This window comes from Oenanthe melanoleuca, chromosome 3 (genome assembly GCF_029582105.1).
Source record: "Oenanthe melanoleuca isolate GR-GAL-2019-014 chromosome 3, OMel1.0, whole genome shotgun sequence".
Taxonomy (NCBI): domain Eukaryota; kingdom Metazoa; phylum Chordata; class Aves; order Passeriformes; family Muscicapidae; genus Oenanthe; species Oenanthe melanoleuca.
Genome location: NC_079336.1, coordinates 108,642,074 through 108,757,559, shown reverse-complemented (window position 1 = coordinate 108,757,559; position 115,486 = coordinate 108,642,074). Strand labels below are relative to the sequence as shown.

Sequence of the window (115,486 nt, the reverse complement as noted above, 5' to 3'; positions counted from 1 at the left end):
GAACCAGAGGGTTAGCAGAGCCCTCTGAGACCTTTTCTAGACATTCCTCACTGATCCTTATTTAGTGGTACTCCCACAGGTGAGACTCCACTCCTTCTTTGGTTATGTGTATAAATGCTTCACTATCCCAATTGCTGGGTGTTATCTCCTCACTATCTGAATGAAAATTTTTCCTTTTCCAGTTCTTTCTCAACTAATTGCTGCTCCAGTCTCTCTGCAGGCAGAGCAGCTGCCTGTACCACGTGTTTCAGGTTAAACACTTCATAGCACATTCTGTCCAAAGCATACCTTTTTTGTGGTGATGTCATCTATCACTAAGTTGTTTGGGGTTTCTAAAACCTGCAGTCCCAGTACATTGTTCCTTTGCTCCCGTAAATCATACTTGTTTAAGGATCTTATTGCTATGAAAGGCACTAGTTTCTGATGAAGCAAATCATCCTTCAGTTTGCAAATCAAAGACTCTATATATTCTCTGGCTGTGAAGCATACTTGATTTCAACAGATTTTAAAATTATTAGAGACAGAAACTCACACAGAACTAATAAAACTTTATGGTCCTTGCAACGAAAAGTAAAAATTTACCACTAAAAAGTGATCAAAAACCTTGTCTAACATTTACAGTAGAAAATTTGCCTACTAGGTCCAGGACTTGGAATGAACTGAAGATGTTCTGCATTCCCAGAGCAGAGATGATCTAACTGGATTTCTGAGTTATATTTCTGTGAAGGTTCCTTTCATTCCCCATAAGCCTTAAAATTATGTTTGATGGACTGAGTAGCTTGTAGAATCCTCCCGTATAATGTGTTTTTTTGGTCACTAATTCTTTTTGCTTTAAGAACAATTTAAGTATTGTTTCCTTTTCTTCCCTTTCATTTCAGTGGTTCCATCTTCTGGAAAAGATACTTCTTCTTTTTTTTCTCCAATTAGATAAACCAAAAATACAGGTCACAGACAACAGTATCTCTTGAAGTATAATTTGGAAGCCGAATTATCCCTTTATTATCTGCCTTGAGGACATAATGCTTCAGAGCTTGGAGCTATGATTAAAGACCAAGAACAGGATCACACTTAACTCTTCCTTCTCTCTACTCTGCTTCCCTCACCTCGGGTCTGAGGAAAAGAAGCCCCATCCCCAGCTGGAAGGCCTTATAGGGAGCAAAGGCAAAAGAACCTGCCAGTATTGCCTCCCTTCAGGCACCATTTCTACAGGTTTTCCTGCTCGCCTGTTCCTGCTGACACAGTGCTTGTACTGAATCAGGATGACAGGGCCCTGCATGATAAATTGATGATATGAGATGACCAGGGACAAGGAATCTTCAACAGAATATCTATATATCCCTATACTAAAAAGTGGTTTAATAAAAACAGAAAAGGATGCTGACTCCACAATTTCATAAAAGCTCCTTTTTCTCACTGCATGAAAAGCCTTTGGAGGCACCTAGCCAAAGGCTCTAGAATTTACCCTGATTACTTATGCTACTCAGTGTCAAAACACAAAATAACCCATGTAATGTTACCTGAAGACAACCACTTTTATAACACTTCTCTATATTGTTTCTGTTTCATCTTCAAAGGTCATCTGGTGCTTTTGCCCTTCCACTGTACAAGTCCGGTACAATCCTTTTCTTTAATGTTGAGGTTTGGTTTCATTTATCACACACCACCACAGGGAAATCAGCACCTCATCCCCCCCAGACAGAAGAATGCTGATACACCTGAATCATTCATGGGAGGCAAAATGGTCCTGGAACCACAGTGGCTGTGGAAAGTGCAATGGAGTGTGGACTGTGGATGTGGGTCTTCTTTGTCCAGCCATTCCTAAAGAGCAGCACCAGGCATAAGAGAGAGGAAGAAGTGTATTTCTTTTATCTTTTCACAAAGGGGAGGAAGAGCTTTGTCAGAAAGAGAAGATAACCTGCAATGTGGAAATCTGCTATAACTTACTATGTCTTCTCCATTTCTGTCTCAACTAGGTCTTTACCTATCTTGTAGGATATGTGAAACTTTCATAGTCTTAGGAAGAAAATAGATATAGAACTGCTGGCCACAACTCACTCACCACTCCCTTTGAAAGCACTGAGGCATTTGCCAGGGCATAGGTGAGTGCTCCAATCTTCCCACCCCAAGGAAAGGGAATTAGCTTAATGTACCTTGCTGACTCCACACAACAGACTGGGAAGACTCAGCTGCCAGGGGAATGAAAAGTAGACTTGAAGGACTGAAAAAAACCGAACCAAAACACAGACGCACACACAAAAAACCAAACAACCCCCCACCAAAACAAACAAAAAACCAGAAAAATAGTTTTTCAGTTTACAAAGACATTAAATCTTGTAGCCCCACCTCTCAAATGTAGGTGTAGAGAACAAAGGAATTGACACAACTTTTTGTTTCCAGAAGCAAATTGCTGCTGTGGCTTAAGAGAAATAAGACTTTGTCCTAAGTCTATGATGATTTATTTGGCTTTGAATCGTGTAAATGTCAGCATATTTACTCTGTGCTCCTGGAAAGACTACATCAACTCCTTCTTCCTTTAGGTATTTTGCTCCCTACAGAATATCAAGCGATTAATATCAGGTAATGTAGCAGCCTGAGATCTGGGACCCATGGAAAATCCACATGGGGACTGGAAAGGCCTGGGTTTCTCCAGCGATGGCATATTCCACAGCATCAAGCACCTCCAGCCAGATGGGCTGAGGTCCAACGTGCAGAGTGAGGTCAAGGGCACCCACGGCTGGATATGTCTGTGGCAGAGCTGGAGAACAGCCATCCTAAGCATAATTCTGAAAGGGCATGAAAACCAGGACTGAGCTAAAATTGGGCCCATGGGCAGCCCCAGGTGAGGCTGGTCAGGGCCATTAAGGTGGGCAGCAACAAAACTAATCTTCCAGAAAGATTTAGCAAGGGCAACCCCTTCCCTTGATCTATGCCGATAAAGGGTATCTAGTGGGATAAGATAAATAAATGTATTCATACAAGTAAAATTATAGCATCAATCAAAATAAGATAATTGCCTAAATTAAGACTTTCTTCTTCATAAATGTTCTACTCTCACCATGTTACACTTGCATATGATAAGACAGTTACTATGTATACACATTCCATAATATGATGCTTTTTTAGTTTTCCCTCATGTTTACCCAATAGTGGTCAGGGATAAAATCCCAATCTCAGCTGTGTCCATAGAAAGATAATCATTCAGGCAGAAATAATAAGGGGAAAAAAACCCCGCTGGTTATAGATCTGACCTCTTGTGTACTTGGGAAGCTAATTGCAATCAATGTCTTCAGCTACACACAATTTGCTACAACATGATATGTCTGGCCCATGAAGCAAGTAAAACTGATCCCTGGTAGTGGCCATTACTCTTCACACACAACTTCTAGTGATAGTATCAGATTCCCCAAAGGTTAGGCCTCTGTGATTTCATACTGAATTACATTTGAACTTAAAGAAGGGGGATTTACTGTGGGCAAAACTTCCAAAAAGCCACAAAGTTCAGCAGTTTCTGCAGAATGCAATGCAAAATGAGATTTCTCTTGCCATGGGGAAAAGAGATAAGGAGAAATGCACTGGGGGTGGGTGTTGTTTGTTTAGTTTTGTTTTGTTTGTTTAGTATTTTTGCAGTGATACACAGTTCTGAGGGGCAGGGATCATATCCTGACCCTATATCTGTGGAAAACTGAATGGCTGAACATTTTATGAAGCTTGTGTTTAGCTGGAACCCTAAGCAAGGGATATCCAGTAGGATTTTTGGGGATTTTGGTTTGGTTTTTTTTTTTGGTTTTTTTTCTGGTTTTTTTTTTTTTTTTTTTTTTTTTTTTTTTTTTTTTTTTTTTAGGTTTTCAGCAGAATGCTTTATTTTGCTTAAAGTTTATAATAAAATTAATTCACTGAATAACTTGCATGCAAATGGAAATGCATCTGGGCAATACTGTGTTGACCATTTCACTTAGTTTGCATTACACCACCACATGTACATCCCAGCCTTAGAAAAACAAAGAACAGGTTAGGTCCAGTGCAACGTGGACCTATGAAATTCTCTTAACAAAAACATTAACTCTGCAATAATGTCCAAGCAAAAAATATATTCATGGCCCAAAGCTTGTGTCAGACATAAGGATGCTACAGTTTTAACAGAAAACAAGAACAACTGAAAAAGAATGGAAAAGAGGCACAAACCTTCCTGGGTTAAAAGTAATCTCTGTTAGATGGGAATGAGACAGGCTGAGAGTTGAATTTTGCTACATTGTTCAGTTTCAGTGATCTTTGTTCTCGAACAAACAGCACCAATCATATATAAAGAGTAGTATTAGACTTAAAAATGTGAGATTCTGATTTCATAGTGCAATTACAGTGTATTTTTTTTTTTTCCTGTTTAAATAAGAGGATCGCAATGACGTGATTAAAAAAATCCCAAGAGAAACCTTGGGCTGCCGATGTTGACTGATGACCTCTGGGAGCAAAACAGTGACGCTCAGTCCAGGCATGGTGACTCTGACAATCAAGAAAGCGACTCTCAATCCAGGCATGGTGACTGAACAAAACCTTTTGCTGCACTGGGAGAGAGAAGAGCCAGAAAACCACGTCTTCGGTGGCCGCCCTCCCCTCTCTCTCGGGCAGATCTGGCTCCTCTGTGCCTCCACATAGGTGTTTCAGCCCACCCCAGAGGGCTCGGCCAACTCTCGGGAGGCGTTTCCCGGGTGGGGGATCGGGGGGGCTGATTTGGGGAGGCTCCCCCCAGGTGAGGGGATCGGAGGGTGATGTGGGGGCTGCCCCCGGCCAGGACCCTGCGGAGGAGCCCGCGGGGCGCGCCCTGCCCGCGCCGCTGTCCGCGCCCGTGGTGCTGAACGGCGGCGCCCGGCCCTGGCCCCTCTCGTTTCCTCCGGGATGAGTTGCGGGATTAAGGTTGCAGTAATCGGGGCCGGATTAACTCCCTGGATACTGGCTGCAATCTGAGCATCTGCAAATGTCCCTCAAACCGGGATCTGGGGCGGGGTGATGGAGGCGGGGGGAGCGAGGGGGAAGAGGGAGGAAAGACATCAACCGCCCAGTTGTTACGCCGCGATTAGTGGGAGGGAAAATAAATAATCAAGTATCTCATCCGCTGCTTTTGGGAAGGGCTGGGCTGGCTGGGAACCGGCAGCCCCTCCTCTTCCTTCTCCCTCCTCCTCTTCCTCTCCCTCGCTCCCGGCCAGCCGCCTTTCCTGGGAGGGGGCGAGACAGGCGCAGAGCCCGCAGGCCCCCTGGCCGCAAGCGATGGGCGACATTCCTGGCCTCGTGAAAATCAGCGTCTCCCTCAAAATCCAGCCCAACGACGGAGCCGTCTATTTCAAGGTGGACGGTCAGCGCTTCGGCCAGAACCGCACCATCAAGCTGCTGACCGGGGCCAAGTATAAAATCGAGGTGTCACTCCGACCCGGCACCGTCCAGGCCACGTAAGTGCGGCCGTTTTCCTCAGGGCGATTCCCGGTCCTGCCCTCCCTCCCCGGTACCTTTTTTTTAGACGTTTAATGTTTTTTCCTGGCAGGCTGACAGCGCGGGCTTTCCGTGATTTCTCCCTCCCCGCCCTTTTACTTTGGTGGCCTCGTTTCTGGGTCTCTGGCCAGCTGTTCTTAGTGCTCCGCCTGGCTGGCTTTGAGGGGAGGACACGCTTGGGAATCTCTGCCTTCCCTCTCCCTCCCCACCTTCTGCCGGAGCTTTTTCAAGCCCAGCACCTTTTCTCCCTCCTTCCCCGCGGTTTTCGCTGGAGGAAGAAGCCCCTCCTACACAATGCCAAAGCCTCGCTGCGGCGCGGCAAAGCAGAGACAGGGACCAGATGGGGAACCAGCTCTGGGTGAGGGGCAGCCCCGCGGAAGAGATTCGACTAACCTCTCCCTATCCATTCGAAATCAGATCCAGCCTGCCTCTCCTTGCTACTCCTTCCCTGGGTGACTGCAGAGCCCTGGCATATTTCAGGAGCCCCAATGAGTCAGCAGCACATGCAGGTCTGCTAAAGTCCCTGAAGGTTTTCCTGAGCACAGAGGCTACCAGGTTGCAGACCCATGTGTGGGCTCCAAGCTGCCAAGGAAGGGGGAATTCAGGGCTGAAAGGCTGGATCCTGTCTTTTTGTAGAACTATGGGCATCGGCGGCGTCAATGTCCCACTGGAAGAAAAATCACGGGATGCACAAGTGGCCTCTTACATAGGGATCTATGACACAGAAGGGGTGCCCCATACCAAAAGTGGGGAGAGACAGCCCATCCAAGTCAACATGCAGGTATGTGGTTCTCCAAGCATGGCATGAGAGGACAAGGGAGGGCAGCAGGGGATTGACTCCCAGGAGTGAATGTGGTGAAATATTCCAGGGCAAAGTCTGATCACAGCTGCTGTCTTCCTCTTTGCCTTGTGTCAGTAAGGTCGCTGGCCAGAACATAGCTGAAAAATACAAGTCCTGCTGCTGTCTTCTCTCCCAAGAAAATAGCAAGATCCAGGAAGAAGTAGAGGTTTTCTAGAGACCTGCAAAACCTTTTGGGGTGCTGCAGCAGAAAGAATTGTGAGCTGAACCTGCCCCCCCTTCTATAGGACATACTGTAAATATCAGGCAGCTCCCACCAAGGTTCTTGGCTAGAAATCCAACACCTTGGCATACAGGGACCCCTCTTTTGCCTGGCAGCACCATTTTTTTTGGTGCAGACTTTGCCTCAAGCACAAGGGGTGACTGCTTTCCCCTTCCATCTGTCAACTTCCGCATGCCTGGGGACCTGCCAGAGACTAAAAGCATGCATGAGAACAACACCCAAGGCTGTCTTCTCTCTTTTCCCATGTATTTCCATTTTCTGCATCCACAAACCTAAGTTCCTATTTAAGTGGCTCCTCAGCCCAGTCTTAAAGAGAGGCTCCATGGTCTCCAAGTGAGATGACAAAAGCTCCAGCCCACAAGACAGCAGAGCTGACAGAAGACATGAAGACCAGCAGGCAGATTTCCACAGCACTCATTGGGTGGTATGCTCAGTTTTGGCAGTTTGTTTTTTCTTTCCTGATTATAGTTTTGAGGGATTCCTGCTGTTTATTCCATGTCTTCTGTACCAAAAAAAGAAATCAGGGCGGTAAGCCATCTTCATCTGAAGCTTTCTTAAGAGTCTGTTCCAGCTTCTACAAGCCCACCAGATTTCAGCATTTTATGACTTTGCTTTCATATTGCTCTTCAGTATTTTTTTTCTGGAATCATAGTTTAGCATAGTAATCCCCTTCTGAATAAGAACTCTAACATCTCCATTTGGTGTTTCTAATAATTACAGTGTGCCTAACTTAATTTTGGAAACGCACATCACATTACTATAATCTTGGGTTATTAAGACTAATATGGAGTATTACATTAATCACTTTTTTATACAGCCACCTCCTTTTAATACCCAGGAAAACCAATGACAGTATTATTTCACAACAAGCTGAACACAGCTTCTGGATGCCACTGTTGATCATTGTAGTTATATTTCACCTTGTACCAGAAGGAGAAAGACAGTGTTCCCAAAAAATCACCTGCTTTGACCAAAGCATCCCTATTTTGCTGGTCACCTTTACCCTTAAGTGCAGCACTGATATGAACTCTGAAAATCTAGAAGTTTAACTTTTCTTTTGGAGAAAACTAAGTCAAATCACAAATGAAATGTAAGGAGGGTCTGATTTTCAGCTACAAGTTGACATGGTTTGTTGCAGCATGAGAATGAGTAGCCACAATATTTGCCCAAAGAGTTGCTTTTCCAGATCAGATCCTGGGATATTAACCATGAAGCTAATAGGGTTTTCAAACATTAAGCAGGTCCTCAATTCCTTTTAGGAACTGATCTTGATAGATACATTCATCACATGCTTTTAAGTATTAAACATAGGCAGCAGGGATTTACATGTTTAACTCATCATTTAGCTGCTTAGCTAAGCAAAGCTGTAACAGATTTAGGGAACAAGCCTCAAGTACCCAAGTATGAAAACTGCTTCGAATACCTACTTCCTGAATCTTTAAAACTGAGCTTATTGCAAAAAGCTTTAAATTTTCCTGTTTCCTTCAACTATGAGGAACTTCTGCCTCCACTTCCTTATCTAGAACAGACAGAAGCCCAATGCATCCTACAGTAGTAAGGACACTATTTAAGGCATAAAAACTGAATTCACATTAGAAATAGATTGTGAGATCAGTCCTGTAGTCAAAAACTAGTCTGATACTGCCAATCTAGTGTCTGAATGACTTAAGATCCATAAAGATCCATAAGAACTTCCTTCCTATCTGCTTTGAAACTTTAAACAAACAATTCTTTGTGTTGCTGCTTTAACTGGCTAGTAGACATCTGACCCATGACAGCCAGAGTTTATACATGTTAAACAGTAATCCTGTTTCTGAAGTCCAGAATCTGATTATTTGTTTCTGTTACCTGATTGGCCAATCATGCACACTATCCAGAAACTGCTAAACTGTCTGGCAAATGGTGTAAACTAAGTTAGAAGCCTTTCTTTGGGCCTCATTTTATTCTTGATTAGACTAGTCTAAGATTTGAATAAAGAAGCTAGAACTCGATTCGCAGTAATAGCTGTCAAATCATCTTAGCATGCAAGTGTAGAGGGAGTGATTAAATAACTATTTACTCCTACAGCACCAGATGATAGAGAAGAGCAGACAGGGAAATACACTTAACCTGAAGCCTGAACTGCAAAGAGTAGGACTGTTCTTCCTCCCTGGGAATGCCCAAATACAAGCTTAGTGGATTGTTGTCAGGATTCAGGTGCAAGAGCCATGGGAATTCAGGGGAGCTCTGAGGATGCATAATGTTCATTATGCCACGGAGCCTCTGCATGTGCTAAGTACTGGGCTGGAGGAGGCACATGGTGGTGGAAAAGCTCTGCAATTAATTTTTTCCTTCTGGAAACCCACAGAAGTCAAACTACTCAGGGTAGCTCGGCAAACTGGGTCATTGAAAGAAAATTAAATTTGCTTTCTTCATCTATCTTTTTGAAATTCAGATCCTTCATACATTAATGAAATGAAATGATTGCTCTTGTGTCATATCACCTTCTATAAATGTTATTAGAAATGCCTTTTCTTCTTTAGTTTCTGCACTGAGGGTGGCTGATGCTCCTCTCTGACAAGTTTTGTGGGCTGTGCACAGCAATATCCAATGTGCTTAAACTTTACTATCTTGCATTATAAGTGCATCAGAACTACTATCAAAGATGATTGATTAAAAAAAGTCCTTAATTAAGACTTTAGTTGCTGGAATAGATAAAATAGCCTGTACATCTGATTCTTTCTTAGTCAAAGGAAGTGGCAGAAATATTTTGGTTACTCCTTCACGGTAACACTTGTAACTGGAGCTGAATAAAACCCATCCACTTACAGCACAAAGCAACTTCTGCTATTGTCAAGGCTAAATTTAACTTACTTCAGTGGGTGGAGGGAAGATTTAAAGTAATGCCTGTTGCACAGCAGCACCTTACAAATCACATCTCTAATTTAAAAAAAAACATCAACAAATGTACCCTTCTGAAAAATAGGATACAGAAGACTCTGCTTGTAAATCAGGAACAATTTCTCTGAAAAAGGGCTTTCATACCAATTTTGCAAGTGTGATTATAGCAGGCAGATGATCAAAGATCAGCCACCAGGCACATGACAAGGATGGAAAACAGTCAAGTGAAGAAGCTGTCATTAAAGTGAGTGATGGAAATACTTAAAGGGAAAAAATACTGAAGAATGGTGCCATTCGTAGCACTAATTTCACTATTTAGTATCTTCTAACAATGTAACACAATCAACAAGCCATACTGGCTTGGGACCAATGGCAATACATACAGGCTTCACACCCACACTTAGGATTTTCTGCAATGTTTCAAGGTATAGGAACTCAAATTTTCCATTACCATTCAAACTGAAATAATAATTTATGCTTGAAAGCCTCACTGAGGTGTTTCTGATGTTGTACAGGTGTCTAGCAGTGACTTAAAGAACAAAAAAACAAACTTTATTTTACAGAACTTACTATAGTCATAGTCTCATTCACTTCAAAGATGCATGCACAGGAAATTTAAAGTCAATGTCTCACTACTTCACTGTATTAGACACTTATCTGCTAAACACACTGATTATCTCTTTACTAGCTCCTATTACTCAGCTGCGCTATCCCAGTCCAACTAGCAGTTACAGATATGCACACAGAACTTCTCTTGCTTAAGTATAATTTAAAATGTGGAATAGAATCTGTGGAAAGTAGTAAGTTGTGCAAGAGCAGCACATCTCAGTCAAGACACTGCAAACACAAGACTCCAAAATGCAGATACATTAAAGGTTTCAGACTGAGCAAAAGAATCTTCCCAATCCCAACTGCAGCCTCTAGGTATGGTATAAAGTGATGATCTGTATCATTGCAGATTACTGGTACATGATCTACAGTACGTACAAGCTGTGTCATCTTAAGAGAGATTATTTGATTCTTGTTGTTGGTAACATTCATCCATATGGCAACTTGAATGTTTTTACTCCCTTGCCTATCCCAGAAATGAGTGCAAGAGGACAGTACATGCAGAATCTGATCCTTCATGTTTTATGTATGACTACATGTAAAAGATTTGCTGATTGCTAGAGCAGGTTTTACAGGTCATTGATTTATTGATCTGAGGAACAATAATCCTTATACCAGGCGTTTTATGTTCTGTAGTTTCACAAGTGTTATTTCTCAGGATGAGAGAGAAAACAACAAAATTATCACCTCACTAACACTGGTATTCCCTCTTCCTCACAGTTTAATGACATTGGCATTTTTGAGACAGTCTGGCAAGTCAAATTCTACAACTACCACAAACGGGATCATTGCCAATGGGGAAACAGCTTTGGCAGTATTGAGTACGAATGCAAACCAAATGAAACACGCAGTCTCATGTGGATCAATAAAGAGACCTTCCACTGAAGAGATGGAAAGCCAATACTGCTGGACAATCTCCCTAAAAAAAAAAAAATCTACCTTTTTAAACCAGCAAGAAGCCTTAACAAAGGCATACTGTAACACTGCTTTGTCCATAAGGTTCCAACAACTACATTGTATATACAGGTGGTGCCACTAAAATATTTGCCTATTACTGTATTTTAAGTTTACCATGGCATCTGCAACATTCTTTATCTGTCACCTGAAGAATACTGAAAGGTTCATGGTAAAGAATATCTGATAGCTGGGTAGGAAGTCATATCATAATACTGTTGTAAGTATTTGGTTTATTCTGATTAGATGTAACAACTTTTGTGAAGGGTTTTCTTCATTGCTTAGAATTTGGATTAACATCACATTGGTGATTTCTGTATTTACATTTGTGTTTGCTCCAAAATTGGTGTGTTCCTTCATGCATTTTGCTGTACTGTCCTCCCAGTGGACACCAAAAATTAAAAATATCGTTATTTGTAGATTTAGCTAAATGGCAGCTAATGCACTGTTGGTATTGTGCTTTCATACCAAGGGATTTGGGAACTCATTTTCCCTTTTGTTAAGTGCTGTAAGATATTCTGTGAAGTTTGCTAATTTAGCAAATCTCTCAAAGAGGATTTTTTGTTAAGTTTCCCAGTGTTTGAAATAGCATTAGGAAATGGTATAAAACATGACAAAGGAAGAGGAATAAATCAGTTGTGCTATCCAAGAAATCTAACAACATGGCTAAGACCTATCTTAAGATCATATAGTATCCTTGAGAGATACAGCAGCCATACTTAATTTAGTTTTTAGAGTAAGAGTTCTGATATTAAACTCCATTTTTATTTTAATGGCACTTTACTGAAATCAGTTAAGTCTTACAAATCAACATTTTCAAGCCTGACCTCTGTATTAATTGGCAAGATTTCTGACCAACACTCAGAAGGGCACAGATCCCAGTGCATGTTTATACATGCATTGCACTCTTTCAAATAAAGATAAGCTTGTAAGCATTTGCATAGTTTATAACTAAAGATGCTTCATAAACACTAGATCAGTGTTTAACACAGACAACACAAAACAGACATATCTTTTATTTCAGTAAAGACAGGGAAGCAAGGAAACAACTACACTTGTCCCATCCCCAGCTTGGGTTGAAGTAAGCTGTCAGTTCCTGCATATCTGTTATTCCCTTTGTGAATAATTTGTAAATTGTGTATGTAAATGATAAACATGAATTTTGATCTTTATAATAAAGGACCTAAACAATTTCTTCTTTACTATGGCCATCCAAATGAGCTGAAAACACTGTGTAAAAAAAGGCAGTGGTTTTAGAGAATCAGACAGCAGGGGGTATGTAGCCAGTGCTTTCTGAGAATACAGTCCAAAGTACCATACATTCTTCACCCAAAGCTACTGTTTCTAGGAAACAGATCCAGTGCTAAAATGCAGATGATAACACTCTGTAGAACGTATTAATATGCAGTCAGTTCCAGTAATATAGTGTGAAAAGTAAAGGTTTAGGACAGAATTGAATTAGCAAAGAAATATTTTCTTCCACTGAATTATTAATCAAAATGCTTTACTAGTTGCAGATTGCTACAGCCAAAAGAACTGACAGTGGCATTGATGTAATACATCCCAGGAATGGTGAGCTAGCCAGATCAATCTCCACTCTAAGGCAACATTATATGGGCAAATTTTACTCCAATTAAAATCTAGAAATAATCTTCTCCATTAACTTCTTTCCTAGACTTTTCCTAGAAAGAATTCTTCAAAATGGAAAAAACTGACCAAATTGAAATCTGCACTTCAGACAGAAGTGCTATTGCCAGCATTTTAGCAGAAGTTTCCAGATAAGACACTTTAATGATTCTAGACTTCCAGCTGTGAATCAATTCTGTCTCTACATTGCTAGAAAAGTGATTTTATTCTGAAATAATTTGCATACTTTGCTTTATTTTGTTGGTACATATGAACACGTATGAACACTGGCACACTGGCAAGAAATACATGTGACACATAAATTCACAAACTTCTGTCCTAGTAAAAAACATATAAGACCCACAGTGTCCTAGCTCTGCAGCATTTAAGAAGTGCTTTAATGAATAAATCCAGCTGATCCTGGCACAGGAGGATTGTTATTCTCAGTCAGCTGGAAGTATACCCTTTCGAAGGCAAATTCTTATGCCCGCATTAATGGCAAATAGGCAAATGCCCCAAATAGGGCATCTCTTCACTTACAACCTAGCAGGTCCTGCAGCAATACAGTTCAGAGGATGCTCAAGAAAAAGGCTGCAGAGGAAGTGAGTTGCTTTTAAAAGGAAAGAGAGAACAGCAAGAGCAACTGTGTTGTATAGGTCCCATATCCTAAGACGAACACTGCACCCCTTTCATAGCAGCAGGGATTGAAAGGATGAGAATTGGTTAATCACTTCTCTGGGGAAGGTGCAAATGGCATTTATCAGCTCTTATATCCTTCTCCCTGAGGTGAGGTTTAAGCATACAGAAATGTGATTTGCATTGTTCTTAAATAGAGGATTATTCATGTGCTATTGGTTGAATATCTACACCACCAGCTCTGATACTCCATGCATGTAAAACAAAATGGTCCAATCAACTTCCTTTTGCTCATCAAGTGCTTTGCTAACAAAGTAAACATTTTCTCCCAATAAAGGAGACCCAAGACTTCTGCAGCTCCCTGGGAAGTAATGTTTTGAATTTCTTTCATCCAGGACAGCTCTGTTGAATATTCATAGAATTTGAGTCACTACAAAACTGTTGCTGTGACAGTTTGATGCATTATTCAATCAGCAGCATTTAAATCTCCAGGCAATTTTTTTCTTTACGCAGGTTTTTCTAATTAATATTTCCATTTTTATACAGAACTCCAAAATTCAGGATACAATACACTAGGATTAAATACATATGTCAGAAAACGCTGAGAATGTGTCAATCCAGCTGAAACTGCAAAGCACTAATAACTGGAGGTTTTATAAATTAAAGACTTCAAGATTTTTGTCATGAAGTGTCCAGCTGTCATTTTCATAAGAAAAATGAAATGAACATTCCAAATCTTTGTGTCAGTTTTTCATCTATATTTAGAGGTAGCAGATAGCTCTTTGATATTGCTTAGTAACAGGATTCAAAAACAAGTTATTAGTCTTGATTATTAGTTGTGATCCTGCATAGGGCTTGTATTAGATTTTTAGATTTTGCACAGTGCTTTGTGTTTAGTGTAGCTACTACAGGCTTTGGTATTTTCTACCATCTGACTGTATATGAAACAGAAATAATACACCTCAAGTTTCCATGCTCTACTTTCATATGGTAAAGAGGTTTTTGCTGGCTTCAGCTGAGGCTCTGTCCATTGGTTTGCAAATGCAGTGACCCTTACTGATTCCAGACTAGCAAGGAATCAGAAGACCTAATTTATAAAATTCTTTGTATTCTTCTGTACAATAAAGGTGTAAGTTTTGTAATACAAGGCTTTTGCATGCCAGCAGAGGTTCTGTTTCACCTGGTTAAAAGCACTGCCCTCACTTTCTGTGTAAAATATTGATGTATGTGCTTGTGTTCCGTTCTTCTAAAGCCTCATGCAAAGCTTTGATTAAACAAGGATGTGGCACGTTGTAAATGCTAACCTCTTTTTGAGATCTGAAACAAATGCTATGACTTTGAAATTTCAAAGCAGTGGGCATTGCCTTAATAGCTATGTCAAAGCACAAAGCAGCAGTATAATGAGTCTTAAAACATTCATGTTTTCCCTTAACTGCAAAGCTCACAAGCGATGACTTGCAAAGTTCCCTTTAGTGTAGCTAATCTGGACCTTTGGCCAGGAGAGACTCACTCCTGCCCATAGGCCTTCCCTGCTGCATGCTTGGCAGCTTCCACCAGCATTCCTTGAACTGCTTCCTTTTCCCCCTCTCCTGGATACCAGAATTTAAGGCTTCAAATCTCTGTAAGCCTTGGCTTTTAGCATTAGGAAGACAAGGTGGCATCATGCTAGGAAGAGACAAAACAGTTCTGTCTGCATAATTTCTCTGTCTCTACCGTAAGGTTTTCTGAGTTCTTCCACTGCAGTCATTGGAGTTTGTAATCTTTTGACCCACAGTGAATTGCATTATGAGCCCATAGACACAAACAGATCTCCATTGGGGACACGGCTTAAAAGCAATGACAGACAGCCTCTTCATCAATTTTTGTGCTAAAAACCATTAAATTTTAAAAAATAATTCATAGCAGCATGTCTGCATTGACCAAGTATAAGGCTCTGATATTGTTTGTCCTTACTTAGACAAACTTGAGTCTTGAAGCTGCTATCCATGTACAAGTGCTTTGCATGCTCCCTGTAACACCTTTCTTTCCCTCCCCCAGAGAACTGGCTCTCCTACTTCCTTTATTCTAATAGTGAGGAACAGCCTGGTGTCCCATCTAGGATCTGCAGCCTTTGAACAATCCTGGGAGAAGAAATTATAAACAATCAGTGGATGATGATGAAGGCAGGAACTGCATGTAGTGGTTAACTGGACCTTCTGCTCATTCCCAGCACAGTAAAGACAAAGTTAGGAGCCTGCTGTTACAAGAGTGACTGTGAATGTGACAACATTGTTAGTAATATCGACATGAAACTACAATGTATGTGCCACAGGGACCAAAAGTTCTCAGAAATTTGAACTGAATCTTTATGAGTTTAGTATGGACCCCAGAGGGTCTGCAAACAAGTGGCAGTAGTGCAGTATCACAACATACACTCTTTTCTGACTGTGATGAAGATACTCTCCTGCTCACTAAGTTGCTATGCCAACAGATTCACCTAAAGCAATTCCACAGCTCAGACTTATTGGAGAAAACAAGCTGTGGCCAATTCCGTGCATAGAATACATAGTCTGAGTTGGTGCTTTTTTTTTATTTGTTGGTTGTTGGAGTTTTTTTAAATTAACTTCTTTAATTAATTTTCACTTCTGGTTTCTGAGACATCTCTGACTAAAGATGTTACATGTAAGCTGAGCAAATGTATTAAACACCAGGGTATGAAAATACAACTGCAGTCATCCCAGTTCTGTATGGAAACTATATGACTACCCTCCAAAGACTTAAAAAGCATTAAAACAAACAATCAAGCAAAAAAAAAAAAAAAAAAAAAAATATAATGCTTCTACTCTGTTAAAGTCAGGCAACATTTTGTGTATCTGGACAAGGTAATAGCCAGATATAAATGTGCTGGTCACCTCATTTTTAAATTCACAATGTTAAGGTGGGTAGGAGATGCATGGTTAGAAAACAAAAGTCCCAAATGCACTCTTGGTACAAAGTCCCACCAAAACAGAGTAAACATAAGAGACAAATTTGTTAAATTTGTTAAATATATATAATAAATAAATAAATAAATAAATAAATAAATAAATATATATATATATATATATAATATTTGTTAAATATGTTAAAATGTGAATGAACTGCTCCTGCTTAAAACAGAACTAAGAATTTAGACCTAACCATTTTAATACAGATTAAGTATAACTTAAAGAAGTTGAGGAAACACTTCCAGGAAGGTTGTTTGTTATAAATACAGTGAAAAGATTTCCTCTACAGATCATTTACCATATCTTAGAAAACGTTTCTTTTTCTCCAGGAAGCAAGAACTAACATTTTGCACCTGGAAACAGTTGTGCAATGAACTTACAGAGCTGAACATTTTCTTGCAGGGTTGTTTTGGGGTTTTTTGTAATAAAAGTAGCTATCTATTTTGACTTCTTTCTGCTTCAGCCCTGCAATGCCAGCAGCAGCCCTCAAACACAAATAAGCAAGCAAAGAAGCAATGCTGCCATAAACTTCACTCTACAACTGAGAGATAATCCAAACAGCACAAAAAAGGGAGATTATTTGCCACCTTGCAGTCTGCCTGTAGCCTCTATTCTTGGAGAACTATGACTAGGACAGTTAAGTACGCAATTTTTTTCTTATATTCCATTCTATAAATCCATGAGGAACATGCCTTGAGACGCCAGGCTCTGTCCAGATATCTAAGGGAAAACATTGGAGGGGTATGGGCTTGGTACAAGAAGGAGACAGGAGAATCTCAAAGTGTGCTTTTGACCCACAGGCACTGGGGGAAAGAGTCACTAGGAATCTCCATATGAAAGTACAACAACAGCAGAGAACTCCCAAAAAATCTCTTGGTAGTCTCCATCTCAGTCACTTTTAATACTTCTCAGTTCCCCTAGACAGACTGTACCTAACCACAAAAATCTCCTACTGAACTCCCTGTGGCTTTTATTGGTAAGTAGCTTTAAGCTTCTGGCTCACTAAGCTCCATGTCAGTAACTTTCCATGGATTTCATAATAATCTCAAACTTTTTCACATCTTGTCATTGCTTATCTACATCCCCTCTCTCTCATCTTTCATCTGTAATGGAGAGATAGGAAAACCTCTCTCTTCTTTCAGCATTTGCTGTTCAATCTATTACTCATTTTCCTTGAAGGCTCGGGAGTAACTGGCTATTTACAAAATATAAGGCCTCCAGTCATTCAATAACTTTTAATGGAATAATCCAAGAGGGTGGGAGAAGCAGCACTATATTCCATAGTATGGAATGAGCAAGGAAGCCCTTACACCTCCAACACAGAGAGGCCATAGTAACTGAGTACATCAGTACCCTGTGGAGCAGCACTCCTCAAGACATTAGAGGAAGTACTCCAACTAGAAGTTGGCACAGCTCAGCCTAGCCAAGCCTGTTGCTCATGTTGCTAAACAACATTCAAGCTAGTTTTATACTACATAACAAAGAATTTCAATCGAGGAGAAAAAATAGTGGAATCAGTTTTAGCACATCTCCTTCTTACCTCCTGGGCTTTTATTAAAATCTCATAGAAATAAAAAATTAAATGAGATAATGATCTTTAGGATGCAGTGAAAAAAAGTAGGCTGACTGTCAAATCTCAGATCAGCTCTGAGTTACCTGCTGTTGAGCCCCTTTAATGCAGAATTCCTGGAAGGCTTTAGTACAATCTGCAATAGGTGATACAAACCAATGCTTTTAACTACTTCAAAAACACCAGAATGTATCTCTGAAATTGTTTCAACCATAGTCTACAAATTTTCAAACAAGATTCATTTAAAGTGAGCAGGTACAAAGTATTAACCATTCCAGTCAAGAGTAAATGTCCAGCTCTGGTAAATTTTCTCCTCTGTATTTTTATCATTATTTCAATACCCACAGCTCCAGTAAGAGAAAATTAGCTGCTGAGGATTCACGTATTTAAAACCATTTCTTCCAGGTCACAGTCACTTTGCAGAGATCACTGCCATGTGAATATTAAAAACAGAAAAACATTTATTTTACTTTTGTTCTCTTAGTGTATCCTGAACCATGGGACTTACAGAGACTAATTTCCTGTCCTGTGGATTCCCTGGTGTTATAACATTACAGTACAACTCATGATTCAGCCCCTCTATCATTATGGACAGTGTACTGTGTTCAGATTCGCAATTTCATAAAACCAAATCAACTCAGTAGGGGTCCTCTGCCCATCTTTTGGTTTCCATAAAAAACTTTTAATATTGGGGGTGGAGGGGTGCAGAGGAAGGAGGAGAACAAGACAAAGTGCTCGACACAAGCTTCAATGTCTTAAGAAACCAGAAAAAAATTGTTGTAGGGGAAAAAAAGCAGCAATCAGAAATACTCCAGCCAATCAGTAGATGGAGCTACTAACAGAAAATACAGAACCATAGAATTGGTTAGGTTGTAAAAGACCTAAGATCATTGAGTCCAGTTGTTAACTCTGCCAAGTGCACTGCTGAACTATGTCCCCATGTGCCACATCCACACATCTTAATCCCTCCAGGCATGGTGACTTATACGTACCAGGAAGGAACTTTTAATCCTAAGAGCCATTAATGAGCTGAAAACCACATGTAAAACCTCCCCATTCCCATTTGAACTGCATAGACATTTCTCCTCCCACACAACCACACCAGTCCTGCAGACACCAAGTTCTTAAACTTACATGCACTTTATACTTATATGCACTTTTGCAAAAGGGCCTTATATGCAAAAGGGACTTCCCTCTGCTGTTGATTTTCTTTTAATCCAAACTGGCACCTGAAGAGCAGCAGCCAGTGAGTGCTCTGTGGTCCAGAAGATCAGAGAGGTCCAAGGGAGCTCACACAGCACTGAACCTCACTGATAAGGCACTTTTGCCTCACTCATCTCTCATGACCCTGACTTGAGCCTTTGTTACATGCAGCCTCATAAGAATTTCTGCTTGCCCAAAGCTTGGATTTCTTGATATGCACAATCATTAGGATTGTTCACCCAAACTATAACACCTTTGCAGTTCTCATAAATGAGGATAATACTACCATAACAGAGCAACCATTCTCTACTTCAAAGATGACTCCAAACTCTCAAAATAAGCAGGTACGCCATAACATTTCTAAAGATAGAACCAAATCTCACTTCACATTACATAGCATTGCTAATCTCATGCTTTTGTAACCAAAGTTATGGTGCTGTGTGCCGCAAGCTAGAACCTAGCTATCTCTGAATAAGCTGACAACTTACTATTTGGCCAATGGACAGGATCCCAATACCCAATCTCAACACAGCATTTTTTTGCAGTGGGTCAGGGCATTGCCTCAGTCCCCTTTACCTGGGAATGAACTGGAATTGCTAAAATTAAAACTTCACTGTAATAAAAAAGATTCATCTCCCCCTCCCCAAAAGTGCTTCATTCTCAGGGGAATAACATTTGCATTTATAGAATGCTTCACGGTTTTGTTAATGTGCTAATCAGCTAGAGCATTCCACCTTCAGATCACAAGCATGAATCATACTCAGCTCAAAGGTAAAAATACTGTTTTTAGCAGAATTTGGTATCAAGTTCTAGTTCCAGCCCCTCCATCACAATTTCATCTTTATGCTTTCTATGCAGCTTTATTTTCCAAGTCACACAGGGCATTGAGCTCAGCACAGCCTTCTAGCCAGGACCACCAATCACAGCAAGATTTAAAATAATTTTAATACAGATCTCCAAGATATACAGATTATCAAACTTAAAAAAAAAAAAAGAAAAATAAAAAGAGTTTTTTTTTTAAGTAAGCTCTAGAAACTTAAATTCACAGAAATGTCCAAAATACTACGATTTTTCAGCAAAGAGCTATAGAAAGCAAAACCTGTAAAAACATCAGTTGCTTAAGATTCCTTTAACACTATAGAGTCCACTGTGGCCACATTATATTATTTAAACAATCCAGTTTTACTTACACACAGCAAACATTATAACTGAGATACAGTTTTAGAAATAAGTCATACAAAATATGAAATATGTATTTTGAGAAAAAATAACAGGGAGCAGGGTCTTGCATTCCAGTATTTGCAACGTCCCACAGTACTTCTAATCCTTTTTCCTGCTAATTTAAAATCACGGTGAGATGTCCTTATGGTTGCTTCTTGTCACAGCAGAGGTTCATCTCTTCCACAGGAGGGAGCTTTTCTCTTGCTAAGATGACACTCTCTCGCAGTTCTCCATTTGGAAAAGTGTAGGAGCTCTAAACATGCTGGAGTGCCCCACACCTGACAGCCAAGATTCAAAAACTGGAAGAAAAAAAAAAAAAAAAAAAAAAAAAAAGCCCATGAAGTGAACAATCAAGCATTTATAAGCTAAACCATTCTTGCACCATCCCTTAATGTAATTATTTACATAGTGGAAAAACCTGAACACATCAAGTCCAACACCATTTATGTCCAGCTATATCTGATGTATATAAAAGTCACTTATGTGGCTAAAGGTATCAGCTATCCAGATAGTAGTAGAAGAGGAACAATAAATCACAATAATATAGAGAACTTAACATCTGGCCTAACAACTGAAAATAATATTTGGATACTTGAAAACATATAACACAAAAAGAAGGAATCCTTTCTTTGGTCAGCTATTTATTAAGCCAGTAAGTGACAGCTTTTACCAGAGTCAATCTTAAGGGCTACTTTTTCCAGAAAAACAGCTCACTTCCATAATTCAAGATTCCGTGCCACAATTGACCTACAGCTCTGAGCTGCCATTTCCATCAAGGTAACACTGTGCTATCATCACGTTTCCCAGCTGCTACTTCCACAACTGTTTCCCTAGAAAAAAAAAAAATCACAAAACGCAGAGGTAAGAGTGATGCTTAAGCTGTCCAGCTTTAGAGAAGAGAGAACTTCATATTCTCTGCTAAATTTAGCCCAATGGGTAAATCCTCCTCCTGATATGTATAGCTAACTCCTGTCATTGAGAGTGGAAATAACATGCACACAAAGGGGTCACTGTTGTAGTGACTTCAAAATATCAGGGGAAACATATTTTTCATGTGATAGATAATAAGCCTGGGCATCATTTTCTGAGTTGTAGAGTGTATTATGGCTTTGCACACTCAGAGAACTAGACATCCTACTCATCCTGTTTCCAGGTTTGCAGGAACTTCAAGAAACCATTCTGCCATGAATAAGCAACTGCTATATATATACAGATCTATACACACAGATCTAGTCCCAGATCAAAGCCCTGTGGAGCAAAACAAGATAGAAAGGATTAGACAAAATACACCTTTGGCTCCAAAGGTCTTCCATGCTGCTCAGAACCCCTTCCTCCTATTAAAGTCATAAGTGAAAAAATATTACAAATCTTCCTTGTCTTCGAATCCTTGCTATTTCAACGCCAAATATGGTATAATCATCCAGGCTGTATTTTGGCTTACACATAATCAACACCTAGTAAAATGAGATTCAGCTGCAAGCCACAGAAGGCAAAATGTCAAATCAGAAAAGCCAGCTCTGATTGATAACTGTAGTGTTAAATTTTTATTAATCAAAGCCTTACCTAAAATATCTGCAATCTCCAGACCACAGCAGATCACACACTGTGCTTGGAGTAATTTTTCAGAACAAAACTTTTCCTATTCACAAGTAATTAACTCAGCAAAATTGTAATGCCATATGGTAAATGTAAATCCAACAAAAAAGAAAAAGAAAAAAGAAACAATGGGTTGAAAAAAGACTGCAAGGCAACCAGAACATTGTTTGTTTAACATTAATAAGTCCCAGAGGGAAAAGGGACAGCTGTGTAAAGCCACCTCAGTGGTCCCTTTTTTCATCATAATTACATCTGTTGCTGATGTTTCATACAATGAAATGTCCAAAGAGTCTTTTCAAAGTTCAGCATGAACACAGATAAAGCTTGGATATAGAAAGCAGATTAAAAAGCATCCTCAGTGATACATTTTGAAAGGTAGCCAAGATGATCTTGGAAAATCTCCACAGATCCAGTAAAAATCTTTACTGAGGGACATTGCATATCAGCACTCACTTGACTTGCTGGGTGTGCAAGGACTTAAAGTGAACTTGACATCAAGTTTCCCAGTACGACTTAAAATGACATCATATAAACAATTACATTCATACCTCTGTTTTATTTCTTTAAGTAGGGGTTTTGATTTTTTGTTTTTTCATTTTGTTTTTTGTTGCATTTGAAAATAAATTATGGAGTTTTTAAAGATTCTGAAAGCAATCACTGTTTTACAACTTGAAACTGCAACTGAGAAACACAAAATGCTGGAGTCAGCTTTAAGATAAAAAGGCAAAGGACACAATTTAAGGTAGCTAAGTAGAACTTGTCTGGGAAACAAGAATTACTTGGTTTCACTTTGTCACGGTGTGACTTGGGTTTTGCCAATTTTAATATATTTAATTTCTTTTAGAAATAGGATTTGGGAGTAGAGACAAGGCAGGCTCAAAACTTAAAAAGGTACAAGAAGAACTTTATTAATAACACAAAAAAAAAAAAGAATTCAGAATAAGATTCCTAGATTATTCCCTCCTCCCTTCATTCCACATTCCTTAACAACATCATACAGAAAACACTTCAGTCAGTTATCCACCCAAATAATCATTTCAGTTCACTTAAGAGAGAAAAGTTCCTTTTTCAGTTATGGCTTAGGTGGGGGGTCTTCACCTTCACAATCTACATCCGCCTGGGAAAATATTTCAGATTATGACTCTCCTCCCATTCTTTCACAGTCCTTCCAGAGCTGTGCTATGGGTTATGCTACACACTTAGGGTACCACTTTTTAAAGGCAGGCTGCTGAAAAACAAAATTCTCTTCATCTTCTTCTCTATTAAATGTCTCTGTTCATATTCCAGTCCCAGAACAGAGAGAGCTCCATTTCCCTGAGGCAAAGAGTCTTCTTCTCAAGCACCCCAAACCTACCCAAGTATATTTCACAATTTAAAGGAATTTTAGTGAAGTCACAATCCCCTTAGCCCACAAAAAAGGTTTTCAGCTATTTATCAGTTGCATCTTTTCAATCTCTTCCCACCAGGAACTTTATCTTCATTCCGCTGACCTCTGTAGTCTCCATGCTTTATTTCTTCTCATTCAGTGGAGCTCAGGAGATCGAGAATCTTATCCAGGCATGAAGAGAGTTAAAATTGTATCCAGATCGTGAAGAAGCCAGGCCAGGCTGTTGCTGGAAAAACTGAGCCATTTGCATCATCTGGGGCCTCTCTTCTCAGAACAGGGGAGGGGGAAAGGAGAGCCTTTGGTGGCTGCCCCATCCCCCCGCTCGGCCATGCCACGTGAAGAGTCGAGCCAAGCCGAGCTGAGCCGAAAAGCTGTGCAGGGCCGAGGCCATGGCCACGTGGAGTTGGGGCCAGCAGGGCCCGGGCCGAGCCGTGGCCAGGCCAAAGGCTCCCTGCAGAGCCGGTGCTGGGCCGGGGCCCCTGCCGACAAGCCCGGAGCTGGACCGGGGGGCTGGTGCCCCGGCCAGAGGCCACCACAGCTTCTCGGGAGCCGGAAGCCAAGAGAGAGCTAGCCAGCTCCATCCACTGTGATTTGTGAACGTGAAATAACTTTTAATTGGTTTCCTGAGCTGTCCATCACCAAATCAGCTCTCTGATTGGTCCCCGCAGCTCACAGGGGAAGCCCTCAGAGACGGAACAGCCCTTTCTACCCCCGGCCTCATGTGGTTTCCCTCAGGCGGCTCCAACCCTCTCCCCTTAGCACGTGAAACCAACACACACTTCAGTTTCAATATTATAAACTGATCCACAATGTTTTAACCAAAGCTAGATGCCCAGATATATAGTTTGAATTTCAGAGTTGCTAAGCATTTACCTGCTTTACTTGACTTGAAAGAAAAAAGAACATTAGAAGCTATAAGAAACAGAAAAATTTTGGAGCATTCTGGAAAAGGAAAATTGTCTCTTGTTACTTAAAGCATTACCTTATACTAAAGATCCTTCAAAAATTACTTTTCAAATAAAAGACTGGAGAAACGTACACCAACTAAAACCTTAACCAAAAAACATTTTCATTTTCAAGCATATCTAGTGAAAATGAAATATATACACACAAAGAGTTAATTGGAATTTTGCGATGCTTAATTTGTTTGATCTAGAGGACAGAAATTTTGTGATAAAATTTTTTTCCTGCAAAAACTTGTTTTGATTTAAACAGCTATGTAAGTAGTATTTCATAACTAAGATTGAATATAACTAAGTAACATTATATAAACTACTTACCTCTATCACACCTGTAAAATCACTATGGCTCGTAGACACAAGTGATAAACATCAAATGTGATTTTTTTTTTTCATTCAAAGTATTACTTTCTAACAAGATGAAGGGTTAAAATAATAGTTTGGCTCTCTACGATATTATTGGCCTCAATCCTTTCTTATTCAAAAAAATTGAAAATAAACTTAAGGTACAATCCTTCCTAAACTATGTATCTACTTAAACCTGAACATTAATGGGTCCTGGATCTTTTATCCCAGGGTGGTTCCTTTTTGTGCTACCCTTGCACAGGCAGCATATCAGGATTTTGACTGGAGAGTTGAACCACAGTCTCCAGAGGACATGAGTGCTTGGCAAAACAAATACAAGAAGCAAGCTCAGAAAAACAGAACAGTAATGAGGACTCTTCTGCTTCAGTTAGATTTCTCTTTGAAGGTGAAACCTGAACTTGGGCAACTACAATGCCTCCAGCTCAGAAGCAAAGTCAACACATTGTTTTGGAAGCTCATTCCATGGAATATGAAACACTCGTTTGATCACTGGATATTACTGCAACATACATTCAGCTTTACTGAACTCATTTAAATAATTTTAAGTTTTACAATCCAAAATGGCTTTCTTTAAGGTATTTGACCTGTCTTGTAAAAAAGACAACAGTCTATGTGATGCACTGCCGTTTCTGAGTAATTTGTATCTGTGAAATAGCAAAGGAGACAAAAGTGTTCTTACTCTCAATACTTTGAGTACAACAAATAAGAGCAGGAGACTGCAAAAGTGCCTGCATCTTAGGAACTTGTGAGTAAAGTTAACCCTGGAAAAAGGCAGTGTGTGTGGGAAGGTGTTTTAAGATTTTTTATTTCTCATCATCCTACTCTGATTTAATTGTTAATAAATTAAATTGGTTTCCCCAAGTTGAATCTTTTCCCCCATGGCAGTAACTGGTGACTGATCTCTTTCTGCCCTTATCTCAACCCATGAGCCTTTGGTTATATTTTCTCTCCTCTGTCCAGCTAAGGAGGGCTGTAATAGAGCTTTGGTGGGCACCTGGTGTTCAGTCAGGGTAAACCCACCACAATAATAATGAGAATTATCCCAAATTAATTTTCATCATGTCTACAAAGAGAACTAATATTAAAACCAACACAGATCAACAAAAATTGACAGTAGAAAAAAAGAACTAACTCCAGGTGTGAGAAAAAGGTTTCAGACCTCACTCAGGTTCACTGAGATTTGAAAGCACACAATCCATACTGAGTCAGGCCAAAACTCAATTACATCTTCAATTCTAATAGCATTCTGTGAACTTTTGCACGTGTATTTGCAATACCTTACAAAGCTAGTATGATCAGACCCCCGATACCAGTTTCAAAATCAACTTTTCAGGGAAAAAAAAAAGCTTATAGTACCAGAAATAAAGAAATTTGGATTCTTGCACATAATACTCTATATTTCATTTATTGGTCTTTAAAAAAAATAGAAAATTCCGGCTGAAGCTTTTATACAATAAGGTGTTGGTCCTCTATGGATTTTCTGGTGTTTAATGAAAAATATAAACCTATCTCTTTCCTCATGTAAGGATAATAAAAAAATCCTTCTCCTCTGTTCTGTGGTCTGTTTCCATACAGAAGACTTAGTATTGTGCAGAAATTTGCTTGTCAAATGCCACTGCATACACCTTGTTACTTAAAGCTAGCTAAAAGAGGCTTGTCAAAATGTCAGTGGTAGTAACAGTCCTTCCCCAGCCATGGTTTTCAGGTTTCAGGGTATTTTTAAGCTCAAAGTTACTGGCATTCACACAGTAAAAATGCATCTATCTATGAGATTTTAAAACAAAAAAAGGGGGATATGGGTCTGCGTGTCTTACCCAGAACAGTTAAGTCATAATGAAAGCTCCATTGAAGCTCATTTGTAGTATACTTTAATCCTCATCTGGCATGACCAGATTTAGCCTTTGTAGCCATTCCCTGGAAAAATAACAGGTCTTCAAGTGTTCCAACAGCAGTCTTTTCATGAGCAGTGCCAAAAACATAATGTGCATGAGGAGGCTCCTCACTCTGGCTAATAGATGAAAACCTTGCACCATTCCAACACCACATAAGGAGAGCTGCAGACTCCAGTTTTCTTACATCTATGTTCTTTTTAAACAGTACTTAGAACATGCACAAGTTGTTTTTATTAGAGATGCAGTCAAGAACACACCAGCTATCATGAAACAGTAAAATTTAATGCTGCCAAAATATTTTGCTTTGGTCTACCACCAATTTGATCTTTTGCCCAACATCCACTTGCTCTCCAATCCCATAGAGAGCTGCTCCTCAAATAGTCTTAAGTTTATTTTGCTTTTACTGCAACTCTTCACTATGCAGCTGCGCAGTTGTAAACATGACCTTAACATTGAGTGGAAGTTTGGCAACAACTTGATTGCAAATGTAATCTACAACAGCCATGGAAGTTAGCCAAGACAAAAGGAGAGCTACAGCTCTTAAAAACTCAGGCTATAAATGGCTATACAATATCACACTTCACGTTGCAGTTTGCAAGTGTGATTAACTGCTGTGCTACACCTCCAAAACATTTCTCTGTTTGCAAATACTGCAGAATTAATGCCAAAACCCCAATATCTGACTGTCTTCAAATCAGGTAACAGTAAATGAAGTAATAAATCAGTAGTATTGTTTGAAACATACATTGTTAAACAAGTATGCAAGTCTCCATGAGATGAGGACATTGGATGGTGAAGTGATGATCTAAACTGCAGTGGAAAATAAATGGCAGTGTAACTTTAAAGGCTCAAAATTATGACCTGGTTAATGTAGCAGATAAAAATTAAAAGCCTTCATCAACTTTTTAGAATAAATGTTTTAAAGTCTTTCTGAGTTTTAAAGTCCGAGTTTCTAAAGCTTTGTAGTTATAAAACACATACTATTGCCATGTTTTATAAGAGAGAGTGAGCAGCTGAAAGATGAATACATCTGAGATTTACTTACAAATGGGCTACAAAAATAGCTAGTACTACCCCTGCTGCTGTCAAAATGCAAGCTGAAGTACAGAGATGAGGTTTCTCTGGCAGCAATTTTCTAGGTACAGATACAAAGAAGATGAAAATAAAGAGATGCAATTAGGTTAATTGTAACAGAATCTCTGAAGTGAACATTCTGATAAAATTCTGTGGCCAGTTGTCAGAGGTCAGCACATGGGAAGAGACATCAAAAGTCAAACCCTATAGCATCGTCCACTCTCAAAATGGCACCAAGTAGATACTTGGCTCAGGGATATACTTCCAGTCACAAAAAAGCACTTAAAAATCAATATTAGTTAGATAATTTCCTCACTTAAACTGGCTTAATTCCCAAACCAACAATTTTTCAACAATTTCAACTACAGCATAGTCAGCCCCTAAACAAGTGGCTTCCAGAGCAGCTTTGTTGTCAGCTTAATTTGTAGCTGTCTCTCCACACTTCTCACAGTCACACGTTCCTGACTCTCCCCAGTGCCTCACTAGTGGCCATACAATCACATGCTTGAGCAGATCAGAAGGATAATTTGGTGCACACTAATTTTCATGGAGATTAATTTTCAGACACAATAACTTCCAGGTTTCTGCCGTGCTTGCAGCCCTGGGAATACAAATAATAGCACGAAGTCAGAAAGGTGTAGCAGGGATTAGCTGTACCTCAACGAAATGCGAAACTGCAATTTCGTACGCAAGTTCAAGCCTTGGCTCACTACAGCATTTGCAACCCTGCTCAGCAAAGCACACTGACTTGAGGCCTCAGTTACTATGGTGATAAACATGGAATAAATGTTTATATATAATTAGTTCAATTTTGCTTTCAAGAAAAAGCAATAGTCCTTCTCACAGGCAGCTACTCCTATTTTTTAAATTAAAGAGATGTAAAAACAAATAAAAAATTTAAAGCTTAAGAATCACTACTATTCATCCACAAGTTAATGATAATTTAAATCTACAGCAAAAATTTAAAAAGAAAAGAAAAATTAGTCAATGAGAAACCAATCTCTTCTGAAATCTACACTGTAAATGCCCTACAAAATAAACTAATGCTTGGTTTTAAACATTTTATGGTTTTGCTTAAGGAAAACAGGAAAGATTAATAAAACTATCTTCTAGTTTAACAAAACTAAAAATACTTACTGAATGAAAACTAATGTATCAGTCCTTCTGTGTAATCACTAAATTAAGTCAAACCTACTTGTAAAATACAAGCAGTATTTTCTAACTCTAAGCTTACTGCAAAAGAAATATGCTGATATAAACAAGTTAATTAGTCAAAATGCTTAGTCCATAAACTCATGAGTAGCTTACTTCCTGTTTCAAAAGACAATGAATCAGCAATTACTATAGAACCATCTGCCACAGGGTTTTGGGGAGCCCTTTGCCACAATATTTACATGCAAATTTTTTTTTTAATTAAGAAAATATAGTAATAAAATATGAAATGTGAGCACTAATCATAGTACTTAGGATATTAAATGGCCTTAAATTAAAGGAATACCAAGTGCAGACTAGACAAGATGATTTCCTAGGATCAATAACTATAAAAACTATGAACAAAACTTAAACACTGAGTTCTTCTCTGAAGAAAAACAAGTACTTGACAAAATGCAATAGAAACATTGCCAGCTGATAAGCTGTCTCCTTCTTCCCACTATGATACCATCTGTTGCCAGCTCTTGCCTATCCACATGCACTACACTCATCTCTCAGCCTGACCCAGATCCAGCCCTGGTCTCCAATGTGATAATGAAATCAAGCTTTATCCACCCAATGGACATCAAGGACAGACTGGCGGCTAGAAATGATGTTTTGGTGACAGGGGGCAACTGAAGAAGCTTCTAGTCCCAGTCACCTAATACAGCTCTTCTCTTTGAAGATTGTCAACATAACTACATGTGTATTCTCTCCCCAGCCCAACTGCTTGATAAATTAACTTTAGAAAAACTTTCTGCCACATGAAGTGTTTAAGCTAACAAGGATAATATTTTAAGAACTGGGTTAGGAAGCAGACACATGCAGGTATATACAAGCAGATCATGTGACAAACTTCCACTAAGGGCAAAACCAAGGGTATATTCCCTTTTCCTGCAGCATGGCAGGAGCCAATGCACACACCTGCTACCTACCCACACACTATAACCTACCGGTAAGGAATAGCGAGTTCCTAACCCTAATAAACTCATAGAATAACATTTAGTTATCTTTTACATGTAGGCTGTAAGTTCCTCCAAGACAAAGAGCTTCTTCAGTGCTGTCTTAGGTTGCAACACAGGATGTGACCAGAAGTATGTATTCTATCACCATCTGTTGAAACCAGGTGGGGCAGTGATCCTTATCTCTGTGGGACATATCCTCCCTAATGGGCCATCTGTTAAAACCAGGTGGGGCAGTGTTCTTCATCTTTTGCACAATCCATCCTTCCTCCAGGAAGGTATATTCTGTTAATGGACCATTGAGTCCCATTGCATGACTGATAAAATGACATCATCCTATATGAGATGCTCCACCCAGGGGGAGGAGCCAAGCATTTCCTACCTAGAAAAAACCTGAGATTTGGAGCACCAAGGCATCCTTTTTCCACTGAATTCCAGAGGAAAACCGGACCTTTTCACATCGTCACTGGACCTTTGGAGGAAAACTGCACCCTTCTTCAGGACCATTGCTTCAACAGAACCACATCTGTAACTGCAGGAGGACTACAGCAACCATTTAAGCCGACTGCTACCAACACCCTGACTGACAGGGTGTCAGGTTGTATTCTGACTCTGTCAGTGTTTTGGGATTGTTCTTTGTAATACTGCATTTCTATTTTAATTTTCCTAGTAAAGAATTGTTATTGCTATTCCCATTATCTTTGCCTGAGAGCCCCTTAATTTCAAAATTATAATAATTTGGAGGGAGGGGGTTTACATTTTCCATTTCAAGAGAGGCTCCTGCCTTTCTTAGCAGACACCTGTCTTTCAAACCTAGACAAGTGCCCTGCACTTGTTGACACACAAGATATAAAGGGAAGATGTACAGCTGATCATGAAGTAGCAGAATGTAATTTTGACTTGCTCTAAGAATAGGCCAAATGCCTTCCTCCAGTTTGCATGCAAATTTATAACTGAAGACAATGTAGGTATTTGAGGGAAGGAACTCTGCTTAGAATCTGATTATCTCTTCAGAAACCATCCAAATTTTAAAATACCTTCTCAAACACCAAGGTTTACAGCTTTACTATCTTCTATCAAGGGAGTTTAAAGTGATAAACAGTTACATGTTTATATAAGATATCTTTGTTTCCATTGAGTGTTTAGGTGCAGGAAGCAAGATGTTATTGCAAAAGGCAATAACTAGATAATTAAGTCACACCAAATGTCCTGTTATCATTAAAAAGACGTGTTATTAATTCACAAAACATTAATTTACATTTATAAGATAATCCATAGCAAGGAACCAGACATCTGTGGTGTAAACACAGACACCAGAGCTATTGGTTGTGCTGGGAGCCAGATAAATTGACTATTATGCAGCAAAGCAATTTCAAAGTGGGTTTTTTGTTTATCAACACCTTTAATATTTTGAGTTGTTTCCAATTTTTATGGTACACAGTCTTAAAGATCCTGTTTTCATTTAAACATAAAACAGTAAAGACAGTGAAGAGTTTAGTTGAATGGTTTTATTGGAACCACTGTCAATTTAGGCTGCAGCACAAAAAAAAAAAAAAAAAAAGAAAAAAAAAAAGGAAAAGAAGAAGCAGCTTTTAAGATTTGTCTAGCTTTTAATACCTGAAATTTCATTAGTAAGCTAGTCTGTTTATCTCTTCTATGCAGATACAAAAGTTTATCTAACATTGATGACACTGCATTTTGAAACTTGTCTAAGTCATTAAGAATACTTCTGTTCTTTCCATTTTCTCCTCCACAAAAAAAGTATGTAGGCTGGACATGTCCAGCAAGGTTGAATTTACCATATTTTAATATCATGTACTTTTTTGTAAGTTAAATATGGATTATACTATGTAAATAACAATGGACATATAAATACACTACGCATTTGTATAAGAATTTCTGAATCCTTCTCCAACTGAATTTCAAAGAGGACATTTCAAGAGAGTTCAAAAGTCCACATGTCCACCTGAGATACTTACTGTGTAAGGTCACATAGAAAATGAATGACAAATCTGTTGTTAAAAATCCTCTATTTCAGCTCAGTTGTGTAAACTGAGTATTAGTGGAGGTGTTCCCAAAATGACATCCAGAAAAGCACGTACACTAAAATACTTGTCTTAGATATCAAGATTATCATTTACTAACCTCACTGATGCTTAAGTAATGGATTTGTTCATAGCTGTAGCAAAAAAGTCAGTGTGGTCATGATAAAGATTTGGCATCCCAAGCTCCACAAGAAACTTAATACTCAAGTACATAATGATCCCATAAACCAGACGTGAAATTGCAGGGTGCAAACTAAACCTTGTGCAAATAACAGTGTCTTGACTTGTTCTCTGGTCTTCATCACAACAGCAGTAGGCCAGAGCACTTTACTAAAGTTGAGGACACCTTTGACCAAGGTGTGATTGCTGAACAGATCACACACCACCTGGGGACAATAAGGATGCTGCAAAGCCTACACATTAGCTCAAAGGGAGTGGGCAAGAGGGGCTGTCCACAGCAACAACTTTTCACTCACCTCCTCAGGGATGCAGGATGCTTCCAGCTCAGCCTCACTGCTCAGTGAAATTAGACTCACTCACAGTAAAATTCATGGGAAACTGGTTTTAGATCTTAACTGTAAGTTATCTGCAGCTACCCCAGTCCAAACTCTCTCAAAATGTAAGTATCCCACAACTGCTATGAGATATGCAGGAGAAGCCTCAAAGCTGGCTACTCATGAGTGTAGATCTTGAGTAAATACTTAAACTGGTTACTATGATGCCAAGAGCTGAGTACTTTAAGCTTTTATCATATTCTACAGCATACATCTACACATGTATCCATTCAGTCAGAATGAACACCCACATGTTCAGAACAAGATAAACAACCATCACCACTAACAAATTAACCATTTGAGCAGTAAAATATGTACTGTCTGTTACTAAAATACCAATAAACTGAAGGATTTAGACTGTGAGGCTTGTTCTTCCTTAATGACTACACAAACTAGATACATAATTGAACACTGTAAAAACAAGATATACTCTTAAAAGGGGAGTCCTGCTTCAATGATGGATATTTTTTATCTTAATACCACAAGCTTTACTGGCTTTATATGTTCACTGTTCTTTTTAGCACCTTCGGGGACCTTGATCATGTAGTATCATTTCCTCTTTAAAAAGTCTGTTTGCAGGGTCAGCTCATATCTGGGGAAGTTTTTTGGTTTGTTTTTAAAACACTGCTTACTCTACACAGCTGTTTCAAAGGCTCTTACCGCCTAGGGTTTGCAACAGCTTTAGAGTATTATCCAAAGTCTTTTCAATGCTGAAAACCAGGTTATACTGAAAATTATTTCTCCGCAGAATTAATCTATTTATTGCACTCTGAATATCAGTGCTTATAAAAACCTAACAGCCCACACAAGAAGGGCTGCAGGTTATTCAAAATTAAATGCAGATCTTCATTTACACGTGTGAGAAAAAGTGGACTCCTTCATACACGCCAGAGAAATCCTATCACTGTACCAGATGTAGGCATATCTGGTGTGCTACCCATATAGATTGACCTGATCAGGAGAGGTAGATTAGGTTTCACCATGAAGAGGATTATAGAGTACTCCTTCACCCTAACAGCATCCCTTCTCTCTTCCCCGACCTTAAACTAAATCCAGTGCTAGCTGTTGCTAATCAGCAAAAGACTGGGTATGTATTCCCTGGTATTCAGGCATTAATTAGTCCCTTCCATCCCAGAGTATGATTACAGGATGCAGACACAGAGAATGAAAGCTTTCAACTACTTGCTCCTGACGTTTTGGTTTAAGTACTGCTAGAGCTGGAGAGAACATGGGCTGTGGGTAGCAGCACAAGAGAGTATTGATAACCTGTGTTAATCCTTTGCTAGGGATGTCAGAATTGGGAAGTAGCACATTGCCTCACTGTGCTATGATGGCATTGCTCAGAATGGTTTCTATTTGCAAGAGGGACATAACATAAACATTTCCCAGTCACACCCTACACTTTTCGCTCTTGGGGAGGTAGCAAAATACTCCCGTGAGCACAAGTTAGACAGAAAACTGCAAATTACATTGACCAAAAAGCCACTAGAGTGTTGTTTCTTCTAGTCCAAAATTGGTGTCAGCTATAATGGGAAAAAGACACTGACTGCATTCCACTGAGAAGGTTTGTCAGAACGGCAGTAGTGCGTCATCCACAGGCTGCACTTACCCTGGGAACACTGGGTCCCAGCGGGTCCAGCAGACCTGAATACACTTCAGTAAACCTTTCTCAGTTCTAACCCATGGAGTCATAGCATTAGCAACATGCTTATTACAACACTGAATGAGTTTCCATATTTTTTAAAGTATCGAGATTTACATGCAGTACAAAGGTCTCATGGCATTGTGAGGTTCAAGCGTATACCTTACTTTCCTGGGCATTAACTCCCCTCTACAATTTTACCAGCTGTTCCTAAATCTGCATAAGTCATATGACAACTTCAACTGAATGGGAAAAGACAAAGCTGAAGTTCTTTAAAAGATAATACAATTTCTTTCAACCCAGTCTCATCTCATTAGTACTATTCTGATAACTATTAATCTGCACTATTTTTTTTCTGACACTGTTCTCTTAAGCCTCTTTTTGGTTATTTATACATAAACACATGATGCAGTGTCACACAATGTTCTGTTGTATTCCCCACCAGCTGAAAAGCATTAGAATCATTACTGGTCTTATTGTTCCTGCCACAGACAAGGCTTACAGAAGTGGCTTTTTTTGAAACTAGATTTCATATTGAGGATGGCCTGAAGTATCTCTTGCTGTATAATACATGCTGCATAAACTAGGGACAGTACATTTAAGGATATTATCATGTAGTGGAAAATTGTTTTGGCTTCAGCAAAATTCCAGCACTAGTACTTTACAGTACAAAATATGAAATTGTTTTCAGTGTGCAAAGCAGGCTACAAAATAACATGTACAATTTTTGGAGAGCAGTTTTCTTCCCTATTGACAGAGGAAAGAAAAACAGCACTGTATGACTAAGGCACCCAAAATTTCATGGTATTTACTTAGGAACCTCACTGTCATTATGCATACATTTTGTCTGCAGAGAGACAGAATTCTGATAGAAAAATAAGAGAAAATGTCTTTATTCTGACTTTTAAAATCTCCTCTGGAAACATTGGAGGATCTTTCAGAAAAGGAAAAATTCTACTTTTTTCTTATGGCAGGGTTCGGAAATAGCATGATGGATCAGAAGCTGATATTAAATCTTCTGAAGTTATAAATCAATTCCACACCAGAAACTTGATGGTACTTCGCCAAGTAAGTTGAAGGCAGAACCACCATGACTTAACACTGTACCAGGGTAACAAGCTGCACATCATCCCTGACAAGTGGTCCTTTTAATTAGACAATCTTGTGCAAGATGAAGGCCCAAAGACTTAAATCACTCAAAATCTTCAGATTAACAGATATTAACAGCAAGTCCAGCCAATTTTTAATTCCTGTAATAGATTCTTTAACTTCAGCAAAAAGCAAAAGCTCCCAGTAGCTTTAGTCACACACTGCAAAAACATTGCAGTCTGTTACCTGCAGTCTATTACCTACTTCTAAGGACAAAGAGGATGCCAGGAAGCTAAACCTATTTATGATTCCTTGAGTAACCATACTATATTACAAGTGCAAAGAGCAAGCATAAAACCTAGGAAGTGTAAATGCTTGGGATTCAGGATCCAAATCTGCTTTATGTGAACAAAACACAGAATCCCCATCCAGCAGCTTGGGTGTATTTTCACTTTCTACTGAAACTTCCACACACCACTACAGAGCTGAGGTGATTTTCTAGTCCTGTGCTGCAGGTGCAAAATACCTGAATACTACCATGATAAGAAAAAGGCAGTATCCAATGTTGATCCAAACACTGACAGCCAGGCATAGTTGAAAGGCCAGGTGCTTTGCACCTTGAGAAAAGAGTATCATCTTCTGAATTCCTTGGGAAAGGAAAAAATCCCATCCTGTGGCAAACATATCGTATTAGCATATGGGGTTATAATTCCTTAATGACAAACCACACAGTCCTCAATCTGCACTCCCAAGAGTCTCTGCATTGAAGAGCAGCCCTGAGCAAAGAATTCCACACACAGGTGGCTCCCTTAGTGTGGCTAAAGCACTCTGAACATTTACATTAATATATGTGATCATGCTGCATCATGTTTTCCTTGAAAGTTCTAACACGCTACTTAATTTTTCGTACTGCTGACTGCACTGCAAATGTAAACAGATTACAGAAGCACAAAGATCGTGGCAGTAAAAGCTGTAGAATAAATGCACAACTAAGCTAGACGTAATTTAACATATCACACCACAGACATTATTTATTAATGCCATTGTTTTTGTCCTCCATGACAACAAAAAGAGGCACAGAACCTTGCACTAATTAACGCACACTGATACGCTAAAAGGTAGTTCACAGGAAAACATGTACACTGATTAGTTTTGAAAGAGGCTACTAGCTGATATTCAAAATTCGTCCCAAACTCAAACTGTTAGAGGATCAGCAACAAAGAAGGTCCCTACTCTTCTCTCTGCTACAAGAAAGACAATGAACAAATAAAGACCTTTTGGCATAGTTTCAGTTCAGATTGTTGTTTTGCCATTAAATCATTGGTCTAGATTACTGCCTAAGTCACCACCTTCACACTTTGCACTAGCCAAAACATGAATCAGTCAGCCAGTCAGCCATATGACCAATGATAAAACATTAATTCAAAATATTGTTTCTACAGTATTGGAGATACTTACGTTAATAGCTCATTACCATCATTATCATCAACCTGTGCAGACCAGTCTCTACAGCCTTAATCAGTTACCGCAGGAAGGTAAGAACTTCACATCCCAGACTGATGCACATATATCTCCAGCATAATTAAGCAAAATAAATAACACTTTGGAAAGGTAAACAAGCACATAAGTGAAAAACTAAAACAAAACAAACACTACTCCAGCACTTGCTTCCATTTGTTGCAAGCCCTTTGAGCAGTCAGCCCATAACAGCTCCACAGAACAAATGTCTTCAGAAAAAAAGCGGCCAATTACACCAACCCCAGCTACACCTGGATGCCATCAGGAATTCTTAAAAACTGCTAGGCAAACAAGATCACTACATGAAAGTATTATGCTAACAGAGCAGAGTCTCTAGAAAAATACAACCTTTTAGTCTCAATCTTTCTTGCAAATTGCTTCCATATTGTTAGGCAGAGAGTTATCTGGTAACGTGATTATTATAGGCACAGGTGCAAAGACAAAGAAAGCATTTTTATCACCAGTTCATCCTAGCCAGAACTGGCAGTAACTTTAGGAAATCAGAAGGCCACTCTTCATAATGCAGTTAAGAAAAAAAGCTTCTTGTAATGTTTTTCAGTTTGTGGCTTCAAGTCCTTGGGGGCTGTTAATAACAAACAAGAGCTGAAAAGAAATAATCCTACAATCAGGTATTTAATTCACAGCACCTTAGGCATCCAGATCCACAGATCAGAAGCATTAACAAACACTGTTTCAGTAAATGCACATATGCAAGAGACAACTGTGCATTTGCACCTCTTCTAGCAATTTGAAATCCAGCACCCCACAGTGACACAAAATAAACCAATGGGTAATTAAAACTCACCCACAGCTTCACAAGGCTTCTGCGCCCCACAGCATTCTTCTGGTCTTTCACTAGATCAGTCTTCCCAGCTGTGCCTTACTGGATCTAAAAAGTATCATCTCCCTTTCCTCTGGCACTTTATACACACTCTCACAAATACATGAAAAAATAAAGACAGGCTCCTTTCGATTTCTTTCAACTGAAAAGACAGATGTAGGAGTAAGAGAGATATGATGAGAGGCACATACTTCCAACCATTTGTTACTTCTAGTCAGTATTGTATCTTCAGATTTGCTTATGATTATTTTATTACAATTGAAATGATGAATCAATATGGTGCATTGGTTTTACAGATATTAAGAGTTCAGGATCTGCACTGACAGGGGAATTCAAACGTGCTGAGAAAAGACAGTTTTCATTTCTACCTGAAAAGTCTTCCTCTTCTGCTGATAAGCCTCCCTTGCCCACTATAACTGAAAACCAGGTATAAAAGGTTGCTTTCCTTCCTTCCTTTTACAGAATTACAGAAGCATAAGAGTTTATGGATTTTTATAAAACACTACTACATACAAACACACAAACATGCTTAAAAATAGTGTATTTTCAAGCTTTATTGCAGTGTCGCAAGAGTTTACCTGCCTTGCTGGGCAAAGCTGCTTACAGCCTGTTAAGGGTCAGGACAGAAGATTATTTAATTAGGTGGCAGCCCTAACACTGGGTTACAGAGAGGGGAATGCTTCTTACAAATTGCATCCAGCAAGGTTTGTGAGTCAGGAATGCTTATATGAAGACTAGCACAAGGCAAGACAAAGAATTATATGCTCAGGACATCAAAGACACATGCTATATTAAAGAAGCCTCAAAACTTTGAGATAGTTAAGGTATCACAAATTGCACTTTCAAAGAAATATACTATGAAATGAACTGGAGCCCAGACACATAAGCAGCATAATGGAAACTGTTTTCCAAGCATTAGGTCAAGCACTGTGCAAGCCAGATCCTAACGGTTAATAAGATCCCAAACAGGTACTCTCAAAACAGACTTTAAATATTTACTTATCTGTAGCTTAATCAGTTTCCATTTACATGGAGACAGATGTTTTTTACAGTGGTGAAACCCTGGGTAGGTGGCCCAGAGGGGTGGTGGAAGGCCCATCCCTGGGAATATTCAAGGTCAGATTGGACCAGGCCCTGAACAACCTGATCTAGTTGGAGATTTCCCTGCTTATGGTGGACATAGGTGGACCCATGGCTGGACTAAGTGGCCCTTAAAGGTCCCTTCCAATCCAAATGATTCCATTATGTTATCATCTTAGTTTGAATGGTGGCAATTATGCTGCAGATGAGCTTCACTAACAGCAGAAAATGACAAAGCAAAGTCTGAAACTTACTCTTAAAAAAAAAAAAAAATCACACATCAATATTTGCAAAAATATTAGTCAGAAATACAGGTAACATAATACAAATTTAATGCAAGTCATAGTTTTTTACAGACTCTTACCTACACACTAACAAGCACCATCTTTCATTTTTAACTTATTTTAGAAGTTAGATATAGAAAAAAAGCAATCAAACAGAAGGGAATTAAAAGTGCAGTAGTTCTTCTTTGCACTGCATCTAGAGGTTCAAAATATTAGCAGTGACATAACTGCATTACAAGACTAAAGTAGTATTTTCCTAAGTTATTGGCTCTGTCTACTTGGAACTCAAAAAGTTAACAAATAAGCTATTATCATCTTCATTTCTGTTTATTTTAATCTCTTGACATTTTTCACTAGAAATTTTAGGTTCCTTCAATTTAATTTAGCTGATTTTACTCCAGATTTACATCCCCTAGATACAGCTGCAATAACAGAGATGCAAGTAGTAAGACTGTTTTACATCAGAATTTCTTTTTCACTTGTAGATCTAAGTTATTATTTTTTGGCTAAAGGCCAGTCAGTTTTAATGCTAGTTTTTAGTGAAATCTAGGAATTTTTTATTCCTAGATATCCTATCAGTTAGGATTTTTTTCCCCTCAAAACAAGAGCTATCCTAACCATCTGTATCTGTTAATGAAAACAGGCAGAAAATTCCTTCTCTGGACCAGAACATTTTCTGATGTATAACCTCCCACTGTGGCCAGGCCCAGGTTCTTACCAGTCTGTTTTGTTGATTTATTATTAACTCAAATCTTAACGCTTTTGTTTTGGTGCTTGTTTTGTTTTCTTCTGGTGCAAATTACCACCATTCAGTTTCACTCATCACCACCACCTTCACTTAGTTACTTTTGCAGACTTATGTGTGCAATCTCCCTGACCCACTCTTGTTTCTTCCAGGTCAAGCTTCTCCCTTGCTGCATTTCAGTTTGGGAACAGAACATTTGTCAGTCGGTAACAGTTTCTAAGAACTACACATTTATTGTTCTGCTTTGCTTCAGTCTTCTAGAACAGAACAACTTTTGATCTATTCTTGAACTCCACAGTCACCCTTCATTTAAGTAGGCTCCCAAGCAGACTTCTCTATGAGAGATTCCCATGCCTCTTAGCATTTGTGAATTTAATTTCAAGATTCCAGGTTTCTCTATGCACTATAAAGGTAACCTTTGGTAGTCTTCGATCAGCTCAGACTCCCACTAATAGGGCAACAGTGATGAGGCAGTTCCTCTTCCAGAAGGAGATGAAGAGAGGATATTACCATTTAGAACTGGAAAGCTCATGCTCTCAGCTGGGTCCTAAAAAATTAGCCTCGTTTTAAAGCATTAATCTAGTCTTCCTCACCCTGTGAATTAGCTTACCATTCACCTTGAACTTCGCAGAAATAATTTGCATTTCCCTGGAGAAGTCTAGCGATTGTGAGCCAAGTAACAAATGCCTGAAAAACAACATCAACATGGTATCGAATCTTCTCTTTGGCAGTATTAACACAACAATATCTAATTATTATTTTCACATCACCACCTAATTTGTTACAGTGTTATGTGCTGTGTCATGGTGCTCCAAAATGAACCCCTTTAGCAGAGAAAGGACAGAAAGGCAAAAACACAGAAATGTGGAATTGCATCCTCTTTATTAACTATTTTATTTTATCCTTTACAGAAGTTTTTAAAGATGTCATCTGGCCTACTTAAAGCTTCACAATATATAGAGATCACTCCCTAAGGGCCAGCCTTACTTATGCAAGCAGTTGCATTGCCCTAAATCTTGCCTCAAAGGGGTTACTGAGACCACATCTTTCATCTGAGTCTGCATTCAGCTCAGTAATTTTATTTTGTAGACTATGCAGGGTACAAAGCTGGCATGAAACAACAAAGATACATGTATACACTTCTAAGGATTATCTCATCACTGCACAATTCCTTTAGTTTTGCATAATTAACTATTAACAGTACTAAAACACCGTACTCTAAAAATCTGTTAAATATAGGGGTTGGACTAGATGATCTCCAGAGGTTCCTTCCAACATTACTCTGTGATTCTTTACCAAGCAGCTGCAAGCCTGGATAGCCTCATGCAATACCACATTAAAAACCTGAGGAAAATAACAGCCAGAAGAGAGCAGCCACCTCTCAAAAGTGCCTTTCCAAATGCCTCCTTGCACAGAGCTTTCTCCCGGTGTGGATTTTTTTTCTTCCTTTTGCAAAACACAGAAGTCACATGAGGAAGCTGAAGCAGCAAGGGCTCCAGCACCACAGCTTATAAAAGTACATACATACACACACACACACATATATATAGTAATTATGTATATAATAATATATATATAGATCATAGCTGAGAGAGACCAGCCTAAGCAGAAGGAGTTTGGGAGAACAGCAGCTCTGGCAGTAGTTTACCTGAGGGAACCTTTCCCTGGGCAGAGGCCAGAAAGACCAAAGATAACAATTGTTAGCACCAGTACCTGTAAGGTATTTTTGTACTTACGTCTGCTGTACAGGTCAAGAAGTCCTTGGAGTCCTTTTCAAAACATTTTAAGCCATTCACTGCGGCCCCACAGTCACATTTAGCCAGGCCCAGCACTGAAAACGATCACACATTCATCTGTCAAATCATACAAGGCGGGGGGTAAAGAAGTGTATGTCATCACCCTGAATAAGTCCTGGTTTAGTAGCAAAAAGAAAAAAAAAAAAAGTTGTGTTATGTAGTTAACATTCAACAAAAAAAGCCTACTAAAAGGGACCTTCTGGCAGCCCCAAAAATCGCCTTCCCCACACTTACGAGGAGCGGCTGAGAGACCTGGGGTAGTTAAGCCTGGAGGAGGGGAGAAAAACCTCTTCGTTCTCTCCAGATGGAGTCCGATCTCTCATACCCTGTCTGCAGTGAGAAGACCTGAGAAAACAGCCCCAAGATAAGAGAGGGGAGACTGGGATTAGATAGTAGAAAAAAAGGGTTTTTTCACTTGTCTGATGGTCGGACATTGGAATGGACTGCTGAGGGAGGTGGTGGAGTCACTAACCCTGGAGGTGTTTAAGAGACGGCTGGATTTGGCGCTGGGTGATGTAGTTTAGTGGTTTAGGAGTTTAGAGTTTCGAGGTTAGAGTTACAGTGAAATGCCGGCCTGACGGTTGGACTCAAAGGTCTCAAAAATCTCTTCCACCCCTGACTGCCCCACAACAGCGGCGCCGCCGCCATTTTGCGAACCCACCTTCCCACCCCGCAGATGACGCCATGAGCCTGCCCCCGCCCCCGGCGCGGCAGAGTACCCGGATGTGAGAGCCCCCGCCCCCTCCGCCCCGCGCCAGCGCCGCTCGCGTCCCCTCTCTTTCTCGCTCCCCCCTTCCCTCCCTCCTTCCTTTGCTCCCTCCGTGCGCGGGTCAGCGGAGCCTTTGCCGCAGTGACGGGAGCCGGATCGGGAGTGGACTGGGAGTGGCAACGGCGGCGGCGACGCCGGACAACGCACAGTGAGGCCGGGGTCGGCGGATTCATCTGCGAGAGAGACGCCTGACGCCCACCCGCCGCCATGGTGAGGACCCTCCCTCGCTTCCCTCCCTAGCTCTTCCCACCTTCCCGCTCCCGCCCCGCCGGAATATTCCAGATTGGGCCGAGTCCCCCACCCCCGCGGCCCCACCACCGCTCCGCCTTGGCGCTGCCCTGCCCCTGACCCGGCTCCTCCCGCCCCCGGGTCGTCCACGTCCTCCCGCGGGCGAGCGCTCTTCGGCTTCGTTCCCGGCTCTCTCCGGCGGCGGGCGCATCCCCTGCTCTCCTCCGCCGCCCACGGAACCCCGCTGGGATCTCCGCCTCCTCCCTCCACCTCCTTGGCAGCGCTTGTCGGGCTTGGCCCTTCGCTTCCCCAGCACCCTCTCACCTCACCCGCGCCCGGCCCTCTCCGCGGTCCGGGGATTCGCCTCGCCCGGGCTGCCTCTCGTGTGTTCCACAGAGGCACCAGCGTCTCCCGGAGCGGTTTCCAAACAGAATTCCGGCAATTTCGGCAGCGCTGCCTTGCGGGGGTTGTTTCGCAGCTCGGCGGGGTTCTCCCCCCGCCCCCGGTGCAGCAGCAGCAGCAGCGCTGTGCTGTTCGTGTGCGGACCAGAAAGCTGTAATGCACGTAGCCCAATGGACTGGATAATATGCGCTGTAACTGGGCTGGGGCGAAAAGCTGACACTTCACATACGATGGGTACTTGGAGTTTGAGGAGGCGGGAGTGCGATGTGTCCAGGTGTGTGTGTGTGTGTGTGTGCGAGAGTCGCTCTGTTTTTTCGGTCATGACGGGTTTAAATTTCCCTTTTTGTGCCGTAAAGTTAACCTGGAGTCCAGTATGGAGTCCTGTAGTACTTTACGTCGACACTAGGGGTATCTCCTGCTTTTCATCGCTGCCAAGAAATCAACGCCCTTTTTATTTAATAAACATTTATTTTAGTCGAAATTATCCAGTACCCTAGTTGCAGGAAGACCTGGCAATATTTTGGTTTTGCAGTTGGAGAAATACTAGTAGTTTAATTTTATTTTTTTCTTTTAGCCTTTTCAGAGCCAGGCCGGCTGGTTAACACATTGCATGTTAGACCTCACAGGGCCTAGAAGTAAAAAATGGATTTCCTTTTATTTTAAAGCAGCCACTGCAGTCTTTCCTTTAAAAAATAAAGTGACAGAAACCATGATCAGGCTGGTTTTGTGTGTACACTTTAATAGACATGCCTTTGGGGAAATGCTTTGAAATGTATGAAGCCTTGGTTTTGGTTGGGAGCACATCAAGAATGTGAGGGAAAAAATAGTTAATATTTTGAGAACAAGGTATTAATGAATTTGAGGTTTAAAAAATATTATTGTCAGTTATGCCATGGTTGCAATGCTGCTAGTTACTTTGAATGTATAGATCATCATGAATAGAGATCATTATCCCCACAACAGTTGTACTCATCCTGCCGGTAGTTGGGTCTTCTGTGAAAATTTTCTTCTCAAAGACCTGCCAGATGAGATAGACTAGCATGCATAAAAGGAAAGAAATACTGTTGAACTATAATGGCCATGTATGTGTCAGTGACCTTTAACTTAATACATGAATCTTAATACATGAATTTAACTTTCATGTGTTATTATGTCTTGATTATTTTTTCCTCCATTCTGTTATAACTAAAACTTTCCTATAATACTTTGATGGTATAATCATTTTGATCATTACTTCATGGCTTCCTGAATAGTATTTGTGCATGATGCATTGCAATGTGGAAGTGCATTTACTGGGGAAAAAGGGTGTGTTGAATGTTATCTCTGCCAGTAAAGGTGCTTGTTTTCTCAAATAAGCTGAACACCACCTTAGTTGTATCACTACAGTGGTTCTGGTAACACCTGATCTTAGGTGCCTTCTAGTCTGAAAACCAATATAAAACTATACATTAACAAAAAAGCACCACCAGCATTTCACGTAAGTTGCTGTTCTTTTTGTTAACATTAATCAGGGATGTTTTTGTTGAAAGAGTTCAATTTTAATGAAGTACAAGCCTTATTTCAAGCCTTATGGTATTGGAGAAATTTTTTTTCACAGTTTAGAACAACATTTCTTTTATGTTCTTACAAAATGAGAAAACTGACAGTTATGGGGAAAGAAGAGGTGAATGTATTGTTGTGTTATGGGAAAAAAAGACGTGAATGTATTGTTGTGTTTGTAGTAGGTAGCTTAAGATAAAATCATCTAGTGAGTCAAAGAATGTTTTTCTGGATGTTTAGGTATAGCCGGTTCTAAAATAATCTGCCAGAGCATACCATGACAAGTCCATTACATAATGCTAGAAGTAATGTTGATAAGCTATTTTTGTCCGAGTTGACTTAGCAAGTTTTTCCTATGAGTAGTGTTTTCTAGGAAAAGGTAAACAGCGCAGATAAAGGTATTAAATTATCTTAGTTTTTGGTAGATAAATTCTGTCTTCTTGGGATGGTCTGTGTTCTGGTTCATATCCAGTTCTTGAACTTTATAGATGTAGTACAGAAGCCCCAGAATTCTACAGAAATCACCCAAAACATTCTACATCGTGTGCATGCATCTTAACTAGTCTCTTACGCAGTTGTTTTGACTCACTTCACTTGAATACTAGTGCCTCTGGTGCATTTTCTCCAGCCAGAACTAACCTAACTCCGGTTCTAAATTACTACAATAAAGAACCTCTGAAACAGATTTTTTGGGGAGGTTTTTTTGGGGTTTTTTTTTGGTCGTTTTTGGTTTTTTTAAAATTGTTGTTGTTGTTGTTTTTGCAACAAAACAAAAAAACAAACAAAACCCCCCAAAAAACAAACCAAAAACCCCAGAAGACAATCTTAAATAGTTCTTCACTATTTAGCAGGGAGGGTGTTAAATGCTTTGGGTATTAGCTGAACAAAAAAGGAAGATAGAGCCTGTTGGTGGCAAAGGAAAAAGACTTTTTAAAAGGTAATTGTATTTTTTCACTATTCCTTTGGTAGAAGTAGAATTCTGTTTTTATATGGTTAAACTATTAATTTAACAATAGGTATGAATGAAATATGAGTAGTTGAAGGGAAAATAGTTTGTGGTGGGCATACCTCAGGAGCTCCATTATATTCATCAGCTAAGGCATCTGGCTTAGCAGGTGAAAGGAAAATTTGAAGAGAGTGAGATTAATAACACCTAAACTGTGGGGTTTATTAATATTTTAAAGTAGATGGGACTGCCTTCTGTCAATCAGTGCCAGAAAAAGAGAATTTAGTAATTCTGGTATTTCTGAGGAAACAAGATGAGGCAGAAATGCACATTTTAAACCATTTATCTTGATCTGCTTCTGCCTCCTCACAGAACGGGTCAGGTTGGAAGGTACCGCAGTGGGTCACCTGGTTCAACCTACCTGCTCGAGAAGGGTCGTCCTGGAGCACATTGCATAGGATTGTGTCCAAATGGTTCTGGAATATCTCTACTTAGGGGGACTCCACACCCTCTCTGGGTAATCTGTTCCATACTGTGAGGTCACTGCACAGTAAAGAAGTTCTTCCGCATGCTAAGATGAAACTTCCTGGGCATCAGTTTCTGCCCGTTGCCTCTTGTCCTATTGCTCAGCACTACCATGTAGAGCCTGGTCTATGCTTTTGGAACCCTCCCTTCAAATACTGATACACGTTGATTAGATCCTGGCTCCCTCAGCCTTTCCTTATAAGAGAGATGCTCCAGTCCCTTAATCTAGGTGCTGAATTGGTGCTTATCTGGCAGTGTTACAGAAGAAATAGCTTTTTTTTTAGTTGTAGGTATGCTTAATAGGGTTCTTCTACTGTAATTCATAAATTATTCTTGCATATGATTTTTCAACATTGCTTTGATTTTTTTCTTCTAGTTTGAAGAATTGTTTTGCTTTCCATCCCCATTTTTGCTGCCTGTATTTAGCTGTGTTTCACTAAAGAAAATTGTATCCTCTCCTAAAACATTTTAAATCTGAATGGTAGTTGAGCATAAAATTCTGTAGGTTGGACTTGGTGATTTTGGAGGTCTTTTCCAACCTAACTGATTCTATGATTCTGAAGACTTTGGTTTAACTATATGAAATGAAGATCAAAAATTGTTTTCATGGAAAAACATTTTTTTTAATTCAAGCTACTATATTACTTCTTGAAAGCAACTTGCTCTTGATTTCCTTGCCCCTCCTCTTCCCTGCCAAGCCTGTTCTCCCTTCTCTGTGTAGTATCATTTGTCACGTTGTAATTGAAAGAAAATTTACACTACACTGTTCTTTGTTCATTGGCAACCAATTCATATAGTGACACGTTTCCCAGTTTTCCATCCTTGTTTTCTTCTGGACTGTATGTTTTTCTGTTTTCCTGAGCTCACTTATTCCTTTATGTTCCTTGCAGAAGGACCATGGAGGTAAAGGGGACTGGCTGTTCCCATACTTCCTACATGCTATTTCTTTGCCAGAATCAGCAGAAACAGAGGAGGTGCTACTGTGTGATGTCCTTGTCATGATCCAACTCTTCTGCTGCTGGAGGAGTGAGCCCTGTGAGAATGGGGGAGTTAAAATTAGTGCGGTGGGGAAGGAATGATGACAGGCATATGTCAGCATAGAAAGTGGAGTAAAAAGTGCTTGTGCGTAAAGGTTACGCAGCTGGAACCTCTGAGCAGGATACCATTGGAAAATAAGCATCCTGTTTGACTTGCAGGCCTATGTTAGTTAAAATACAGAAAAGTTGGAACTCCTGGAACAGTTAGAATTTTACTGGCTGACATGATTGTATAAATTACTTAAATATGTTCTTTCTTTCCCAGAGACCCTAAGAATTTAACTTGCTGTTCTCTTGTGATGCTTGTAAATATTGCCCTTGTTCTGCAAATAGAACAGGTTGAGGTCATGGCAGGGTAATAAACTTATCCAAGGTCCTTGTTATTGTTTAGAAGTTAGCATTAGTATGTGATACTGAAAATGTATGTTTGTGACTTTGACAGTAAATATGTCTAAATCAAATTAACTGTTACAAATTTAGGAGTCTTGAGACTTAGAGTTAAAATGCAGCCACTAGAAATGTGCTGTGCATTGTCCATTTGGGTTAGGGCATGGGATGGTGTTCAGTGGTCAGTGGCTGCCTTCTTCCAACATCTTTTAACAGTGTTTTAGCCACTTCAAGTGACTGCTTTTAGAGATTGGAGCTGGAGATGGGTCTTTAATATGCTGTAAAGGCTACTCTGTTTTTTAGTTGTCAGTGGCCTAAAGTAATGTGCAGAATGAAGTGGGAAAGTCTTGGACATGCGCCTACGTCTTTTACTCTTTTAATAGATAAATCTTTTGGTATACCAGTTGAAGTATTCTGGGAGAGTCCAGGACTAGAAGCAATGTATTCTACTTGGTGTATGATGTAGCTAGATATTTTTGGTCACTGGATGAAATACTGTATTTAGTAATATTGACAGGAGTTTAACCAGGGCTAAGCTTAAACTATGTCTTTTCTTTCTGTTCAGGTCTTACATATATAATTTGAATGGCAAAAGTCTGTGGAGATTTGGGATGTTTTTAAGTTTCAGGTGTGTCTAGGAATAAAGTCCTTGTCTTTCAAATGAAGTAATTTCTGGAGTGTTGTTTCTACTTAATTTTGACGTTTGGTTAACTTGAAAATTTTGATTTGGTAGCTGTACTTTACTAGGCTTTTTCTATACAGACTGTGCTTTTTATGTTGCTACAAGCACTTTAACTGCTTCAGCAAAACTGTGTTGATGGTGCAAAGCGCCTGGAGACTATATCTGACTCGCCTGTAACTTGACAGTCATTTGGTCCTGCTATTGATACTCCCACAATTAAGGAAGAAATCTAGTGATATAAATAATCCTTAACTGCATTAAAGAGTTCTTGGAAACCCATTGAATGCATTGGATTAAAGGCAGCATTTCTTATGAACTACCAATACAAATCTTGCCTTCTGAGCTGTAAGCAGGTTGTGTCAGTTAGTGAATATTTGCAAAGTCTGTGTTGATGAACATTTTTAAGCAAACTTAAGGCAAAGAGCTAAAGCTTGAGTCAGCTTAAATTTAAAATAGTTTATAACATTGCCTTACTTAGGTAAGGTAGGAATTAAAAAATGTAGTAAGACATTTATGGAAGCAATTCAGTCAGAGTTTGGGAAGGGCAGGAGAGGAAGGAATGGGACAACAGCCCAGAAATGAAGCCGAGGGTTGATATGCTTCTGGGAAGAAACCAAGCTACAGGAAAAGTGGATTCAGCTGTGATTCTCACAAGAATACAATCCTAGGATAATCTTTAAATGCTGTGGAACTTTTTCTTCCTCTAATATATTTGTGACAAATATTGAGATTTTTTTTACCCCTTATTTTCATCAGCTGGAAACTACAGGACTCTTTCTACCTCTTCTCTGTTGTTACTGTGTATCTCCTCTGTGTGCATTTATCGGATGTTTAGGGTTTTTTTTTTTAGTAAGTGGTAAAAGACAAAACTATCTTTTCACTGCTGAATATGTAGGTTCTGAATAGCATCACTGAAGTTGATAAAAGTCATTTGAATTCCCTCTGCTGAATGACACTATGGCTAACAGAGAGGACTTTAAAAGGAGTTGTTTGGTTTGTCGTTGAGTTTCTTTTTCAATAAACTCCATGGCTGTGCTTCAGGCCTGAGCTTGTGAAGGAGAACTCATGTACATTGTAGGCATGATGACTGAACAGCTTTTCAGTCTTGTGTATGTAAGATGTTCCCTTAGGAAGTTTAATTTAGTATCAAGCCACTGCTACCAGGCTTAGCACTGTGGTATCTGAGCAGTCATGCGTCAGTTTTGTTGATAATGCTGAAGTGACTCTTCACAGATTTTTTTAGATTAAAGCCTGATTGCATGTAGATCTGCTGATGAGTCTAGAAAAAAAACTGATAAATAGGAGAACTTCTAAGCAGTGATAATTAAAATTTCAGATGAATACGTAGACTTGATTTTTATATTTGACTCAAGTAGACTATCTTGGCACTATAATAACTGCTCAAAGGTATTAAGTGAAATACCTGTTTGCTACAGTGATTCTTATAAAAGCGGTGTTAGTTCTCCTGAAATATTTTATTCAAAATGTTATTTATTTTATTAAGACTAAAGCATTTGCAGTAGGTACCACTGGTGTTTTAAGGTTTTTTTTTTATTTTCAGAGAATTCATTGAAAAATCAGATAAATGTAATTTGTAAATGTAAAGTATGAAAGGTTAGTAAGTTTGAATCTTGCGCGCTCTTGAATGTTATGGTGCAGCTCTAGTGTTGGTGCAGCTGAGTTTTGCTAAAGGTCAGTTCTGAAAAATTCTCTTTTGAGAGGTCTTAAAAGATTGGGATGGTGACTTAAAAGGTGGCCAAATGCTGTTTTGTGGCGAGAAAACAAGTGATGTGAGTAAAAGGGTCTAAAATGGAGCAGAGTGAGAAGATGGTGGGTTTAGATGTAGGCATTTTTATGTAATGATGTAGTAATAGTGTACTGTTCTACAGCAGGGTGCAGAATAACTAAAGATTCCAGAAAAATTTGTTTTAGAGAAAGGATGGATTTTACTAGTAGCTTTATCTACTTTCTTTGAGGTATTGTGTAGGGTCTGTGCAGTGTCATAAATGTTGTGTCAAGTCAATCCTTGTTACCCAGTGTTTCACAAAGAGCTGTTAAAACTCTTCGTTTAAAATTGCAAGTGTTCTTTGATTTGCAGTTCGTATAGACTGGTAGGCAGATATATATGCATTATATACTGCCTAAATGCTTGCAAACTGTAAATTTTTGAAAGTAGGACACATGAAGAGATAAGATGGTGAATAGCAGAAAGATGGTGGCCTGTGGTTCGGTGGATGGGTTGTGATTGCGTGCACAGTTGTCAGTGTTTGTACAGTGCCTTGGATTGGATTCTTGATTGTGAACAACTGGTAATTATCACTGGAAGTCCCTGGGATTCAGGGGTGCATCAGTAGAGGTGCATCTACTAGACTTATTTTGGAACCTGTAAACCCTATAAATAGCAGTAATTTTTCTAATGAATTGTGTGTACTCTTACGCTTGCTTTTATATACGTTTACAACTTTATGTGCATTTACTACTTAAGAAAATTTGTGGCTCTTCAGGACAGCTCTTTCTGGTTTTATCATCAGTTACAGCAATTAATAAGCTTTGATTTCTGCCAAGATTAAGCAATCTTCAGCAAGTGCTGTGAATCTTCTATTTAGAGATATTATAACTATTCTGGTAATTAGAATTTGGATAATTCTTTGAACATTTGATGTGAATGTTTATAAGCTACTGAAATAGGTTTGGACTTCTAATTTAATCCTTTGAGTACCGTATTATTAGCTTGTAGAAAAATGACAAATGTCTCTATTTAATACTCAATATTTGCAGTCCTGTATGTAAGAAATAATCCAGTTCCTGTCCTGAAGAACTTAACCTAAAATATTCTTCTAAATAGAAGCTTGTTTCTAAAAAGAAAGCTGTTTGAAGGTTTCAAATAGTCCATAGCAGGGAAAACCTTAATTGAAAGCATTTGTGTTGTTGATTTGTTGGGGTTTTTTTGTGTTTTTTTGTGTTTTATTGTATTTCATTTTGCTTTAGTTCTGTTGGGAAATCTGTGGTAAATGAAAGACTCTGGAAATTTTTAATGCATCTTCAGAAAACCAGTTTCTAATTTGTGGAAAATTCTTGAGTTCTGGAAATTAAGTGTTCACTTTAATAAGGAAGCTGATAATACCAAGAAGACCTGTTTAATGTTTTGTAAATTTCTTGATAATTACAATGGATTTGATCCCTCTGTTTTGGATCATAGACTTGATAGGTCCTTTTTTCGAACCATATGATTCATTTTTATTCTTTGTGAATCCTTGAATAGCATAAACTTAACCAGAACTTGTTAAAATGTCTCCACTTATTAGCTGACAGCTGTAAGTTCTGATTAAGTTATTTTCCTTTAGTAAAAAAGAAAAAGACAAAATAAGATTAGTGTTAACTGGTTGAGAATATGAATAATCTCTATATTTCAGATTCTGTTTCTATGCAACAATTCCCCTTCAGCAGAGCCTGCTTCTTCCTATAATTAGCGCTTCTTCCTATAATTAGCACTTCTTGCCCAGTTCTGCATCTTTGCCTCCTTGATTGTTTTTTGTTCGTGACAGTTTGTGAAATCAAATCCCCTTTTGAACAATCTTTTCTGTTTTGGAGTAGGTGTCATTTTCACAACAACTCTTCACAATGTTCTTCAGCCTCTTTTATGATGGATCCTGAATGACATTTTGCCTACTTTGTGATCTTTTCTTAAATTGTACTGTTTCCTCTGGGCAGCCACAAGGTGTTTATCTCCCTTCAAACTTGGATTTCCTTTTTTGATTTCCTAAGTGGTATTGAGCTGTTTATACGTTTCTTATGTGGAAAGAAAGGCTACTGACAGCATCTGCTTATGCAGCCTGTTTCTGTGCAGTGTTGTACATTGAGCTGTGTGACTTTCCTGACTCTGTTCTAACCCATTGTGGTAGAGCCTTTGTGAATTACTGATACTTTCTAAATTGGTACTTACACTTCCCTGCTCAAGGATGTTTGTTAAAACTGGTGCTAAACTGTTGTATGCAGTAGAGCTGCATTGTCTTTTTTTGCTCCAGACCTTTTCAGATTAATTTATAGTACCTGTGTAACTGTTCCTAGAGCCTTACCCTTTGCAGTTAACACATGACTCAATACACTGTCAAAATCTAAAACCTTAGGAAAGTTAATTGGTAAAAAAAGATGTACAGGTCATGTTGTTCTTCACTGTTTCTAACCTACTTCTGTGAATAGGAAATTACGTTGAACTGCAGTAGAGTCTTTTACATTAAGTAGCATAATACTGTTATATGATGCAGTGTAATCTCGTAATATATCTTCGCTGTTTTCTTTGCCCTCGAAAAATACCATTTGCAGTGAATCTACTGTCTAAACTCTCCTATAAAAAGAAGCCACCTAAACTTATTTTCTAACTGATAGTCATCTTCCGTTCTTTCCTTTCTCAAGTTTGATAGCAGTTTGTGGAAAGGAATCTACATGAGGAAGAAATACATTAATTATGTAACATTAATGAATATATGTAACTAGTTATATAATTATATATTAACACATAGAGTAATTTGTATGTTCATCACCTGTCAGAGGTTAACATGCTGCATGTCATTTCTAGCTTAATTCTTGTCTTTAATGTTTACCTCAGCCTAATCAGGCACAAGAATCTGTAGCCATTTCTTGCAGAAATTAGGGAAGAGATTTGTTTTCTTTGCTTGGGTTTCTGTGACTGCTGTAGCTCATTTTCTGCTTTTTGGAAAAACTCTCTGCAAAGGGAAATATTTTTACTCCTTCCTAATGCTCACAGCATTGCTGAAGTATAGTTGTAGGAAAATGATCTAATGGTTATTGGGTTTTTTCCTCCCTGTGGAGGTAAATGTCTTCTTGGTACAAGCCAATCCAGAAGTTCAGAAAGTTCAGAAGACTGAGCCATCCTTATATTTACTCATTTCTTGTATTTGAGCTATCACAACCCATATTTTTAAGATGTAATTTTTGATTCTACTGATACTGGTAGCCTTTGGGTTTTTGAAGATTACTCAAAAAGAAGTTTAAATTTGTAAGCATAATAACAAGACCTATACCTTAAGTGACGGTGATTTCCACAATCTACTAAGCGTGGTTGAAAAACAAGGCAGAGAAAAGAAAGCCTGTATTTCACACTCTTCATCAATCCAGTGACAAGAGTGCTTGACTAGGAAGTATTACAGAGAATATAATTCTTTGACTGTTAATATTGGAGGGATATTGAAATAAGAGTTAACTTGGCAGAGTTTTTACAGGGATAGGTCTATATAGAGCTGTTTGCTGAAGCTCCCTAGTTCTGTTTTTGGTTTTTTTGTTGTTGTTGTTTTATAGGTGCTTGAAATGCTGAGAATTAAATTGGCCTAATTAAAAGCAGCCTCATGACAATATAGATAGCAAATTATATTTCAATATGGTTTTAGGTCAAGTTAATATATTCTTGTAAAGTAATTGTTCTGTTCCTATTTATATGTAGGTCAGCCAGTGATGAAGTTATTATTGCTTTATGTTGGAGTGGAAGTTTGGAGTGTTGTCTGTGTGCTGGGAAAAAATTGTTTTATCTTCAAACTGTTGTGGAGAAAGAGAGAAGCTGAAGGAGCTTTAATCACCTACTAGGTATTTACCTGCAAAAAGTGAATTTTTTGAATATTTTGGGTAGTTTTGTCTTTCTTCATTTGTCAGAGTATGATATGCTAAATAATCTTAATTTCTGGTGAAAACTATGGGACTCTGTAGTTCTTCCAGGTTCTTGGTGATGCTTGAATATTTTGGTCTAATGTTTTGAATGAAGTTTTGTTCCTTTGTTCTCTGTGTTACTTTACTTTTCCAAGTCTGAAGTAGTTCTTTCTCATGAACATGACACAACTTACTGTTTGCAGTTGCTTGTATTTTCTCTTTTCATATTCACCAACAAAGGGGGAAAATCCTTCCTGCTAATGAAGTGATTAAATTTGAGATCATAAGTGTCTGATATCCAATTTATATCCAGTACTGTCCCCAAAAAAAAATCCGTGTGATATGCTTTAGTTTATTCTTTCTCTTAAATATCTTGTTAAATATAAGTTAATGTAATTTCTTCATTAAGATGTTGACTCTTAACTCTGAAAATCCCAGGATACCTCAGTCACTTTATCAAGTCTTCAGTCGCATTTTATGCTTTCTCCTATACTCTTTAGATAAACTTTTACGCTATATACTTCCAAAGCTGCTTTCTTTGAAAGCTCTCCGATGCTCTTCAGATCTGCTTTTGTTATGCGTAATGATTTTTGGTGTGTTTCAGGTTTATGGGGTTTTTTCGTAGCTTGTTATTGATTTGCCTATTCTCTTGCAGTTGTTTGTATTTTCTGCCTTGTTTTGTACTTGGATTACAAATGTTCTGGACAGTATGGTCTTGGTTTCATTTTTTACTAGCATGAGGTTAGTCCATGTAACAGCACAGTCATGGTGTGGATTGATTGAGAAACTATTGCAGTTGTCTTTAAATTTGAAAAGGACAGCTGCCATGGTCTCCCCTTTAGATAAGGGAATTAATTGACTTCAGTTTGTGTTGTAAACCTAGAAAGAAGTTTTGTAGGTGAAACTGGTCTATTAACCTAAGTGGAGCAAATAAATTATTATCTCTTAAATGTTTTCGTAACCTCTCCAGAAGCAGTGGAGGAGCAACCTGTTAATCCCAAAGACTTCCCATTGTGAGCTCTTAATGGCATCAGATCTTCAATTTAGTGGTGGCAGAATTTTATTTTTCCGCTACTGAAGGTTGTGTTGCTTCACAATCCTTCTGGGAAGCTCTTTCCTTGACTTTTAGAAGTTCATTATTCATTTATGCACCTATAATTACAAGGTTCTGAGAATTTTTGAGTGTGATGCAAGCTTTAAAAATGTGAGCTTTGAAGTGACTGGATAAGCAGATTGAGTTGTTGCTGCTAAAAAGTAGCAGCTGGGAACTGCCAAAAATGAAATTGTGAAATGTACCTTAGCTCATAAAGTTAATGCTTTTGTTCCTGTAGCTCTTTTTCTCTCAAGTTTTATTAACAGATTGCAATGTTTTTCCAAGTTTTGACAATGAGAGGTCTTATTGTTGTCTGTGGTTTCTCATACATATGAGGTTTTGCTTTTCTCCTTCAAATAACAAGATTAATTAGTTTTCTAGATGTGACACCATCTATTCTCTGCTTTACCTAGTTTTAAAAACTCAGTGGTGTCTGTTTCTAGCACTATTTATTATCTGTCTGTCTGAGATTCTGCAAGCTCTGTTAGGGAGTTCATAAAACAGAACAGAAAATGTGAATAGTCTCACATATTACAGATGGAACAATTGAGTTAAGTTTATAGTAATCTAGTTATCCTTTATGTTTTTATTATGTATACATCAAACTTGTGTGAGATAATTTGGGGGAATACATACATACCTAGTAAATGATATTATGAGTGTGCACTCTGACCTCATGGCTTCTTTTGTGCTCCAAATTCAGGAAAAGGACTTTGCAGTAAAACTGCTTTTATCTTTGGCCATTCTCTCTTCTTAAGCATGTTAACAAACTGTTCTTTGTTATTTCTACTGGGTCTCTATGTCTCATTCTGTCTTGGGTGATTTTTTTTTTTCTGGGAGACAGTGCAGGTGAGTAATTAGTGTTTGTGTTTGCCTGTACAGATCTATGATTAAACCAAGTACTTAATCATACCTCTAAGATCATACAAGTCTAGATTTTTGTGGGAAGCTGAGCAAGTCAACTGAGTTCAGAGAGGGAATGCTATGGGATTGATGTAGATGAATATATGTCATATAATCCCTGCTGTTAGTGGACAGACTTAATAGATTGCTTTTCAATCCTGAACACTTGAAATTCAAAACATTAGAATTTAGAATAAAACAAGTAGTTTTATTCTGTTTGAATAGATGCACTTTTTATTGCTGTTTCCCTTAATAAAGCCAAATGGTGTGTTAAAGGCTGAATCCTCTTATAACTTACACTCTTGATACCTTTAGTTTTTCTGTCTGGTAGAGGATTTGGCAACAGGAGCCATCTCTAATTTCATGTTTGCTTTGTGCTTCACTGATTTAGGGCTTCCCTGTGATATTGTAGAATAGATATTTGACTGTGATGGCCTTAAGCCATTAATATCTCACATTGGAGGAGACTTGTGGACGGTGAAGGATTTAAATAAACATAGTAGAAGTTACTGGCCAACTGCCAGCCAGGGCACAAGTGGCTTCCCTTAAAATGACTGTTAAAGCTTGAGCAGAGACATGACTGGATTAGATGGTGACTAAGGAGTAAATTGTGGGCTTTTCCTAGACTACGAAAGTCTTTCTTTCCTCCTTTATTCAGAAAGGGGATGTGGTAGAATCTGACATATGTGCAAGAGGGAAGAGTCTTCTAAGGAATCATTACTTAATTTGTTAAGAGCAAATGAAGTAAATGTATCTAAAATAGGTTTGGTGGTTTTTGTTTTGGTTTGCCTGTTTTTTAAAATAAGACTTTCTTTTTTTTTTTTTTTTTTTTTTTTAATGTAGCAAAGGGAATTATAACACTCAGCATACTTGAAAGAAGCAATGCCAGGGTGCTGTAACAGCTTTAACCTGACTTGATCTCTGCTGTAATCCCAAATCCACCAATCCCCTTTGCCTTGGTTCATTATCTCTGATGTCTGCAATTTAAATATGTTGAAGAATTAGGTATTAATCTTTTTTTGAGTTCCTTCAGTACTGAAGGTCACAGAGTATTTTCTTTAGAGGCAGGATTAAAAGTTTAGGCTGCTTTGGGGGTATCACATTTAAAACTTGAAATCTTCTGCTTTCTAAGGTAAGTTAAAAGAAGCTATTTGGTTTTCTGAGTTTGTGATTTTTTTTCCCCTGAAGTGTCGTCTTTTCTCTATGTAAAATGCTTACAGCCTTCCTTGATGTTTGCTGTTGATTAATATTCAGGTGAGGTATTGAGTTAGAATATTAGCAACAACTGTAAGACCTATCTTTTTGTACCTTTATGGTTTCACCTTTAAGATCCTACATAAAAACTGAGCACTGATACAAGTTCAGTATCAAGGTACAAGTTGTTTATCAGATTTCTGGTAAATTTTACAAGAAATGTAACTGAAAGTGTCTACAAAAAGTTATTATAAAACTTCAAGGGATAATGATTGGCATGTAGGGGAGAACATAATTTATGCTGTAGTGTCTAAATGGCAGCTGTATACAAGCATAAAGTGGAATGGAAGAGTATATTGGCTGGCTTACATCACTGGTTTTAAACTGCTGGTTGGAATTGTAACAGAGATGCTAGGGAGTTGTGGATGTATTATGCTAGATAGTTGTAGCCTCTTGAAAATTATGCCTGCCAGAAAAAGGAAAATGTCTCTACCTATTTAAAGAAGACCTTAAATTGATTGGACAGCAATGTGTGATCTGTGTTTTTGAACACTTCCTCGGTTGGTGACTCCATCACAGCCCTGGGCAGCCTGTTCCACAGATTTTTCCAATGTGAACCTCCCTGGTGCAGCTTAAGGCAGTTTCCCCTCGTCCTTTTCCTAGTTGCCTGGAAGCAGAGCCTGAACCTCACCTGGATACAGCCTTCTTTCAGGGATTTGTAGTGAGATAAAATCATCTCTGAACCTCCTTTTTCCTCAGCTAAACATCCCCAGCTTCCTCAGTTGCTCCTCATGGGACTTAACATTCCAAACCTTTTCTAGACTTACTCCAGCACCTTAATGTCCTTTTTGAAGTGAGAGGCCCAGAACTGAATATATGATATGATATTTGAGGTGTAACCAGTGCAAGTACAAGGGAAGAATGATGTTCCCGGTCCTCCCAGCCACACTATTCCTGATCCAGCCGGGATGCCATTGGCCTTCTTGGCCACCTGGGCACACACTGGCTTGTGTTCAGCTGCTGTCAGTCAACATTGTTGTGTCATTTTCCGCTGGGCCACTTTCCAACTACTTTTCCCCCAGTCTGTGGTGCTGCCTGGGTTGTGACCCAAGGGCAGGACCTGGCACCTCACCCTGTTGAACTCATACCATTGGCCTTGGCCCATTGATCCAGCCTGTCCAGATCCCTCTTGCAGAGCCTTCCTACCCTCCAGCAAACAAAACTCCCATAGTGTTATTTGCAAAATGATAGAGTACCCTCGATCCTCTTGTCCAGATCATTGACAAAGGTATTAAATATGATCTGCCCCAAAACTGAGCCCTGGGGAACTGGTGGCAGGCTTCCAGCTGAATGCAACTCCATTCACCACCAGTCTTAGCTTGGCCTCCAGGAAGTTTTTTTAAACAGTGAACTCCTGGCCCATCTGAGCCATGCGCAGACAATTCCTCCAAGAAATTGCTGTGGGAGACAAATGTCAAAGGCTTTTCTAAAGTGTGGGCAAATGACATACACAGCCTTTCCTTCGTCGGCTATGTGGGACACCTTGTTGTAGGAGGAGATGAGGTTGTTCAAGCAGGGCCTGCCTTCCACAAACTCAGGCTGACTGGGATGATGGAGACAGATTGCATGCAGTGTGTGATTGCACCCAAGATGATCTAAATACCAACATTTAACATCAGTTCATAAATTTCATCAGTTGCTTTCAGGGGTCCAGGAGAAAATAACTGTAATATAATGCTGCAATATGCATCTTGTTGCTGGCTGACTAAAGAATTAAAGAAACAAGTTGTGGATACTCTTCCATAAAAATACTGTTCATTCTTTTGCATATAGACCATTGAAAGATTTATTTAGTAAAGAAATACCAAAACTGATTTTTTTCATTACTTGTGCCACTCTGTGAATTCAATATATGTTGCTAGTTCTAGCTATTAGGGTTGTGTTCATAATTAGAGTTACTGATTTTAATGGCAAGTTTTACTTGGAGAAATGCAACTCTTTAATACCAGTGGAATGCCCAGGTTCTTTATGATCACACTTGACGTCTATGCTATTTACCTTGTACCATTACTGCGGCTTCTCTATTTTCTTGTCTTTTCTTTCCGTATTTATTTACTTGACTTTAATCCTTGACTCTTCTGTATAACCTGTTAGGATTTGTTGCTCGTTTGTATCCTCTTCAATTCCTTCTATTGCATGTGTGGATAACTGAATGCACACACTAAAGGGTAGCACGATGCCCAGATCTGACAGTCCAGTGCCAGAAAATATATTGGATTTTTGGATAGCCAAGGTAATGGCTATGAAATATGGGCTTTGGTTACAACAGTAAATGGAATGAATGTAATTAGAGCTGAGGTGGTGAAAATTGTAGTGTAGTCATGAAGGCTCAATAAATGGTCATTTGTACTGGATTCAGCTTGGAAATCTTGGACGGTAAACTACTGTCATACTGTCCTAGCTTCAGGATAGACTGGATTTGTTGGTAACCTGAAAACATAATGCAAGATTGGCAAGTGTAGTCTAGCTTACTGCTAGGAGATATTTAATTTTTGAACTTACTGAATGTGAGGTGGGTGTTATCTTACATGAATTCTTACGTATTTCTTTAATTCCTTCTTTAGGACATGATATTAGAAAACAGGCTGAGAAATTGGGGTCAACAGTGAAACTGTCACTGCTCTTATGTTGCTTGAACTTCTACAAGCCCTCTTATTCAATGTCTTCAAATTTCTTGGCTTTGCTTGATTATTGCTTTGCAAAATCTAACTCAACATTAGTACAACTGTAAGAACCTCAGAGATAAATTTATTTTCTTTGAGTAGAAGTCTTGTGTTGGGAAACTGCTAATTCCACGTGGAAGTATTTATGGGAGTTGCACTCTCTCTGCCTGAAATACTTTTAAGCAAAGTAGATACGTTGTAGTTGCTTTGTATAAAGCAATACAGAAGTCACTAAATGTTGTGACTTCTGTATTGTTTTATACAGATTGTGTAAAACAAGTTATTTTAAATGTCACTTTTTGAATTTTGTCAGTTGGTCTGCACTATTATCGGTTCTTCAGTTAAGTCTTGTTTTCAGATAACTATTCAAATTTTAGGTGGATTTGCTTACTGCCTGCAATAAAAAGCCTAAAAAGTGACTTAATTATTCCAAGTCAAAACACAAATGCCTAATTCCCTGGTGGTCTTATCTGTAACATTGCCTTTACAAGTTTCCTTTTCCTGTGTATAGATTTCATATTCTTGTTAAATAGAAGATAATATGTGGCATATTCTCCTTGATTCATAGACTCCTCTTGGACTGACACAATGTTGCTGTGTTGAGTAGTTTGTTCAAGGGTTTTTGAGGTTTTTTCTTCTTCTCATTGTACTTTACAAAAAAGGCCAAGTAGAACTATATTCATACTCTTTCTGAACAGGGTAGATTAAAGTATTTTTTTTGCTGCTTTTTTGCACTGAAATCTTGTTCTTGCTTTTCTTGTTTTAAACCATATTTTTTGTGGTGTCTACAGAAACTTTGTGTATGTCTTTCATCTGCGCTCTGGTAAACTCCTTTCACTGTTTAATTTTCTGGTAAGTTCCGTATAAAATGTATAAATTACAGTAGGTGAGATCTTGCATATTTTTGTGACCAGCATTTAGTTTGGAAATTCAAATATTAAAGTGGCTTAAGGCATCCTAGGATTTTTGTGAAATTTATTTTATTTTTGTAGATTTGTCTATGTAGCATGTTCTATTCATGCAGAAGTTTTTACAGCCTTGAAAACATAAACCATTGTTTTTAGTTTGCCTACTTGCTTGCTGTTTTTTGATGAGGAATACCAAATGAGGAATACAGCCAAAGCGCTAGTAATTTGTTAAACAACGATCGTTTAAAAAAAAAAAACAAAACAAAACAACCAAATTAAACTTCTTTTCACCAAGCAGTTCTTCATTGTTAAAGCTTTATGGAAGTGACAATACACGGAAAATGAGCTTGAAGAAGGAGGAAGAATTCTCTGCAACAGGTAATTGTCATCCATCATTAGTTCTGGTGGTATGGAGAAGAATGAGAAAAGACAGAGAAGCATTTTGGGTGTTTTTGAAGCAGGGAGAAGGGTCTTATGTGTGGGCTCTTCTTAAATGCGAACTCCCAGCTGCTTTCATCTTTCTTTTTAATACTCCCATTCTTTTGAGTTGTAGTAGGAGATGATGGAAAACAGCTTTTTGTGTAATTAATAATTGAAGTTGGCTATTTTGATAATGCCTAGTTCTGGTCCCTAGCTGACATGGCTTGGGCTGTTTCAGTTGTCTGCTGAAATTTCTTGCTTTTGCTAACAGTGGTAATTAGTAGCATATAGTAGAAGGCATAGAAGCAGATGCAAGAAGCACAACATACAGTGTGTTGCCAGCACCCCAAGAGGTACCCTTGTATCAAAAACACAAATGCAGAAACATCTAGTGCAGAGGTGGAATAGCCAGTGCTGTGACAAGGCAGTTTGCATATTTAAGGAAATTTACAAGGATGTACAACTTACATTGCTTTTGTATGCTGCTGCAGAAAATAAATCTTGTACAATTACTCCTGTACATGTACTAAGCAGATAAGGAGACCACTCTTTCCCCTTGTTGAATTAACTGCATGGCTGTGGAAACAAATTGGACTCCTTGAAAGATTAGGAATTAATTTTCTGATTAACTGACCAAGAATTAATTCTCATTTGTAGTGACTCACAAAACCCCCACCCCCTTTGTAGGACTAAATTTGAGATTAGTCCTAAGGTGAAATAGTCACCTGCTGGCATTTGAACACATTTTCCACTTTTATAAAAGCAGGAAACATTTGAGGGCTGATGCTGTAATTTAGCACTCTGAACTATTTACAAAAAGATGCATACCATGCAGAAAAGTAATGCATAATCAGACCTAGAAATAGTGTTCCACTAATATATGCTGAAGAACTGCTTTGCAGTATGATATCTGTGTACATGCTGTTTTGTATGAACAATTGTAGCTAAGAATTGAAATTCTGTTACTAATTTTGCTAATTACTAATTTCCTTTTTTCTTTTCTATCCACAGATCTTCATATCTTTCACTAAGAGGAAACTTGTCAAGATAATTGCTTTAACTATTCTACCTTGGAGCAGCATGTACAAAACTGATGTTAAGAAGAACGAGTGATTAGTATTTGAAATAACTGCCAGGGAAAAAAAACCAAGAAAGAGTTTTTAAATACATACATAGATATATATATATATGTGTGTGTGTGTATAAAATTTACAGAAGATATAATTACTAAAGTCCATTAAGAGGTTATTCTTACCTAACAAAAAAGGCACAGTTGCTGAAAGGAGAAAAGAATACTTAGTAGAAAATTAAAAAACGCACTTTTGTTCTTAAAGGAACACATTACATGTCATATCAACTCTTTTAGTGATATGTTTTGCCTTCACTCTAGGAAATTGGTATTTCTGCAGTTTTCAGAATTGGGTCAACCTTCTTGTAGTAGATTTTGGACTTTCCCCTTACCTGTAATTATTTCTGTCAACAAGTCACGATTTTGTGGCTGCTTAACTGGGAATGAACTTGCAGGCTTCTAGCAGCATTTAAGAAAATTTCAAAACTATTCTAAAAGGATAAGAGTATTCAAAGTATCTGTAGTATTTCAGCTGCTTTTTCTACTTGTGCAGCTTGAGAGAGAGTGGAGTTCAGCAGTCTGATAGCAATACCCAGATGCAGCTGAGCAAGGCATGTTTTACATTGGGCATAGGTGCCAAGTAAATCTCTTGTGGAATGTTGACTCTGTAAAAGCTGTGTTTCTTAAACAAACTATGTGTCACTGGTTTCTAAATGTGCTAGTATAGTGTATATGAGCAGATACTCTCGCTTTTTGTGAGGTATGCTAAATATATATCTGGCAGGAAGCACTAATATTATAATGAGATTTTAAATTAGACAATCATATATTGTATCAGAACCTTTTTACTCTGCAGGTGCATTTGTGTAATGAATTTTCTATCCAAGATGAAATTACATCTTTGGAGTTTTACACTGACTTTGGTCTTTATAGATTAGTGTAATTTAAAACTATAAAATAAAGTATAAATGCAGTGTTGTTTTAGTGAATAAGGTGTATAATTTTAGTGATTTTTTTGCAGTAGCTCAAATTTACTGTTAGTGCACTCAATCACAAAGAATATTTTTCAGTGTTCTTTAGAATGCTTCCTCATCTGGTGTTAAAATTAGGTAATTCTTTGCATTAAAACTGTGTATGAAAATGTGTATCCAGCTTTCTTTCCCTTTTTTTAGAGGGTTTATTTGATGCTTAATGATGTCTCATAGCTGTGCTTCCCTCCCTGCTTTTTTTCTGATCACATGAATGTGGATGTAGCTCTAGCCCTTCCATTTTTACTTACCGCCTGCCTATTCTTAAGCAAGAAGTGTATTCAGCCTAATTAGTGTCTGCATTTCATGGTTTATCTTCTGTCTATGTCATAGAGTGTATTCACATACTGAATGTATGTGAGGACAAGTAAGCAACCTTCTTGTACTGTTGCTTGTGGAATATGATAAAAAAGGCCTGCTTCTGAGACCAAATCATTCCTCTTAATCTGTGAAGATCAAGCTTTGGTATAGAGCACCATCTTTGTGTTTGTCCAGGTCACAGCAGTGCAAACAGGAATTTTGGCATGAGTAGTTCAGATATTTATTCATACCAACTCCACCCCCCCTCCCCCCCCAATATCTTTTTAAATCTTACAAGAATTTTGGATTCTTCTGTGAAGATGAATATTCAACACCTCAATAGCAGGTAACTACTTTTTAAATTACTTTACTTAAATACTAGGTGGAAAATGTTGAATAATCATTTGTTACATTTTTACATTGTAATTTACTAGATTTTTCTACCTTTTTAGATATCCAAGATCCAGTCCTGGATAGGTAAGTATTCTGAACACTTTTTTTAGCAGTAACTGTTTCAAACAAAAGCTAAGCTGAAATTTATTCACTTTTTTCCCTGATCTCCAAATATTTTTATAGGCTACTCCATTTAGATAACTTGCTTATGACTTAGCGTGTGCATCTAGATGCATAGTAAGGCTCCTTACTCAATTCATGAACTGAGAACAGTCCCATTTTTTTTTTTTTGTCATGTTCAGTTTTCAGAAGCAATTTATGTGTCTTTAGGCAGATTAATTGTGATAGTCTGTACCAGAAATTAATATTCTCCCAAGACCTAAACAAGGATGTAAATGCCCAGAACAGTAGTAGTTAAGATTGTATATTTATGTGCATGTGCATAAATGCACTGGTTTTAATTCAACTTTCTCCTTTAATTTGCAGCCTTCCAGTCTGGTGTTTTTCTTGCCTCTTCATGACTTCGTGTCTTGAGCAGCCTAGCTGGATCCCCTGGTTCCTGTTTCTTCTTGTCTCAAAATTCTGCTTTCTCCCATTTTAGATTCCCTACCCTTTTATATTCATATACATACACTAGCCTTTTGCCACCTGTTTTGGTCTTTGCTGTTTATCCTAAGACTTTGGTTGGGTTCCATGCAATATTTTCTATATGGCATGCTCTCCTGGATTCCCTGCCACAGTGCAATTAGTCAGTACGAAGAGCATCCCTGACGTGCTTTTGAGGTTTTAGTGGCCTGATGGTCCTCATCTACATTTCTGTTCTGCTGCTTTGTCTTGCTCTAAGTAGACATTGGAGAAGATATTAAGGCTGTACCTTTTGCTGCCTTACTTAGAAAGCAAATGGGTGAACATTTTTAAAAGAAGCAAGACAGCCTGTGGATTGTGGGGGATAAGCAAAATGAGTTCCTGAGATTAAAAAATGCAAACTCCCCTCAACAACACCACCACATCTCCTCTTGAACATGTTTAGATTCATGAGATGTTTGTTCTGCTCCGTTCTGCTCTAATTAGGAAATGGCAATCACATTTGAGCTTCTAAGCTAAATGTAGTTCTTCCCTTTCCCCCCCCCCTTCTGTCAAGTAATTTCTGTATTTCTGTTCAATTTTGTATAATTTTGATGAGCCTTTCTTTGCAAGCACTCAGCTGTGGAATCCCTTATGTTCCACACCATAAGAGAATTGCTGCTGAATTGATTGGTTTAGACTCATCTGAAATACGCTTTGTTTTCTTGTGTAACACACTCCCTTAAAAACATTTGTTTTGAAAGTGTTTATGAATCTCTTCAGTTTTTTGGCTGTTTCTTTGCTAATGGATTCAGAAAAGTCATTAAGCATGTGTGTATTGTGATCTCTGGCTCAGAGTGAGGCATTTGGGGGAAAATACCAAGTTTCAGTTTTTTTTGGTGTTTATATTGCAGTAGTTCTTGTTGATTTTCTTGTGTGCAAATTTAAAGTGTTGATACCCTCAAAGTTTTAAGATTTTTGTGATATTACTGTGTTGTTGCGTAGCAAGGATTTAAAGTCTTAGTTTGACTTTCCATTCACTTACAAAGCAGGAACATATTAACAGAGTACATTACAAAAATATTTAAATGTAAAGCTGTTATGTCGGAGTTTCTGGTCATGTAAAACTTGTGTAATTCTTGCGGTGTGAATCGTTTTTGGGGAAATGGGCAGGTGGTTCAGGGAAGAAAACTTGATACAGTTTCCTTATGCAAATTGAGTAAGATTTGTCATTGGAATTCATAAGAACATGTCTTCTTCTGCTTATGAGATAAAATGGTAAAGTCGGTTTTGTGAAGTTTTGAAATTAAGTATTTTTAACTTGAAAAGTAGTATTTGCTCAATATATAAGTAGTGAGTTTATTTTTCTGAGTTTAGAATATGGGATTGAAGTTCTTGTCATAATTATGTGAACTGACCTTTTCATGGGAATTCTTATTTAAGGAGACTTTTTAATGGTTTTATATTTCTTTGTATATTTTGGTAACATAGATCTATCCAAATAAAACACTCTTTGTGATTGGTGTGAAATATGTGTTTTAAATAATAATGTAACTTGTATTGCCCGAGATTTTTAAGGTGCTGAAATTTAAATAGTTCCTTAAAGCAAATTTGGGAGTAATTGCAACTTTGTTCTTTTTTCTTGTTGTGTTTCAGGGAAATGAGGCAAGCTACCCTTTGGAAATGTGCTCGCACTGTAAGTTTTCTTTTAATTGCTACACTGTATTGTTACAGTAGTGAATTTTGTTTGGGGGTTGATATGTACAATTTTCCATGTATGTTATGCAGTTTATATACTAAGCAAAAGAGTAAAATTAAAAAGTTAAAAATTATGCTTGGAAATAATACAGCTTTTGCTGTTAGATTGAAAAATCAAAAATCAATCCATCTTTAAAATAAAAATCACTTCAAGTTTTGAAGGTTTTCTTTGAGTGTTCTATTAGAATATAAAACAAACTTATGATAGTCTTGATGTCTGTAGGGTGAAGTGTAGTTCAGCTAGTGGGACTTTTCCATTAGTCCTGGTGCCAGTTGCTCAGAGATGTGGAGCAGCTCATGGTGCAGTCTGTACTGTTTTAGGAGTGAAGTATATTGTTTAAACTGGCTTTGTGCCCTCAGAGGAAGGAGTGGTGGAGACTAAATGAGCTCTTTTTTCCTCTGTGTATGCTTGCAGCCAAGCAGTTAGGTGAGAACCCACATGGTGTTACTTGCTCTTGGCCACGTGAGAATAAAATTTGTTGCTCCATTTCATGGGGTTAGTCTACTCTGTAAAAATGACAGTATTTTGTGCTTAAAGCTGACCAAAGAAAGGGTTGTCTTGTAAAATATTCTTGTGATGTTGTGCTAAGCGTAGCTATTCTTAGTTGATTTTTCTATTGAATGATCTTCTTCAATAGAAAATCAGCCCCAAAGTGTGTGTAGACGTGTGTATGTGCCTTCTGAACCACTTGATAAAATTTCTTATCTTGGGTGGATCAGATCTTGTTTTTAAACAGGGTAACTCTTCAAGAGAGCATCTTTCTAGACACTTTCACAGTGCTTGTCATGTGGTTGTGCAGACCTCTGGCTCTTGTAACTCAAGCTGTAATAGAAAATAAATGGTCACAGAGAAATCTTTGTTTAAATGTTTGGTTTTTTTTCAGAGAAACGAGGCTTTAGCTGGTAGTTTGCATGTCCTTTTTGCCTAATAGGGAACATCTACATGGATTCTAATTTGAGTCATAAGCTTGCAAACAGTTGAGAATATCATCCCCAACAGTGCATAGCTGTGTAATGCTTTCAGGGTATTTTATTAAATGCGAATATATGGTTGGAGTTTTGTATTTGATGAAGACTTGAGTAGTGTTTTCCTGAATCATATATATATATATATCTCAGTCTTAAATTACTGCTTCATTTGTCAGTGTTTTATTATGGACAGACTGGTTTCTGAAGAATTATGTTTTTTGTGAGTCGTGTCAATGTCAGAATTGTAAACAGTGTTTTGCCATCTTTAACTTCTGATTTTTGGACAAGCTATATTCATTGGTAGCAACAGGCAGCCTGAAGGTTTATTATTGAACTTGTTTACCCATTTTTTATTGCAGAGAAAGTGAGGATTTTTGCATTATATTCTGTGATTAAAGTGTATGTTGAGGCTGTTGTTGTTTAAATGTTAAGTTTTGCATGACTAAAGCTATTTCTGCTCTGATAGCCTTTCTCACAGCAGAAGGTTAGCTGTGTCCCTGGGCAGCATAACTGTACACACCGGGAAAATTGAGTTATTGCTGTCCCTCTGCTTGGATGGGCCCAGCCGCTGCAATGATAGTGCTGTGCTTAAAGATCCTATGTGCCTCAGTATTCTGAAAGCTGCGGTTTCAGGCTCAGATGTGCACAGCTGCATGTCTGGAAGCAAGACTACTGAGTAGACATTCACATTGTTCTTCAACTGTTCAATGTTCTGCTGCTTCTCAGAAACTGTCACTGACAGGTCTAAAGATTTCAAGGCAAGGTTAGACAATGTCTTTGAAAATCATCTGATACGGATTTTGAATTTTCACCTTTTGGAGATTCCCAGTTAGTAATAATATATTAATGCTATTTGCATGGAGGCATTGGGTCATAACATCTCCTTGGTCCTACAGTTGCTACTTTGGTGTCTCATAAGAGTAATTTTTTGTTAAAGTTGGCAGTTATGCAAAGCAAATTCAGGATACCATAGAGAGGTACACGCCATTAAATACTCAAGCATATTCTTTTAACCTTTCATTTTAGAGCATTAGTTTCTTCTCAGAGGGTGAATTAGTTTGTTGGATTCCTTAAAGTGGTTTGGTTTTGTTTCTCAGCTGTGCTGGACCAGAAATTACTGAAAAACTACCACTCCTTTCCATGGTGAAAATTTGATGTCAGTCAGAATCTGTCAAATTATCCATAAGAAAAAATAAGAAAAAAAGATGTAGAGAAAACTATTTTGTAATAGAGTGAAGAATAGTTTATAGTGTAGTATTTTTAATATAAACATTTTTGTAGAGTGTTTGGATTTTAGAATAAGAAGACTAGTATCTCTTTTCTAACTTAGGAAATTATAATTGACACATCTGAAGTCATGAAAAGGATTAGGCCAGCTGTGTGTAAGCATATACAAGACAAGTGGTTGAATGTGTTCTCAAGGGCATCATCTTTTTGAAATCTGACCTCCAAAACTGAAATGGCTGACTTGGTTGCTACTCTGAAACGTTATATTCGTGAATCAGATGAGACTGTAGGTAGAGATGTGAGTTTTGCTGACGGTCCTTTATTTTTGAGAGCTCCGCAATACGTTTTTCCGGGGGAAAATTAGTCTGGAAACATTTAAAATTCATTTCAGAACATGTTTGATTTACAAAATTTCTCCTAATACCTTTGCAATATTCTTGTCTATAATGATTTCATGTTTGAAAAATAAGTGAAATGGGGTTCTCTGTGACCCTGCTCTGATCTGGCTTTTGTTAATTAAACCTTTGAGCCAGTATTCTAAGAGTATCTGAAAAGCCAGCCTTTTAAATATGGGGTAAACATTTAGATTTCAGAAGTGCTCAGCACTTAATTACTGAGAGATGTACAGCTTTCTTAATATCTGTTCCCTTTGCAGATGCCTGTGTGTATACTGTGTGCTCTGCAGTAATGGTTGTATCATGTTTCTTAATACATAAGCAATTATCCTGTTAAAGCACCACTAAATGTAGTGAATTCCAGAAATCTGTAGTTTTAGGGCATACTTTACTTCTGGCTCTCACATTAATATTAAGTTAGTTATGTACCTTTATTGTTAACTGGAAAAATATAATTAATTTTTTTATGATAGTACTGTTTTCAACATAGAGCACACTGAAATTGGCTTCTAATAAAGCTTTTTGAGTTGCCACTTTAATAGTTTTTACAGTCTTATCTGTACGTCAGTTACACGCACTACAATTTGAAACAGAATTGTTTTAAAATCTAAGGGATCATCCTCTAATGCTGTGTAGGGGGGAAGAAGTGAGGTACTCAGTAATGTGGATCAGCATATTAGAAAGTGAGCAACTAGGAGATAAGCCTCCTGCACTAAAATGGGAGTGAGACAAAGAATGAATTTGCATGTAGTTTCTTGGAAGCATTTTAACCTGATTCATCATATTTTTAGATGTATGCAAATGGATTCTAGAGATGAAGCAGGTGTTGTCCCTGAGAATTTTAATACTTGGATGGAAGAGGAATTTTTTGAACGTACTGATAGTTCTTTAACAAAAAAAATCCTTAGTACCTGAACTACTTAACACCTGCCTTACGTTAATTACAAGGGGAACAAAATTCAAAATGGATTATAAATAATTATAAGTGTTTTAGAACAGTGCAGAATTTTATGTTTGTACAGGATTTCAAAGAAAAGCACTTAACAGTTATTATTTCCAGCCAGTCAGTAAGTTTGTGAGCTCGGGCATCAATGCCAAGGTGATGGGATGTCTGATTCTGCTGAAAAGCATAGGAAGCACAGAGCCCCGTGTCATCTGGGGAGCTCAGCACAAAAAAAGCTGATTCATATCTGAGGTAGAGGAATGCTCAGGGTTGTTCAGTGTGGTGATGAGTCACGGGCAAACTCTGCCTCAAACAGTGTAAACAAAGCTCAGTACTCCTGATTTTACTGTGGTGGTATCACCCTTTTTACATGACAGTAGACTTGGGCTTCCTAGGAGTTTTAGTGTTTTTATCTCTCCTGAGCTGATCTTCTTAAATTTTGTCTGCTACTGCCACCATCAGTCCTTTCAGTTCAGCTTTCCCTTGATCTGAATTATCTTGTGCCTTGCATTTCTACCAGAACTTGAGAGAGTTTGTATGGGCACAAAGTCATATTTTTTGTTCAGACACTTAAGAATTTAATTCAGTGATCTGTTCTTTAGTGAGAGCTATGTGGAATTTTAAGAAAGTCTGTTGATAAGACAAGGAAACTAAAGGCCTTGTAAAAAAGGGGAGCACCCATCTTGGATGGGAACTGTTGTATATGTGCATTCTGGGAGATAACATCAACAAAAAATAAATAAGATACTAATGAAATCTGCTGTTATAAGTAAATGTATGCTGTTTTCCTTTAAAAAATACCAAGGAGAAACAAATATTAAGCCCCAGAAAACCTGCATAGCTTTTAGGTAAATTTAGCATAAGCAGGGAGAGTCACAAGAAATGAAGACTGAACTAAAGGAAGAATAGACAGGAGGTATGCAAATCTAAGGCATATTATACCGTGATGTATTCATCCATTATGTTATATTTCTGTTCTTATTTCTTAAAACTGTTCTACGAAGACAAAGATGCTACTGAAATAAAATTTTTTTCAAGTGTATAAGCTTTTTAAAATTCAATTCAATTCAATTGTGGAAAGGATTTAATGATAGGTGAGGTGCCTGCAATATATTTAAGGAAAAATAATGAAATTCTGATATTAAATTCTCATACAGTCAGTTATGAACACAATGATCTCATCTTTATCCAGATAGATTCATTAGGAACAGAGGTTTATGTGCTCATGAACGATTAAAGAAAATTTTCTTCGTCCTGCACTTACTTTGCTTTTTCATTATTTCCTCCTCCAAGTACTGTCGTTTATGATGTATCAATTGCCAGAAATAAAACATTGGAAGAGTTTTGCTACTTGGTCAGCTTTTGGCAGAGATGCTAATTTTTTTCACTACTGTTTTTTGACTTTCTCCCCCCCCCCCCCCCCCCCCCCCCCCCCCCCCCACTTAATAAAAGAACCTCTCTCGCATCTCCAGTGCAGGCATATCCTTTGCTTGAATGTTTCAAGGTTTGGAATGAGAAATTTGTGATTCCATTTCTAGTAGAAACTGCTGCCAGATGTTTGTACCTGGACTGTGCATTGAAGTTGAGCTGGTATGATCTATGAAATGGGATGTGTGTATATGTGGAGATAGAGTAATTACTCTATTTTTCAGGTATACTTAATTTCATAATTGCGGCAGCTGTTGCTTTGTTACAGTTCAGCAGAACACAAACATTCTTGAGAAATATTCTTACATGCCTCTGCAACCTCCTCTCCTTCCTGTGATCTAATTCTTATCTTTATCATCTATAATCTTGACCTCCTTGCCTTCAATCTTTAAACCAAAACAAAAAAAAAAAAATTTCTTCTCTTACATTTGTTAACTGCAGATGTGAGTGCAGTTAACCCAACAGTAATTCTTGTGCCCTGCAGATGATGGCAGAGCAGTATTGCTTGTTAATACTGAGTCCAGTGGATCAGTTTCTGAATGCTGCAAGAAAACGTTCTTTTTATAGTTCATATTGGTAGTTTCTGCTAGAGATGTATTAACTCAAGATAAAATACCTTTCTGATAACATTTTGTTTTCTTAGCACGTGTCTCTGCAAAGGCAAAGTTGGTCTTGTCTGTCTTTTGTGCCAGCTTGTGCCAATTTAAGCTATGTAGCAGTGTGTGAGTGATTTGCGTATGTGGTAATTAGCTCCACTTCGTGGGAGGACACTGACAGAGCTCTGGGTGTCACTTTCAGTCATTGAGGTTATGTTTGTGAGGAAAAATGGCATGAACTTGTGCTCCCAAACCAGGAAATGGAACTGAAGTAATGAAATAAGACTTCTTTAATGTGGCCTCTGGGTTGTGAGAAAATGGTGTTACCTAATGATCAGAGGTCTGAAGTCCTGCTTCAGGCAGCTCTGTCTTTCCATCCTAGCTTGTGAAAATGTCATTGCTGTGTTTTGGTACTTAGTTTTTTACGTGTTACTTAGAAATGTTATAGAACTTGCAGGTCATTAACTCATTAGCTTTTGTGGCAAGGGAGAAGAGATCCAGCTGTCTAATTCTTCCATTATATTTCTCCATTGTGATTTTGTGAGGTTGCAGAACTATGAAGTACTTTAGGTTGCATAGGAGGCTTTAGAACTGACCCAAATGGATAGATTAGGCTTTCTTTTAATACTCAAAGTGAGATTCCACTGATCTGGTAAGAAACTGACAGTGCATTATATACACCATAGACAGTACTTTCAGTTTGCTGTTCAGTTGTTTTAAAGTGAAGTAATAAGGGTATAAATTAGGTCTATCCGTATACTTATTTTACAGGAGGATATGTGCTTACATAGGTAGTGTCATAAGCCACTCTTAATATTTTTATGCTTTTTCAAATGCTTGTGTTGTCAGGATGTTTTGAGGGTATCAACTCTTTCTATACAAGTTGCAACTAGAGCTTTCACTAAAAATGAAATTCCCACATTTGCAGCTTGCTATGGTGACATCTTTGCATTAAAATGAGGTGGTCCCAGTAATTGTCCAGTGGAAGGACTGGGAGTGCGGATGAGTGGAGCAAAAGAGTTTCTGTGTACAGAAGCAAAAGCTGGCAAATACCTTCAGTGTATTGATGAGAAGCAGCATTTTGTGCTGATGGAACTCATAAGATTTTCCCTGGAGCTCTGCTTTACCATTCCCGTTTAATACTGTATTCTTTTAGTCACATAATGATGTTTTACATTCAGGTTATTGTGTGGTGCTCTGTCTCCTTCTGTGTCACCTGGAGGGGTTCCTGGGTAGCTGTGTAATGTGCTGCTGCCACTGCTGTGGTGTTTACTGTTCAGAGCACACCTCCAGGCATGTTCAAGGCTTTTGTGCAAAGTGTGGGGTAAAAGAAATATTTATGTGAAATACCACACTGCTTACTAGAAACTGAGGAAAGCAAATTATGTTGAGTCTTACTTTTGTAGCCCTAGAGGCAGAATCAGGTCTGTCACTGTCTCACACACAAGGGAGAAGATTATTCTGGAACTGTAGACTGTTTTTGCCCTTTGCCTCTGCATTTGCAAGCAGTAACTGAGACTGACTGCAGAATTTCAGAAAATCATCTTGTGCCTTTGGACTTCTGTCAGGCTCTCTTTAATTCTGAAATAGTATAGTCCTGAGGACTCTGTATTTGTGTCTCATTGGTTTTTAGAGAAGGATATCAAGGAATTGAAGTGGAAATTGGTTACTGTTGGTATAGGTTCAGGTCTTTGTTTTGGCTACAATTTCAAAACATCAAGCTGCAGGTTGGCTGACCTTATGTATTGGAAAGACACAGCTGTTTGGTTTATGTTGCACGTCTACAAAAGCCTAAGAAGATACTAATGTGATGTGAAATGGATCAGGTGGATGTATATGCCTTGTAGAAGATAAGATTAAGTTTCTGTTACTATTGGAGCAAACACACTACTAAGTGGAGCTAATAAATATTGAGGGAACTGCTTATGTTAAGGGGAAGATTGGTTGGGGGAGTTTGCAGCCTTAGATTCTGCAAGGTATGTTTGCTCTATGCTGGGCTCCTAAGAATCAGTTCCTCCTTCATAGCTAAAAATGATGAGCAACATGTGAACAGACTTGGATCTTGTAAATTAAGTTGCTGACAGGGTATTTTCAGGTTGTTATGGGGAAATTTTTTCAAGCTTTTCAGCAGTAGCAAAGTACAAGATTGCTTTTGATTGTTTTTATGGATTCACAGGTTTAGTCTATTCTTGGCATATTCAGATGTGTAAAATAGAGTACTAGGTATATGCTTTAATTAAGATTCCCTATAAATTTGAAGAAATTAGATGAAGAGGTGCTGCTGTAGAACCTGAATCTGCTTTAGTTTCTGGGACAAAAAAAAAAGCTGTATGCAGGTTGTGGCTGCAAGTGTGTCTATTTCCTGTCTGAGATGGAGAGGGATATTTTGAGTAGGTGAGAGGTAACTTGTTAACAGTAGAACTGTTAATCTGCTTAATTTGACACATATTCCAGGAGATCTCATGTTCGGTGTGCTGAAGAAGCACTAGTTTTCTAATAAGTGAAAATAATTGTCTTTCTAACATACTATGTTAGTCTAGCATGAACATAATGCTAGCTCCTTTAGAGAACACTTGTTCTCTTTCTTAATTTCTTCGTATTTGTAAGAGCTGTCTGACTAAGAACTAACTAGCTAATCATCCTCAATCCTTCAAAATGTTGTGTCAGCATGTGGTATTCAGTGAGTCACAAGGTTAATAACTACTATGGCAGGTACAGGGAGAAAAAAAGGTAAGTCTTATTTAAAATAAAACTGTGTTTGTCTTCAGAATTTCATGTTATCTTCATAGGTGTTTAATAGTTATAATAAAGTAGAGAAAATCTTTCAGGAAAGCAATGAAATGTGCCGAGTGTTAAACTGCACAGGGTTTACTGAAGCTTTTAAGCTCGGGATTGTTTTTCATTTCAGTTGATGCCGATGAGATAAAACGACTAGGAAAGAGATTTAAGAAGCTTGATTTGGACAACTCTGGTTCTCTGAGCGTGGAAGAGTTCATGTCTTTACCTGAATTGCAACAGAACCCATTAGTACAGCGAGTAATAGATATATTTGACACAGATGGCAATGGAGAAGTGGATTTCAAAGGTAAGGCACTGTGTTCTGTGACAGGTGATGGTACTAGAGGTTTAGAATTAATGTTTTTCTTCATCTGAAAGAGGAGAGGTGAAGATTATTTGTTAAAATAACGTGCTAAATCCTAGTGAAACTGAATACCAGTAAAACTAGTTTCTCTGCATTAGGGCACTCCTGAGTGAAATGTTTAAAATACCAGATAGTTTAGGAATAGCTTTTAAGGTCATGCAGACTGAGGACTCTCTTAAAGTACACCAGTTTAGACTCTTAATTTTGATGCTGAGGAGAGACTGAAGAAAGTGCGGTAAGCTAAATGGAGTGTTTCTTCATAAATTGTATTTATCCAATATTTGGAGTATTCAGAAAACAGAAAGGAGCCCAGGTTTTTCCTGTTGATACTTATTTTATAGGATTCTTTTTAGGTAGATCTTAGATTAACACTTGAAGAAAAAAAAATTCAAACAACCTAGAAGATTTTATTTAGTACATTTCTCAAAATTTTAGACTTATTTTAAATATTAATGATTAAAAGGGCCAGCAGGCTATAATCTAGTTCACTAGTTCATCTTAAAACAGTCTCTGACCCTGAGAAGTACTAATGCTTGTAGCTTCTGTTCAAGGTAATACTTAGTATTTCTTGCTGCTTATGACTAGAGAAGATTATTCAGTCTTACATTTTTTTAATTGTAGAAAGTACTTAAATCTTACTTATACTGACAGACTGACATTTAAATAAGATATTAATGTACACGAGCTGCTAACCTTCGCAAAATGTGTTAAATGTCTATAGGGATAGCTACAGTATAACCAGAATGTTGAGTCTGATCGGAAGCAGTAGTTGTTGCAAGGAAATATTCAAAAATCCCTTGTAAAGAATAGATAGTCATGAACAATGATGATCATGTTCTCTGTGACATTAAGCTGTGATTAATACAGTTATCAAGTTTTCTTCCTCTTGGGAGGGAACAGGAAGTTGGCAAATTCAAATTTCTTTTATAGGAAAATATTACTTTAGTATTTCTTCAAAAGCAGTTTCCAGTTTCAATGTAATTCTTTACATTGAGAAACCAGTGTTGAGAGGAGTTGTACAATTAGAGTCTCCGCTGAAGGTCCAGCAACAAAATTACTTAAATCCTAGTGGGACCAAGTCTGTTTAGTGAGTGCTGCATTGGATTTGGGGTTCCTCTTACTGAAAAACATTAAATATCAAGTATGTAGACATTTAGGTGTCACAAGGGTAGGCAGTATTTTAAAGATTTGAATTTTAAAGATTAAATTGCTTTTACAGTTTCTAAAATTTTCTGAATGTTGACTTCTTTGTTTATTAAAAAATATGCTTTTTTTATACATGTTTTGCCTGCATTATTTAGAATTTATAGAAGGAGTCTCCCAGTTCAGTGTCAAAGGAGATAAAGAACAGAAATTGAGGTGTAAGTATTTTGATTTTCTTAAACAAAAGTTTTCTGATCCTCAAAAAAACACTTTTGTAAGTTAAGATGAGGAAATTGGCAAATCAAACTTGTTGTAAAGACTGGAAAATCATGAAAGTAGATTGTAAGCTTTTTGCACATTTTGTCCTTTATTTGTGTGAAGTTTAGTACTCTTTTCAGCAGGGAAGGTTGGAGGAGGTTGGTTGCTTTCTGAAGAATTTCAGTTGCTTTCTGCTTTTTAAAAAAGTACATTCATTTAAGAACAGCTTGCTTATATTGTTCTGTGAACTTACAGGGCCTAAGAATAGTACTCAGTTCTTTGCTATTGCAGTAGGAAAGTTAAATTCTTGTTTCAGAACTGCATCTCCAGACCGGGGCTTAGAAAAGAGATGGGTTCAGTTATGGATGTAGCTTCCAATAACTAAGACTGAAATGTTTAAAAATAAATTCAGTCTTGATGCCAAATTGCTTGCAGCTAACTAACCAGATTGGATTTTAAGTAATCTCTTTCCTGGAAGGTTGTAATTTTTTTGCTGCCTGGGTGCTTTACTTGTGGTGAGGAAGATTTTCTTTTTTGATGTTAATAGACTTCTTTTAGTGCTGGTGCTAAAACAATTTCAGGTGTTTTCTAAAGTGAGTAGGTATTGCTCAGTTGCTACAAAATGGTTGGGTTTGTTTTTGGGGTTTTTTTGGGGGTTTTTTTGTTTTGTTTTTTTGTTTTGTTCTGTTTTTATTCTTTTTCTTTACTTCTGCAGTTGCTTTTCGCATTTATGATATGGACAAAGATGGCTATATCTCAAATGGAGAGCTCTTCCAGGTGCTGAAGATGATGGTTGGGAACAATCTCAAAGACACTCAGTTACAGCAAATTGTAGATAAAACCATAATTAATGCAGATAAGGATGGTGATGGAAGAATATCCTTTGAAGAATTCTGTGCTGTAAGTAACTTCTAAAGAAAACTTGGGTCATTTACGGAGAGAGAAAAAAAAATCTCTCAAATGCTGCTCTGGAAAAAGAGTAAGCAGTTTAAAGGCACATTTTAAGAACTTAGAAGTTTACTGAACAGAATGCTTAAATTTAGCATTTAACGCTTGAAGGGTTTATTTCAACCCATGTAGTATATTTAATTAATTGACAGCAAGTTTTAAATTCTTTCCTCAAAAAAAGTAAATGACATTGAATCTTGATCCTTGAAAATTGCAATAATGAGTGTTTACACATAGATTTTAAACAATGTATCAAGGAAGATACACTTGATAGCATGGTTTGGGCATTGCTTTTTCTTCCTTATCCTTGAATTTACAACTTCAGTTCAAACATAACTAGTTCATACTCAACAAAGATGTGACTTCTGAAAAAAAGAGGGGGAGGGAAGGTGTTGGAAATCTGCCATTCTACCAGTGACTAAAGTGAAAAGGATCTATTGTTTGCATTTTGGGGATTTATTTTTTTTAAATTAATTGTTTTTGTGATGTAATGTAAAAACATTCTGTCTGCAAGGAAGCTACAGCTGCAGCCTGCAGATGCCTGGATTAGTGCATTACTTGTTTATTTCTTGCACTGGGCATCTTCCAGCCATCCATCAAATGTGTTGTTGCCTCTTTTGTCTTTGGGCTTCTGCCCAGGGTTCTTGCCTTATGCTTCTGATGGATTTTCCTCTTCCTTACTTTTAATTTCTTCAATTTTTGTTGACCTCCTGACAAGACACTTCTCAGTTCTACAGCCTCTTACTCTTTTTCCTGCATTCTCTGAATCTGGTGGTGCATATCCACAAAAATACTTTTTCATTTGTTGTCTTTGGCACATACAATTTGGCCTTTTTTTTCCTCTGACATGGCACTTTTCCTTTTCCTTCTGCTCTGCATGGATCACACACCTGTGAACACTGGCAATTTTTTCCTGGGTGTGTGCAGCTATGTCAGAAATACTGCTGCTGAACCTTTTCCTGCGAAGGTTCTGAGTTTTACAGGGTGTTTTAGAAGTCACCATTTTATTTAACATGCACAACATACTACAGGGTCGTAATATGAAATGGAGAGGAATGCCAAAATGGTGTTGTGTGCACTGTTTTTTAGGCCCTTGAGCATGTAAATTGTACTGATATTGAGCTAGCTTGCTTGGTTTGTACATAATTAATCTCTCACAGTACTTGTAAATCGGTTTGGAGAGGTCAGGGAAGTACTACCTTTATGATTGACCTCAGTGCATATACTGAATGTGTTATTTGCACCTTGCTAACTTTCAATTCTCATCTTTCTGAATCCTGTTTTTCTCCCAGGTTGTAGGAGGCCTAGATATCCACAAAAAGATGGTCGTAGATGTGTGACTCTGTAGGACACCACCCAACACTTTTGCTTTCTTCTCCATCTCTGAAGATCTGCTCCAGACATCCAGCAATGCTCTCTGTGTATTTAAATGGAAGTATTTTTCTCTGTGAAGCCACATTTTCCAACATGAGCCTCATGAAGCCAACTAAGTGTTATTGAACTTTTATTCTCTCAATAACTCAGTGTAGCACTTTAAAGTCTGAAGGACAGCAAAGATGGAAAGAGCATATCAGTGTGGTGGAGAAAGGGAAGGGGTTGGCTTTTTAATTTATTTTTCTTCATCTTTTATAACAAGGAAATATCTATCTATATATATATATGTGTGTGTGTATTTATATATAGATATATATGTAGCTTTCTATATGTAGTAGCTAGGTGGGCTTTAATTTAATATACTTGATTCAGAAACAAAACTAGAGTACAAAGTGCCAAGCAGAATATTAGCAGTTCAATATATGGATATACATCCTTACTTTTATTTCACACAGTTTTATATATATAGTAGAAGAATGTAAAATTTTAACTGGGTCTTAGGTCAACTCTTTTCCCTGTGACTGTTCAGATGTTTCTATATATTGAATGGCTGACAAAGCATTGCTTATTAAATCACCTTAATTACTTTTTTTTTTGTAACACGGGAGACGAAGTTTATTTATACCTGTTAATATATTACCAGGGACTGTGTCTCTTTGCTAAATAGTAGTACAGTTCTACTTAATATGAGAATATAGTTTAATGCTACTGCCAAGAACTAGTCCTTGTGTGCATATAGTGACTGTTGAATGCTTTGATGGCTGTTAGATGCTGTCACCCAGGAACTGGGAGCAGTTACAGCTGTTCTGAAGCCAAGACAACTTTGCTGTTGTGGGTTCAATTTAGATACAGCTGCTTAAGGTGATAGATGCATTAATGATTTTTCTCTTGTGCTTAGCTTAATGACATTAGGATCAACATAACTGTGCAGGATTCCCATCTACTTATTTTATACAGTACTTAGATTATAAAATGTTCTTGCCACTTAAATTCTGTTGTTTCACCCATGATAGTTTTCTCCCTCGCATTTAAAAAATACTACAGGTAGCTAAAAAACTGATAATATTTTATATATATATGTATATATGATTCATACGGGGGGAAATCTTGTTAACCTTTGCCATAGAGAAGGAAAACTTCACACTATCTAAATTTATACCTCTTGCGGTTCTCCAGTCCTTTTTCTGGAGAATTTTTTTCTTTTCTAGATTTGTCCATATCATAATTTGTAATGGAAGGTAACTTGATCTATTTGTGGGATATAAAAGTAGCGAGCCATGTTTTACAACATTGTATCATCCCTTCCCTTTCCTGCAGTGGTACTATTGGCTGGAAGAAAAATACTTGCTAGATTTTTTAGGACAGTACATCTTTCCTGTATAGTAGTTTTTCTATTTAAAAGAATTTGTTTTATAATGAGCAGTGGAAAGTGCAGGTTGTCTGAACCTCTTCAGTCGAGCACCTGTCTGCCATAGCTGTTCCTTCAACTGAGTGCTGCACATCATAGGCTCTGTCTGTGAGAGAGAAATCCAGGTGCTTAGTGTCCTTGCATGACATGAAGTTTTGCATGTAGATCGATTTGAAATGTTCCTCTTGTTTACATAATTTGCATAATTAAAAAGATAATGTTGCCAAACTTTGGTAAATGTTAATGTTCAAAACAAAAATCTCCACTACATGTAACTTTTTTCTTCTGGATCAGTACGTGGTTTATAATCCCAGCCAGTGGTTTTATCTGTTCCAGTGTCAACTGCCATGTGCTCTGCTTCAAGGGGGAGTTAGTCTTTTGTGAATTTTTTTGTACATAAGTATTTGTTACAAACATATTAGCAAATGCTTTCTGTTTTTCTTGCTTGTGCATATCTTGGCTGGCATTATAGGAATTAGTGCTAATGTTCCTTAGGGGGGACTGAAGGGGAGGGATGAGGGGTTTTTTTCAGTTTGTGTGGGGAAAAATGATTTATGTTGAATGTTTAGTTTTTCCTCTGCATGCATGCTACATCATATATTGTGGGAACTATAAGAACATTCATACTGTATGAATACAAAATAAAATATTTGAAACTTGACTGGGGTGCTCAGTACCTTTCCTGTTCACCTTAAAGCAGCTCTGCACCTTGCTCTGAAGAAAATTTGTTCGTATTATTTTGTCCATTCCTCGATCATTAAGATTTACTGAAAAACTCCACAGGGTGCAGACTGCTGAACACTTCCAGGGTTCATTTCAATGTTTCACAACATGTTGAGATTGTTTAAGGGCACATGTGGTTCTCTTTGCTTAAATGTTCAAAGTAGATAGCATACTTTGTTTGAAATCCCTGTGGAAAGTAGTTTAAAAAACAAACCAATCCACCCTAACATTAATGTAGGTGGAGAAAAAAGGACAGTTCCCGTCTCAGGAAAAAGTCTGAGCTTTGTGCTAATGACACCAGCCCTCCTTGCACAGGTATGCCCTTCACAGCAGCTCTGTGCTGTGCTCTTTGGGGTGCAGGTATTTGGACCTTCTGGGTGCTGCCCTCTCCTTTCTTCCACTTTGGGTCAGCATCGGTATGCACCTAATTTAGGATAAACATAAATTTTGCGTTTTTTGCCTCACTCCCTTATCTTTCAAGCTAATTGAAATAAACTACATAAGCAGCCAACAAACAGAAAACAGAGCAGGTAGGTGCACCTGGAGTGCCTAGAATGCGCACTGTCCCCCATATAGCTCAGACTCCTAAGTAGTGTGTGTTGACTCCAGCAAGTCTTAAGTCTGTTGACAGCTGAAGGCTTGAATCAATTTGGCTGTAGTGATAATCCCATACTGTGAAGTGCTATTCTGGAAACTTGGACATTGACCCAAATGCTTACTCAGTTTGCTCGTGTGTTTCATAATCTCTTTTCAGTTTGTTTTCATTCCCAAGCCTGAACTGAATTATTTTACAAGACACTTCGCAGAAGGTTGCCTGGCAGGCTGAGGAGGATCAATTTTTAAATCATACTGGGACCGGCCACTCTAATTTCTTCCCCTTTTGTTGCACTGTGCTACTTATGTAACATTTGAAGGAGACACACAGGACCTTACAATTGTTGGTGCGCTGGTACAATGGAAAGTACTTAACCTGGTGGCTCTTGGCTTACTAGGCTGTCCTGACAGATAATTTTTAGGAATTAAGAAATCTATATAAGTGTACATTCAGGTTTCAGTTCAAATATGTTACTTACCTCTTCATCTTACACTTTTCATGTGATGCATTGTTCCAGCACCAGAGACTCAGTGGACAGCCTGCCACTGAACTCTGCATTCCAGCTGACTCCTCCTTTTCTCACGAAGATTCTAAATAATGGTGTATCATTATAAATGCTTAACTCTGTCAATTTCTTTAGGCTCAAAACATTAAACACCAAGGCTTTCTGAAGAAGCAGCCTCTTAACTCTGTTGTTCAGAAAATCTGTAAGGAAGTAGGTTTTTGTTTGAGGCTGTTCAAGTAAAATCATGGACTTTCAATACAGACACAAAATACCTTTTAATGACTAGACAGAAACATTATGTTCAAATCAGACCACATGTCCAAAGGCAGTCAGACTGCACAAACAGTCCTGGCTTTCTTCTGGTCTTCCAGCAGAAATCTGATGGCTCATGTAGCTCTTGGCTTCTCATGTGTCCAGGACCTGGACTTCTGTCCCCAGTTCTTGGTGCAGTTCAGAACCTCTCAGCTGCTCTGCTGGCCACTGCCCTAATATTGCCATAAACTTTGGATGGAGGACTTCCTGCAGAAGAAGGCAAAAATCCAGTCAGGAAACAAGATAATCTGTCACAAAAATGGATGTGTTTTGCTCACACCTGTGTTAAAAGTGGAGAACTAAGCCAAAGGGTGAGAAGGAAGGTCAAGGTCAGTCACCCCGTCTTACTGCAAGTGCAGAGCTCAACTTCTGCTTTAAGAGTGGGTTGTTTCCTTTGGCTTTTGAGACCCTTTAAGGAATGCTGCCGCTAAATTAAAAAGCAGTACATCTTTTTGCAATTTAGTGAGGGTTTTGGAGCCAGAAAGCTAGTCCTGGATTCCCTGCTTCTCCCTGCAGATTTTTCTCTTAAGAGCAACAAGCCAACTGCCAGCAAGCTATTTGCTCTAACTGTAGGTGTGGACAGGACAGGGAAGAGGGCAAGAGCCACAAAGCAGTTTCTCAAACTGCAAGATCTATATGTAGTGAAGATTAGATAAGAGGACTTACCTAAAATTAAATTGCAAATTGCTGTTCGTGCCATTTTGATGTTCTGAAAAGATCCCAAAATATGAATTTTTCTGTAAAAAGCAAAGTAGTAGTAGTTAATGGAAAGTAATTTAGGAGATTACACAGAATAGAGTTGGAGGTTAGAGATAAATGTGGAATTTTGCATCAGTGTACTAGTTTCATTCCTACACTTGTAAACAAAAAAAACCCCAACCGAAACCCACAAAACCTGTAAAATAAGACCTGTGCTCTTCTAAATCCTTTTAAAAGAGATTTTACCATTTGCAAATTTAACAGTGTAGCATCTTTAGGAGGAAAATGTTGCTGTGTTGGTGAGTTAAACTTTGATTATTCATATGAAGGAATTCTTACGCTGTGGGGAATGACAAAATTCTAGGTGTGCTAGTGAAACTGTCATTCTCATAACAAAAGGTCAAATGACTTGTGTTCATTGATACATTCTCTTAAATTACTACTCCACAACAGTTTAATAAAATCTAAGTTATCTTTGTTCCTGGCACAGGACATCGATTAGCTAAGAGGGGGTTGTGCTTTGCCTGGGACAAAGTCAGTCTGTACTTACGTGTCAGCAAGAACGATGCGTGTCCTGGTCACGTTTTCTATGGTGAATTTGGTTTTTCCACCTTTCCCTGCTATTCTCCCTATTGCTCTTGACAGATGATCTCCTTTCAAAGGTTTGACTGGAATGAGAATAGCATGCCCAGGGTAACAGCAGTATGTTCCTGTTAACGCTTCCCCATGTCAAGTTGCTGAAAACAATTTGCACTACAAAAGCAACTTCAGTGGTCAACACAGCTCTATCTGGATTTCTGCTTTTTTTTGACTACTAGTGCACACTGCATCCAGTGCTGACACAGGGTTTATGATGCACGAAAGTCTCCTTCAGAACTGCACAGGAAGGCACTGCACTTCATGTTGAGGAAATGGAGTCAAAGTGCACCAAGTTAACACCAGTAGAAATGAAGTAGATCAGGTTTAGATCCTGCTCTACAGGGGACTCCAAGGAGTCCCAGTACTACATAAAATTAGATGTTGCTGGCCTTCCAGATCCTTGAGGGCAAATGATAAAAGTGGAGCAGGGGGAAAGAATAAACAAACCCATACTAGCATGACACACACGTGACTTCTTGAATGCTGCAGCAGAAAATACTCACCGTCTGTAACTTCAAATGACTCTAGAAAAAGATCATCTAATCTGATGAGAGCAAGGGCATCCTGAAAGAGCAGGAGATCTGTTATTAGCAGTTATTTTGTTCCAGTACCACAGCTGAAAGCTGTTGTTCTCTTTATACACATAACCTAGCAAATCTAGCTAAAAACTTAGCTAAAGTTAAATCCACTTTTTTCAACACAATACAAATATTTCCATCTAGAGAACCCTACACAGGCTTGGATGCCCCTGCATTCAGCCCTGCCTCCCCAGCACTAGTGAATCCAGATATAGATAGTACAAATATAGAGCAAGGGGCAGTGTCTACAACACTGAAAAAGGGTTTGTCTTCTCCAACAGGCGCAGTTCTATTTAGTATCTACTGATGATCTGGATGAAGGGATTGAGTCCACCCTTAGCAAATTTGCAGATGACACCAAGCTGCAAGTGTTGATCTGTTGGAGAGCAGGAAGGCTCTGCAGAGAGACCTGGGCAGACTGGATATACGGACTGAATCCAACAATATGAGGTTTAATAAGTCCAAGGGCTGGGTCCTACACTTTGACCACAACAATCCTGTAGTGCTAAAAGCTGGGGACAGAATGGCTGGACAGCAACTAGGCAGAAAGGAACTTGGGGGTTTAGCTGACAGCCAACTGAACACAAGCCAGCAATGTACCCACATGGCCAAGAAAGCAAATGGCATCCTGGCCTGTATCAGGAACAGTGTGGCCAGCAGTTCTAGGGAAGTCATTCTTCTCCTGTATTTGGCACTGTTCAGGCCAAGTACTACACCTTGAGTACTGTGCCCAGTACTGTTTTGGGCACACCAGTTTAAGAAGGACTTTTAGATGCTCAAATGTGTCCAGAGAAGGGCAGCAAGGCTGATGAAGGGTCTGGAACAAAAGTCCTATGAGAAGTGATGGAGGGAGCTGGAGGGGCTCAGCCTGGAGAAAAGGAGACTGAGTGAAGACATTATCACTCACTACAACTGCTTGAAAGGAGCGTGTAGTCAGGTGGGGATTGGTCTCTTCTCTCAAGCAACCAGTGACAGGATAAGAGGACACAGTCTCCAGCTGCACCAGGGGAACTTTAGCCTGGATATTAGGGAGAAGAGCTTCACAGAAAGAGTGATTGAGCACTGGAATGGGCTCCCCAGGGAGCTGGTAGAGTTACCATCTCTAGAGGTGCTTAAAAAAGGACTGGATGTGGCACTCAGTGCCATGGTTTAGTTGATAAGGTCATAGGTTGGACTAGATGATCTCAAAGGTCTCTTTCCAACCTAGCTGATTCTGTGAGTTTTGCACAGACTGGAGGTTATTAGCTTAGGCTTAAGAAAAATGAACAGTCTCTACCAGTGCAGAGTACCTCAGAGACAGATTATTGCTTTATGCTTGTCTCACACCACCTATGTCCTCTGTTTATGTGCTGTTTGAAGGCTGCTTTTTTATTTGGCATTATCTTAAAATACTGGGTATCTATTCCAGTCACAATTTCTAGAAAACCACCTACGGATTTTTCTTTCTTTATTTCGTACTCTAATTTGCAGAGAGCCCAGGAACAAATCAGCAAACTGGAGCAATCTCACAATCTGGTTGTTGGGAGACTCACCTCTACTTGAAATCCAAGTATAAAAGCTTTCACAAAATCAGCTGCTTTTGTCAGAGCACTGAGATCCTTTGTCTCTTGGCAAGTCTGCAAGACAAGAAGTTATGTTTGCAAATTAAGACTAGGCAATTTAGGAGCAGAACTTAAAAAATCAGCCTGTGCTTGGAGGGGAGAGAGAGAAAAGCTGCTGAAAATCCATACCACCACTGACTTGAGTGGTCTCCACCTTTTTGGTGGAGAAAACCCAAAACCAATACAAACTAAACTGCAACAGCAAACATCAGAAAAAAAGAGAAGGATGGTGATGGCCAGGAGAGTTATTCTAATGACAATATTATAAATATGCCTTAGCAAGTGAATGAAACTAATTTCAAAGTTTATATTCATGATGGATATGGGCAAAATGAAATCAGCTTTATTAAGAACAAAACTACCTTGTTTTTCATCAGACATGATTTTGTACGAAAAAGTGGTATTAAAACCAAAGGGTTTTCTCCTGCACCGTTATTGAGTGAATCCGCAGGATTTCCTGCTCCTCCCTACCTTTCCCCTGAAGTTAATTGTAGGAAGTGTTAATAAGGGATAATTCTGTCACTTTTCCTCCAGTTCCTGCCATCAAACTTATGATAACATTTCACGGTTAGGAAGAAAAATTCCTATGTCCATATGTCCTATGTCCATATTACTAATACAGTGAGTCATATGTCAAAACTTTGGATATACCCTTAAAAACATTCCTCAGAAGGAATAAGGATAAAGAGTGAGCATGATTTACAGGTTTATACTGGTGTCTGTCCCTAAGGTATTCCAATGCAATCCATTAAAGAAAAATCACATGCTCTTAAACTGTAGGCCCTTATCATCTGCCACAAAGGCATTAGAAGATTCAGTGCCCCCTTAAAAGATACTTTAAGTTTAACGTCAGGTAAATAGCTGGAAAACATTGGATTACAAAATCGTATCTAAGACATGGATGAAAATTCTTCCTTAATGCTATAACTTTCTCCTACAAAATTAAACACTCCCACAGCTTCTGCAGGCTCCTTCTGGAAAAGAGTTGTATTTTTGGATCTTACTTGCAGTAACTATTTGTTCTAAGCAATAACTGTCAGATTTAATCCCCAAGCAGGTGACACCACACAGCTTCCATTTTTCCAAGCATTATATGGGACTTAACAACTTCTCTAGTCTTTAATCGAATCTTTTAATCTCTGGACCAAGAACACCCACGAGGAGAGGCCCTGCTTTTCAGGAGGTAGAATCATGGAATGGTAAGGGGGTGGAGTGGACCGTAAGATCGTCTAGTCCCACGGGCAGGGACGACTGCCACTAAACCAGGCTGCTCAAGGCCTTATCCAACCTAGCTTTGAACACTCCCAGGGCTGGGGCAGCCCTGGGCAACCTGTTCCAGTGTCTCACCACTCTCACAGTAAAAAAAAAGCAGTCTTCCTAACATCCACACTAAACTTTCTATTTGTACACATAACTCCTTGTCCTGTCACTACAGTTCCGGACAAAGAGTGCCTTCGAGGCCCCTTCAGGTATTGGAAGGCGCCATGAGGTCTCCACACAACCTTCTCTTCCAGTTACCTGGGAAGGCAGAAGTTGCTCCCCTTACCTTTATCTCAACATTTCTCGTTTTCAAGTTGAACCTGATTTGAAGCTGCAGATGCTCCACGATGGGCGTGAATATCTTCATCCAGCTCTCCTTAAGCGGCGTGTACCTGTTGGCCGGCACAGGAATCTTCCTCAGCTCACCTTTCCCAACCTGCCGGAGGCGAGAGACCGCAAGCCGTGAGGCCAGGGACGGCGGGGAACCGGCGGGCGTCATTTCCTCAGCTCCCCGCGTACCCCGAGCGTCTCGACGGCCACGGGCGGGAACGCCGGCCGCTTGCTGGGCCGCGGCTCCGCCGTGTCCATGGCAGCTCCCGCCGCCGGCTCCTCGCCGCCCGCCCGCCGCTTCCTCCGGCTCCGCCGGGACACAACGCTGGTGAAGCCGCCGCCCGCTCCAGCCTCGGCCTCCATGTCGGCCGCACAACGCGTGGTGCCGCTTGCGCCGGAAGGCGCTGCCGGGCGCTTCCGCTGCATCCGCCGGGCCGGAGCGGGGCGGGGCGGCATGTCCGCGGCGGCGGGGCTGGAGCGGCCGCAGGTGGTGTCGCACGTCCAGCAGGCGCTGAGCTACACCGTGTTCGACTGCAAGTGGGTGCCCCGCAGCGCCCGCCTGCTGTGCCTGGGCAGCGCCGCCCGCGGCACCGGTCTCGTCCAGCTGTACGAGCTGCACGGAGCCCGCCTGGAGCTGCTGCGGGAGGTGAGCGTGGTCTCCCTCGGGAACGGCTGCCAGGGCGCTTGTCCAGAGCCCGGGGATAAAAAACAGGAGCCGATTTGCGTGTTAAATGTGATACCCTGTCGTTTCTTGTTAAGGAGTAACCTTACCGCTCTCCACGGCTCCCTGGAAGGTGGTAGCCATGTGGGAATCTGTCTCTTCTCCCAGGCATCTAGTGACAGAGCAAGGAGACATAGACTTAAGCTGCTGAGCTTTAGATTCGACATTAGGAAAAATTTCCTCATAGAAGGGGTCATTAGATATTGGAATGGGCTGGCCAGGGCAGTGGTGGAATCACCATTCCTGGAGGTGTTTAAGGAAAGGCTGGATTTGGCACTCAGTGCCATGGCTTAGTTGACGAGGTGGTGGCCGGTCATAGGTTGGACTCGACGATCTCAGAGGTCTTTTTCAATCTAAGGCTGTGATTTTGTTTACTGCCATGTTTTGTACGTTGTTTTCATATGTTATGTTATGGCTTTTTGCTTTCTGCCTGTGTTTGGCTTTTTTTTGGGTGGTGTTTTCATTTGTTCGTTTGGGAGTTTTTTAGTTGCTTTAGTTTTTGGTTGGTTGGTTGGTTTTTGATTAGTTGTTGGCGGGGTTTTTTTGGTTGGTTGGTTATTTGCTTTTATGTTTTTTTGGTTTTTTTCTCTCAGATTGCCCTTTGAGTGTTTGCTTCTTCTGAGGCATAGCAGTTCCTCAGGTGCATAAGGTCCCACCAGGCCACAAGAGTGTTTTTCTTCTAGACCAGTAAACTGGACCCTCTGCTTTTCTGTGCACAAGGACTGAACTCAAAGTGTAGCTTGCCTTCGATAGCATTTTGATAGTATTCTGTGCCAAATATCTCATGTGTGTTTCGCTGACACTTTTTTTGTCCCTATGCATTCCCAAGAACTGTGTGGTCTGTGGGTGTTTTTGCCTTTTCCATGTGCTGACACAGATGTTTCCTTTCTTTAAAAGATTGAAAAACCCAAACCTATAAAATGTGGGACTTTTGGTGCTACATCTCTGCAGCAAAGATACTTAGCTACAGGAGATTTTGATGGAAACCTTAACATATGGTAAGCACAGATATTCTCTGAAAGTATTTTCGCTTAATGTTGTCGTTGTCTGTCTGAACAGAGGTTTCTGTTTGTGGCTTTTGCATGAGATGCTCTCCATGCTGCCCGTGGTTGGGACCCAGTGCAAGCTTTGCTGGCTGCTGTATTTGGACCATGCTATTTTGTAGAAACAACACAGAATTCTGCACTGTGTTTCATTCAGTGCTGCTTCATTCTCATCTTCTGTGTGCAGCTACAAAAGCCTGTTAAAGTTCTGTGAGGTTGTCCTCTGAAAGGAGGCTGAAAGGAGGCCTCTGAATTGGATGCATGAGTACAAACAAAAGGTTATGTTCAACCTAAATTTCTTGCCTAAATTAAATATATATTTTTAATATTGAAATTTCAAATGCTTTCTCTAGGTCCCTGAATTATTTGTAATTAATGTCTAGGTAAATATGATCAAATAAAGTAGTAATATCAAAGGGAGATTATTTATTATCATCATTATTATTATATTGCCCTGTGCCAAGGAACTTCTGGTTCTTGTTGGAATAGCAAAAATTACATGGAACAGTTACTGGTTGAAATGTAAAATAAAATTCTGAAGGATTCTTGAACAATGGGAATCAGTGGGAAAGAACCATGGAACTCATGGCTGGATACAATATTCACCTGAAATTAAAGAGCAGTAGTCAGAGCTAGGTGGGGATCAATGAATCAAGTTATTTTATAGATCTACTGAAAGTAAACCTAATTGGAATATTTTGATCTGTAGCATGATTGCTTTTTGAGTCCAGCATAAAAACTGGATCAGAGCAGTTGCTGTGAGGAGTCCCACAATTGCCTTTACAAACAGGGAGGTCCAGAACAGAGCAAAACCTTTCGTAGCAGTCCAAAGCACTAGCTAAAGAAGGAATCAAAGACAGACTCATGGTTCTTAGTGGTGATATCCATATTTGTTCTCACCATTAATCTGAGCTTTTATGATTTGTGCTCAAGTTTCCTTTCATTTTTTTTACAAATCCTGAGTGTCAAGAAAAATGCCATGTTTTCTGTTCTTTTTCTTTCTTGCCTAGGAATTTAGAAGCTCCTGAAATACCAGTGTATTCTGTGAAGGGTCATAAGGAAATCATAAACAGTATAGATGGTGTAGGTGGCTTAGGAATTGGGGAAGGTGCACCAGAAATTGTGACTGGCAGTCGAGATGGTGAGTTAGTGAACTCTGCAAGTCTTTCCAGTTCCTCTGAGCCTGCAAGCTCTTGATGGCAGGGCATGGTCTGCCATCGGAACTAGTTACAAGCTGTTGCAACTAGTTCTTTGTACACTGTCTTTTGACTCTTGCTTGGGACCAGTTTTCTCTAATTCTTATAGAAGCCACAGATAAGCAAAAGGTACTGTTATCATTGGGCATGGGACAGAAGGAATACAAACCAGAATAAATGTAAAATATAAGCAAGAGAAAATGTATCTTTAACAAATGCTTTCACTGTTTCTGTTGGTTTTGTGGTTCTTTCTTATATACACGAAACACAGTGAGGCTTTCTAGAATTGAAAGAGTCGCTCCTGTTGCTTTTGAATGATTAGGATGAAAAACAAAGGCTTTCCTGGGAAGGTGAACACAGTATGACAGTGTATTCCTAACACAAAATCTATTGTCTTTCTTTCCCAGGAACTGTGAAGGTGTGGGACCCGAGGCAGAATGACACTCCTGTGGCTAATATGGAGCCTGTACAGGGGGAGAGCAAAAGAGACTGCTGGACTGTGGCATTTGGTAATTATCTGGCCATTCCTCCCTCTCATACAATCGTGCTTTCATGATTATCAATGTATTTCAGGATGTTATGGAATACTTTATTTTGTATGGATGCATAAGTAGCAGGTATTGCTTTTCTACACTGTGAAATTTATGTGTGGGTCAAAATAAACCAGTTTTATGGGTTTGTGATGGTTAGGTTTTGGACTCATTCTCTAATCACTTTTGGTCACCATTTATTGTTGGACTTGATAATCTTGGAAGTCTTTTCCAACCTAAATGAATCTGATGATTCTGCACAGATAAGCTGTGCAAGCTTTATTTATGTGCCTAGGAATGTAAAAACAGTATATCTAGCTGTGTGGTCTTGAAGGAGTGTAAATGTTGCCATGTACAGGGAACCCATCACTCTTGTAGTGTACTTCCAGCTACCAAGCATTCAGGACTTAATTTAATAGTAGACCCTTTAAGAACTAATTAAAGAAAACAGCAATGCTTGATGTGAGCTCTATGTTTTTCTTTGGAGAGAGCAAAGCTGCTTGTGTCCTACACAAGAGTTTTCTAGACCCCTTTGGTTTGAAAACCATCCAGTTCACCACATTGTAATATCCCAACAATAACTTGTTGTTGTTGTTGTTGTTGTAAAAATGTAAGTTGAAACTGCAAGCCTGGGACTTCCAAAATTTACAGGCTAAAGAGGTTTTGTGTTTTCTGGTTAATTCTCTCTCTATGTCCAGGCAATGCTTACAATCAAGAGGAACGTATTGTATGTGCTGGATATGACAATGGGGACATTAAACTGTTTGACTTAAAAACCATGTCACTACGATGGGAGACCAACATTAAGAATGGGGTAAGGAAATCATAAAAGTATTTTTCATTCCAGCTCCTATGTAGGATGAAAAAATTAAAAGGATTTTGACTGTGTGAAACTTACCCAGATGATGTTTCTGCTGAGATTGTACCAAGGAATAATTTTCTTTAGGTTCAGCAAGCTGTACCTATTCTTGATTGGGATAGGATGGGGTATTTTTAAGTGGATTCATGTTTTCAGATGAACTCGTTTATTTCCTATTTGGTGATGATATTATTGTGGAAATAACAAATGATTAATACATATTTACAAATCACAAAACATCCATTTTTTTTAAGAATGGCTAAATTACATGACTGAATTTATCTTGTTTTATATCCAGGTTTGCAGTGTGGAGTTTGACAGAAAAGATATAAATATGAATAAGCTGGTGGCGACATCGCTTGAAGGAAAATTCCATGTTTTTGACATGAGAACTCAGCATCCAACCAAAGGTTTTGCATCTGTTTCAGAGAAGGTATGGGGAAACTGAGAATTTCTTAATAAGAGACAAATTTTCTAAATTCATGCTATCAGATTACTACAGGTATAGTACAAATAGGCAAGATATGACCAGGTTACTTTATAAAACTTTTTTTTTGGTTGTTGTTTGGTTTTGGTTTTTGTTTAGTAAAAAAAATCTGGTGATAATTCAAGAAAAGGCACTTTTGCAGTGAAGTTCTTTAGGACTTTTTTTTAGAAAAGTCTGAGTTTCAACTTAGTATTTTCCATACTGTCATTAAAAGCAGAAAAGGTGTTGAAGGTACTTTATTCTGAATTAAAGAATTTTTTTTTACAGAATTGTCGTGGGTCTAGCGTTGGCTAAATGGCCGGTGTACTCACTAGAATTACTTACTCGTTTCCTGCTGTGAGATAGGATTAGGAGGAAGGCAAAACAGGCTCAAACTTTAAAGGGTACAAAGAAAAACTTTATTACTAGAAACTATAAGAAAAAATAATTAGAATCAGAATAAAACTCTCAGAACACTTCTCCTCCCCCCACAACTTCTTTTCTTTCACACTGGCAACATACAGAAACACATCAGTCAGTTTACCATCTCTAAAAATAGTCTTTCACCAATTTACTTGGGAGAGGAGACTTCTCTTCAGTCTATGGAGATTTCTACACAAGAAAACAGTTTTCTCATGACCTCGATGTCACAGTGTTCAGCCGCCCGGGAGAATGGAAATCTGATCACTGTGTAAAAATCCCTTCCTTGACTAACAGGCTTCCCACAACTGTTATTGAGGACCACATCAACTTATGGGGTACACTTTAAGGATTATAACAGTTCAAACAAAAGCTCACTTCATCTTTGAAAACAGAGGTCTTTCTTCTTCTCTTCCCTGGTGGGCAGCAGAGATCTTCTCTCTATTCAGACTTCTCCTAGGATCACAGCCATTTCAATATCTGCTTACTTTAACACAAATGCCTCTGCTCATGTCTACAGTTAGAACATTTCATCCACCCCATAGTGCATTTCTATGAGTTATAGAGAAACAAGAGTCTCTTCTCCAAAGCTTAAAAAAAGAGAAATTTCAGTCCAAGAGCGAGGCATCTCCTTCAGTCTCTTTCATCTGGAACCTGACTCTTCCTTTTGTCTGACCTTGGTTGTTTTCATGCTGTTTCTGCTGTTTCCTGAGCCCTGCATCAGAGAGCCCGCCCAGCCAGGCCCGGGCTGGCGTTACCCTCTGAGATCCAGAAATAAAAGAGCCTTCCCCAGGTTTCTTCCTCTTTACACGTGTGTTTCACAAAGGTGCATAAACTTTCTCATTGGTGTAACGTGTCAATATTAAAAATCAGATGCTGATGGGTCCCTTTCAGATCCAAAGGAGGGTGCCCAGGTCCTGACAGGGAACGATTTCAGGAAATTTAGACAAACCACCAAAAGAATAAAACAAATTTAATTAATTAATTAATTTATAAATAATTTTGCAATAAAATATGAAAATAAATTGGTTGTTCATTTATTGCATTTAAGCTTTTCCTTGTGGACATTTGCAGACAGATATGCATTAAGTCAGAGGATGTGTTGAGGTTTTTCCTGAGTGATTTCTGTTGCCCTGGTGAGGTTTGACTGGTTCACTTTGTGTTGTGTTTGCACAGGTTTGTAGCACATTCTTTTCCAGTAATCATTTTAAGATATACCATATAGTGAAATTAACTGTCCACTGTGGGAAGGCTGGGCTCTCTTTATACAAGTGATCTCTGTGTTTAAGATTCTGTGTCCTTTCCTATGAAGTTCATCCCCAAATGACTTCTCTACAATGCTTATTTCTTTTTATTAGGCACAAAAATCTACCATTTGGCAGGTTCGGCACCTGCCACAGAACAGAGATATATTTATGACAAGTGGAGGATCTGGGAGCCTTCATCTCTGGAAATAGTAAGTGATCACTTCTCTAGGCAGGAGTAAGAAACCAACCATTTAATGTTTTAAGAAATAATCTTTCTGAAAATGATGAGTGGGGTCCTGCTTCCAACCTCAGAATATCTGGTTAAAATTATTGCTTGCAAACACAGTAGAACGGATGATTTAAGTGTCAGTACTTGATCTGGAATCTTGAATTAATCCCTAAGAGAATGTGACAGGTGAATCTTGCTCTTGTTGTCTTAATGTAGTGAAGATCTAATTATATCCTTGGTTAACAAGGTGATAAATGGGAATAAATGGTAGCAGTTACATCTGAGAAGAATTTTGAAAGCCTTGACTAAATGGTTCTTATGTTTATATTTTCTTACATTACATGGAAAAATAATTTAATTGCCCTAAATGCAACGAAGTTGGTGCATTAAGTTTCAGAAGCATAGCTGTGATGAAATTTTTCTGCCTGTGGTAAAAGCCAACCAGTTTAAAAATGAAAAGCTATAGGATAGGGCTGTCAGGATTCAAAATTTTCTACCTCCTTTTTTCTTTCATGAAATATCTACTAAAGCATGCAGTGTAGATATAGATGGATATGATTATTTGTTACTTTTAAGAAATTTATTTACCTTATGTCTATAGCAGGAAATAAAGAGGATGATGACATATTTGTATCAATAAATTCCTAAGTACTTGTTTTTGTTTTACATTGGCAGTGAGTATCCAGCCCAGCGCTCGAAGAAGGATTCAGAAGGATCTGAGATGGGGGTGGCAGGGTCTGTTAGTCTCTTGCAAAATGTCACTCTGTCAACACAGCCCATCTCTAGCCTGGACTGGAGCCCTGACAAAAAGGGACTGTGTGTCTGTGGGGCTTTTGACCAAACTGTGAGGGTGCTGATAGTTACAAAGCTTAACAAAATTTGACAAAGAAAACTAGAGTTTTTGATGGGAAAGCAATATAGTTTGCAGTCTGTAAATATGGGAGGGGGAGCCCTTCTATTTCTAATTTAATTTCTTCCTTAATAAAGCTGGATTAAAGAAATAGAAGCCAGATTTTTCTATTGAAAGTTCAGATATGTGCTTTAAGAGTTGTTTTGCTGATTGTGCTGTGATGGCTTGAAGTTGCCTGGGCACAAAATTTAAACTTCTAGTAATGTGAATTTACACTTAAAATAAAATGTGCCTTTGTGTTAACACAGGTCTGTAATTTCAGAGTTCACTTGGGTTTGTGTTCAGTTTATTCATAGTGATCTCTTCACACTTGTTAAATGGTTTGCTCTATTATATATAGTATTGTCCATGTGCATTCATGCAATGGGAACTACAACAGAAACTACTTGTGTTATTGGATTTATTAATTAGAATGTCTGTTAAAGTGACTTAGGCTTCTTTAATACAATAGAGGAATTATAACAAAGGCTAAAACATCCAGGTTTAATGGAGTAAGGTTTTTATTGAAGCTCATATTGAAAATAAACTATCAAGCAAAATGCACTGTTTTATTATTTTAGTTGGGTTTCCTGTTAAGTTTATATGTTCTGTTGTTTTTATATCTGTTTTCAAAATTATGTTCTACAAATAAAATTATATATAATGTTTTCTTAATATGAGAAAAGTATATTATTGAAATAAGAGATTTAGAGAAGTAATATATAGAAAAATCTCACAGGATATTAAACTCTAGACTTTGTGGAATGGAGAAATCCTTCATACCTGTGTAGCAGAGCGTGGGCAAGAGGAACATTTCAGTAGACCATAAACACAGTGTGTCTATGGAAGTCCTTGGTTTTAGTAGGTCACTGGTACTCTCCTCTAGCTTGTCTACAAACTTAGGTTCTTGTATCTCAGATTTAGCAAGGATCAGCAGGGATGAAAACACAGGCAATGTAGGCCAAATATTTTGTAGAAGACAAGGATTTATGAGATTCAGCTGCCTTCCCTAAGACTTGATGGTTTACTTGTAAGTGCAGTATTTAGTATATGATTTTTTTTGACCCAAGTAATTCAACCTCCTTTTTTGCATAGTGTAATGTAGAGAGCATATTCTGAAATTATCTTAAATGTCCTTCTTAGAGTGCATTCCAGCAGGAGGGAATAGGGGAAACCACTACTCTGCACTCTTGGCTGCAGCTTGCTTTCAGGTGTGGAATTCAAAGACTTCAAGTGCTTTGAGCCTAAAACGTCTTTTCAAAGATGGCTTCCATTAGTTTTGTGCTGTAAATAAAATATTCTCACTGAAAGGTGTGAAAGGCAGTGGAAATATATGGAAATATGGCTTCTCTCTTTAACAGCAGCTCTGAGTCAAGCACGGAGTAAGGGAAGAAAAAGCTCTCAGTGTAGGTACCTGCAAGGGAAAACAAAAATCTCCTGAGCACAGGACTAGGATCTTTTATGTACTTGTTCCGCAGCAAAATGTCCCTTCTTTATTCAAACATCTCTAGGGAGATCTCCTGGTGGGATACAACTTAGAGCAAGAACTATTAAACAATTCTTAAAGCTCCATAGGCCTCAAAAATATGAAATGTGCGTTACCTCTGTGCACTTAATTTTGAGATTCATTTTATGACTTGTTTTGAAAATGAAGGAATGTGTTCCCCTTGTGAGTAGCTGGTTTTATGAAAGCATTACAGTTTTCATATCAGGAGTTTGCAAAAAACTGAGAGCTGGAGGAAATCACAGATGGAAGGTGGTGTGTCCTTGTTCCTTAAAGGTAAGTGGCTGTACCTATGTACCTACAAAATGAAAGACAGTTACTGGTTGCAGAGAAGGGCTATTGCTTGTGCCTGTACTGTGCATTATCTCCTCAGCAGATTGTATTTCTGCTTCTTCGAGGCTAAACTAGAAACTTAAGCAGACCAAAAGCCCAGCCTGCTCTATTTATAGTCATTACTCTCTTGCTGAAGACTGGCACCTTGCCTCTGCAGCCTGCAGAGCTAAAGTGTGTTCTAAATAAAATCATAATGCATCTGAGATGTCATGCACAGACCAAATGCTCTCTGACACAGCAGTGAGGAGTGCTCTGGAAAACCCCTGCCTCGCCCAAGGCCAGGAAATGGAATGTACTACCGAATTTGGAGTGACTACATTTAACAAGTGTATCTGCCTGGCAGCTGTCACTTGTTTCCTGTGCAAATCATCCCTGTGTGCTCATGGAAGAAAAAAAATCTTTATGGGCATGATTGAAGCCCATATACAGGGACATGTGTTGGGGGTTAAGTGTTTTTTTACTACTGTGTCAATTTTAAGAATTTTTCCCATTATCATGCCAATGGAGCTGGCCGGGTTCCACCCAGGACCTTTGACGACTCTAGACAAAAGGGGTAGGTGGGAGCTGGGCTTCAGGAGGGACTCTTGTTTCCGGACGGGACTCATGTTTCCGGGAGCTCGGAGGAGGATGCCCCGTCTCCAGCCACGAGGCCGAACGCAGGAGAGCCAGACCCTCTGCAATCACCTGGCCTGCATCTGCCCCGTTCCAGCCTCCTGCCTCTGAGAACACAGCAGACCACCAGAACCCAAAGGGCGAGCAAGGAGCTGCCCTCTCCAGCCTGCTCCAACCCGAGACCGGCATGGCCGCTGCCACCCCCTCCCACCTCCACTCCCGTCTGCTCTCCGCAGCTGCTAGGCTTAGCCCGTCTGGAGCACCAGGACCAAGTGCAGAGAGAGTGTGCCTGCAGCTAAAGAAAGGACTGGAACTGAGTTATCTGTTCTGTTTTGTTGGTAATTTTAACAACTGCTGTTGTTTCTGCTTGTACGGTTAGATATATTAGTAAAAGAGTTGTTACTCCTACCCCCTTATCTCTGCCTCAGAGTCCTTAATTCAAACTTTTATAATACTTGGAGGGAGTGGAATTAAAGTCTCTATTTCAAAGGAAAACTTCTGCCTTTATCGGCAGACACCTGTCCTTCAAACCAGGACAGATTTTGACGCCTATCGCGGGGCAGAGGGCACTGTGTGGAGAGTTAAGACAGGAGTAACAGCTCCTTAAGTGGCAACATGTTGTCCGGTTTAATCTGCTTTGGGCTCCATGTGGCCACAGATATCTCTCTCCCATTTGCAAGCCCTTATTTGAATATGGGCCCTCTCACCAAAGTTACTGTAGCTATTATCCGATTAATTTGGTGGATTGATTATGTCAGGAATTCATGGTTTTTTAATTTTCTCTGGAAAGTGGCCACATGGATCCAGAGCTATCGTACTCTAACTGCGTGTTTCTGGGATTATTTCAATAATGGTACTTACTGTGAGGTAATGAATGCAAGGGAAATTTTCTCCCAACACATCACCCAGTTTTTTAAGGCTACCCCACCAGTTTTCAAGGATTTCATATCTGCTTTAATTGCTGGTGTTATTATACAGTGGCTGGCGTTGCTGATAGGCCTGTTCTACTTAGCATTCAGAAACAAGGGAATATTGGCTTGGATAACAACCCTGATACCTACCCCAGGAAATAGAGGTGCTGCCCCAGAGTCTGCCCCTGCCCCAGGAACTAGGGATGTTGCCCCAGAACCTGCCCCTGCCCCAGGGACTAGGGATGTTGCCCCAGAATCTGCCCCTGCCCAAGGGACTAGGGATGTTGCCCCAGAACATGACCCTGCCTCAGGGGCTAGGGATGCTGCCCCACAGCCCACTGCAGAAATGAACCACCCAGCGTGGGTGGGGGCTCTAGTGAAGGATATGGGCCAGATGTTGAAGGAGCACAGCCAGATGTTGAAGGAGCACTTTTCCCCAGCTGGTGAGAAACCCTCCCCCTGCCCTAAAGAGGGAGAGTCTGATGGTGCTGCAGTGGAACCCGTAGATGTTGTATCTGTCCAGGTTCCAGCTGGATCACAGGGGCAGCCACAGCCAGCAGCAGTTGCCCCTGTGGAAACTAGAAAATCTAAGATTAAAACGAGGCACCTAGATAATGGGGATCAGCCAGGAGGGTCCTCACAACCAGAAAGGGAGCCAGAGGTTGAGATCATCACCGAGTCCTTCTCATACGATAGTCTCCGTAACCTGTGTAAAGACAATGTATGGCGGGGCCGTGAGCCTTTTACAACTTGGTTACTCCAGGTCTGAGACCTTACAGGAATAGGTGTGCAACTGGATGGAACTGAGGCCAGGAATTTGGGATCCTTGGCCCAGGATTCAGGTGTGGACCAGATACTCGTAAGGGAGCAAGGCCTCCTTTCCCTCTGGGACCGGCTTTTAATGAGTGTGAGAGAGAGCTTTGTCCACAAAGAGAGAATGCAGGAGCACCACCGTAGAATGCGCTGGAAAACTCTTGAGGAAGGGATCCAGCAGCTGAGAGAAGTGGCAGTATTAGAGGTACTCTTTGGGAGGGAAGGACAGCATGACAATGACCCTGACAAGGTCAGGTGCACAGGGCAGATGCTGTGGAATCTGGCAACCCTGGGGCCATCTCAGTATACCACCTTCATTGCAATGATCAATGCTGATAACCACCGAGAGACAGTGGGTTCTGTTGCCAACAAACTCAGAAATTTTGAGAGTATGATGAATGGCCCAATGCAGGCCAATGTCTCTGCTGTGGCCAGGGACCTCCAAGAGGTCCAAGATAGGATGAGGGATATAAGGGAGAAGATAAGGAAGATCAGTGCAGCACCAGTGCGAGTCACAGGCCCCAAATCTAGAACCCAATGCCCCCCAGCGAGGGAGAGAGGGTACACCCCACGAGCTGACCTGTGGTTCTTCCTGTGAGACCATGGGGAAGACATGGGAAAATGGGATGGGAAACCCACTTCTGTCCTGGCAGCATGGGTGCGTCAGCTCAGGGAGGGAAATGCTAACCGAGGGAACCGTGCTAAGATGAAGGTAGCCTCAACCTCCCATGGTAAAGGTACAGGGTATCACAGAAGGGAGGATGATCTGTCAGATCCCCTGGAAGGAACCTCCACTATGTATGCCCAGGAAAGAAATAATAACCAAGGCTAGAGGGGCCCTGCCTCTAGCCAGGGAGGGGCATGGGATGACAGGATCTATTGGACAGTGTGGGTGCGATGGCCTGGCACATCAAAGCCACAGAAACATAAAGTGCTAGTTGATAGTGGGTCACAATTCACCCTGATACCATCAGAACACATGGGGAAGGTACCTGTTTCCATTGTTGGGGTGACGGGGGGATCACAGGAATACACTTTGCTGGAAGCTGAGATTAGCCTGACAGGGAAGGGATGGCAGAAACATCCTATTTTAACTGGCCCAGGGGCACCACGTGTTCTAGACATAGACTTTCTCAGGAATGGCTACTACAAAGACCCAAAGGGGTTCAGGTGGGCTTTTAGAATAGCTGCTCTAGCGACAGAGAGCATTAAGCAGTTGAACACCTTGCCTGGCCTATCAGAAAACCCATCTGCAGTGGGGCTCCTGAAAGTAACAGAGCAACAGGTACCAATTGCCACCATGACAGTGCACCGCCGGCAGTACCAGACAAATCGAGATGCTGTGATCCCCATCCACTAGATGATCCGTGAGCTGGAGAGCCAAGGGGTGGTCAGCAAAGCCCACTCACCCTTCAACAGCCCCATCTGGCCTGTGTGCAAATCTGATGGAAAATGGAGATTGACTGTGGACTATCATGCATTAAATGAAGTGACTCTACCGCTGAGCGCTGCCGTGCCAGACATGCTGGAGCTGCAGTACGAGCTGGAGTCCAAGGCAGCAAGGTGGTATGCCACCATTGACATTGCCAATGCATTTTTCTCCATTCCTTTGGCAGCAGAGTGCAGGCCTCAGTTTGCTTTCACCTGGAGGGGCGTGCAGTACACCTGGAACCGACTGCCCCAGGGGTGGAAACACAGCCCCACCATCTGCCATGGACTGATCCAGGCTGCACTGGGAAAGGGTGAAGCTTCAGAACACCTGCAAAATGGCTTCATTGTGTGAGGGAACACAGCAATGGAGGTATTTGAGAAGGGAGAGAAGATCATCCAGATTTTGCTGGGAGCCGGTTTCACCATTAAAAAGAGCAAAGTCAAAGGACATGCCCGAGAGATCCAGTTCCTGGGAGTGAAGTGGCAAGATGGATGGTGCCAGGTTGCCACTGAGGTCATCAATAAGATCACTGCAATGTCTCCACCAACAAGCAAGAAGGAAACACAGGCTTTCCTAGATGCCATAGGTTTTTGGAGAATGCACATCCCTGAGTACAGCCAGATTGTGAGCCCTCTCTACCTGGTCACCCGCAAGAAGAACGATTTCCACTGGGGCCCTGAACAACAGCAAGCCTTTGCCCAGATCAAACAGGAGATTGCTCATGCAGTAGCCCTTAGCCCAGTCAGGACGGGACCAGAGGTAAAGAATGTGCTCTACTCTGCAGCCAGGAACCATGATCTGTCCTGGAGCCTTTGGCAGAAGGTGCCTGGTGAGACCCGAGGCCGACCCCTGGGATTCTGGAGCAGAAGTTACAAAGGGTCTGAAGCCAATTACACTCCCACAGAGAAGAAAATCTTGGCTGCCTGTGAAGGAGTTCAAGCTGCCTCAGATGTGATTGGCATGGAAGCACAACTTCTCCTGGCACCCTGACTGCTAGTGCTAGATTTTCAAAGGAAAGGTTTCCTCTACCCACCACGCCACCGACACCACATGGAGCAAGTGGATTGCTCTCATCACGCAGCGCGCCCGTATTGGCAACCCGAATTGCCCTGGGATTTTGGAGATAATTACAAACTGGCCAGAAGGTGAAAGTTTTGGTCTCGCTGATGAAGAGGAGCAGAAACAACTGACCCGGGCTGAAGAAGTCCCACCGTACAACCAACTGCCAGCAGATGAAAAATGCTACGCCCTTTTCACCGACGGTTCCTGTCGCATTGTGGGGATGAACTGGAAGTGGAAAGCAGCCGTATGGAGCCCCACATGACAGGTTGCACAAGCTACCGAAGGAGAAGGTGGATCAAGTCAACTTGCTGAGCTCAAACCTGTTCAGCTGGCCTTGGACATTGCTGAGAGAGAGAAATGGCCAAAGCTCTGCCTTTACACTGACTCCTGAATGGTAGCCAATGCTCTGTGGGGGTGGCTGGAGAGGTGGAAAAAGGCTGACTGGCAACGTAGAGGAAAATCAATCTGGGCTGCTGATGAGTGGAAAGACATTGCCACTCGGGTAGAGAAGCTACCCGTGAAAGTCCGTCATGTGGATGTCCATGTTCCCAAGAGTCGGGCTAATGAAGAACACCGGCATAACGAGCAGGTAAATCAGGCTGCACAGATAGAGGTGTCAGAGATAGACTTAGATTTGGAACACAAGGGAGAATTGTTCCTGGCTCAATGGCCCACGATGCCTCAGGTCATCAGGGCAGAGATGCCACCTATAAGTGGGCATGAGACCAAGGGGTGGATCTAACCATGGACAGCATCTCCCAGGTTATCCACGACTGTGACACATGCGCTGCCATCAAGCAAGCCAAGCGGGTAAAGCCCCTCTGGTATGGGGGGCGATGGTCCAAGTATAAGTATGGAGAGGCCTGGCAGATTGACTATATCACACTGCCTCAGACCCGCCAAGGCAAGTGCTATGTGCTGACCATGGTGGAAGCCACCACCAGGTGTTTGGAGACCTACCCTGTGCCTCATACCACTGCTTGGAACACCATCCTGGGCCTGGAAAAGCAAGTCCTCTGGAGGCATGGTACCCCTGAGAGAATTGAGTCAGACAACGGGACTCATTTCAAAAATAGCCTTATAAGCACCTGGGCTAGAGAACATGGCATTGAGTGGGTGTATCATATTCCCTACCATGCACCAGCGGCTGGGAAAGTCGAACGGTGCAATGGCCTGCTTAAAACCACCTTAAAGGCACTTGGTGGGGGGACTTAAAGGACTTGGTGGGAGATCAATCTACCAAAGGCCACATGGTTAGTGAATACCCAAGGTTCCACTAATCGAGCAGGCCCTGCCCAATCTGAGCCCTTGGAAGCACCAGATGGAGATAAGGTTCCAGTGGTACACCTGAGAGGCATGTTAGGAAAACCTGTTTGGGTGAACTCTCCCTCCAGCAAAGACAGTCCTGTTTGTGGGGTGGTTTTCGCTCAAGGACCAGGTTGCACTTGGTGGGTGATGCAAAAGGATGGAGAGACCTGATGCATACCCCAAGGAGACCTTGTTCTAGGGTGAACTATCTATGATACTGTGCTTTAACTGCATGTATGTATATGATTTAAAAGTTGACTCAGGCAGGAGCCAAGAGCTGTATCACTTAGAGTGCATTGCGAAGCACAGCTGTGGGACTGCAGTGCAGGTTCAGCCCAGAGGAATGACCAGATGGGATTCCTGTGGATCTGGGCCATAACTATTCAGCGACTTGGTGATGGTGACCAGTTCTAGCCTTGGCTGTGAAACATTTCTATTACTTGCTGGCTTTTTGGGAGGACTTGTTTCTCACAGCACAGAATGCCTCTGGGAGTTGCACAACATAGTCCCACAGAGAACACTGGAAGTGGACTAGTGTTTCCTGATGGCTGCAAGAGTATCCAGGATCTCAAGGGCAGTGAACAGCTGCCCCACATTCTGTCTGTCTCCTCCCCAGCAACCAATAAGTCAATTGTCACAGAAGTTTTGCAGCATCCTGCAAGAAAGGTGATCACAGCAGGGCATCTCTTTCCATCTTCAGTGTTACATTCTTAAATGGTTGATCTGGGCCAACTGGTCCAATACTTTGCTGACGTAATTCAGGACTGTAGCACGAGAACGAGGCAATATGAGTGTGGCAGCCCTGCTTTGGAGACAAGTTCAATTTAAGAGTATGGTCCCACATTTTATCAGTCTCTTAGTCAAAGAATGAGCCCATTGCTGTTTAGCTTAGTACAACTACAGCCTCTGGGACAGATTTATCTTCAAAGAGTACATTTCTTTCTTTCAAAGAGATCTCCCCCTCTCCTGTCTGTACTCCCCTGCCTCTGCAATCTTAGTTAAATCTTCTGTCACCATCTCCATGTCTGAGGATGTGCAGAGGGAGCTAAGGTGCAGAACCATATGAAGGCACCTGTAAGTTCCCTCTTCTGTTATGCTTGGCAGTAAAAACAGCCTGTGCAGAATGTACGGATTGGGGCTTCCTTTCTAGAACAAGGGCTCTTTCCACTCTTGTCAATGTGCAAGAGGCCACCCAAGGCTAACAGTCTTAGCTTCCTTGGCTTGGAACCCTGACTTCCTTCTGGGGTAGCCTTGCATGTTAAGGAGTGTTTTGATTGTCTAGAGTTTAATGACGGTGACAGAAGGGTTGAGCCTTTATGGGTAAAAATCGGGGGGTCAGTCCAAAAAGTCAGATACCCTGGTGGGAATCTGTTAGAGATCATCCATCCAGGGTGAAGAGGCAGACGAAAGACACTATAAGCAGTTAGGAATTTCACAATTCCTAGTCCTTGTTCTTGTGGGGGACTTCAAATTACTAGAAATACAGCAGAGAGGAAACAGTTGAGAAGGGTTCTGAAGTGTGCAGCTGAACAGAGTGTTGGCTGGAACTTTGGAAAAAAAGAGTTTATGACTTCTGGAAAAAGGGGCAGGCAACTCAGGAGGACAAAAATGTCATGAAGTTTTATGGAGAGAGAAAATTAGAAGGGCCAAAGCCCAGACAGAACTTAACCTGTCTACTGCCACACAATAAAAAAGAACTCCTTCTTAAATACATTAGCAACAAATGGAGGGCTAAGGAGAATATCCATCTTTTATTGGATGCCAGAGGAAACAGTGACAAAGGATGAAGGTAAAGGCTGAGGTACTTATTGCCTTGTTTGCCTCAGTCCTGAGTAGAAGACCCCAAGTCCTACAAGGAGCAGCTGAAGGATCTGGGGTTGTTTAGCCTGGAGAAAAGAAGGCACAAGGGAGATCTTACTGCTCTGAAAGGAGTTGTAGCCACATGTGGGTTGGCCTCTTCTAGGTTACAAGCAACAGGACGAGGAAGTGGCCTCAACTTGCACCAGGGAAGGTTCAGATTGGATATTTGGAAAATTTTCTTCACTATAGTGAAGACACGGTAATCAAGCTTTGGAAAAGGCTGCCTAGGGAAGTGGTGAAGTCACCATCCCTAGCAGTATTTAAAAGGACCATGTAGATGTGGCACTTAGAGACATGCTTTAGTGATGGGCTTGGCAGTGCTGGGTTAACTTGATGATCTTTCCTAAGGATTCTTTTCTAAACAATGGTATGATTATACGGTTCTTAAGCATGGCAGTGAAGCTGAATATTTTTTATCAGAATGAAAAGTCCATCAGCAGCATAAATAAGCACAGGCAAGCTCTCCTAGGTTGCTTGTGATTTTAAGGTTATGAAACATTGAAAACATTCTCTGAAGCCAGAGAATGTGTGGTTTGCAAGAAGAGCAATAAAGGCCACAGAACAGCAACTGAGACATGATGGGACCTTTTCATGTGACGGTGGATCAGAAATAGTAGCTCAGACTTTACCAGACTACATTGTATCAGTTGCTCACTAACAGACTGACTTACAGCTTTGCAGCTGAAATTACTCTTTCCTTCAAGTAAATTCCTAGTCAACTCTCTAAGTCCCCGCTGTTTTTGGAGTGTCTACTTACAGTAAAACCCACCACTGGCAAAATTCAGGTAGATGCAGCTAATGAAACCAGTTCAGTTGCCTCAGATGCTAAACCTTTTATTTTTAGGTCATCAGTCTTCCTGCAGAGATGATAGAAACCCTCCTTGTTTCTTTCTGGCACAGCTCAACCAGGCAGGACTTTGTGGCCTGTTCAGCAGATGTGAGGGGCAGACACTCCTGCCTTGCAGAAGCGTGTGTGGCACGGGTCTGTGGCATCTTCATTGCCGGCAGTGTTTTCCCCTTCCTGATGTTTGCATTCCCTTCCTCCAACATCATGCCCTTGCAGAGTGCACAAGAAATATAACAGCAGCCACACTGGGTTAGGCTAAAGCCTTCTTTCCTGCTTCTTCAGAGGGCATGTACAGTTAAATTAAAAAACACTTTAAAATGACAACTACAAGTTGGATCCTAAGTTTAATTTACTCCTAAAGTTGTCTTAGGCTTTCTGCTAAAACAGAGTATATACTATATTATTCTATTGAATTTAGGAACAGGAGCTAACAAGTGAGACAGATGGAATTCTAATGCATTTAAAAATAAACCTCAATTTCTAATGCAATCCACAATCTTCCACTTTGTAAAAAACTAAAGCTTTACATACTAATTGGAAGAAATGCAGTCTTAGAATAGTATCAGAACAAATACTCTACATGATAGATTGCTTTCAATTTATTTCTACAGTTTCCATATCTAAATGCATTTAACCTAACAGATATATATACATTCAGTAAATAAGGCTTTGTATGTAAAGTAACCCAGTACTTTACATCCTGTCATTTAATCTAGCTGGCATGAAGAGAAGCTTTTTTGATCTGTACCAACCATCATTATCTCAGTGTAGATCTCATACTCCCTATCTGTTATGTTAAAAAAACTTTAATTAGAGGGCTTAAGCTAGTCTTATTGAATTATATTATTTTTCCTCCCTAAACTAAAGATACATTAATCTCAGTTTCCCTCTTTCCATGTAATTTCACATCTGTATTTTGATTAGGAATTTTATGTTTTCGAAAGAGAAAAGAGTCAGTATTTAGTAGATTTAAAGCCATTCTAATTTAATCTGAGTGTAGAAAAAAACACATTTCCAGAGCATTTAAACTGAAAGGTGACTCTAAGTTCACTTGGGCTTAGGCTGCCACATACACTGCCTGTAAGTTCAGCAAAGTGTAACAGAACATGAAAAATTTTGGAGGTTACATTTCTTTTCCACAGTGTTAATGTCACTACTACAGGATTTTTAGTTGCTGAAAATGTGGGTTAGCCTCAAGACTCTCTTCTCGTTCTTACCCCATCTAGCAAGTAAGAAAAACAAAACTGGCAGCCAGATAGATACCTTGGTCTCTCTTTCTGACCTCACCATCTGCATTGTAATAAATCACTGTAAAATCTCTGTCCCTGCCCTCCCTCCCTGCATACATCTGGTCTGAGCAGAATTCAGGCAGAGACATAAATTCCCATAAACAGGGCATCAAGCCAGGCAGCTGCCTGTCACTGTCCTTTTAGGAATGTTTATCTTTTGATTTACCAGAGGAAACATTGGGTACTCACCCTTCTTCCACTAACGAACAAGTGCACGTGAGGCAATATTGGCAAGCAGATGGATGTTTGTGCTTCACTTTACTCCTGCTACACTCTCTTCTGGTAACTTGCTGGTCTGCCCACACATAGGATTGCAGATTCATTAAATTACACTGCAAAGAAATTAGATTGCAAATTCATTAGATTACACTGCCAAGAAGTGGGCCTCACAAAAACAAAATACCTATTCTAAAAGGTCCAAGGTGCCCTTCAAACACACATGCCAGATTTTTGGTCTGATTTTAGAGCCTGTATTTCTATCCTGCAAATGGTTTATTAACCCTTTTGTTACAAGTAGCTTCTAGTAATCTTTGTTATATTCATACCAGATTCACAGCAAATGAATCTACGCTATATTTTTTCATTTACATTGTCTTCTGCACAACATCTCTCAAAGCTTTTTCAGTAGCCTTGTTTCAGGAAGATGGCCACAGCTGGTCTGTACGTCAGACTGTGGTGCTTTGCATGACCGAGGCTGTATAATGATTCCAGTGAGGCCAAGACTATAGGATTTGGCCTCCAAGTTTGCTCCACAAAGAACATTGACTTGGCAGGAATCATTATTTTGTATGTACAGTGGATGAGATGCATCATAATAATGCAGTAATTATGTTAAAGATGCCTGTCACTTTGACTACTTTGGCAAAAATATTCAGGATTGTTTTCTCTTGTTTCAGGAATGATAAGAGAAAATTCAATAACCATTCACAGACCTCAAATGAAATGGTTTCCATTAAGTACCAGATGCCAGTACAGTTTTTCATGGATACACTTGTCTATAGATACCCATATATAAAATAATAATATATTTTCAGAGTGGCAGCATCATCAACCATTTGAAATTATATGAGCTATATCTCAATCAGGCTGATAAATGTGGGATAAATGTGAATTTTTAACTTCTCACTCACTGCTTTTGAAAACCAAACAGACAGTGCAGCCATTTTAAGCAGAAAATGAATGCTTTTATACCTAATAATCTCCTGAGTGAATTGGTTCAAAAAATTCCAAGGCTTGGCACTCAGTGTAGGAGCTCCAGTTAACTGCACAAAAGTGTACATCTGTAGTAGTCCAGAGCCTGTAGGAGCAAATCTATAACAAATGTAAACCAGTAGAAGGAGACAGAGCCACACTGTATGACCGGGGAATATGGAGCATAGACTGTACTGCACTAATGCTCTACATGGATACAATCTTCTACAAACAGAGTTGGCTGAATCTGAAGATTGATCAGCATGTATGGCATTTTCCTTTGATCTTGTAACTGAAACAAAATATTGGGTTTAGGAAATCAGACCCAGGCAACAATTTCTACCTAACATTTGTTAAATCAATTAGTCTATCAATCAAATCCCCTCTTTGTACTTCCTGGTCTGTGATGTGACTACTGAGGTAAGAATGAACTAAACATATGTTAAGTAGACATTTGGCATACTAGAACTGCAAAGTATTATTCTATTGAGGAGTGCAGGTCTTGCTAATTCTCTGCTACCCTTCAGACTGTTCTATTTCTGAACATTTTGAAAAGAAAACTCTCCTAAATTCCCTTTTATTTACAGTGCATAATTCTGTAGTTGTACTAGTAAAAATGAACATGAGAAAACAATTAAGACTGTGTTTTTTGAAATAAGAAATGGCTAAGAAAATGCAGTGAAAATTTGTATTATTACACTAAAATATTACCTCACAATAGGGATACCATTCTCTGCTCCAGTGATTCTACCACCTGTATGTGTCCCACATATAGCTGAAAGCCTCTTAAATAATCCCGTGATTGCTGCTTTCATAATACTCATAAACCCCAAGTTTTTATTCATTTGCAGCTACTTTTGGTTGAAAGGAAAAGTTAAACCTCCAACTCTCCTGTAGGAAAAGGAAACAAGATGTAAACAAGGAACAATGACATCTGAAGATCTTTAGATATGCTTCCAACTCAGACTAGGGAGAAAGACTCTCATTTGCAGTACACACTGATTTAATTAGAATCGACATAGTATAGCCCTTAGATGATGTAAACTAAATTGTGAAAAGGAAGCTCAATTTTTTGGTATTTTTAAAAGCATTGAAGGTGCAGGGAGGTACACTGAAGCTAGGTAAGATCCCCAACTTCTACTCCTGTTTCCCCTAGAGATATAACTCTACTTTCCCCAGCGTTGAACTTATCCCTCTCCAGACTGGACCTGCTTTTCCCTTCCTCTAGAAACTCTGTTGCTGAGCAAGCTAGCTCAGCACATTCCCTTCAGGCAACCAGCTACAATTTAGTCAGCCCCATACAGACTCCTGGTAACCTATAGCTGGGAGGAGGCCCTCTTGAACTGATGAAGGACTCCAGTGATCTTATCTTGATCTGCCTTGGAGAGGATAGGCTGCAAAACCTGAGTTACAATAAGCTTTAGATGAGATTGTTAACAGGAGGCAAAAAGAAGTCTTTGGCAAATAATGCCAATACTTCCGATGCAGATACTGACTTCTGCTTTACTATTTATCAGAGTATAAACTTGTAAAATGCGGATCTTATCTTCGGGAGCCACAGATGTGTTGGTACAATCTTCCAGTCAGTGAGCTCTTGCGGTGAAGAAATATTAATCCACTGCATTTTGAACACAGATCTATTTGCTGAATTCTTATAGAATCGTAGAATGACTTGGGTTGGAAGGAACCTTAAAGACCCCCTAGTTCTAATTCCCTGCCATAGGCAGGGACACCTACTAGACCAGGTTGCTGAGAGCACCATCCAGCCTGGCCTTGAACATTTCCAGGGATGCAGCATTCACTTCTCTGGACAACCTGCTCCAGTGCCTTATCACCCTCACAGTAAAGAATTTTTTCCTAATACCTAATCTAAAACTATGCTCAGTTTGGATCCATTCCCCCTTGTCTTTTCATCACATGCCCTTGTAAAAAGTCGCTCTCTGTCTTTCTAGTGGGTTTCCTTCAGGTACTGGAAGCCGCAAACAGGTCACCTCTAAGCCATTTCTTTTCCAGGCTGAACAGCCAATTCCCTCGTAGAAGAGGTGCTTTGTCTCTCCAATCATTCTGGTAGCCTCCTCTGGACTTGTGGAGAAACACAGTGGAAAACACAGCCAGTAACACAATTAGAAAACAACTCTCACTTGAGGGTGAGGCAAAGATGTGCAGTGTCAGGAAGGAACCAGTGCAGATCCCCTGGGATGACTCCATGCAATCTCTGGCTTTAGAAGACCATCTCTACACACAGTTTGTGCCTCCCTTTTCCCAGGAAGAAATTGAAAGAGCTTAGGAACAGCTGGAGATACGTCATGCCAGCTCTTTACCTTCTCCACTCAGAGGACCCAGAGGCTGGAAAGCACATTCCTGCTTTAAAAGAGCATCTCCAGATAAGGGTCCAATGTGTGTCTCAAACACTGATACCTGCATGGCTGTAGAGCCAGTGAATCAGACAGGAATCCCATCAGACAATTCTTGGTAATAACAAAAGACTGTTGGTATTAACATAGTGTGAGGAAGAACAAGTTGTGACAGGAGAAAGGGGCCATGAGGAGGTAGGGCACCACTTTTGTTGGACAAACATCCTTGCTGAAGTTCTTGGAGATAAACACAACATACCATAGTGCAAGCACGGGAATGAGGCCAAGAAGTGGGGATGGGCTGTAGGGAGAATCAAGACCACTCAAGACTCTTGACAGAACAGACTGTGTATGAGACCTAATTTACATAGAAAGAGAGAAATGAGTCTTCAGGGCAGGGAAACTTACCTATAAAAAAGTATCCCTGCCCTAGACATCAGCTGAATTCCTTTCCCTTTGCCCTTTCCTTTCCTTTCCTTTCCTTTCCTTTCCTTTCCTTTCCTTTCCTTTCCTTTCCTTTCCTTTCCTTTCCTTTCCTTTCCTTTCCTTTCCTTTCCTTTCCTCCCCCCGCCTTTAATTAATCTCTTCCTTTCTCTCTTCCCTTTCTTCCTTCCCCTTTATGCAAAACTCACCGTACGTGTCAGGGACTAACTTACACTAACTTCTATGCCAAGTGTATGATTTCCTAATCAAGTCTTCTGGTTGCCTGCGGACCCTACTGACTGGCTCCCTTCCGACAAACTGCATTTGTGGAATTACAACCCTTTCCCCTAAAGGCCGCCCCGCCAGGCTGCCGCTTCCGCCCTCGCCCCAGTCCTGACGTCACCGCTGGTGGCGGGAGCAGGCCCCGCCCCAGTCCTGACGTCACCGCCGGTGGCGGGCGCAGGCCCCGCCCCAGTCCTGACGTCACCGCCGGTGGCGGGCGCAGGCCCCGCCCCGCTGCCGCCGCGTCCGGGAGCCCCACGCGGTGCTCGGCCAACTGCCCGAGGTAAGAGCAGTCATCGCCGGCTCTCTCCCCGGGGACTTCCTGTGGCTTTAGGGCTTTCCCGAAGCCTTGGGAAACGGGGAGGTGCGTTGTTGGGAGGCAGGGCCGCTGTGCACGAGTTGTGGGCGCTGCTGGTTTTGTTAGTGATCGTAATTGAACGCGGTTTATGGAATCACAGCGTGGTTTGGGTTGGAAAGGATTTTAATAGATCGTGTCGTTCCAACCCCCCCGCTATGGACAGGGACACCTTCCACTAGGCGAGGTTGCTTGAGAGCTCCATCCGGCCTGGCCTTGAATGTTTAATGAATGACACGTTTGCGGCTTGCTTAGGTGTACGTGAAAAAAAGAACATGGGCTTTAGGCTTTTATTGCATTTTTTTTTTTTTTTTGAGGATGGATGTTCTGTAGGCAGTAAACTGATGCATTCCTGTTAAAAATTTACAAAATAGTCTTGGTTCCTGAGGAACCTTGAGAACTTGGCCAAGTTTTTCAAAGAGAGGGCACGGTGTGCGTATTCAGCCGTCAAAACAGTTAAGCAGCGCCTGACGGAAAGGCGCGTAGTACTGAACGTTGAGTGCCTTGTAAAGAAACTTCTTTTACTCTCATGTTGCTGCAAATGTCCCCCTTCCTTACGCTTTGCCACAGCTTTCTGACTGCAATCTGAATTGCTGCCGGCATCGTGGAATGGACTTGCACTAGCAAATTAAACTTTAGATGATGCCAATTAAAAAGGCTCATTTTTGAGACAAACAAAAATGGAAGAACTGGATTTTAAAATCGATATTGAAATGTGTCTGGCCTATTTATTGGCTTTAAAAGTATAAAAAACCACTTCAAATCTGAAATAGCTGGATATTGCTAATTCTGTGGCAGTATGACCGTTGGTAAAGAAATGAGAAAACACTCAACCCAAGACTTCTCCAGAGTGTGAGAAACTTGAAATTCATTGGTAGAATTTTCAGGCTTCATATCAGAATGCAGTGCACGAGTTACACAAACCTTTCTGATAAGTGCCTTTCTCTTTGAAGTGGTTTAAGATTTTTAATATTGTTTTTTCATCTGTGGTCTGCTTTTCCAGTACACTGGAAAGGACTGGCCACCATAGCTCCAGGTAGATGTTTTTTTCCCACATCAGTAAAATTGATGCTAAGAGCTCAAACATCTCACTGCTATTGTGTTATATCGAACCAAAAAATGGGTAAACGTGCTTCTAATAGTGAACAGCCAAATGAAAATAATAGCACAGCAGAATAAAAACCAGCCAAAAGTAGATCTGAATTGCTGTTCAAAATGGTGCAGAGAGGCACTGCACGAATTGCAGATACAGAAAATTACATTCTGGTAAAGGGAAGTGCTTGTTCATGTATTGTGGAACTAATGGCTGAAGGAAACTAGGTCAGCAGTTTAAAAGGATTGAAGAAACCTCTTGGCTTTAATTCCAGATATTCATATTCATGGTGCTGATACCAGTGGAGAGTGGCAGCAGGTTTTAGAAGTAGTAAACTCTCCGTAGTTTACAAGTATACAGGAGGTACAAACTACAGGCGGGTAATTTCCTATTTGCTGCAAATTTGGTAGGACAGAAGTATTCGGTACTGATTGTTGTCCCCCACTGTGTGTAAACTGATTTGTCCAAGGAGACAGTCTTTTGCTGCACAAGAAGTTCCTGATAGGTTTAGTGCCAAGAAAAGTATATGTTTTAAAGATCAGTTTAGAGACACAAATTTAGTATCACTTTAGAGTGGACTTGAACTGAAGTATGACAGCGTATCTGAGTGTGGGAGCTTTTATGAAAATCTCTCACGAAGAAGTGAGATACATTAAGAAACCTGTTTTTATTATTGTACTTATGCTGGGTGTACTGATGAGTTGGAGCTGAACAAAGCCAAGTTATATTGGATTTGTTCAGAAGAAGAAACCACTGTGTCATGAAAGATGCAGAATTTGGGACAGTTGATTACAGAGAGTAAAAGTGTATTATGAATCGTGCAGCTGGAGTTGAAGGTTTGCATCAGTGGATATAGATGGGGCTGTGGTAAATGAGGGATGTTTAATCCACTCTGAGATGACTGTTTTCTCAACTGAAGTGTAAATGAGCCTGTAATATTATTCTCTCCCTTAAAATTTTAATCTCCTTTTAAAACAGGTGAGAATAAACTTTGCAAATCCTTTGAAGCTCAAGTGATTCAGCACCATCAGCAAGAGACCGATAGATGTGACTGTTTTGTAGGATGGCTCTGTGCCGGCTTTTATGGTGGCTGGAGCCTGGCTTTTCAAAGCCAGGGGCAGGGATTTCTTGGCTGTTTCGCACTTGTAATATAGTGCAAATTATGCCCTCCTTAACTACCATGGCTTGAGTTGGGATATTTTTAAGGGGATCAAGATGAGCCAACTGGTATAAATCTGATAGTTAATTGTAGGCCTTTTTACTTTTGCAATGGAAATCTTCCTTGCAAACAGGATTGCGAGTTGGGTTTGCAAGAGTGTTCTAATTGTACTAGATTGCTTTGCAGCTGCCCCAAGAAGGCTTGAAAGGTCAAAGCAAAGCAGGCCTGTGGACACAGTGATGACTAGTGGGCAAGTAATTATTATCAGCAATAATGCGTGTCTGTTACAGATTAGAGCCTTTTGTACTCAGAACTTTGCACACATGGATTTCTCTGCCCTAAGTAATTTTGTTGCTGAAGAACTTAGTCCTCTTCTCTGGTAGCTTTAAATTTAGGATGCTAGTTGTTCTGTTGCCCTACAGTCACAGCAGTGAACTGCAATGTTAGAGCAGAAGTTACACTTTGCTGGACTTGCAGATCAACTGCATTCACTGCAGGTTGTAAGTCAGAGCTCACAGGAGGGAGGACAGTGCCAGTTTTCAGGAGCTGACAGATGGTTTGCCATATCAATTAAGTTCATGTGTTTATTTTGAATTTGAGAGCAGTTTTATGTGTCCTGACCAAAAGGTTTTGGGTTTGTTTTTGTTTTCTCTAGTTTGTTTTTCCCCTCTATGCAATCTGTAAATATCCATGAAAAGAAGAAATCATCTAATTGCCTAATCTAATTTTTATTAGGTGAATTATGGAAAAAAATAAAAGATCTGATCTAAGTATGAAGAAAAGGCCTTTTAGTGCTTAAGGAATATTTAAGAACTAACATGATGCATGAATTCAGTATTTAGCAGAATGCTAAATTGCTTTTTGTCTTCTGTTTACATGTTACAAAATATTTTTATCTTGAACTTGCAGTTTTAATTCCAGTTGAAAACCACGTGCATGATGGTAACATGGAGCATTTTTCATTTCTGCTTAAGTGGTTTCCTATTGCCATGTTGACAGATGCATGTAGCTTCCACTACTTTCACAATGTATCCTCAGCAAAATCTCTCATAGAAGTACTTACAGCCTAATTAGAGTTTCTATCTTTCAGTATGACAGGGTTTTGCTGGAGGCGGGGGGAGGGGGGGAGGGGGGGGTCATGAGCAGGATGGGAAGTTTGGTTTTGCTTTTTAAGCCAGCTGGCAGTTGCTTTCTAAGGCTTGTGTTAAATCACTTCTAGATCTATTAAAAGATTATTCATAAAAGGCACCTGAAAATTGACTGCCATTTCTCTTTTTCCTGGATGTGCTTTTCTTAAAAGGGGTCTGTAGTTCTCCTCTTTGTTCTCCTGGAATAAAAATGTAGCTAATTTTTCTAGTAGTATTGTGCACAACCATCTGTATTTTGTTTGTTTTTATTTGAAATACTTTAATATGGCATTTAACTTGGTTGTATCTTTGATCATGTTAACACTACAGCAAACTGCTTTTGATTGTCACCTGTGTAGTTGTTTTTATAGAGTTTGCAAATGGCATATTTTCTCTTTCTCTTTTTCATATTTGTGTCTTTTCTGTGGTGCATTAATAATGTCTGATATTTCCATCCCTTTTTGCAGTTTGTATTATCTACTTTGGTTTATGGTATATTGCTATGTTGACCGCAAGGAAAACAAGGTGTTCCTTGTTTTCTAAGCAGAAGTATATGTAAATTTAGTAGCCTTTCTGAATAAAAGAGAATTTATTCAGAATTTTTCAGAATATTCAGAAATTTTCCACCTATGGAAACTTATAAACATTTTTAAACAGACCTAAATGCAATGCATGAATTTTCTCATTAAAATGGTTTACTTTTGCAGTCTAAACTCCTTTTCTTCCTCAAATACATATTCTTATGTTTTTTTCCCAAAAACATGGCAGCTCAGGGTTATTAAAAGGGAAATTTGTTTCTGGTAAGTTGTTGTTATGAAGTTGTACAACATTTTTCATCGCAGTTTTTTTGCACCAGTGTCCTTAATCAAAGTAGTCTATTTCTTTTGTATTTTATGTTTATGGGTTGTGAACTTTTCTTTGCATTCTCAAAATTAAAGGTCTTTTACAGTATTACCAGTGTAATACAACCACACGTTATGTGTTGTGCATCCTAGGTCTTACTGCTTGAGAATGAAAATTCTGCCTTATTTCCTTTAGAATTACCCATTGTTCACATTACTTAGCTAGCTAGAATTTTTCATTATT

General features: G+C 39.6%; 4 protein-coding genes and 2 long non-coding RNA genes across 7 annotated transcripts in view; 4 read left to right on the top strand and 2 right to left on the bottom strand.

Annotated features, from left to right (window-relative positions):
* Positions 1–5,121: 5,121 nt before the first annotated feature.
* Positions 5,122–15,955, top strand: CNRIP1 (cannabinoid receptor interacting protein 1). The gene is made up of 3 exons (XM_056487685.1): positions 5,122–5,438; positions 6,115–6,259; positions 10,770–15,955. Exons 1-3 carry the CDS (start codon positions 5,260–5,262, stop codon positions 10,932–10,934), a joined length of 489 nt encoding a protein of 162 aa, XP_056343660.1. The 5' UTR covers positions 5,122–5,259; the 3' UTR covers positions 10,935–15,955.
* A 4,207-nt stretch (positions 15,956–20,162) lies between these two features.
* On the bottom strand, positions 20,163–44,771 carry LOC130251220 (uncharacterized). Of its 2 annotated transcripts, XR_008840115.1 has the most exons (6): positions 41,481–41,567; positions 41,187–41,361; positions 40,061–40,137; positions 37,306–37,483; positions 20,896–21,055; positions 20,163–20,524 (listed from the first exon to the last, which is right to left on the bottom strand). It is a non-coding gene; the product is annotated as an uncharacterized LOC130251220 (long non-coding RNA). The 2 variants fall into 2 exon arrangements; XR_008840114.1 differs by lacking the exons at positions 20,896–21,055; positions 37,306–37,483; positions 40,061–40,137 and adding an exon at positions 42,568–44,771 and having other exon boundaries at positions 41,481–41,591.
* PPP3R1 (protein phosphatase 3 regulatory subunit B, alpha) lies at positions 41,585–80,264 on the top strand. Its single transcript, XM_056487684.1, has 6 exons — positions 41,585–42,225; positions 65,671–65,710; positions 74,239–74,415; positions 75,774–75,833; positions 76,589–76,773; positions 78,114–80,264. The coding sequence occupies exons 1-6, from the start codon at positions 42,223–42,225 to the stop codon at positions 78,159–78,161; spliced, it is 513 nt and encodes a 170-aa protein (XP_056343659.1). The 5' UTR covers positions 41,585–42,222; the 3' UTR covers positions 78,162–80,264.
* A 6,770-nt stretch (positions 80,265–87,034) lies between these two features.
* DNAAF10 (dynein axonemal assembly factor 10) lies at positions 87,035–95,120 on the top strand. Its single transcript, XM_056487676.1, has 8 exons — positions 87,035–87,491; positions 88,464–88,564; positions 89,620–89,750; positions 90,213–90,314; positions 91,034–91,149; positions 91,493–91,627; positions 93,439–93,536; positions 94,232–95,120. Exons 1-8 carry the CDS (start codon positions 87,102–87,104, stop codon positions 94,437–94,439), a joined length of 1,281 nt encoding a protein of 426 aa, XP_056343651.1. The 5' UTR covers positions 87,035–87,101; the 3' UTR covers positions 94,440–95,120.
* A 7,435-nt stretch (positions 95,121–102,555) lies between these two features.
* Positions 102,556–110,447, bottom strand: LOC130251219 (uncharacterized). The gene is made up of 3 exons (XR_008840113.1): positions 107,608–110,447; positions 106,606–106,748; positions 102,556–105,336 (listed from the first exon to the last, which is right to left on the bottom strand). It is a non-coding gene; the product is annotated as an uncharacterized LOC130251219 (long non-coding RNA).
* A 33-nt stretch (positions 110,448–110,480) lies between these two features.
* Positions 110,481–115,486, top strand: part of C1D (C1D nuclear receptor corepressor) — a 13,279-nt gene continuing 8,273 nt past the window's right edge. The window contains exon 1 of the mRNA XM_056487686.1: positions 110,481–110,949. The gene's annotated coding sequence lies outside the window, so the exon portion shown is untranslated. The remainder of the gene's footprint in view (positions 110,950–115,486) is intronic.

What these genes read in the sequence shown, in the direction of transcription:
- CNRIP1 (XM_056487685.1), top strand. Translation starts at nt 5,260, where the DNA reads ATGGGCGACATTCCTGGCCTCGTGAAAATCAGCGTCTCCCTCAAAATC. An exon ending in CCCGGCACCGTCCAGGCCAC is followed by an intron (nt 5,439 to 6,114) that starts GTAAGTGCGGCC and finishes GTCTTTTTGTAG; the next exon opens with AACTATGGGCATCGGCGGCG. An exon ending in CCATCCAAGTCAACATGCAG is followed by an intron (nt 6,260 to 10,769) that starts GTATGTGGTTCT and finishes TCTTCCTCACAG; the next exon opens with TTTAATGACATTGGCATTTT.
- PPP3R1 (XM_056487684.1), top strand. An exon ending in TAAAGAACAGAAATTGAGGT is followed by an intron (nt 75,834 to 76,588) that starts GTAAGTATTTTG and finishes TTACTTCTGCAG; the next exon opens with TTGCTTTTCGCATTTATGAT. An exon ending in CCTTTGAAGAATTCTGTGCT is followed by an intron (nt 76,774 to 78,113) that starts GTAAGTAACTTC and finishes TTTTTCTCCCAG; the next exon opens with GTTGTAGGAGGCCTAGATAT.
- DNAAF10 (XM_056487676.1), top strand. Translation starts at nt 87,102, where the DNA reads ATGGCAGCTCCCGCCGCCGGCTCCTCGCCGCCCGCCCGCCGCTTCCTC. An exon ending in TGTGACTGGCAGTCGAGATG is followed by an intron (nt 89,751 to 90,212) that starts GTGAGTTAGTGA and finishes TTTCTTTCCCAG; the next exon opens with GAACTGTGAAGGTGTGGGAC. An exon ending in TTGCATCTGTTTCAGAGAAG is followed by an intron (nt 91,628 to 93,438) that starts GTATGGGGAAAC and finishes TCTTTTTATTAG; the next exon opens with GCACAAAAATCTACCATTTG.